The 135486-nt window shown below is 40.1% G+C and overlaps 2 long non-coding RNA genes across 7 annotated transcripts; both read left to right on the top strand.

Moving 5' to 3' along the window:
- Window positions 1-28906: 28906 nt before the first annotated feature.
- LOC136007084 (uncharacterized) lies at window positions 28907-30637 on the top strand. The gene is made up of 2 exons (XR_010609463.1): window positions 28907-29398; window positions 29703-30637. It is a non-coding gene; the product is annotated as an uncharacterized LOC136007084 (long non-coding RNA).
- A 9952-nt stretch (window positions 30638-40589) lies between these two features.
- On the top strand, window positions 40590-103297 carry LOC136007345 (uncharacterized). Of its 6 annotated transcripts, XR_010609648.1 has the most exons (7): window positions 40590-40863; window positions 49997-50053; window positions 52712-52958; window positions 53862-54056; window positions 56247-56333; window positions 100895-101007; window positions 102808-103297. It is a non-coding gene; the product is annotated as an uncharacterized LOC136007345 (long non-coding RNA). The 6 variants fall into 6 exon arrangements; XR_010609663.1 differs by lacking the exon at window positions 100895-101007; XR_010609647.1 differs by lacking the exons at window positions 100895-101007; window positions 102808-103297 and adding an exon at window positions 72512-72872.
- Window positions 103298-135486: the final 32189 nt, after the last annotated feature.

Genomic DNA, 135486 nt, shown 5'->3' with positions numbered 1-135486 from the left:
TGTTTGAACACTACATTTCCCATCACTGAGAAAGATGATAATCAGTATAACTGAGCTGAAGCTAAATCATTCAAAAATGTCTTTCAACAAGGTGATGTGTCAATAATTCAAGCACCAGAACAAGTAACATTATTAAATATTATGGCACACTTCATCCAGCTCCTCCATAAAATAATTTTCTTAATGCTGTGTTTATAAAGGAAATTAGTATCAATCAATCAAACACGGACATCACCATTCTAATTATGTATTTTGCCAATATCATAAACCCAGTATGTTTGGTGTCTTAACAAGTATGCGTATGAAGTATAACAGAAATATTTTGTCTTCCTTATCTAAACATAAGATGGTCTTTTTCATTTATATACAACTCATTGCCTTAAAAGAGAGGAAATCTGGGTAGAATAGACTCAGAGGTGGAGAGGTAAGCCAGGGAAAATGGAAGACACCATCCCACCAAGAGCTAGACCTGAAATCAACTGCTTCTTATGTTTCCTACCAGGCAGTGAGGTTCCAGACCACCACAGCATCACTTGGGAATTGACACTAATCTGAAATTATTTTGATCTGATGCTAATGAAGATGTGCAGAGCTACAATTCAAGCCAGCAGTTATTGAAGCATGTATACAATCCTAGCAGGTTCTTGAATTTGGTGAGGAGTAGAATTAGGGAGTAAATAATTGATAATGTAAGAGCAGAGAGAAAATTCTACAGAATTCTCCACACAAAATGTAGAGTCCCTTTCTACAGATAATTTTAGTGCATATTTTTACGACTTAGAACGTTTCAGTTGTTGATAAGTACTAATTATATTAGTATTAAAGATGAATGAAAGACCTATTTTAATTCAAAACATAGAAAGCCTGGATGTTTCTAATGAGTACTGTGCTTTGTTACATTATTCATTATTTGAAAAGAGCATGAACATATTTATTTATCCATTTATCTACTGGTTGGTCTGTTCATTGCTTTACCTAATTTCCCCCTTACTCTTTGAGTGGTAGTGAGGTGGTGGAGTTTGAGATCCCCAGGGCAGTGAGAAGGGCATGCAGCAAGCTCACTGCCCTGGACTGCAAGAGAGCAGACTTTGGCCTACTCAGGAACCTGCTCAGTAAGGTTCCATGGGATAAAGCCCTGGAGGGCAGGGGGGTCCAAGACTGCTGGTTGATATTCAGTGATCACCTGCTACAAGCTCAGGAGTGCTGCATCCCAACTAGAAGGAAATGGGGCAAGAAGGCCAGAAGGCCTCCATGCATAGGTAAGGAGCTGCTGAGGAAACTCAGAAGGAGAAAGGAAGCTTATAGAAGGTGGAAGTGAGAAGAGATTTAGAGCAGCTCTGGGGAGAAGGACTTGGGGGTGTTGATTGGTGAGAAAATGAACATGAGCCGGCTTCAGGGTGCGCTTGCAGCCCACAAAGCCAACCGTATCCTGGGCTGCATCAAAAGGAGCGTGACCAGCAGGTCGAAGAAGGTGACCCTGCCCCTCTACTCTGCTCTCGTGAGACCTCACCTGGAGTATTGTGTGCAGTTCTGGTGTCCTCAACATAAAAGGGACATGGAACTGCTGGAACAAGTCCAGAAGAGGCCACGAGGACGATCAAGGGGCTGGAGCACCTCCCGTATGAAGATAGGCTGAGAAAGTTGGGGCTGTTCAGCCTGGAGAAGAGAAGGCTGCATGGAGACCTCATAGCAGTCTAATAATAGAAGTAAATAAGCTCCATGCAAAATTTTCATTCACTTGCACTATCCAGGAGCCATAGGATAGAATGGGTAGAGATCATCATTTGCATCTGTGAGGCCACACAGTTTAGGCAGGAAGCCGGGGATCCTAGCTCTATGCCATGAGCTGAGCTGCTCTATTTGCTCACAGCCTGGCAGTGCAGAGCTCCCAGTGCATGCCTGGGCAGTGCACTGACTCACAACCATGCTGCTGAAGCAGAAGGTCAGATTGGAAGCTGCAAGGGTTAAACAGTAAGGTTTGCTCAGCCAGGCCTGAGAGTGAATCAGGCAGATATCAGCAATAAGGAAGAGCTAATGGACTTGATCACAGCCAATCTTAGATGCTTCTGAATCAGTTGGGCACAATTCTCTGCCAGCTTGGGGATTTCAATTGGGTATGGGATGAGATTGCATGAGCAAGCAGTCCTTGTTCCAGGCATGATAATAGAGTCTCTTTCCATGAACAGCTCCCGGTAGCTAGAAAGAGAGCTGCGAAGAGTCCTTAGATCCTGAAAGTGCTAGTAGCTATTGATCTGATCTCCTGATCTCTTATGATGAGGTGACCTGCTTAGTGGATAAGGGGAAGGCTGTGGATGTTGTCTACCTGAGTTTAGTAAAGCCTTTGACACCATTTCCGATCGCATTCTCCTGGAGAAACTGGCTGCTCATGGCTTGAAAGGGTACAAGCATCACTGGGTAAAAAACTGCCTGTATGTCTAGGCTCAGAGAGTTGTAGTGAATGGAGTTAAATCCATTTGGTAGCGGGTCACAAATGATGTTCCCCAGGGTTCAGTACTGGGGCCAATTCTGTTTGATACCTTTATCAGTGATCTGGATGAGGGGATTGAGTGCACCCTCAATACATTTGCAGACACTACCAAATTGGGTGGGAGTGTTGATATGCTGGAGAGTAAGAAAGCTCTGCAGAGGGATCTGGACAGGCTGGATAGATGGGATGAGTTCAATTGTATGAGGTTCAACAAGGCAAAGTGCCAGGTCCTGCACCTGGGTCACAACATCACCATGCAATGATACAGGCTTAGGGAAGAGTGGCTGGAAAGCTGTTTGGTGGAAAAGGACCTGGGGGTGTTGGTCAAAAGGTGGCTGAACAAGAGCCAGCTTGTGTTCAGCTGGCCAACGGCATCCTAGCCTGTATCAGAAACAGTGTGACCAGCAGGACTAGGGCAGTAATCATCCCCCTGTACTGGGCACTGGTGAGGCCACACTTCAAATACAGTATTAAGTTTTGGGCCCCTCAGTACAAGATATATATTAGGATATAATTGACGTATAGGTGAACTTGATGGTCTTAAAGGTTTTTTCCAACCTAAATAATCCTACGATTCTTCTACAATTCTACAGTTCTAAGAAAGATATTGAGGTAGTGGTGTGGATCCAGAGAAGAGCAGCAAAGCTGGTGAAGGGTCTGGAGAACAAGTCTTATGAGAAGTGGCTGAGGGAACTTGGGTTGTTTAATCTGGAGAAAGAGAGGCTGTCGCTCTCTACAGCTACCTGGAAGGATGTTGTAGCCAGGTGGGTGTTGGTCTCTTCTCCCAAATAACAAGCAATAAGACAAAGGGTAATGGCCTCAATTTGCACCAGGGGATGTTTAGATTGGATATTAGAAAGAATTTCTTCAATGAAAAGGTTGTCAAGCACTGAAACAGGCTGCCCAGGGCAGTATTTGAGTCGCCATCCCTGAAGATGTTTAAAGGACATATAGATGTGGTACTTACTTAGGGATGTAGTTTAGTGATGGACTTGTCAGTGTTAGGGGTGTGGTTGGACTTGCTGATCTTAAAGGTCTTTTCCAACCTAAACAATTCCCTGATAATCCTGCCCTGGGTGGGATTTCCAACAACTCCCTGGCACCTCATTTTAGTTCCTGGAAGAAGCAGCCATCTACCATCCCCTGCCTCGCCCAGGGCTAACAGCACTCTTGTACTTCCTCTTTGTCCTGCCCAAAATAGCTTTTAAGTTAAGGGGCCTGTTTGTTACCACATGTAAATTTAAAAAGAGTATAAGAATCAGTGTTATTTAAAATGTAAATACAAGGTCTGCACATATCAAAACAGAGAGAGATGACAAAAAGAAAAGCAAGCAGGACCTTGACTTCACTCACTGTAAAACGTAACACCAAGAATAACCCTTTTTCTCACTTTTATCATATGAGAAAGCAGTCTCTCGCTCTCAGTCTTTGTTTCTCATTTCCTGATGCTGTCAGAGACTTCTGTCCTTAGTTAGTCATCCTTGCTGTAAATTACTTCAAACTGTAGTTGGGTACTCTTCCATATTCTGAAGGACCCCTTTGCCAGAGGAACTCCTGGGGACATAGCCCCTATTTATTGAAATTTAGGCCTGCTGAATTAACAGAGGACTCACTACAGGTTTGATTCTTTCTTCATAGCAGAAATCCTGTTTTACCAGCAACTATTCCCAAAGAATCCTATTACAAAATATGTACAGTTGTACATTCATGTTCCTATGTTTTACTTTTACTCAAAAAGACTCCAAGTTTAAGAATATCATGATCTCTCTGTGTGTGTCACACTGGGAATTTGGACCTTAGCCTGCTCACCTGCTAACCTCCTTTTAGCTGAAACATTTTTAGGGATCCCAAACATACAGGCACCATCTGAACCAGTTTCCCCAAATTTTTCACTCTCTCTGTGTACGTGTCTCCTAGTCACATGCAAAAGCCCCACAAGCACCAGCCTGAAAAAATGGGCAAAGGTCTGTTTTATTGACAAGCAGAGATGGCCTCGGTCACTCATCTGCTGACAGCCCACATTGTCTGCAGCTTGTCCATCAGCTGGCCAGCCCTCAGAAGTCCTTTAATTTACGAGCAAGTGTAGAGATGATAAGCAACAAGGTTGAGAAGATTAAGAGATGAGACCTACATGTTTTGGGGAGGAGAAAAGCTGCCTAGAAGTACTACCAGCTGTCCTTCAGAAAGCAGTGGTACTTGCATCTAAACTGTGTTTGGTTCTGTAGCCCACTCCTCAAGTTAAATCACAGCAGGGAGAGGACTCCAGGGACATGCTATGAGTGGCAGGAGAAGCAGTGTTACCCCAGAGTGGTCATAGCCAAATTCAACCACTCACTACAGTGAGGCAGCTACTGCAGGACAGTGAGGTTTGCACCACGTGGACAGGGCTAACCCTCATCCAGTGCACCGCATGACCTTGTTAAAGGGATGGATTATTCTCCTCTGGTGGGGTGTCATGGTCGCTGGGTAATGTCTGATCTCTCTGGTATCATGACCTTCTATCTCAGGGCAAGTTTTGGCCTCTGGGTTGACAAATCAAGACTGGTTTTTGAACTCCGTTTTATTACAGTAAAGTTACATCAGCTCACCCATACCGGCTTCTTGCACTATGCCTGGAAAAAGTTCAGTAAGAGCCGAAACTATCTCTCTGGCCTAGGTTTGAACCTTGTTTTAAATACAAATATCTCTCCTTTTCAGCATAGTCAGGAAAGATAGGGTCATCTTTATACCTGATATCTCAAGCAAAGCAGTGGGTAAATATCAAAGATGTTAAGGCAAGGCAAACATATCCCTTTTATGTTTGTGGGCAGCACTAATGGCACAGGGTGAAATTTATCCTCTTATCAAAGGTCAACACAAACCTAGGCACTACTTCAAAGGTGCATTGATCCTATAACTGGCTCCTGGCACTGAGCTGGATTTCACCAAAGTCCAAACCTGTTCAAAACCAATTTATTTTATACATCTATGTGAAAAATAAGACTGCGTTCAGATACAGACACACTTGGAAGCCTACACCATTTATCTTGATTTTGCCGGGACAATGCATTGTTTTTTCTTGTGTTCACATTTTTTTGATGATTCTTCCTAGTCAGCTGTCCCTCCCTCCCATTTAATCAGTCAAAACATCCATGCTTTTCTCAACTACACAATATTTACTCAAGCTCTGTGTTTACTGAGAAAAAGCTGACAGTCCGGTGACTGAGTGTTTAGTACTGCAGATACTGCTTGATTTAGAGGGGAAAGCAAGAGTGAGGGCACTGTAAAAGCCATTCTTTCAGGTCATAGTGAGTAATAATGACAACTATCTGATGTTGCCTACTAGCATTTAGCCAGCTGGCATTCAACCAGTGCTTTAAGATACCAAATAGGTCTTGCAGATGGGGAAAATGTGGAAGGCAAGGAACAGGGCAGCAGAGCCAATCGAAGAGCAAGCTAAAAAGTGGTGCCTTTTTATTAGTGGTCACAAGCATAAATGTGTCACTGCAGAGAAGGCATAGGGTTCTTATACTGGAAGTATGATCACGCTGGGTGTGAACATATACATGTGAATACTGTAGGAGAAGATATGCCATCTACAGTGGGTGTTTTCTTTCTTTTGTGTTTTCTTTCTGTGGTTGTATTTGAGCAGGGTGTGCCAATATTTGCAGTCTGAGAAATAGCATCAGAGCATCTAGTATTCCTGTCTACAAGCAAAACTAAAGAAAACACTTCAGCTAATTCACTGCACCTTCGCGTGCATTAGTCACTGGTCCCTGCATGATCTAATTATAGACTGCCTTGACGTTACAAATGTAGGGCATGAAGCAAAGACTTCACAAAAGTTGTTTTGGTATCTCTTTTTTCCTTGCTGTGCTAATGGGGAAGCTGCTTTAAATACAGATCTGTGCTCGATCTGTCCTGTTCTTGGAATGTGGTTGTGCTGTTCATATGATTGCAGTGTCAGCTGAGATGGATTAGAAGATGCTTTGCTCAGAATAGGTAAACCTACCTGGTAATCTGCTCTTTCTTTTTTCCTGAGAAAATAAGATTTTTATTTATTTATTTTTTTTTTCTCCATGAGAGTAAGACATAAAAAATCTTTACATAACTGAGCTGTATTTTTTAACATGAGTTGCTCTAAATAGATAACCAAGGATAGCTAAATCCCATGTGCTATGGTTCACTGCACAAGTTGCAATTTATTAAACTGTTATATTCAGGAGATTAAGACAGAATTCCCATGTTCAGTCATGTACATGATTGCTTTGGGGGCTCCAATAGGTCAAAAACCGACAGTGTCAAGCATAATTTTCTCCTGAATATATTCACACCCCCTGCAAAAGCCAATGTTTGGTTTTGTGTTATTTAAGAGTATATTCATTAATTTACAACCTTTTGTGAGGCTTTCTAAGCTTCAGCTGAATGAATAAAATCTGCAAGGAACACAGATCCCCTGAAGATTTTATTATGACATAAAACACATTGAAGGAATATTTTGTATTTCCATAAAAAGTTCAAGACATAATGTTTATTTTTGCATGCTGATGCAGCTATCTGTATGTGCCGGGGCCCATGGTGGTAAACACAGAGTAATGCACAATAACTTGTTTTTCTGAGTTAGTGGGTTTGTATGTATATCATAAATTTATATTTTCCCACTTTATTTTTGAGCTTATAAAATGTGATAGCTCTCCAACAATGGACTGGAGTGACTATTCCAGGTACAGCAGATAGTATTGAGGTAGAAAGTCTGCACACTGCAAATGTGAAATATCAATAGCACAACTGAAGAATTAGTACTACAGTGAGACAACTGGAAACACTGTGTTAATAAGATGAAGGCCAGGGCACACAGCTGAATACAATAGAGTTGCGGTAACCCAACAAGTTGTCACCTATCCATCGAGTCAGCCTAGCTGACCCTTTGTCTGCCCCACCTTTGAGGAAAAACATATTAATGTAAAGCTCTTTGACTGACTTCTTGTCTGCCAATTGAAGAAATACTGTTTCTCTCCCAAATTTTATTAATTAATTCTCTGCTGTTACAGTAAGCAAGTATCAATAACTAAATAATCAACATCTTTGTGTTGCAACAATTACTTGCTACCTATGTAGTAGCTTGATTCTGGCATCTTGTGATCTTTGTTCCTTTCAGTGATAGGAAAACTCAGCTGTGCTGAGGGAAGACATCCTCAGAGCTCATGCTCCAGCTGATACTACACAACATGTTATTTGTGAAAAACCACAGCAACTCCCGCTATTTATTTTGAGCCTAAGCTGTTGCACCAGCTCTGCTCAGTATTCTCTTCATTGTTAATTCTTTTATAAGAAGATTATTTAAAAAAATAGATTTTCCAAACCGAAAATTCTGACAGCTAAACACCATGCAAGAAACTAAGTTTGTATACGTTTTAATGAAAAAAAGGAAAAATGCTAATATTAAAAAATCACATAGATGTTTCTAATAGAATAAAAATCCAGCACCATATGAAACACTCAAATGGCACCAGCATATGAAGAAATGTCAGTTACAAGAATCACCTATACCTATTAATTTCAGAATGCTGTTAGACCTCTAAATAAAATAGTTTGGAAAATATTTGACTTCTGAGTTGGGGTAAAAAGTAAAATGAACAATCCTCGCTCCCTCCAGCTCCCAACATTACATGCAATCTTTTTATTTACTTCAACAGAGATTTCTCAAAAATAAAGTGTTTACAGAGAATTTTGGCTTGCTACTTGTCTGCCTGCCCAGAAAGTACTGCTCAGCCTCCTCTTCCTTTCCATAAGTGAAGTTGTTAGTCTTCAGTTAGGGTTACTAGCAGCTAAATGTGAAGTCTTTTTGCCCTTCTCCTCCTTTGCTGTTGTCACCTTTGTGGCTTTCCCTTTAGCTTGAAATACAAACAGCTATAACATAGGTAGCTGTAGCTCTTGTCTCAAGTAATAGAATAGAAAAATAAAAATAGCCACTAGAAAATTCAATTTTCTGTTTTAATGAAAATAACCTTGATGAAAAATTGCATGCTAGGTTACCCCTCCAGTCTCCTCCAAATATGTTAGATATTCCATTTTAGATATTTACCTCTGATGGAATCATAGAATTGTTTAGGTTGCAAAAGACTTTTAAGATCATTGAGTTTCAACCATTAACCTAGCACTGCCACAACAGGATAGAAGCTGACTCTATAAAGCTTAGGCTTTGTGTTAAATTATGTTTTTTAATTCTAGCATACCACTTGGCTGACTAGCATAGTGATGATTCAAGAGCAGCAAATTATCGTAAAGGTAATGTAGTAGTAACATTTTGTGACATTTGTCAGTTTATCTTTGGTTACATCAAGAAGGGACAAGATGCCTGTGTTGTTCTTCTGAGTAGTTATTTTTGAATTGCATCTGATGCTTCACTCATTACGCTCACAGCTTCCTGAGGCAACAGATCAAGAAGTTTTAATGTTTTGTTCTGAATTAAATATGCTAGATATTCAGATGGTATATAGACACCTATTTGCACATGTATGTGTGTGTGCTTGTGTGGTTTCAGTTCCATGTAAAAGAACTGCAAATCTTTCCACAGATATTCCAGTCAATGAAATTATTATAAAATATTTGATGACCTGTTTTCATTTTTCAAAACACCCTTTGTACAAATGCTGGAGTTCGGGTTTCAGAATAATTTCTTAAACCATACTCTCTTATATGCATATTTACATTTTCAGTCACAATAATATGTTTTATTATAATGATATTCAGAGGTGCACCAGATATTTCCCTGAAAAAATATAAGAAAATAGAAGGTCATCTAAGAGTTTAGGGGGTTAGACTTCAGGTATGAGATGACCAGCTGTTCATCAATATTGTCCGTTTAATGCCATGATCATGATTATGGTATGCGAATTAGCTCTTTTTCCTACTATAGAGGGCTGGTCAATAAGACTATCTTACCCGTTCTTCATATCATACATAAAGCTTCTCCAAATGACATTACTTAGATTAGCATAAGAAATAAAAATGTCAAATAATGTGTCTTATATTTTCCTCTCCTCTTTCTTCTCTCTCTTACAAAGTCAATTTTAATAGGGAAAGTTTTCAGTCAAAAATTGTAGTCTGTTTCATTATTATTTTTTTTTTATATATATTTTTTTAAGAAAGGACAGAAATAACAGACATTTCAGGAGCCAGGAGAGAAAATAGGCTGAAATGGAAATGGAAAAAGAATTAAGAAAGCAATTATAAACTAAGAAAGGCCATTGTATGGAAGGATAGTAGAGGTTCACTCCCCTTTGGGAGAAGGGAGAGTCAGAAGAGAAAAACATGAACATGAACAGACCCATAGGAACTCATAAAGTAATTTGCGGTTAAAACAGGCTACAGCTCACAGCTGAAGTATCCAAAGGCTAAAATTAGTACCAGAGCAGAGCCATGACTGTGAGAATAGTGCCAAGGATGAACTACAGTGAGAAGAGCAACTGAGCCTCAGAAGTGCTGGAGAAGTATTCTACTTTGTTCTGGAGTGACAGAGCTTTCCTGTTTTGAGCAGAATCATCATCACAATGATTTATCAGCATAAACTAAATCGACCACATGAGAGAGATGGGAAACCAAGAGACACGCAACTTGATACTTAAACAATAAATAGTCTTATTCCTTCACTAAACTTTCACTGTAGTATTCTCTTTTTCCCTGCTGTGGACTAGCTTCCTTAGTTCCCTATTTTTGAGGAAGTGATAGTGCTATTGTAGCCTTTAATTCAATGTCACTTAACGTATATAATACAAATTTGGGGAGCAACAGGTCAATATTTTCAACATCTTGTCTTCCCTATTAGAAAATATTTTTGTCAGGAAGGTGGTGGTGCAATTAAAGGAACATATTTATTAAATCATAGACACATATGACTTAGATTTCCTTAAAAAAGCCCAGAACATCTGACTGCATGTGCAATGCAATCCACAAAGTCATAATCCACTGTGACTGGGCAAATGCACATGTTATCCTATGTTTTTGAACATAGCAGTAAAGATTTATGATTTAATTCTGTAAATCTATGTCAGACTGCTATAAATTTAGGAACAATTTGCTTTGATAACTAACTGGAAAATTAACGTCATTCCTAACAAGAAAAAGCATGTTTATAACAGAAACGTGCTGTGATAAAAAGCCCTAAGAACTAAATATCCTGGAAAGAATTTTAATTCTTATGAAGATAAGTGGTTGAAGGAATGCTAATTCTAAGAATGACTGTGCACCACAGCTGCATGCTAAATGCCTTGAAGAGCCTGGCAGTATTTTTATAGGAAAGCTTATGAATCATCTTTTTTTTTTTTTTTCAGATGTGTTAATACACTTTGGTAAGTAAAGACATATAAGGAAAATGAATATTACATTGTGAAACATGGCTCCACATTCTATAACAAACTGTTATGAATAAAACACTGGAACATGCCTAGCAGTGTTGGAGTCATTGCAGTCAAATTGCAGGCATGCAAAGAACCCAGCAAGAAGAAAAGGATGTCAATGATTTGGTGGTCAATAAATATTTTGAGAATTACAAATGGAAATATTTCAGTCTCCAGTAATGGTTTGAAAAGAGCAATAAAGCTGAAACATTTTGGCGGGATATAAACCATTGCACACCAATGACGCAGGAAAAAAACATTCTCTGCATTTCAGATAATTCCATAAGTTCATAGCAAGCAACTGGGTAAATGAAGGGTGGAGCAAAACAGCTGATGAGTAACTTCTATATTTTGTTGTCTTGCATTAAAGAAAGACCATAACACAGGAGCTGTTAGGCTGATAACTAACAAAAAATGAAAATAGTCGCAGCTGGAAAACAGGAAAAGACCCTGGGGTTAGATGCCATTTCCAGGTATGCACCCCCTAGATGATAACTTTGTCATTTGTTTTTATACACAGCAGTGGTCACTTTCATGATACCAGACACAATGTTTCTTAGTTGTCGAATAATCAGTATTTTTATTAAAAATGTAGTTTGATGTAAAAATGAATAGTTCAAGCATGATTGTGCAAAAGATTGAAAGGTGAGTTCAGTAAATTTAGAATCTCTTTTCAGGGACTATTTTGTTTTGTTTGGCTATTAGATTGGCAAGTTTCAAAAGCTGATTTTATTTTCCTGATCACTATTCTAGTAAAGTATGCTATTAAACATAATTATATGTATTGCAATTAATTGTATTTTATTGTATTTTATTTTATTTTATCAGAAGCTTTCATTTGGGGCAGGGGGTGGGGGGGGGGGGGTTGGATTTCCTGGAAAAGTGACACTCAGATTTTCAGAAATACAGGAAACCCCCCACGATTCTGTTGTGTACAATACCGGTGCATTCTATGAATCTGGGATAAACTTCTGGACTTTTAAATATGACACAATTCTTCCAAATAAATTCATGAACATTTTTATAAACTATGGTTTGTCCGTAAATGATAATTTGCCATTAAGTGAACATACAATTTTCATGAAAATTTTGTTTTCTGTGTCACAGAAGTTGTTTTCCATGGTCATTTTACTGACAAACCAGAAAAGAGACATGTACCACTTCACTCACCCAGCACAAAATTACAGCATTAGCCACATCACTCAGCTGGGAGCTCTTTGGTCTGACAGTCTGTCCTGATGAGCTCTTGGGGCATTTTGAGCTCATGCAGTCCATAGGCTGTGACATTCCTGAAGGCTGCAACATATTCCACCTGACAACATGGCCACAATGAGGTAAGGAGTGTAGACCCCATTGGTGACGTTAGCTCTGCCCTTCTTGCTCTTGGGGTAGTGATCAGGAACTGTGAAAGGGAAATGTGCTGAAAATAACCCTAGTGCTTGCTTTGGTGTAAGCCTCTGAACATGCTGTTTGTGTGGTCAGGTGTAAAGGTGGAGTTGCCTGACACTGAGATTACAGGAGGAAAGATGGATATGTAATTGATAATTTAAAGGTTGTTGTCCAACCAGTCCATGACTTCCCATCCTCAAGGACCCAACAAAGGCCAATGGGATGGAGCTGGAGACAACTCTTGATATATAGCCGGAATGGGAGAGAAGTGGTTAGTCAAATAAAGAAAAACACTCACTTTGGCAAAATAACCCCAGCTCCAGGCTTAGTAGGTTAAGTCAAAAGGCTGTCCCTCTTGGCTGGGAGCAATCAAACATCTTATGAGCAGAGGTCCCAGAGTTTTCAAGAGCAGATGGTGCCTTTCTGTATGAAACATTTAATGATGTGTGCTAATGAAGCTGGCGTTTATGCTGTTTTGGGATGTAGGAGCCCTTTACAGGCTCCAGGTACACTCTGTGCTCTTTTATCTGGTGGAGCTCAGTGAATGAAAAGAAATAAAAGAACTGTTACTTTGCTTGAAGGGAAATTCACTGCAGCCAGGGTACCAAATGTCTATGTATATGTTAATCGACTCCAAATGTATCTGCAGAAGAAAATTGTTTAAATGAGCTGCATAATTCAACATACCCACTCAACCCTCCTTAAGATTTTCTTCCTCCTGCAGGCATTTATTAATAGGAATGCATTATTTTGCTCCCAGCTGCTTAACAATCACAACTGCCACTGATCTCTTTTGCAGTAAGTGGTCTTCATGAAACCCTGTCCAGGTTAACTTCCCACATGCCTGCTTGTAGAACTTAGGATAGGGAGTGGAACATGAGTGATAATCTTTTCCAATGCTTTATATTAAAACAACTTGTACAAAATCACGTAAGAAAGCTGTGACCCAGGCAGGAACAGATGAGGCCTCTTCTGTATGTCAATGTCTACAGGGGCCACAAAAGTGAGTTTATTCCTCCTGAAGAATCCTTTCAGCCTTCTGAAAGAAATGTGCCAGGGAAACCTTTCTTTTGCCAGGGAAAGCCATCCTCCTTTGCACTGTTCCACCTGTGCAGCTGAAGAACAGAGGCTCCTAAAAAGCACCATGCCATGTCATGAAGGAATGTCTTGGTTATAGGTACAAGAGGACTGACATTAGATAAGTCAGATGATATTAACTTTGTCCTTTTACAACTGCCAAATTTTTGACTTTTAACCAGAGTAATAGTTTTATTCTAATGTTGTTAGGTACATTGCTTATATTTCTTTCATAGGTTAAAAATAATTCTGTTGCAAGTAGATGTGGCAATGTTATTGTTAAATGTTATCAAGCCCTGAGCATCCACAGTTAGGCTGAACTTCCATTTACTGATGCAAATGGCAGGAGGAGGAAGACTTTTGGGAGAGAAGGTATACTAGGGCTTTGTACTGCATTTATGTAATGGTTGGAGACTCCTGCTCTGTGTCTCTGCTTATACAGAGATTATACTTTTTTCACATGGTTCCTTCAGAGCTGAAGATGAGCCCCTGAAGCCATGCAACACATCTGAGGGAGAGAATCAGCATGGAAGGGAAAGTGGTTTAGGTTTCCTTTCAAGCTCTCTTCTAAGGGAGGGGAGGATTTTTGATCAGAGCTCCTCCTGTAGCAGGCATTGATGGTTATTTAGCTGTGGTGTCCAAGCGTTTGAGTTCAGTTGTTATTCTGACATGGTATTATGGCTTTGTTGACAGATGGGAATGACACCAGACTTGTACCTGGGACATAGAAAAATGGAACTTCATTGGAGACACTAGAGATATTTATCTTCCAAAGCTTTCTTTTTGCAGAATTTCAAGGGCATTCTGTAAGCGATGAAACCATAGGAACATTAACCTAAAAAGTCAAAATAAGATTTGTTTCCATCTGATGAAAAATACTTGGCACAACATAGTTTCTGCACTGAACATATATAGATATGAATATATGTAGTTTTAATGACAGATGCCTTTTATCTGTTAAAAAAAATACAGTTTTTATAATATTAGATTTATTTCCTCCCACACAGCATCTTTTACTGTTTTCAGTGAACACCATACTACAGAACCACGCTTTGTCCATGACATGGAACATGATGGAACTGAAAGGTTCCTCTCCTCAAGAATAAGGACAGTCACAACTTGATAGATTAGAAATATGGAACAGATGGATGAATTTCTGGTTTAGATTTAAAATTACTATCTCTTTCTCAACATTTTTTCTGGCTGCACATGGATCTGAATGTGGTTTCACATGCTAGAAAACACATGGGGAATTTTATGTTCGCATCAACTCCGAGTGGGATTTTGCATATGCACAGATAATCAAATTATTCATTTATGTTGGACTGGGAGTAGAAGTGTAGCCCTCCATGGAGTGAGTGAAGGATGTTTAGAATATATCTCAAGCTTTTCTGCACGTTTTCGTTCAGTATTGCAGTGCTCTGGGGAAGCCGTGGATTCGCCTCTGCACACTTTGGAATCCTAAAACTGGAGAATTGCATATAAACCAGAAAATTCCTAAGACTGTTTGTTTTTTGTTGTGAGCATTTCCTTTTAAAACAAACCATCCAAAGCAAATAAATTGCAAAAGACAAATTACAGTCGTCTTCCAGGTGGCGTAAAATTGTAGATTTCTGTTCAGTCGTGAAACACAGTAGTGACCATAAGGCTAACAGAAAAAAAGAAATTACACACTGAAGAAAATATCAGTACTCTTCTGAAAAGAGATACTGTGCCTGTTTAGTATGGAGTTGTGGTGTCAAGTTTGTAATCTTCACCAGGAAACTAATACCTGCTCAAAAGGCAACTAAATGTGTAAGCAGTTTCCCCTGGAGTCACTGGGTCTCTTTCCACTGACTCACTGCTGCAGAGAAATGTACCTATTCCATTCCCTCAGCTGGCTTTAAAAATATTTTGAACAGCCTGTCAGATTAAAATAGGTGCAAGTAGGCAATTTACACTGAGGTAAACCCCATCCGTTAGCCTATGAGGAAATTACAAGAAATTTGTCATGGTTCTGTTTCAGATAATAAGAAAATGAAAAAGAAAGGGGAAAGAGAAAAAACCCAACCCAACCAACAAACAACAAAACCACCCAAACCCACAGAAAGTGACAAACACTGATATTAGATTTCAAGAGTATGCCTTTAAAATTATACCCAAAAATTTAACACAAAACCAAACCAAACCAAACCAAAAAAAAAAAAAAAAAAAAAAAGAAAGAATACAGGTTCTTTAATTTCTGAATCAGAGCTTTTTTAATATTAATTTATGATTTACTGTCAAAGTATTGCCTTCCCTCTCAAGTCATTTTCTTCAATAAAACTTTACATGTGATTTTTTTAACAGCTCTATATTGTGTGATGGCAGCTGGGTTTTTTTAATTAATAGAGTGAGACATAGTATTAACAATAAAAACCCAAAATGCCCCTATTTATTAATTAAATCACACTGGATCTCATGAGGACTAACCATTAATAATGAAAATAAAATATGATTTACTAGCCATATAAGTGCAGTGGGCAGGGCTGATGCCACTTTTCCTGTCCGTTTTTAACTAAGCTATCTGTAGATGTGAGAATTTCAAGAAGACCAGCCAAGGCTCACAGAGCAGAGCCCACAGTTTTGTCATTTGACTGAGGTCTCAAACCTCTCAAAGACTTTGTGCTGGCTTGAAATCTTGCAGCACTGCTGATTAGAACAAGCACTGATAGATGCTGCATTGACTGGGGGCTGAAAAACTGCATAAAACAGGATGACAAATTCAAAATGACTGTTTAGAGCAGGGATAGCATACTTGTCCTTCCCTTCAATTTTCTCCCAAGAGTAACGAAGTTTTCCTGAACATGGACCCAAATGGAATGTAGAACTTGCCCACTGTGGTCTCCTTCTCTTCACGAAGAGGGTAACATTCTAGGGAATAAATATCTGTATTTATCAGATCACGTTAGTAATATAGGAGCTGAGAAGTTCCACTGATTTTGAAAAGTCCTTGGGTCAGGTTTCATGCCCGTCATCACATCCATAGAGCATCTAACACAGCAGAATACAAGACTGGCTGGGGTCACTGGGTGATACTACAGTATATAATTTAATCACAAACCTATTGCAAATTAGATTTTGAAAAGACTGCTTTCAGAAACATCACTACAACAGAAAAACAATATAGTAGCCTGGAACTCACTGACAGGAGGAAGGAGCAGATGCTTAGTTCTCTGCAAATTTCTAAAGGCTTTCTCAATAACGGGCAGTAATCAGTTCAGCAGAATGAAGGAGAGCAGAAGCACAAGTAACTGCATCAAGTTAAGTAGGGGTAAATGTTAACCGTCCGGATAGCCTCTATGACAGCAAAATCTACAAGTTTTTGGAGAATTTGCCCAAAGGAAATAATGAAAGCCTCTCTGACTGACATACATGGACTACTTTAAAAAAAATTACTTAATGTATAATAGACAAAAATCATTCTTTTACGTAGAGGGATAGAATAGTCTAACAGTTTTCTCCAGCTGTGATTTCAAGTACTGAGACAACATACCCCAAAATAGAAATACTTATTTCCCTTCTTTACTATTTTCTGATTTGCTTTTCCTTTGAACAATTAACTAAAAAATCAGAGTATGGAAATAAAATATATAAACCAAATATTTCATTAAAGCTGTACTGGCTGGTTATTGAACCTTCTCAGGGACTCCTGAAAGAACCATAAACTATCCCTTGCCTTTCTTATGCTCCATCCGAATAGTAGTATAGAGAGTAGCTTAATTATGACTTGTTTTTCAGCAAGTGATATAGCAAAGGTAAGACCTTGATCAGTTTGCAGATCAGAGTAATATTCTATTCAGTCATATGAAAGTGATAATTAGGGTATTTATCTGAGATTTTTTTTTTACCACAAGGTTCAGGCTATTACACACGAAAATACTGCGTACAAGTAGGTGCTCCTTGACAGCAAAACATTTTGCAATGTTATGCAGTGGTTCAGTATGTTTTTGTAGAAGGCAACTTCCATAATGTGCAATTGTAGGTTTAATATTTTGCTTCTTTTTAGACAGATGACTAAGGTCTCAGATGGAATATTTTCAGGATGCAGTGCAGAAGAGAGGTCACTTAAAATGAAGAATATTTTTCCAGTTGTAGAAGTCTGCAATTATGGTGGGGTTTTTTTTCCTATTTTTAAGCTACTCTCAGACATACCGATTTTTGCTTATAGTCTGATAAACAAGATGACCCGATGTCTCCTGCACTTGTAGATATTCTGGGGCTCATGGGCTGGTATCATTCTTCAGTAAAAGTTGGAGAATCTGACTGAAACACACTTTCTATAATGATAGTCTAGAAATGGATAACCACAGATTCTAATGGGAATGGATAACCACAGATTTCTGATGGGGTTGTTCAGTGTACTCCAAATCACATCTACACATCTACTAGAGATTTCACCTCTAGTAAGGAGAAAAACATATGCTTGTCTCCTTAACTGACCTTACATTATTATAGGAGAAGGCAAAAAAGGTATTGTTTTCCCCTACTCTGTGCACCATTCTAAATATGACTCTACGCCTTCTTTAATTCCATTCTGATGCACAGATATTTTATCTATTCAGGCATATGTTTGGGGGAAATACTGAGTCCAATTTCAGTGATGGCAAGAGGTCTATAAAAATCACCAGGGCAATTATATTAAGCTCAAGCTGCTGCTTTCTAATAGTAATGGTCTGGAAGTAAACTTAAATCAAACAAACGTAGAAACAGACATTTTTTAAGGTACAGTCTACTGTAGCTGTCTATTTCTACCCAATAGGTCAGCCATGTATTTTACAAAGCCAGTTCTTGCAGCCCCTTTTAAAAAACCCCGAAATGTTCTACCTGCAACTAAAAGACATGTCTGATATAAAGGATTAGTTCTCATTACATTATCATTTTTATTAGTAGGGTAGGTATGATAAAAATCAAATGATATAATTAATGTATTTACAGGACATTTAAACAGCTTGAACTCCTAGTGAGACAGAACTATAAATATAAAATGATGTTGGCTTTATGATTTTTAAATACTACATGTTGATAATCACACATGTTCCATTATATTAGGAAGTTCAGCATTCACTGAAAGAAAAGGCATAGGAAATGCAGTCTCTCTCATGAGTGCTGGGGTATGACAAGCTGTCTTGGGAAAACCTAAACTGCTGGCAGGAAAAAAAGCCATACTTTCTTCATTAATGTTATGTTATGAAGACATTTCACTTCTTGGAGATAAAATTATGGGTTCACAGGACGAAAGGCTGTGGTCTTCAGGAACTCTCAGTCTTATAAGGCTTGACCTTGTTTTAATGAGATGTTTCTGAGATGTCAGTCAGTCAGATCACTGAGATTCGCTGGCTATGGGTGGTTGGTCTCTCCCTCAGCAGTGTGGTATGGTTGACAAGGGCCACAGTGAAAGAATTGAAATGGTGCACCTCACCCCACAGACAACTTACACTCACCTACAATTTCACCCTTATTCATAGTCTTGACCACTTCTGCTTCCATATGCCTTAAGGAATCTACTGATTGATACTTGTCTTAATGTCCAATAAGGGAGATCCTCATCAATTTCCTTCAGGCAAGAAGCAGGGCCACCTACAGCCAGTTGCTCAGAACTGTGCCTAGAAGGTTTTCGACTAAGGAGACTCCACAGCTTCCCTAGGCAACCTGTCCCAGTGCTTGGTCACCCCAGAGCAAAAATGTATCCCCTGATGTTTAGACAGGGCCTCCTGTGTTTCAGTTCATGCTCATTGCCTTTGGTCCTGCCATTGGACACCACAGAGCCTGGCTCAGTCTTTTTTAGTTCTCTTATTTGTAGATATTGAGATACTCCTTCTAGACCTCCTCCAGACTAAACAGTCCTAGCTCTCCCAAACACTGCTTTTATGTGAGGTGCTCCACCACCCTCTGCACCAGGCTGTTCAGCCAGTTTTCAATCCACCTCATGGTGAGACCTCAGTTGAGACGAAGTTCAGAGAACTACTGAAATCACAGCGTTCAGAAGGAAGGACTAACCATAGAAATAGGAAGTAATTCTTCACTGCAACTAGACATGTACATTTAAGTAAGATACAAGACAAGGCAACCTTATAAGTCCTTAAGCTATGTTCTGCTGCTGCTGCTGCTAAACTATATATGTGCTTTCATTGCTGATGGAGCAGCATACATGCTCTGCAGTGGCAGCAAATTCATGTTAAAAAGTGGGCAGATTAGAAAATGGAAAGAACGGTCCAAATTTAAATAAAACAAAGCCCAGATTGCTGGTTCTGTAAGTACATGGATGTGAAATTTGTGAGAGCTTGCTTTTAAATTCTGCTGGGAAAATATACCGTGATGTCCTCTGGAAGGCTTGGTTTAGTTGCAGTTGAGTATGCTGTTGCTTCATTAGGTTATAGTCAAGCCTTTTGATTGACAGAAGTGATGTACAGTCTGAACAAGCTGAAGTGTAATACTGAGGTCACTAAAAATCATGTGGCAGCTGATATAGAAGTGGGATGTGATTGCGCATTAAAAAGGTTATATTCAGGTTGCTTAACTGACTTAAGCCAGCTGAAGTATGGCTGAATAGGTGCCTTATGTTCATGCAAACGTTTTACAGGACTACACCAACTGTTAAATTATGATATGTAATGTGATTTTTTAATAAAAACATATTATGGTTAATTGCATAAAAAGTTGAAATAAACCACTACACTTTAATTTTATTCCATAAAAATGCTGGTTTCTGATTCTATCAGACACAAAAACTGCATGCAGTCATAGTACATGAAAACTTAGTTTGTGCAACACAGTGCATAAAAGACCTCAGAGAAAGCTGACCTCAATGGACCCTTAGGCACGGTTACTTAAATGGACATTTCTAGCAAAAATCACAAGCAGCAGATTTAGGATGAAAATTGCCATGTGATAAGCCCAAACTGGACAATAACATTTGTTTGGTTGTCCTTTTCTTTGTACTAATCAGGTGAACTTCTAGCTTTATACTCAGCATCTTGTTCTGAAATTAAATACGATTCAACAGAGCGATGTACACAAAAACCTCAGAAAAGTTAACTAGAACCAGATGTTGAGCAAGATGCCACACATGGAGAAACCCACTTTAAACAACCACCTTACTGTAGTTACTTGAGTCAGCTCAGTTTATGACAAACAGAAAGGAGCTTTTCTTAGTTGCTATAAACTGGTGCACACACTTCAGCACGTGAAACCAACACCCCCTTAAAAGACACAGTGATTGGTTGTAGGATTTAGAGTTTTATAATTTTGTATCCCTGGTGACCAGCTCCGGATGATACAAAAGCACAAGCCTGGACAATCTACTGGCTTCACATGACAAGAATTGTGGGTTTGTTTTTCTTTAATCTGAATGATTATGCCTTTCTTGTGTACATTCCAATTCAAAGTCTCTGATACTTCTAGGAAAAAGGGGGGAGAAGCTGCCAGCTTCAAAGCCACACTTCAGCCTGAATTTTTATCTGTAAAGCAAATTAGCCAAAAGAGATTTCAGGAGGAAAATATTTTTCCAGTTACCTTTACTTTGCTTTTTCTCTTAAAAAAAACAAAACAAAACAAAACAAAACAAGTGTCTGGGTTTCTGAATCCAATGTTATTTCTACCTAATTTTTGGCTGGATGTGCTTTGAACAATCCATCAACTGTTGTCTTTAGAGGGGAAAACAGGAAAGACCTAAGGAAAGCTTGAAATCCAGACTAGGTAGGGCAAACAGTGGAATGGTTTAACAGAGCTGGAGGTCAGGAAGAACTGTCACAGTTGTTTGCTGATGCCCTCCATGCACTCAGCTGGGCAAAGCCCTGGGAAGTGCAGTGCTGCCCTGCAGGCACAAGGTTTTTAGCTGAGCGTCTGCTGGGCCAAGCTCCCAGAGCTCGTATAGGCTCCAGAGAGAAATGGTGTGTGTCAGATATGTGTTGGTGCATGTTTCTGCTGCTCCCATGTGCCTCTTCTTTTACAGCTTTGCAAACCTAAACTATGGAAATCAGTTCCTGATCTGAAATGTGGTGATTAGTTTGTTCTGGAGAGTTCAGTGAGGCTGTGGACCCAGACATCTGAGAATGAATTTATTCTATATGATTCACAGCCCTTGTTACACCTTCCTTCTCTGGCTTCTGTAAGGCCAGTCACTGAGCCTCCATCGGGTGGCAAAATCACAGTACATCTAGCTATTTAAGGAAACACAGTTTCTCCAGGATCTTTAGGATCAGATGAGATGCAGCCATTTTCATACTATAAGGCTTCAGGAATGAAGAGAACATGAAAGGTAGTGCAGTTTCTGCATTCTTTTAGATCCTGAAAGAGAGCTACCCACCATTTCCCACAATCAGGTATTTCCAAGCCAGGCTTTCATGACCATCCTGCCCAAACATTTGAATTCCAGTCTTTAAGGATTTCCTGTAGAAACTACTTGAAATCTATAAACTCAGTTAACCTCAGAGTGACCATTTAAAGATCTGGTGAGACCACCACTTCCCATAACAAACTGGTTAGAGGTTTAATTAAAACACATTTTGCTTGTTTGTGGCATATGATTCAGATTGTTCTTTTACAGTGATTTGTCTCCCTAATTGCTTACAACCCATTGAATGTCATGTCTTATAAGTAGGCCAGAAAAGGCAACTTATCCTTGGTTGTATCACTGATAAAACTGCACATTATCTGAGGGATTTTGCTAGAAAAAATCCTACTCATCAGTGAGTTCATATTGACCGTGTTTTAAGATTTCTGTTAGCCAATGTTTTAGTCTCTTGACACCTTGCTAGAGCCATTTATTGCACTTTTATTTTTTTTAATCAAATATCCAGATAATAATTCTATTAACTCAAAAAAATCCAAGGATGTAATAGCAACACAGTTACATTTTCTAACTAATATATAATGTTTCCAGAAAATATGACAAGATTGTTACATCAGACAAGCGTTCTGCAAATAAATATACTGTTCTTGCTTATAACTTTAAATTCTTTGCTGAGTTTCTAATTACCATTTTATAATTCCATGTAGAATCAATCCATAGGTAATAAATGTCCCCTATTTTTTAAAAATATTGGAAGATCATTAGGGATTTCTGAGAAGTTTTCCTGAATTTGTTTAAAGTAGCTGTTTAAAGTAGCTTCTCCGTCACTTTGTTAAAGATTTTGGTCAAAGTGTGACTATACCGTTCCAAAATTCCTTTACCTTAGCAGATTCATCTTCATATCCTATTTTTTTCAAAAGACAAGCTTTCTGTTCCACTGAGATGTTACTTTTGTATGAGCTCTTTTTTGCTCATGGTGGAAGCAGCCTTCTATTTTATTTTTTTATTATTACTTTAATTCAGTTTCGCTATATATTTTTAATAATTTACTTTAATTATTGTCCTGAGGTTTTTCTTTGTTATAATTTATTTATAAAATACCTTCTTATTCTTACTGACTTCATAAAGTTTCCAAAGTGATAAGTGGTAGTCCTTCCTATTTACTTCTTCTTTTTTTCCATTCTTACATATCAATTTTTGCTGTTTTAATGTTACTCCAATGTCTCTGTGTAAGAAAGATGGCTGTTGCCTTATGCTACGTTTATTCCTACTAGCACAATCAAGAATTTGGATGCGTAATTTTCCTTTAACAACTCATAGTCTTTTCAATGCAAATCAGTCTAAGCTTGTAGTTCCCTCACTAATTCCAACTATGTTTTAAGCTTGGGAAGTTGATGCTGTTAATGTCCCATGTACATCAGTGACTGCATTATTCAGTAGAATATTGAACTTATATCATTAAGTGATAGCCACCTGTGCTTGGTCAGCCGCGGTTTCTGAAGTTAATGAATAACTCTCCTTCATGCTGTAAAATGAGATACAATGTTGTCGTCTTACCTGCTCCAGAATTTAAGACCCTTAGAAAATTTATTCTCTTGTTTTCAGAAGTACTAAAGATTTTAATTTTTTTTCCCCCACTGGTCATGCGAACTCTCAGGAAGTACCCGCCCCACTTTTCATTTTTGTGCATGTTACGGATAAAAGTACCTCTTTAAAAGAGGGACTTAGAGCAAGAGGCAATAATGCAGGTATTAACTTAAAGAAAGCTTGGAACACAGAGAAAAAGATATACAAATAATAAAGAAAAAGCTTGCATAGCAGTTAGGAATGGAGATCAGATAATGTGACTCCAGCATTTTTATTGACCCTGGGACTCTCTTCTACAGTGTTTGGAGAAGAAAGAGGAAAAGAATGAAAAAACCTGTGATGGATTATAAAGTGCAATTCTTTCTAATCTCATTTGTAGCAAAGTATTTGTATGTATGATACACACACATACGTAGTGATCTACACAGAATTTTTAGATTTTTTATTAATTTATGCAGTGTCTGAAGAAAATCCACAAATCTATAACCCTAAAATTTAAAGCTGTATAAGTTTCAGACAAGCAGAAACTGTTTACAAAATGTACTTCTCACTTTGAATTAATTTATTCTGTATTTTGCTTAAATAATACTTGACGTGCCTGATTTTGAGGATTACTGGCAGCATTGCCCTAAGAATGACATGGAAAAGCTACTTCTGTTCATGCAGATTTTAGCGTCACACACTTGACTACATGTGCAATTTCGATAGTCATTTTTTAATCTATAATCTAGGTACTTCTGAGTGGCTGATAAAGAAACTGTAAGAAACTATGTTTAACTCTTCACTTTTAAAGGACGTATCAAGTAGGAAAGATTGCTTATCTATCAAATGGTGGCAGTCAGAACAAAAGTGGTTTGCTTAGTAGGGCAAAACTCTCTCTTATATTACTCTCTCTGTTTTCCAAAATCAGCATTCATCACCTACCATCTGTGCTTGCTTTCTGCACAGATCCTCTTGATTTGATTGACATTCTTTCCAATGGCAGAAGTTTCAGTGCATGTTAAGTTACACAAGAGAACAAATTTAAGCTTTTCTTGTGTATAAATTAGCTAGAGAGTCTTAGAGATACACTGCTTATCTGATGGCTTAATTGAGCCCAAAGCTCCACTGTTGATCTTTCACAACTTGGCTGTCAAAAAAAAAAAAAAAAAAAAGAAAAAGAAAAGTGAGGGAGGGAAATCTCTTCATCAGAATTATTCAGAATTATAACTTTCTCAGCTTCTCACAGAATTGCATTACTTTTACAAAGAAACTAAGAAAAGTTAAAATGTAACAGTAAAGTTAGTAAATGATAGGAAAATCTGTATTTTAAACTAATACTATGTTGCCCATACTTATCAAATTGCCTTAGTATTTTTTTTTTCAATATTTTGTGTAGACTAACATTTGTGACTAAACTATTGCTCCAACGTTAACTAAATGGTCAGCAGGACGCTTCTAAGTGTATTCTTAGGCAAATGAACAAGGTTTGAAGCAACATTTGAAACACATCCACAGCAACTCTTGAGTGCATTAAAGAAGATGGGACTGGCAATATATACCTGAAACAAAATGAACCGGTGATCATACTCCTTTCCCCCGCTATCCTGTCACATAATTCAGTGCTTCTGAATGCTTTGCTTTGTCCATTTTAAATGGTTTGTCCTCCATATGTTTCCATAATTTAAAACTGATATAGTTGTCAGGATTCCTGGTAATACTGTGGGTTTTACATTTATTTCCAATGTCCTGAATTAGAGGATCATTCAGTAACAGATCTGCCATAAAACTGACATGACCCAAGTTTCTTCTGAATGTGTAGTGCATACAAAAATAACCCTACCAAGCTTGGCTACAGTGAAGATACTTTACCCAGTGAACAGGCTGGATAACAAGGGTATGACCCTTATCTAGTAAGTTAAAAAATAAGTGATGAGACAGTGATGCTGCCACTCTGTAAATGTGGCTTATCCCACATGGTAGTAAGGGGGATGCTACATTTTCTATGGGTTTGAAATTCTGTGGTACTCACAGCTGTGTGACCACTCCACTCTGCCTACAAACTTGAATCACATTAACATTAAAAAGTACACACACAAACACACCAAAACTCACACAGAGATGAGGGCATTGAAACCTTACAAATAAAAGTACTTTGTCACCTCAAAAATACAGCAGCAAATGAGAAGACAGAAAATTTCAGACCAAACTATGAGACACATTGGACCTATTTGTTAGCACTATTTGTATCAGAATGATATTTATCAGCAAAATTCCAGCACTTAATTTCTCTTGCCCCATGCACCTACCCTCTATATCTCAATTTTCCAAGCATTTTGCTGGAAAAGGGTGGGATTGCAGAAGTGGTTGACTAGGAGGTTACACATAATATATAGGACATATCTTGAGGGATTAACCTTTACATATCACTGTAGAATTAATATTTAATGAATTATGGTGTCATTGCCCTTATGCCTGTCATGTTTTAGGTAAATCTAAGTCCTAATTTTTCTTATTTCAGTGCACCTTCTTCTTTCTATTACAGCAGAAAAAAATATGTAAGAGCGATATATTCTACCTGTGGCAGGGTTATATATACAAAGACATCTCTGAACTCTGGTGTCGAGGTGCACCTACAGTTTTCAGCTATTGGAATATGCGAATCAATGCGAGAGACGTCACCTACACAGTAGGCAAACTCTGCTGCATGGGAGTTGGCCGTGCACCTATCCTGGGGAGAATTTATATATGATCTGTAAATCTGTTAGTATTACAAGTTACAGACAGGTAAGGCTCTATCTCACAGAAGAATCTTATGACAGAAGTTGTTGCTCCCAGCTTCCCTTCAATCTGTTTGTTAGGCAATCCTAAAGTGAGCTCTTGTCTCCACATCTCTCTGGCTTTGCCTCCGTTTCTCTGTCTGAGGTCAGCTGCTACTCCCCATGAAGACAGCAGTTAAGTTGTATGCTTTCCATCGACATTCATAACATTAAGCATGGCCAGATTTATAGTGTGTCATCGTACAGTTCTGGAAGAAAAAGAACTTTTAAAAAAAACTTAATTTTCCATCATTCTTTAAAGAGGGCTGATAGCTGCATTCACTTCCCATCCACTCTTGGACATATTTGGAGATGAGGAAGAATGAAGAGAGGCTGTAGCAGATCCAGCCAGATACAGAGTGGGATGAGTATGTGCTACACCCATATGAAGTATGTTATGTGCATTTCCAAGAGGCCTGGGAAGAGTTCATCACTGCCCCTCCTGGAAAAACTAGTTTTTGTACAGCCCTTTCCACCAGAGAGCCCAGACAATCTAGCTTTCACAAACAGGCATTCCCAGCTTAGACCATTTGATGTGCATGATGCTACTAGCCAATAAATCTTTCTATCATACCTGAATCTCCAGGTAGATTGTGAGAAAGGAATCGATTATCTAGAAAGATCCTGTTCATGCAAAATCTCAGCTAGAGCTCATCTCCCCAGTGAACTTAAACACATTGAACACCCTTCCTTGAAATCTTGATGTACTCTTGTTTGCACAAAACCAGCTCTGTTGAAGTCACCTGGTTAGAATCAGGCCTGTGTAATTTGGACATATGGGCCCAACTTTGATGTCCCATGCTGTACCTACAAATAAGTACAATATGGGACATCAAAGTTAGAAGCAGGGTCACCTAGGCTCCTCAGTAACTGATGGCAAGAGAGGCACTCTGCTCCAAAGGGAAGTGTTTGATCGTTTATATCACCTGGATCTCCACTGACTCATCCATTATACCTGGTAAGGTGAATCCAGGTATAATTGGGCTAATTTTAAAAGCAGGTAGCTGCCAGATAGATATGCCATAAGGCATCTGTCTAGGTAGCTGATCATACAAAATATAGATCTGAGCAAGAATCATGAGCTGATCATGCTCTCAAGGACAGGGACTTTTGTACCCCACATCCATACAGGTATTTTTTTTTCTTTTTACAAAAGATACCAAACTTGCCTGGCTTTCAATTTAATCCTTTTGTTTGAAAAAAAGATTTTTCTGGTTCTTGAATGTATTTAAGGAACTAGGAAAAACTGGTAAGGTGAGCAGGATGAAGAAATAAACCCGACGTAGATACACTGCAGGGATTGAAGAATCTTCTCAAGCTGGCTGTAGATCTAGTTAGGGTCTTTTCTACAGGATGTTTTTCTACCTTCATATTTCCATAAAAAATGATATTTTTTTTTTCTTTTTTATACCATTAACTAAGAAAAAGACTTCCAGGAATGGGTATTGTTGCTTCTTCCCAGCATCTTTAACTGTGACTTACCAAAAGATTTCCACACTGTAATGTGATGAATGGAACAGTGCCTCAGGACTCTGGAGATGTGGGAGTCTGCTTTTGCATTGAGATTGCAGATGCATTTCTTTGGGAGGTCACTTTGCCTTGATATGCTCCACTGTGCTACACTTCCAGGTGTAACAAGGCTCAATTTGCTGATAAGATTATTATGAGTTGAATAGATGTAGAAGTCCCCTGCAACAACAGATTCATATTCACCACTCACTGGCAATAGAATTGTCCTTGTTATGCAAATTCATAGTAAAAAGAGACATTTCCCTCACAGGTTTAAAAAGTAATCCTAATGACTCTTTCACTAAATGGCTCGGTTTCCTTGTAAACAGAAGAAGACTAACATTATGTGTTTACCTGATAAAAAAACAACATGCTCTTCCCAGCAACTAGCAAGGACCTGCTCCTACAGCAGCAGCATTATTGTGAATGACCTCATTCATTTACAGTCCTGATTCTATTCTGACAACAAATCCCATCTGTGTTTGTTTGTTTTCTGAAGAAAAGCATTACCCCAGTGTGAGGTGCTTGGATTGAAGCAGCACCGATATTCACCGGTGTTTTATTTATGGGGACAAAATTGTGGTACTTGATGACTCTATTGTTTGTTAGCTTGAGAGTGAGTTCATTACCTTCAGAACCCAAATGTTTACAACCAGTTGCTACAAGAAACTGTTTTGATTATGTATTGGAAACCACAATCACGTAGACAACTGTTAAGTAAGCTGCCCTGGGAGACCTGGACTTTCTGCTTCTCCTGTGTAATCCCCCTATTCACTCTGCTTCAGGCTGAGGGGTATGGGACTGTTTACTGCTTTAGTACTTCAAACCCCTCTTAATTTTTGCCCTCACCATGTAAAGGAGGTTAAAAAGGTTGCTGGAACTGAGGGATTTTTTTCTCATATTAAGAGATACTTTACAGTGACATGGTAGATCGCTTCAGCCTGGTTTGTTGCTGTGTGGGAGTGAAGCTTTCATCCATATATTTCTTCTGCTTCTGGGCAACCTTCATCCCTGTCACTTACAGAGCACGTGGGAATGCATGGAATCACTTGTGTATGTTACTACCTATAATCTGTTTATCTAGGAGATACTAAGGCTGTTAAAAACTGCTGTAAACCTGGTGGTCTGAAGCCATGAAAGAGGATGAGCTTACTCTTAATATCCAACACTGAAGTAAGAGAAAAGTAGCCCAGGACGCTCCTGCTAAGGCGGTGAATGCTCTGCCTGCATCTGCACTTGAGAAAGAGGAATTAATTGTACGGGCCAGGCTTCTGTTGCATGTCAGTTATGTAACAGTTTATGAATTTACTGTTTAAAAATAAGCTGTGAAGTTTTACTGTTGAAGCGAATATAATGTTGGCATTCATGTTTGAAAGCAAACATGCGAACATGCGCAGGGTGGAGGAGTCCCCCTGCCCGCTGCAGATGGCTTCTGGGAAAAGCAAAGAGAAAATGAAAAGATAAAAATGGGGAATAAAGTTACATTTTACTGGGGTAGTGCTTCTCTTGCAGGCAGAGGGCTTACTGACAGCCTCTAATTCCACCCTGAACAACACCTGAAACCTTGGAGGAGCGGCTGGGAGATGTGACCAGCAGCTCAGGGGCTGAGCAGTTACCTACAGATGAGAGCACCAAAAGTCCTGAGCAGAGGGGCTGCAGCGGCTGCCACAGTACCAACACGTGTCACTGAATTTGGATCACTTCAGCTGAAACTACCCATGGAGCCCAGCAAGCTTAGTCATACCATGGGGGATCCTGCCACCCTAGGCAATGAACTAAACGTGAATACACTGACAAGGGGAAGATAGCTGTGAGCTACCCTGGCCCTGCAGAGAGGACTGGGAAATTGGGCCAGAAAATGGTAATCCTGCATGTTATCATTTAGTTCTTTCCCTGAGCTGCTCTGTTACTGTGTTTTCCTTTTGTTCCCAATAAACTGTGTTGGCTTAGACCACAGTGGTCCCACTGTTTAAACACAGGGAAGTGTCAATTGCTGTATCACTGCTATAAGGCAGTTATTCAAGTTTCTAACTAGGAGTTCACAACAGCACTGTTTAAATATTTTGAGAAACCTTACAAATTGAATGCACCACCATGGCACAAGGTTTGCGCCAGCTTTTCCATTAAGAATGACTGACTCAGTCCTTTTCCTTTTTTTTATTCAGGAGAGTTTGGCAACTCAGGACGAAACTCACTCACTTTGAATGGTGTTCTCCCTGACCCTCCAGACAAGTTTTTGATGACAAAAAGTATCTAAAAAAAAAATAATAGAAAAAGGTGGAAAAAAAGGAAGTACACTTGGAGGTGGAAGTACCATAAGCCTTAGCTGCATTTTGGATTGGATACTGATTTCCTTCCAAAAAGTTCATTTTGTTGTTTCTAAGCAACATCATCACCCCAATTATAAAATGAATTGCTATGCAACCACTTTACGGACAGCGCAAGTACCATATGCACCTTCCCCTTGGTCATGCCAGCAAAGACTACTGTGTCAGCTCTGACTTCTCATCTGAAGAGCAGTGAAACTCATCCTGCAAAATAATGGTTCTACAGCCTGCTAGGGGAGGCCTGGCTGGCAGCTGCTTGTTCCACTAACTTACCTTCTTCTCCCCATACTGGGACGGGGTATAACAGATTTCCTTCATAATACTAATTTCACTAGTAAAGATTGTGTTAAGGAGGATATGCATGCAGCCTAAAAAGAAATTGGTTTCAATATTCTGGGGAAAAACCTTTTTTCTAGAACTTTTTGCAACAGAAAACAACTAGTAGGAAAATAAATATTATCTTTGCCTTGTAATTCTTCTGTTATAGGAAATTGTAATATGAGTACACACATATTCATTACTCTCCATCAATCTTGTGACCTGTAACAGTCATTTAATTTCCAGACTGAACTGTATGTTGTATTTGAACTTGCTATTGTTCCAGCTGGTGTTGAAACATAAATCCTTTAGCTAAAGGTTTCCAAGGTTAAAAATGTCATTTGGGGCCCAAAACAGATGTAAGATGTAGCTCACACAAATTCCTGTTTGAAACTTGAACAGGCCAGAGGAATTATATTTTGCCATTGTAAGTGAAATAAACGCATTTTCTCTCACGTTCTGTCTTTGATCCTCAAAGTTTGTGTATCCATAGGAAGAACCTGCAGGGTATACTGTTAAAAAATGTAGAGCTGGATTACTCTCTCTCATGGAAAAATACGTTGGAGGAGAGAGACTTGTGTATTCAGATAGATTCCCAGTATTTTCACACAGAGTGGAGTTTCCATATTTTCTCGGGAAATGAGTTTGCACACTCCCTGCCTTGGAATAAGCCTTGTGATCCAACCCACATGAAGCAAGTTTCCATCTTGAGGGAGCTGAGACCCAGCACTTCTCGCTGGGTTCCTCAGAACACTGGTTTAATTGTAATCCCATTAATAAGGACACCAGAACTGAAGAAAGAAGGAGCGGGAGGTGAACTCAGTCTACTTGTGTGAATACTCGATTTCTTGTTTCTGATTTTTGACTGCCCATTTGTCTTTTTTGAAGCTGTTAATTGCTGGTCCTCTATTTCTGTCCAACAGTTGCTTAGTCCTATTTGCTTGAATTTGACATAGTTTTCTCATTCCTGTTTCAACTTTTATCTGTCCAGTCTCCTTCACATCTTACTTCTCAGCTGAATCCTGCTTTCCCACTCAGACACTGTATGAGCAAAGCATCTTGAACTTTAAAAAAGCCCTGTTGCCTACATACTTGTTTACTTCTGAATCCTCCCTCTCCTTCCACATGTGCCATTGGTTAACAGTGATGGCTGATGCCAATGCCACACTGAGTCATCCTAGCAGAGGACAAGAGAAGTGAAGGTCTGCTCAGGTTACGTGAGGTTAGTACTGCCATTGAAGTGCCCTGGCCAAGCTGCTGAATGTTCTCATTCAGTTGTGCCATTTGCAAGTTGCACCTGGCTGTGAATAGATATTGTCCCAGGTGGGACAAGGGCTTGGTTGGGATGATATACAGCTGGTAATGGTGAGAAAAAACCAGGATGGAGCCAAATGTACCTGTACCTACAAGGCATATACACATGGTAGCAGCTATAGGCTGTGAGCCTCTTTCCTTAGAGGAGAAAGTTGTGTACTGTTTCCCAAGGGGATAAAAACCGTAGAAATGGAAAATATGTATCTGTCCTTCCTGTTCTTTAAACTTGCTGATTCAGTTAAGCCCTTTGAGGTAAGGTGTTTTGCTCTTGTCTTTCTTAGATTATAGTTCTTGTCGAACAAGACCTTCTTCTTGTGTTTGTGTAGGGCATAATGTGGTGGGATCCACTAGCCCTAGCTGGAATGCTACAGATACTGTTTCAGTGTTCCTCCTACTAATATCTTCAAAAGATTACCAGTTTGGGGGCTAGGTAGGATGCTGCTAAAGCTTGTGCTTCAAGGCATCTGGGAGACATTGATGTGGGTGAAGAAGAATGTGTATTGACTCGATAAGGTTTTCTAAGCAGGTTTTTCTGCCTCTTGATTCAATGGCTGGAAGAATGCCCACTCCAGAAAGTAAGGATAAAGCTTTTCCAAATGTTTTTTGGTAGCTGGCACACACTTTAGACAGATAGAGCTTTTAACTTAATTAAATCAGCCATTTAACCCTCTTCCTTAATTATGTGCTTTGGAGAATTTAGAAGAAAAATTACCCTAAGTAGAATGTTAAAATGAGCGTCAGACAAATACCTCCCCAAACAGGAAATCATATGAACACCCTGGTGCACACCTACCTTCTTCTATTTCAGAACAACATACTGTGACTATGCACTGTCTGCTGCGAGAACACCAAAGGCGTTTTGTTCAGCTACTTGGGATTTGAGCACAATGATACTTTCTGAAGTAGAAATATTCACCTGGGACATCTTTGCACATAAGAACAAGCATTCATTTAGGCCACTATAATTGCAGTTGCAAAACAGTTTCCACTATGACCTCCTGCTTTCTTGTGCTCAGAGCTTTCCTAAGCAAGAGAAATTTGGACTGATTTTTGCTATGATGAGTCCTTTCAGGACTAGAGTTTTTCTTGGGAAAAGCAACAAACTTAGACAACTTGCAAAGCCAAATAAATACATATTTTTTTTTCTCAATGATGAAGTGGTGTAAATTAAATATATGTACTTAAAATCACAGGATGCAAGAAAACAGCTATTTCAATAATCATGTTGGACATTCACCTTTTTCTTTTCTTATTCTGGTTATGAGTACCATTTTGCTATTTATCTGGAGACCTTTTTGCTTTCTCTGTATTTGTCCAGAATGTTATATTTATTACACTTGGAAGTAATTCCTTTATCACAAAAGACTGATCTCAGAAAACAATATTTGAGGCACATGTCAGAGGCTCCTTAGTCCTAATTAGGCCAGTATATTTTATTCCTTAATATTCTTGTATGACATTACCATCCTCTGTGGTTGCAGTGGATTGACCTTGGCTAGTGGCCAGACGCCTACCCAGCCACTTTCTTACCCCCGCTCTGCAACAGAGCAAGAGCAGAAAGGAAGTTGAAAAGCTCATGGCTAATGGTAAGGAATGGAACATCAGTTGCTAATTACCATCATGGGCAAAACAAACTCAGCCTGGGAAAAATTAATTTAATTTATTCCCAATTAAAATAAGCTTGGATAGTCAGGAACAAAGACAGAGTAAACCAACACCTTCCTCCCACTCCCCACATTTTCCCAGGCTCAGCTTCATTCCTTTGTTCTTGACTCCTCTTAAACGATAAAAAAACAGATCTCTTACTGTCTCATATTGTCTTGTGTTTGTCAGCTGTAGACAACCCAAGAAAGAGAAAGGTCTTAATTTACAACTATTAATCTAGCATTTACCTTCACAGAGAGGGTGTTCAGGCATTGGAACAGGCTACCCAGGGAAGTGGTGGAATCACTGTCCCTGGAAGTGTTCAAAATTGTGTAGATGAGGCCCTCAGTGGTAGTTTAGTGCTGATCCTAGGTAATGGTTGGACTTGATGATAAAGGTCTATTCCAACCTAGTTGATTCTATGATTCTATAACGCCCTCTAGTCTGTGTTTCCATTAGCCACATTTACCACATCAGAGGTACAACATCTGCATAGTCTTTTCTTTTAATGAATATGTTCCATCTCATAAACCTAGATTTTTTAAAAATTTGGAAACAGCAGAGGATGTCAACTTCCAGTTACACATGCGAGAACATCAAATGCTGAGTTTTAACTATAAATAAAGCGAACTCTGAAGATAAGCATCTTCTTGGATTAGGTATCTAAGTAAATATTTTGTATTCTAATGCTTGAGACAGTCACTAAGAACAGTTGTACTAGTGTTTTCTAATTCTGAATCATAGAATCATAGAATAGTTAGGGTTGGAAAGGACCTCAAGATCATCTAGTTCCAACCCCCCTGCCATGGACAGGGACACCTCACACTAAACCATCCCACACAAGGCTTCATCCAACCTGGCCTTGAACACCGCCAGGGATGGAGCACTCACAACCTCCCTGGGCAGCCCATTCCAGTGCCTCACCACCCTAACAGGAAAGAATTTCCTCCTTATCATTTTCAAACACATGCATTTTTCACTTTGCTTTAAAATTGTTCATAAAATGTTGCATGCATTTATCCTTACTTTATTACTCGAATTTTCCCATTCATTGATCTTTCTTAATTGGAAGGGTAGTTTTATTCCTTTTCTAGATATCCCAAGCTGTAAAATGTATTTCCCATTTCAGTCAAAAGCTTTCTTATTAACTAAAGAACTGATTTTAATTTCAGTTTCCTCAGCATCTGCCTTTTTCTTTTTTTTTATTTTCCTGGAAATATACTTAAAAAACTTCCAGATAAACAACTATTTTTAGAAATAAGTGTAATGTTATATGGGTATATAAATGGAATTGTGAATTTTCTCAGCTCAATTTGAATACTATGGCAATAAGCAGAGTAAAAAATCAAGCTATTTTTAGCAGTCACACTTATTTATATTTTACTACTGGACTTCCTAGTGGACTGTGCCACTTCCTAGAATTTGAGCTTTACAATCAAATTCTATGCTTGTTTGTTTGTGGGTTTTTTTAAGGGTCTCCATTCATTCATATTCATGTTTCATGCAGACTGTGTCCAGGAATGCTTTTTTGATGCTTTAGATGTTCTTTCAAAAAATATCATACAGTCACAGAAGAGCAATAATAAAACAAACTAACCAGCCAATCAACAAACCCCAGTGCCCTACCAGTTATCTGGCAGAATATTTATTTCTGAGTTGTACCCACTATGGGTACACCACCATATTTACTCAAAGGTAACATCAATGATGAAAGTGAAAGTTGTAATATGTAATACTTTGTGTGTCCGAGCTCCCTATCTTGACAAGAAATAGGTTGTTTAAAATGTCACTTTTGAAGAGAGTTTTTTTCTCCAGGCTTTTTCTGTGACCACTAACTGAGCTGCATGACTTGTCATTTCTATTTTGAAGGACATTCGACACTTTAAACTTTACATTTTGTACAACCTGACAAAACAAAGTAGCAAGGACCTGTATCATATGACCAATACTCCATTTTCATAGCCGAACTTTTTGGAAAGGTTTTAAGCTCCTCTTGGTCCCTGGTGCTGAAGCAGGGAGCTACCTGGCAGCGCCACCCTTGTCTGAGAGCAGAAGTGACATAAGCAGCAGAGCAAACCTGACATGCATAAGGTGGGCCAACACTGTCCATGTGCCTATGAAAGTATGTCATAGACACAGAAATACGTATGTTGGCAAGGACCTCTGGAGGTTGTCTGGTCTAACTGTGAAAGACAGAAGGGCTAACATCAAAACTGTCCCCATAACTGTCATTGTAAACCTCTACTGTACTCTTCTCAGTTTGTTCGCACCTCTCTTCTGCTAATAAGATGTTCTTAAGAAGGTATCAAGTACAATGCCATACACAGCATACATAATCTCCCCTATGCCAGAAACATATAAATAGCTTTTTACTTTTCAGTTATTCTTCATGAGCTACTCTCTCAGATATAAGAGGCTGAAGGTAATCATTATTACCCTTCACATTTTATATGAGAAGATATAAGTGTTTATGTTGACCCCTGCATTTTTTGCTCTTTAGATGTATAATTTGACATTAACGCAGATACAAATTTTTGATTTTCGTGGGCAAGTTCTTGGTGGGAAGGTAGGTCACTGTCCTGGGTTCAGCTGTAACAGTTATTTTTCTCCTTCTTAGTAGCTGGTGCGGTGCTGTTTTCAGCTTTAGTCTGAGAACAACGCTGATAACACACTGAAGGTTTAGTTGTTGCTAAGTGATGCTTGCCCCAGTCAAGGACTCTTCAGTCTCTTACTCTGCCAGTGTGGAGGGGCACAAGAAGCCGGGAGGAAGCAGAGACAGGACACCTGACCCCAACTAGCCAAAGCAGTATTCCATACCACAGCACATCACTCCCGGTATAGGAACTGGGGGGAGATGCCTGGAAGACCCCAGTCTCTGCTCGGGTTGGGCTGGGTATCGGTCAGTGGGTCGTGAGCAATTGTGTTGTGCATCACTTGTGTTTATTGGGTTATTTTTCCCTACCCTTTTTAGTTTTATATTCTCTCCCATTGTTATTTCCCTGAAGAGCACGCAGTATTATTATAATAATGTATTATTGGTGGCAGCAGCAGTGGTTTGTGTTATACCTTAGTTACTGGACTGTTCTTACCTCAACCCGTGGGAGTTATGTTCTTCTGATTCTCCTCCCCATCCCTCTGGGGGGGGAGGGGCGAAGAGGAGAGGAGAATGAGGAGGAAGTAAGCAAGCGTCCACATCGTGCTGAGTTACCAGCTGGGCTTAAACCATGACAGTCAGTAAGACAGAATATATCCCCCACTATGTTTGAAACAGCCAGTTTCAACATGATGATGCAGCAGTGGCTGCTATTCCTGTACATAGATTAGTACTCACAATGTCTGTGTACAATGTACTTGGGTGTTTGGTCTTAAAGTTTTGGTATTCTTGCTTTCATGAATTCTCAATAAATACTCCTTGTTCTTATTCCGTATAGCCAATGACTTTGTCTCATCAGCATACCCTGGATAAAACAACTTATCTCTAATTTCTCTGGGTGCTGAGGGAACACTCATAGAGATTGATTTAGGTTTTTGCACTGAGCTGAATTCTCTCTCTGCTACACATCCCCAAATCAGCTTTTAAACAAATCTGGCTGGTACAGCAATACATAAGAAATATCCAGGAAGACTTACTAAACCTGAATGATATTCAAGACAAACCGTGGCAGTAACAACGTAACTTGTACTCAGTCTCGTACTTCACGAACCTGCCTTGCTCAAACTTGAGCTGTCCATCACACGGCAGTGTTTTAATCCACCGCGTTGTCAGAGGGTGGCAATGTAAGAACACAAAATACACACACGGCCAACTAGCCAGAGCTTCTCCAGGCTGGGAGCAGCCGGCTTTCCTGACACAGCCACAGCCTTCCCTTTGTTTACTACCGTCACACTCGGGTTTTGTGAACGCTGTGCAAAACAAGACAGGGTGGTCCTGAAGAAGCACCGTGCTTCACGTGGGACTGTCTCACACACAGAAAACCTTCCAGGCAGAAACAAACGCACTCCTCTTATTTATAGCTCAGCCATGATCATCCCAGCCTGAATTTCTTCCAGATCTGCCAGAGGAAATAGAGCAGGGAGCCTCGTGATGTGCTTGCTGCTGGCTCCTCTGCCATGCCTTCTTGCATCCCGCAGGGCCTGCCTTGTCTGCAGTGGTAGGCTCTGCATGGATCTACACCGAGCTGCAGGACTTGCAAGGTGGATGTCTATTAGAGTTAAACAGGACAGAAACTGGCCAAGAGTATTGCTCATTGCTCTTGGTGTGACCTTCTCTTCCTCTGCTCATATCTAAAATCTTCTCTTTCTGCCCCCTTTAACTAAGCGTGCAGTCGTGTGATCACAGTACTCCCTGCCCCCAGGTACTCCCAGGCAGTGGCTTCCTCCTGACCCTCACTGTGACAGTGGTTAGGTACCTCATTAATTTTTACCTATAAGATGTCCCCCCAGAGAGCTATGTGACTGGTCAGGTGACAAGCACTGAAATACTTAATTTTGCACTAATTTGTCTTGGAAGATTAAAGTACAACTGACTTTACCACAACAAGGAATACCTTGAATTCTAAGGAATTTCTCTTGTCCAAATATACAGGTGTACAAGGTACTAGCAGTGTACAGGTAGGAGAACCCAAACTGCCATTTTTCCCAGTAAATCATTATTTGGTGTGCTATTCAGTGTAAAAAATATCTTTTCTTGTCCTGAGCCCTGCTGTCCATGTCAGTGGTGTCACCAACAGATAGTGCAGAGGTACCCCACTGGTGTGTGCAGGGAGCACCTCCAGGGCTGGAACAGGTTTTCTGTTAGATCCTGGTGCAGAGCAGAGGGAGGATGCTCCTGCACAGACTGAAGCAAAAGAAATGTTTGCTTGTGGTTTTGGAGTACCTGGTTCAGTATTTTGCAAAAATGCTTCCTTCGCATTATGGCTGTCATCCTTCTCCCACTAGGACTGGGATTAAGGCTGCAGTTCAGTGCCTGCTGAGATGAGTCATTATTCATTTTAATATCTCTTTTGGTGGCTAAGAATAAATTTTGTTGTTAAATTACTACAGTATCTTCTTCAGAACAAATGCTGTCCTCTCTGCACTTACAAAAGAGCTGAGTTTGAAGAGGAATGGGCCTAGCCTCATTTTGAGCAGAGTCCCTTATCTTTTTTGAGTTGTATGTCTTGGACAAGCAAGATATAAACATAAAGGGAATTTGTCACAAAATCTTTCAATAAATTCATATATTAAAATGTATTCCTTCTCCAATCATTTTACTGTCGTCATTCCATGTGGCACGTCTAATTTATAGGGTGAGGTCTCTTGGAACAATGACTCATCTTTTCCTTATAAAGCACCATACACGCAGAACTGCATTAATAAAGGAATAATAATGGGATCTGCTTGTCTCTTAGAGACTGGGACAGAGATAACTGTTTATGTTACAGATGCCAGTAAGGGGTAGTATAGTTTGTGTGTTATCTTGGATAAGGCTGAGGACTGATAATGCAAGGAGTATAAAGTACACAGGCCTATGGATGAAAGCTCAAAGCAATCAGGTCTTAAAATAGAAATCAAGGGTCATGACCCTAAAGAAAATGCTCCATCAATGCAAAATAATCAATATGAACGGATTCCAGACAAACTAGTTTGCACGTTTTAATTCTCAAACAATGTAATCCTTAGCAGATGACCATAATAGGGATATAGATGTAAAAATACAGTAAAAGAACATGCATGGATTTTGCTTATATTCACTTTCAGATCTACCACATTAATGTAATTATATGCTTAATTTAGGGTGAGCTTGACAAACTTCTTAATTTCTTCAGTTAATATCAGATATTTATAGCTTAAGCAAAATAGAAAATGACAGGAGAGTGGACAAGCTGTTTCTATGAGATAAAAAAATAACTATCAGATTATTCGTTGCACTTTAAGGAGTAGGAATGATAAGCAGCCCAGCTATTATGATGTGATTGCTAAATGTTAGTTAAGCATTGTGAAGATAGAAAGAACTCTACAAAAGTTAAGCATTATTATCACCGTTAATTCAGGGTGATGAAGGCACAGTAAAACCTCTTACTGTGTGCTGCGTAAAGCTTGCAGAAACCAAAATTTAGAACTGAGAGATTTACAGATGGGATAAAGAGCATTACCAGCTGGTGAGCTCTTTCTGCTTGTTCCTTGCTGGTCATTTGAAAAGATACCTCATAGATAGCAGAGATTCAGAATATATCACAGTAGCAGGGACTGATGTGGGTCAAGCTGTGTGCCAGGCTGCCTCCCTTCAGCTGCCCTGTGGGTCATCTACTACCATACAAGGAACAGCAACCCTGAGAGCTGCAGGCTGCCATTTGCAGCACTTTGTGGGCCTGGCAGGCCTTTGACAATAATCCGTATGAGCATAACCATCCTGGAAATGTTAATTTTGGCTGCAGCCTTGTATTTCTGGACATCTTGGTATTTATGCCATGGATTTTGACCTTAAGCAAAATTTCTTGTATGCACTACATAAACCAAATGGTGCTTCCCTAGGATGAGATTCATTAACCAGAGAAATTCCACATCCTGGTCTTATGAATCTGGTATACCAGGCAGGATAAGCAAAGAGATGAAGTCACGGAGGGAATTAAAAGCAATAAAAAGATGAGTGCTGTAAAGCTGTTTTAGCACGCGGTGTTTGGAGCCTTTTTCAGCTGCTGGTGAGTCTTACCACTCACTTCAGGCCTTTTGGTTCATTGAGAGCTGACATTCAGAACAACAGTATTATAATGGATCTTAAAACAGCTCTGAGAGAAAATCTGAAGTGATTCAGAGGATGATTCATTTATATTGATAGAAAAACATCAGCAGTAGCTAAACATGACAGATACAGTGTGTACAGAGACAGCCAAGCCAAGTCTAAATTGGAGTTTTGAGCATGCATTTGTGATTTAGTCATCTGGAGAACAGGCTATGAGCTGTGAGAAACCAATATTAACTGAAGAGCATTGCATTATCTCCAGTGTGAATACTCCCAAAGGTATAAAACGTTTGTCCCCTTAAAGCTGACTGTTGTCAATTTACGGGTGTAAATCAGACTAATAATTTAAAAGATGGCCACTGTCATTATTTTCCAGCTAATTTGTATTGTGAGAACTGAATTTAATTTAACTCAAGCTTCCTCTGTGCTATAGAATTTGGCAGCTGTACTTCTGCTGATTCATCATCCGTGATGACAAAATTGAATTGCAAGACCACTACAGATCAAAATAGATGTACCAGCACTTATGCCCCCACCATTTGCACTTCTGTTGGTAAAAGACTATATAGGTCTTTTGGCACTTTTTGATGCAGTACACTATGGGATGTGGAAATAATATATCACAAGAAAAGCAGTTCACACCACAAGCACAGTGGGTGGAGATTTCAACTTGTCCGGGTAGCACAAATGAGGAACAAGGGGAAAATCGTGGGAAACAGACAATCTCCTTCCCACTGTGTCATTCTGACTCTTATCTCTGCCACACATGGGGGTCCAGCACCTCCAGTTTCTGCTGATACCTGTTTCAAGGCACATGCCACTAGCTTGAATTTCAAAGGGTCACAGAGTAAAGCAGCATCTTTCCTGGTAGTGAACTGTGCCAACAATTTTCTAGCATGCCCTGCGCCTGAAGAAATGAGAAGCTATGAAGAAAACTATGGATGAGGAGTTACCTGGCAAGGAAAGAGAAAGGGTGCTGCAACAAAGGTCTAGGACTTTGAGGTAATTTGTGAAGGTATTCATTTGCTACCTGAACATTATTAAATGATTTTGCTCGTCTGAGGAAGCTTGCATGTATTTGTGGGTTCAAGGCAAACAACAGAGGTTGCAAAACCTTCATGTATGAAAGGCAACTTTTCTAAGTACAGACAAAATGCCAGAATACTGCAAGTGAGCCACCAGGTACATTCCCCTTTGCAGAAACTGTGACTTTGAACAGTGGTTGCAATGGTGATGGTGGGAGGGAGGAAGCAGGAGACCAGCAGGTTCCTAAGCTACAGTGGGACAGTGGGAAGTGGCACAATTGCCCACCGGCTTTGGGAAGCTCAGCTCAGGACCATAAACAGAGTTTACTGTGATGTTAGAGGGTGGTGGGGCACATTCCAGTAAAGCATCGAGAACATGTTATTCCTGAGCCAGGATACAGGGACCCTGGTGTGTTGGGATGTCAAGGTTAAGCTGCTTGCATACTTGGTTGGACATGACATTTTAGTAATTCTACTGAAAGTAATTAATTTCTTAATTGAAAATCACATGGAAATATTCAAGAGTACCACAAATGTTGACAGTCTGGAAAACCAAAACAATTGTGTGGAACAAAACAGGGCCAAAAAAAAGAGAGTCTCCCACCTGTTAATAGCATAGACTAGACAGTCATTGACTACAGATTACCCTTTCTTATCAGCAGTGCCCATCTATTCCAGTATGCAAACAGATCTTTATGGACCATTTCTTTCACAGTAAGCTTCGCAAGGCCACCCTTACAGGGGACAAGAGAGACCGTCAATAAAGGCACATCTTTCTGATTTACCTTGCATTTTTTATTAATAGTTTTAAACTGCTACTGAAAATGAGGCAAAGGTCCATCTGCATATGAGAGGAACTTGCTAATGAATGTTTCTTGTACCATTGCCATGGCATGTTAGGCATACTTCCTCATAACAATACAGGAGGGAGCTTGGGGAGGGACTAAGGACCCATAAAAGATCCGTGGAAGGAAAAACTACATGTATACCAGAAAATGATAAATTCTGGTGATGTTCTTAGACTCTGCAGCCAACGTGGCTCACAGATATAACAATAAACAGACCACCCTAGTGGGTGGGGTAGCCCCATCCTAGTGGCCCCATCCAAAATACTAGGAAAGACCCCTCTCATGCCAGGGGATCCTCCTGTTTTGGCAAAAGTCCCATCCCATGGGCCATCCAAGCAGCGCAGCAGGATGCAAAGGAGCAAGTTCCAGTGCTTGAGAATGTTCTCTGACACTGTTTACTGTTTAATACCTTTGTTGTTCTATAAGGCTGGGCAAAGTTCCCCTTCCCACATAGTTTTTTTCCTGATTTAGTTTCTTTCCTACGGTCTTTCCCTCTCTTTGTTGTACTGTACCCTCAATAAAAATAACCCCTCTGCTACAAAGAAAGTTTTACTGTTCTTTGGTTTGGGTTTTTCCTTTTGCATGTGTGTGTAAATCCCCAGAGAAAAACAGGGTTTCCATTCAAACACTGTGTATACACTTGTTAATGACATTTTTGCTTGTACTGTAACTTTTTCCAGAAGGGTGGGGAGAGGTGTTGGAAAATCTCCTAATGGCTAGCTATGCGTTGAAATGTTTAACAATATAGCAGTTTCATAACAAGAATCAGGTTTATTTAAATTACCTCATAGACAAATTCTCAAGAAAACTAATCACAGAATCATGGAACGGTTTGTGTGGGAAGGGACCTTAAAGACTATCTGTTTCCAACCCCTCTGCCACAGGGGGCTCACCTCGCTTTGGACCAAGTTGCTCAAAGCCCCGTCCGACTTGGCCTTGAACACTGACAGGGATGGAGCAGCCACAGCTTCTCTCGGCAACCTGTGGCAGTGCCTCACCACCCTCACACAGTAAAGAACTTCTTAAAATCTAATCTAAATCTCCTCTCTTTCAGTTTAAAGAAATTCCCCCTCGTTCTGTCACTACATGCCCTTGTAAAAAGTCCCTTTCCAGATTTTTTGGAGGCCCTCTTTAGGTACATGAGGACTGCTCTAAGGTCTCCACGCAGCCTTCTCTTCTCCAGGCTGAGCAAGCCCAACTTTCTCAGCCTGTCTTTATTGGAGAGGTTCTCCAGCCCTCTAGTCATCATTGTGGCCTTCCTCTGGCCTCCAACAAGTCCACGTCCTTCTTGTACTGGCGGCCTCAGAGCTTGACGCAGTACTGCAGGTGGAGTCTCATGGGAGTGGAGCAGAGGTGGAGAATCACCTCCCTTGACCTGCTCCTCATGCTCCTGTTGATGCAGCCGAGCACATGGTTGGCTTTCAGGTCAGGCTTTTCATTTACAAAAATGAAAGGATGAAGTCTCAAATGTCACATTAAGCTACCATAAACCTGAATCCTCTTCATCTTCTCTGAAAACAAAGAATGAGTGGATAAAAGCAAAAGTATGGAATTTGGATCCTTGGATGGAACTAAAATGAATGTGAAGACAGATCCTATGTCCCTTTGCGTGCTGCTATCATTCAGGCATATATCACTAGACTTATGAGACATGATGTCCCCTTAAAAAGTCCAGTTTGTATACTTAGATTTTCTTTATGGCCTTGTAACTACACTAAACCTTGAAAACATGAGATAAGCTGATTTATTTAGTTCCAAATTCAGAAAACAGAGGAAACAATGTAAAGAAATCCCTATTTTTTTCCCCACCGTTAGTGAATGAATTCCACACTGTTCTTTAGCTCTCTTTGCTATTAGCTCTCCTTTTGCTTTTTTTAGATCAAGAGTGCTTTTGCAGCAGCAGGATACAACTGTGATCCTCCATGCGGTTTTGTGAGCTAGAGCCTCTGCTCTGCTCTGTCAGTATTACAAGTGCAGTGAGTTACCAGTATGGGGTCTACACACTCCAAAGCAAAAGCATATATGGAGCTCCTTATATTGCTTACAGACATTATATGTTGGATTAACCCATTATGTCAAATTAGTTGTCTTTAAACACAGCAGTTTGTTTAAGGCCATGGGTGTTTTTTACCCTTCCCTGTATGTTTTATTTTTGAAATTATGGTTTTATATTCAGTTTAAAAAATGCAATGTAAAAGAAAAATCACAATCTCTTTCCTACATAGCATCTTAACAGGTTTTTTTCCACTCTATGGAAGGAAAATAGTCTGAGTGATCATTTCCAGGAAGAAGGTGAATAATTTTTCATCTCTTCTAACCCAATCTGCTTTTATTGTGTGCAAAGCATGCAATATGGTAAATAGGCTAGGAGGCTGAGACATGGTTTTGCTTATCTCCAGGCAGAAGGGTCAATGATTACTGCAAAATATTTTCAGATGGTTCCGAGTGTCCTGCAGCAGTAGAGCCAGTGCCTCACGAGGTTTTGCTCATTTCTAAGAAACAACAGTTTAAAAACCTCAGAAGGTCAGATCCTTAGCATGCAATTGGTGGATCTATGCTCATGTAAGCTATCAAAGAATCTAGTTTCATTGTAAAGCTGATTGAATTCACAAAGCACATTGTGGAGTATGTTTTCAGCCTAGGCAGTGGAGGGACAGGTAAAATAATGATATATTACACAAGGATTTTATAGGATTGAAGATTAAATGAATAAAAGACAAAGTGACTGAAAAGCCATACTACTAAGGTAATAGACTATAATGCTCATGTACAATTTTTCACAGTTAAGAAATTTGATATGGTCTTGTGAATTTCCGCATTTCTGAATTCCAAACTATCACCTCCCAAAGGATCGCTTCTTATGAACAATAGTAATAATACTAAGTCTGAGGTAACATAGGAAAAATATTGCAAAGGTGACAGTTACTGAGATGCTTCACAGATTCATGTCATCTTCAGATCATTTTCTCCAGCACTTCAGAGAAGTAAAACAGAAGCCAAAATGCAGTGGCAAATAACAAATAACAGTAAGATTTGTACTTGCTGATCTGTTCTGTAATAGATCATATCCAGGCTTAACTTTATGCCATAAAATGGGAAATAAGAAAAATAAATAACGTGCAACTTTATATGTAAAATCACAGTATCTAGACACTGGCCTGCATGGGTTTACAGCTTCCCTTGGGAGCCTAAGCACTCTGCATCCTGCAATCTCCTCTCACGATTAGTCCTTCAGGAGGAAATATACCTCCCCTCTTCCTTGTGCAGTATGGTCCGTAGCTGTATTATATGGTGACCCATGGGTAGCAGGTTGTGAAAGTTGTTCCTTATTTCATGGATATAAACAGTTTCTTAAAAAGATTGTTGTTTCCTTGTGAGGACTGAAATATCCCAGAAAACAGATCTTATAATGTTTATTATAAATCTTTTAAAGAAAACAGAGAAAGCCTTGAAAAGCTTAGCAAGGCTCTGGGGGCACAAGTTCAAACAATTTTACTTGAATTCAAGTAGCAAAACCTCTGCGCTTTGTTTCAAAACTGTACTAGGGGTAGAGATAAATTCCCATCTATAATATATGTGAATATACGTTAAATATGACTTAATTTCCTGCTCTGGTTTTTTTCATATAGTATTTTCCTCATTGATATGATGGCAACTTAAGCAAGGAGTTCTCATAGTCTGTATATCAGTTTGCTTTGTAAATATGACATAATTTGAATTGAAGTACTAAGATGAACTCACACACCATAAGAAGCAGCATGGTCGTGGTAGACTACTCCCTGTATGAACAGCTTAACCCTCAAAGCATTCTGCTGTGAGAAGAAATCACTGTGCTCAGAAAAATTATCAACAATTGTAAGATTTCTAATCACTGCTGAAAAGAGGTCTGGTTTTGTAATCTGTTGTCTCTTAACTGTGGGTGGCAGCAGTGTCCAGGCAGAGGGAATTTTTGGAAGCCTCCCCCAGGGCCCTGACCTCCACTGAATGTTTCTGGAGGAGGCAGCATTAATTGCTGCCCCAAGACTGGGAGGCCGAGCTCACAATAGGCAAACACATTAGCTTGTAAATGAAGGATTAATTCAGGAAACCTTGCTAATAACCTAGTTCAGTAGGTCCATAATCACCACAGTATGATGGTGAGTAATTTGCAGTGTTTGTAATCATGAGTTCAGTGGCCCTCTAATTGACTCAGTTTCCTATTCTGGATAGCTGTACTGATACTTGGAATCATTCTGTAAGATGATCTTCAAATAATGTTCCATGTGTCATGGAACATGTGGCATTCCTGACTTCCACTTCTAGCTTTCCTCATTTGGATGATTTATGGGCTTGTGTAAAACATTCTTGAACATAAGCGGGTGCCTGTTCTTTTGCTGATTCATACTCCCTCCATTGTAAGCAAAGTTATGCCCTCAGAAAGTCTCCATTATTCATAGTCCTTGCTTGCCTAGAATCTGAATTTGGTGGAAAGAGCATAACTTTGAAGAGATTTCCAGCTCAAACTGATTCTTTCATATTTCATCTGCCTGAAAAGTGAGGTACATTTTCTGAATAAGCAGGTGGACGAAGTATGACTTTTGGGGCAGAATCAGCATTCCCACTGTCCTCCTGGTAAATAATTGCAGGACAACTGGCGAAAGTTGAAATGAGCTGGAAGTGAAGATGTCTCTGATTCACCCACTCCAAGCACAATATATGAAAAAAGACTTGAGGGTCACCTCTAAAAATTCAAGTTCTTTTTAACTATGCTTTCACATGGTGGTTTCTAGTAATGATTAAAACACACTGGCAATGACATTTTCACAAGGGCACTATGAAAGGACAAGGCAGTATATGAAACAAGTATTTCATAGTGAACACCAAATTCCTGCACTTGTAATGAACACATAATGCAATGAATGATCCACAAAGTACACTATGCTTTCCAGATATAAAATGCAAATAGATTGTTTAAAAGTGTTTGAGATTTTCAAATGCAGTGAGGAGTTTCCCTCATCAGCTTTGGAAATCTCAGCCAACCTGCTTGAATCAGGTAGTCTAAATCAACAGTTATGCTTCATAATGTTTCTCCTCAAACTTACAATGGAGCTGACTGTGACACAGGAGGATGAGATGGTTTAGTCCTGGTTTTAAATTGAATCAACTCCTCCCCTTAATTGGAACTTTGACCTTTTACTTCTAAGACTTGCTGAAATCACCAGACCTTGCAACCTTCTCATAAGAGCAAAAGTGTAAAATCATTTTAATGAACTTGAGTAGCAGGGCTAGTTTGCAAAAGCACTGTTACCTAAAAATGAGAAACCTAAAGTCAACTGCAAGCTAGATTGTGAAAGTTCCTTTCCTCCTCTGCTGAAAGTAGTTGAAGTGCTGTGAACAGGGAAAAGGAGCAAACTAAACTGGACTTACTACTCCTCATGCGTGGAGGGCTGGGATTTTTCATAAGTGCACTATATGACTCATAATCTCATGCAGAGTTCAATGTAAAATGCCCATTGACAGCAGTGGGAACAGTGTGAAATTCTACCCTACAATTTATTGATATGATCTCCCTGCAAAGAACAGAACAAAAACCCAGCTCCCACGCTAGAGAATTCACAGCCTCAACACAGCAAATGGAGGGTGAGAGTTGCAAAGGATAATGATAAAAGGCAGTGCAAAGACTGTAGTAATAGAATATTATAGTGTCTCACTTGTGGCATATTCTCGCCTTGAGAGGTTTTCAGCTATTTTGATTTTAGTTTCATTTTACATGTTTGCCCTAATCAATGGATGGGTACAGTTGTGCATCATTATTTTGAGGACTACAGTTTCTACAGAGTGAAATAATTTCAATTCATATTTGGTTAATGAGAAATTCAGCACTGGACTGACAGCAGTCCTCAAATCCCACCTTTCCTAGAAACTTATCCTGTAGAAGAGTAAATTTTGAACCCTTGTGCCTACGTTCCATATTTTATCCAGAAATCCTGGCTAAAGGCTTGCAAATTGAAAGTGAACCATGTAGTATTTATTATCAGAGACAAAAGCTAATAAAAAGTTTAAAGCTATCAAAGGACACTGAAATGCTTCAGATCCCTTCCTATTTATATTGAACACTAGAATATTAAAGGAGGCACTGGGAAGTGTCAGGAACATTATGTGAAGGTATCTGACAAATGTCTTGGCACTTGGGAATCAGTCATTGAGCATAAAACACCCCTCAAAAGGAGATGCTGTAATTTAGGACATCGTATTGTATCCTATCCTATCCTATCCTATCCTATCCTATCCTATCCTATCCTATCCTATCCTATCCTACTCTAACCCTCCCTATCCTATCCTATCCTATCCTATCCTATCCTATCCTATCTACACCAGGCCAGATGCCACTTTAAGGTAGACTCTGAACATGCAGAACTGTCTGTGAACATCTGTTTTAGCTCATTTACAAGTGATTTAGTTCAGCTCTTCAGCTGTGCTCTTTAAGGGTCAAACGTTTAATTGTATATAGAGAGTTAGCTTCATTCATTTTCATGAATGTAAGGCAACTTGCATTAATTGAGAATTGGGCCTGACCATAGTGCTCCAAACTATCTCTTAACTTCTTGGGATGGTAGGTAGTAGTAAAAGACTTACAAAAAAATGCTTAAAACATCAATGCTATTGTCAAAACTACTAGTGATAGCAGGTTTAGGTTTGTCATGAAGAGGCAATTTAAGTCTCAACAAGGGAGTCCCTTCAGTAAACAGACTCAGAGGGTTCATAATATTATTTTGCTCCTAACTTCCTTTGAAGAGAGCTGTTTTCACACATATCCAGAAAAATCTGATAGATTACAGGTTAAGATGGTATTTTTCTATCAGTTATGAAGACACATAGATTATTCTTAACTAATCCAACTTAAAACTTACAAATGCATGATGGAAAAAAATATGCAAATATTTTTTTGATTGCTTTAAGAGATTTGTAATACCTATGGTGATAGAAGGTCAGAGAAGAAAAGGCTGTTTAGTTCATAGTTTTGTTGCTGGGATGGTTAACATGCTAACTAGTGAGCCAAATGTGAGATAACTGGAAGAAGAACAATTTTGAGAAATGTTTCTGCCTTTTTGATTTATTTCTGAAATGGCAAATGAAGAAAATAATTCCAAACTATATTTCTCTCTCCCTCTTTTTTTTTACTTATCACATTTACTTTTGTTATGGGTAATTCATTTGGACATTTTAAGCAAACCTGCAGTTGTCTTTTTTCATATGCCTAAATAAAGAGTGTAATGGGTAAAAATGGCTATTTACTATGTGGTGCCTTTGGTCTGTGAAGGGTTACATGTCTGAGAGTGGAGTGTTTAAAGAGCTTGCCAACATCTCATCATTCCCAATTAGTCAGAAAAACTGGCATAACTGTGGCTTAATTAAATTTATGAACCAAAGAAACTTCCTCATGCCTTTGCTCATGTTCTTTGTGGAAGAAAAGTGCCCTTTTAGGAATAGCAAGTAAAACATATTTGTAAAAAGTGGGGGTTTTATTTTCTATTTTGAATTTGTTTCATCACCTTTAAGTTAATCTCTGATCATAAGCTTGAGAGATGTGGAAGAAGCTGTGCCCAACAGTCAGCACCCTTACCTAGAATCATCCAATACTGGTCATGGGGATGTGCCCACTTGATGGAGCAGATGATGCCTGACTCAGTGTGCCCAAGGAAGACAACAAAAATATTTAGATCTCTTCCAATATGCGGGGGAGGTGGGGAAGAATGCCTTTCTGACCACAGATTTGGCAATCAGTTCACTTTGTACATGTGAGTAAAGAACTGCTATATTTGCAAGCAACCCGTTTATAACCCAAGGTACTGTTTGTATCCTGGTAATTTTCCATGTCTGTTTTCCCCTTTTTAAATAACTTTAGTGATTTGGTGCATCTATGCCTATGGGCAGAGAATTGGAAGATTTTACCTGGTCCCTAAGGACTTGATATCCTCAAGCACTCAGGTAGTAGGAGTTGCACAGCAGGTGGGACTTGGGTCACCTAAGCACAGCCATTTAAGAAGTAGATCTTGTCCTCAACTCAGTTTATTGTCACTGGAGAAAGGCTAAGAAGTATTAATGCAGACAAATCCAAGGGAAACTTTCTCCTTTCTAAGACATTAAGAGATGCAGAACAACATGCCACTCTGAGATCCCTGTCTCTCATTCCTGTCTGTATTGCATTTACTTATTCAGGCTAGATGCTTCATTTTTTGATGGCTGATGCTGACTGTCCCATCCTTTTTCTTATTTCCTTAGTGCTGGTAGAGTCAATGTGCCTAATCAGAGTGACTGATGATCCTTCCTGACTGAACGGTGAGTTAGCATATTTGCTCACTTCTTTCTTGTGCTGCACAAAAAGTATTAACTTTCAAATGCCAGTCTATGGAAAATGGGGCCCGATATTCGGAGGGGACAGCAGCTGAATCAAAGATAAAACTTCTGTCTTTATGGAGCAAATTCTGCTCCTTAGCCACGTTACTGTAAACCTGGAATAATTCCATTAACAGTCATGTAAACCAGAAAGGACTTTGGATCAATGTACTTTGCTGGCATTGTTTACGTTGCCAGGAGCAACCATATTTTGCTACTCTTTTTTGTTTGTCTGTCTTACAATAAAAATCATTTCACCTCATAACTCAGTGTTTTCCAGTTTAGCTCAGGGAATGAGAGGGCTGGTTTCATTCGGATGGATTGTAAGGAAAAAAAAAGGGAAAAAAGTCATCATCAACAATACAAAAAAAGAAATATGTTGTATTTCTCATTAATGATTTAAAGTACACTTTCACTAAGGAAGTGGGAGTATTTACTTCTGCCTAGAAATTTATAGTTCATTCCACATGTTAAAATGCTACTTGCATTAATGAAGCATAAAGTTCTGATCTTCCGTCACTATGTAACCTTCATTTCTCGTGTGTATTATTTTTAATGGGACTCACTGTGTTCTCAGGAAGTTATGTGCTAGGCTTTTTACCTTCCATAAAAAACACAATTAAAAGTACCATCAACGTAAGAAAATACTTCCACCCTCATCTGAGCAGACTTAAATTGTGTTGCTGATGGTATTTACAAAATATCTGTGGCAAGTACAGTGTGTCTGTGCTAAAGCCAATGAAGCATACAATGAACAGGACATAGTCACATGAGGCTTGAATTCATTCCAGTTTGTACTCTGGAAATATTTTTTTTTTAACTCAGATGATTGCAGTGACCAACATGTGATTCAGAGCGAGGATCACTCGGGTCAGGCCTGCAGAAGCTAGTGGCAGAATGACTGGAAGCAGTTCAGACCAGGAATGTTTGTGTGTGGTAGTTCAGAGCGCGGATAGATATGATTTTTGAGAGGGTGCCAGTGCAGCTGAGGCTGTTTCATGCTGACATACTAACAAGGTGTTCTGTTAAATGGTAAGCACTCCTGAGATAACAGCTGAAATCTGGGTACCCCTTGACACCAAAGAGAGGGTAGCTGTTCCTTTCTCTCAGTTGTCTCCAGAGGTTTCCTCCCAGGTGGGGTCTCTCCGGTGCACCTCTCAGGGCAGAGCTCAGTTTCACAGACATTGACTGGTCTCAACCTGCAAAGAATTTCCTTGTACTACTAAATACATTACATATGTACCTATGTTATACTAATACTAATGTCCATAACTATCTAAATAAACAACATATTTAATGTCACAATGATGTATGAATTATAAGAAGAGAGGTCTTTAGGATCAATGCTGTACATGCATTAGACCACGCCTAAGTCTCAGCTGAGTGCCATGTGTGTATGAATTGCATGTTAGCCCAAGTTTTGTGCACCACTGCTTACCCACTGCCCTTTTATTTGTGTTGCACAGACCGCTATAGTCTTAACATAGCTTTCCAGGGAAGAATGCTGAAGTGTTTATCAGAGAGAAGCCACCGGTCATGTCCCCGGACACACAGCAAGTGCAGAAACAGTAACACAGTAATCTGGGAACAGCTTTGGTGTTTGGATGCCCCGAGCTGAATTTGCAATAGAGATGTTTTAAACCGCTTCTGTCTTTCTGACTCATCCGAACTATTCCGGGTGTTTCCTGAAAATAGGAGTTGAAGCCATTGAAACCATTTCTCTAGCAACAGTGGCTTTTTTTTTTTTCCTTTCAGAGGCATACTCTGCTGTCCCATCAAATGTCAAGGGTGAAAAATCTTCACCCACATATATGATACAAAGAGCACTCAAGTCTAGCATTTAATATAATTATTTAATAGCTCTGCCACATTAGTCAGACCTTGGATTTAGAAAGGTTGTTAGTACTTAAAATTAAGTTGCAGCGTCCTTGTCATTAAATTGTCCTTCTGAAGGACGCCACACTGTAGGTATGGAACATATAAATAAACACCACTTATGCTGGAATATTTAGGGAAGTAGAACTAAAGCACAGATGTACTGACGCCTTCACCTTTCTAACAACTGCTTGTGAAAAAGAAATAGTCATAGGCAAACCTCACAATGATATGAAGGTAAAGACAGATCCTCAAGCCATGCAACAGTTTAAGTACAGTAACACTGTGTGCCAGATGGCAAGCAGGCAGATTCCCTGTGAGATAGGCTGTCTGCTCCTGATGAGGTATCTGAGAGGACAGAGCCATGACACTGATACGTAGAAGTGTAAACAGATGAACACTGGCTCCTACTACTCATATGCAACTAAATTTATAGAAAACTAAAATCATTAGGAAAGTAACAAGAGAGGGTGGCCTGCCTTTGTATGAGGCTGTGACAGAAGTGTCTCACACAAGGGCACTCTGCTTCAGTCGTTGCTTGTAATGAACCTTACAGTGCTATTCCTTCTCCTTCACTTAACTCATTTAGGTAACTTATGTGCTGCATTATCTTGTGACTAAGAGTGAAATAGTTTTATTTGAAGGATAGTTCATTTTTGAAAGACTGGCAGAAGGTTTTTTCTTCAATATTGTCCTTTGTCTTTTCTCCCCAAACCTCTCTTTCAGCACATACAAAGGAAGGGGGTTGAACTGCGTAAGGTGAACTCAGATTCCATGGAAATATCAAGGATTTGGATGCCTCACCTTAAAGCACAAGATGGGAATGGAACATTTTGTTCTAGTAGAAATTCATTATCATAATTCCCTGTTGTTATCTAGTTAACTGGAGCATTCTTTATGAAGAAACAAGAGCAACTCTATATTTTCATTAAATCCTGAAGTATAGAAGCTTGAAACAAGCTGAACAAAAAAGGTAAAAAGTATGACACTAGATCTGTTCAGCAGTGTGGATGGCAGCTCTACGATGCTATTGCTGGACTCTGCATTTGGTAGGAATGAAGAAGTTAATTGACAATATACTACTGTAACCGTGTTTGTATTGCATTCACAAGGTTATGTTCACTCTAGTGGCTAATTTACTAGAACAGCTGTTTTTTATAAAGAATCTGGTGTAACTTGTCAGCCAGTGTTACTGAGCCAAACTTTTCCACCACTTTGTCCACCATTTAAACGCTGTTCGTGAAAGAGTAAAACAGTGCAGAAATGGGACAACATGAGGAAATACTGAGTGTTTGCTGGTAACAAAAGTCTTTTTGTCACTATTTTTATAAAATGGCTTTCTAGACTTCAATAAGCAGGAAGTTCTAATTGATAGGAGCTGTTGCTGCAGCGTTTTAGTCAATTCTGTGGGTAGTCAATAATTAAAATCTGCTGGCTTGAGTTAGTGCATTTTTTGTCAGACATCCATCAGTAGCATCTGGCATGTAGAACTTAAAGAAAATTTAAACTCAAAATATCTGAGATTCATATTCACTCTGCTTTACTGGTTATATTTACCTGGATATTTATCCTAGTTTTGCAAAGATGTTAAAAACCTCCATATGGAAATGAAGTGTTCACTGGGTCGTAGACATATTTGTCTGGCCTATGCTAACAACTGCTGCTTTTACGCATGTATTTGAAAGGGGTATTTGAAAGGGGTGATGAAAATAAGGGTGTTCCTGAAGTTTTTTATTATTAATACTGGAAGAGATGTTAGTACTGTTCATGTAACACATCACACTGTTGTCTTCAATTAAACTATGATACTACCATTATGGATAATGAGATCTGGTCCTTCACAGAGTATTATTTTCATTTTTACTTGTATGTTTAGATTTCTTTGCAGCAATCCATGAATCTACAAAATCACTTTAACAGGATGCTGGGAAAAAAAATGCTGTCTGTTCATGGCAAACAAGTTCATACATCTGATTTAGCCAGCCACCTGGAAACTTTTGTCAGGTATCTTTCAGACACCAGTTGAGACACAAGTCTACAGATATCAGTCCCAGTGCCAGAGTGCTTCAAGGTAAATGGAAATATCATTAGTCCAAGCCTGAAGTTTTCTGTGATGATGTTCTTATTTTGATAGATGTCTAGGCAGGTGTGAATCAGGATATTATGTTGCAACAAAAGGGGCTGGGAATAGTTTAGGCTGAATTCTGGCAAGTTTAAATTAAGATTTATGGCTATTTCATCTAACATCTTTGTTGTGAATAAATGCAAGACTTCAAACACTTGCCATGTAGACGGCTGTACTTAAACTACAAACCTGGACTCTCTTTAACAGCCATAAGTCTGCGGTTCCGGAGTCCTATTAAACTTATCCCAAATTAGATGCACATCAAATCAGCTATACTTTAGAAATGCCACTTACAGTCCATTTGGTACAAACAGAGTCTAGATCACCAACTCAAATTTCGACATTAATACAGAAAACATCTGTGTCTCCTACAAACACAAAGCCTATAAAGCTTGTGCTGGGAACCACTACCAGTGAGTTCCTCCTTGGGCAGTACCCAAAAAGCACTGACCTAATCCAGACCTTGTCTGCACTAACTGATAGGATCACAACAGAAGTTGATATATTTGCAAGTTTGCAACCTTACAAGTAAAATCTTGCTATCATAAGTAATCCTGACTTTTTTTTCCTGAATAAAAGTAATGAAGATGCACAGAAAAACTGCTGTAGTTTTCTGAAGGTCAAGGAAGATTTGCTAAAATGTATGAATTGTTGCTTTTGCTGTACGAGCTGATCAACAGCAAAATTCTGCTCAAAATGCCTACATGTCAGTTCTGATATGTGTTATCCTGAAGGTAAAGCAGGGCTGGATAAAGTTTTGTTCCAAGAAGAGAGTTGTCTCGTTTGGTTGATTTCAATTAGCAACTTATTTGAAACATTGTTGACCTTTCTGGCATAGTATACTTTCAAGTAAAAGGTAGGATACTGGTCTAATCCACTCAGCTCCAGAACAGTTTAACCAATATCCGTAGGGCACACATCCTGTGACTTGATTTAATCTTACGATCAGGGGAGTGTCACTTGATGTGTTAGGCACTGAAGACTTAGAAGGCCCTTGACCTTTTTCACAACTATAAGACTTCCTTTTTCTCAGAACAAAAAGTGACGAGATTTTTTTTTTTGTGTGGCATTTTTTTCATCCAACGAGCACAAAGCAGATGAGAACTAGCCATAATTACACTCTTAGAAACACATTCTAAAATTAAGGATTTTAAGAATTCTCAAAATGAATTTGATGGTGTTCCAGAAGCAAACAGTTATTGATCACTGCTGCTTTTCATTCAGATAACCACTGCTGCGTTGTGAGCTGAGCATTTACACAACTGGTAGAGTATTGTTGCTATTTGTCACAATTTCTGCTATTCAAAGCAGCTAACTGCTCTTCAGAAGGAATGTTTTCTTTGATGCTACTTCAAATTGTAATATTTATAGAGAAATTATATATGTGTGTATATATATATATACACACACACACATATAATAGTTATTTGTATCAGGTGAATTTCTTGCAAATTTCTAAGTCTTTAATTTGAGATATCTGGTAACATAAAAAATAATATGACTTTTGTAGTGATTAACTAGAGAGCTCTCACCATCTATGTGATTCTGTAAAACATTGCATTAAGCACAAATGTGCATATTCTCTGCACAAAAGTACCTTTACATAAACAAAATATTTCAGCCACTGTTCAGAAACTGAGCCTAAATCCAGGATCAATACATGCCATTGGGTTCCCTCAATGTAACACTTGCTCTGTCATCTATAAATTTTAGAGCAATTGGGAAAACAAACAAAATCAAAAAGTTACTTCTTCTTGTGTGTCTTGTTTTCTAACTCTAAAATTCAAAGTACATGCCCAAATAAGCACTATAGTATGGGCCATCCCTTAAGTCAGTGAATGTCTTGGAAAATGTAGACCTTCTCCTGGGCTCCAGAGTAGCTGGGACACAAAGACCTTCTGAGCATCAGAAACAGAGACTGAGGATTCGGGCCCTTCTCTCCTTCAAACCTTTATAAAGACTAAGAATGTATGTATACGTTTTAAATCTGTCTCAGTCCCAATAGTTGCCACGAGTGGTGTATTTTTAGCCTGAGAAATTAGGTTTATGGGATTACACCATTAATGAGTCTATTGACCACTTTCAACTAATTTTAAGAGTCAGGTCATGTCTCAAACACCTTAATTGCTATTACAGGCTTAAGCAATGAATGACCCATGGCAAAGGCACAGATGGAACAAAGGTGAAGAAACTCATCCAGAACATTTGAGTTGCACGATTCTGGTAAGGCAAAGTAAGAGGTAAAATCTGAATTACCTATTTTATTTTAACATTCAGACTTTTAACTATGAAGCTGACACATTTAAATATCTGTCAAACCTTTAATTTTGATTAAATGATTTTAAATACATTGTAAGGGTCACGGGTTTAGTTTTTTTCCTTACATTTATTTGGAGATGCTATTTCACTGCTGATAAAAATACATAGTGATCTGACTCTGCTAATTAATCTTAAACATAAAAGTAAATATTCTTGTAAAAAGCTTCTGTAAAAACTGTCTGTACAGCTGCTTGTTCATTTTAGTGGTAATCAATCGGGTACACAAGAAATCTCAGACTGTTTCCAGGCTTCGTTATAACACTGAGTGTAGTCGTAATAGACCCTGTAATGATTTACTCACTCACTCATTCACTCATTCATTCATTCATCCATCCATTCATCTGCTGAGACGACAGTAGTCATGTGGCTTAGACCACACTTGTTCTAGCAGCAGCATATAATCTAACCGATTAAAGAAAGTTATTCAGTATTCTCATGCATCATTTGTGAAGTCTTTCAATTTCTGTATTATTTTGAGATCTATATCTTCAATCTAGATCCCTATTGATGTTAGGAGACATTCAGCATTCTGAAAAAGATTGTATCGTATGCTGTGTTTTCTTTTATATATCCTCAAAAGGTCCAATCTTATTTCTCCTAAAGGCCAATTTAAAATTTTGCATGGTTTGACCTAAGAAATATCAATCTTTTCTGTAGACATAAAGAAGTATTCTTACATTTGAAAGGCCAAGGTATAGCTCTATCCTGCATTGTTATGCTTATCTTTGTCTGCTAATACAAGTCTTATACTTCAGTTTTCATTTTATTTTTGGCTATGTCTAGCTATGGCTGGTAAGTGCCATGTAGAGACTAGATACAAGAATGAATCCCAGAAGAGCTGCATTGGCATAATTTTATGGCCAGCAGAGCATTTTTGCTGGTACAGCTACATGAATTCCAGTTTAAGACCTGGCTTGTGTGGCACTATCTAGGCTATACGATGTCCCAGCATAATGCAATGTAGATACAACCCTTTCATATCTGTAGGCTCAGCACAGACACATTACCTAAAAAAATCTTACTAAGGAGAAAATTATTAAAAATGTCCCATTCAGAAAGCAGACTTTAAGATACAATTACATGCCAGAATTTAACTTGCTCATTAAATTGTTTGGCAAGTGTGAATGATGCTTTGTATTTCATTAAGCAATCACCACCATTTCATAAGGTCTTTGCCCCAGTTGTTTTCTGACAGATAGATACTTGGGGAATTTGAGGAGACAGAGAATGTTCATTGTAAGCAAATTCTTTCTTCAGAGTATTCTGCTGTTAGATTTCAAGACTCCATTGAATAGAGATCTAGTAATAACACAGTAAGGATTACATAGGGTTGGCAGTTTATTAGACAGGAAAGGGTATGCTTTTGCAAATAAAATCCTGCCATCGTTAGGACTCTGTTCAGAGGTATGGCCTTTCAGAAAGAGGTTGAAGCAGATATTTTTCATTTTTCTCTTTTTTTTCTTTCTTAGTTTTCAAATAGCTGAACTATATCAGCTGAAATGAAAAAAAATAGTCTAAGGAGAAAACTTTTCCTATTAGTTTGGGAAAACAATAAAAAATCAACCCTTGAAAGCTTAAGGTATAAACTTTTGCACAATCTTCTTACCTAAATAACCAATGTGATGAAATTGTGACTATTTGATCACGCATGGGTAGAATTCTTGTTTTCTAAAAACGTTATCAGAACTGGCTTAACTATGTCATTCAAAAATGTTCACGTTATATGCTGGGTTGTGAAGAAATCCTCACAGTTTGTTACATTTTCCGGTATGTTTTATGTAATAGCACTTTTTGTTCCATTAATAGTTTTACAGGAACAAGTTGTTTTATGTGGTGGTTTCTTAGTTGTTTCCTCAAATGTTAGGCACATCACCCTTCTGAGTCCCCACTGAGCATCTGCTTGCTGCTATTGCAGGATTGCAACAAAACTGAGTTGCAACAACTGGATTTGACTTTTAACACACATCTGCTTCCAGAGACATGCATTCAATACTTTTTTTTTTAATTTTCTTTTTTCTGTTTTTCTTCTTTTTCTTCTTTATTTTTTGCAGAACCAGTGTTTGACCTTTAGAGTAGGAACTCACAAACCTGTGCTGGCCAGAGGCCAGAGCTCTTGATCCAGCATGGAGGGCAGCTGCCAGGCTGCTGGGGGAAAGGAAATGACATGATCACACTGCCACCTGTTTCCAAAGAGCTGTGCTGGCTGCCGGGTTGCTCCTTTGCCAGGTCACCTTGTTGTAGCAGGGCAAAATCATGCTGGGTGCTGAGCTCACTAGCTTTCCAGAACCCTGGGTGCCTTAGGCGGAGCCTGCCTCAGGCTGGCCAAACAATTCACACTGCCTGTAGGAAGTATGATGCAATCTGTTAAGAATAGTAACTTGGAAATGTCAGGAACTGTTTTTTATATGTAGATGTCCACAACGACAAAGGGATAGAGGTCAGTGATGACAAAGAGAGTGTCAAGTAGTTGTCCTAAACCACAAACCAGTTTCAACAAGCTTCGTAGTTTTTGCTCGTACAACAACAAGTTTTAAGACTGGGATTTATTGTGTGAGCTCAGAACAACTTTGTATCATGAGTGTGCTGAAATGAAACCATGCACAGGTGATGTGCCCTTTCTACATCCGTGTCTGATGCATTTGACTGGCTGATCAGGAATGCAGTAAGTACATCAGGCTTCATTTGCCAGACCAACCACATTTCCTATGAGCTCCTTTCCATGAGGCTAGGAACAAGCTGTGGCTTTTGCAGCCACCTCTTGTGACAGTTTTATCGGAAAAGTAGCTGATGAAGAAAGAATGGGCCCTAGTTGGTGGTTTTAATGTTAAAACTGTCTAGCTAACATAAAGCAGAAAAAATGCTTTTTAAGTGGCCTGGAGAAAGTTGGTATTCTGGAGTTATGCTTCCTCAGAAGTAGATGCATCTAGAGCTGCATAGAGCAAGGTAAAGTAATGTAAGAGAAGGAAAAGATGGGATGTGCAGTGATTCTCCTACTTCATGGTTTGGACCACTCATTGCACCACACAGTTCCAAAGTGGGAAAGTCTGAAGGTCTATAGATAAATCTGTCTTTGGTCTCATCTACATTGGAAACATGAGGAATTCCCCAAAAGTGCTGCACTAACACCTCTGCAATGTGCAGTGCTGGCAGGAAGTAGCTGATGGAACAGAATAGCTATTGCTGCACTGCCAGCTGCAGTTTGCACGTTTTCTAACCCTGCATAGAAGCTCAGCTATCAAGATTCTTCTTGCAATGCCAGTAGCTGGTCTTGTTTGCAATGTACAGGCACAGACACCTTTGCTGCTACTGTTTGGCCAGAGCTTGTAGCCACACATAAGCAGTAGAACTCCCCAGAACTGTCAGAAATAAGGCCATTTGACTTGAAGGCTTCCCTTCAAATGAAACATTTAATGCTATAGCAGAATGAAATAACATCGCTTGCACATTGCTGGCTTCCACCTTCCACAGCATGCACACATACACTTTTTGACTCAACAACTGTGCTGACAGAGATCCATTATCTGTGCAGCTCTAGAATTTAGACTGATACCCACAAAGGACCCGGGGTACACCCATGTGTGCACTGCAGGCAGACACAAGCAACCTCTGTCCACACTCTAAGCTCACAAAGAGCCCCCGTGACTATAGTTTAGTGAGTCACTGAACCTCAGCTAACATGCTTTGCTGAGATGAGCAAACATGGATTCCAACTGCAGGGCAAAACATCTAAAAACATGTTTACTGCTGTCACATTTCTTGGTATACAATCAAGTATTTTTCAGTACCATTTTCTGTAGCATCTATAGATCCCTGGCTCCTGCCCTGTTAAGTAGAAAACGAAGATATGAGAAAGATGGTCTCTACCTGTTACTGTTTGTGATCTTGCATAAGGCAGACACAGCCAGCAGGTAGAACAAACAAAATAAGCTGTTATACTACACCAAGGTCACCTTTGGTTTAAGCAAAATGGTCCCATTATTTTCCTGCACTTGCTTTGGGATGATGAAAGAGAAGTCTTTTCAGGATTTAAAATCATATATAAAAAACATTGATGTGGATAGGCAAAGCATTAAAAGCAACACTCCCTTTTTTGCCTTGGTAATTGAAACTTATTCCTGCTCATTTTAAGATAGCTTTAGTGGAATTAGAAAGTAAAATTTAATGTGTATGTTCACTTCCAAGACAGTAGAGCAGATTGTGGAAACTGCATCATCAAAGCTTTTCTGAAGCAGAACTAGCCTTTCCCCTTTATGCCTTAGTCTCTCATTACACATATGTTATGTTACATATTAACTGGAGTTGTGGGTGATTATGGAAAGCTGCTATCCCCTGGGTCAAAAGAGTGGATGTTTGTGGGAGATGATGCCTGAAGCTACTTATAGAGGGCATTACTACCCAGTGAGATTAATTTTTATTTGCTTTTTAAATCAATAAATATTCTTATGCTTGCAAGCTAAATTCTCTCTGGAAAAAGTGAACAGTGGTTTGGGTTGTATAACTCTCAGCAACTAGAAAGCGCTGGGTAGCTCCAAATGGCCAGTGCTCGATACTTTCCCCAAATGGGCTTGTCAGTGAGATCCTTGAAAAGCCACAGACAATCAAATCACAAGTTAATTAAAAAGACCCCAAAACCTTCCACCTAACTGAACATGGATTTTATTACATCGTTTAAAATAAAGGTAGAAGTAAATGATCATATGCTCCTAAGTCCCTTGGATGTTGCAGGGTTAAACTCCTGCATACTTATCACCAACACTTACTTCCCCAGTGCCCTCTAATCCTGAGCAGACATCTGCTTTATTGCTCTCCTTTTATTGCTCATGGCAGCATGGCACGACTGCTCTGCTTGCCTTGCAGGCAGATTGATACTAGTTGTTTTGGGATGTTGTCAGTGGGGGAAGCATTCCTGAGTAATGGCTTCAGGACTGAGTCAGAGAAAAATCCTTGCTGAGAAGTAAATCTGAAATAGTCTTCAGTTCTGTACCTAATAGTTGTTATTTATCCCTTGATATCGAGTATTACATTCCTTTTAGCTGCTTTGGGATTAAGCTGTATAGATTTGCAGGAGCAGCAAATAGATCTGGTTTGAAATGAAAGTTTTGTTTTGCCTTTGTTTTGTGGAGGTGGCCAGCGAAGGAGCTCTTTTAATTATTTTGAAATTGAAATTTCACACTGGAAGTCATCATGCACTGGAACGCATCATCTGGGGAGGCAGTTCCATCTCCATCCTTGAGCGTTCTTTGAAAACCCACTGGACATAGCTGTGAACAACCTGTTTGAAACTCTGAAAATAGCTTTGCTTTGAGCAGGGCTAGGACTCTTCCCAAAAAATTATTAGTGATCTTGTGGCACTAACATTTGGCTCATTGACTTTTTGTAAATCTTCAGGCACGTTTGCACATTGCTATGGATATGGAGCACAGATCTAAAACTAAACCTAAACCTACCCTTTTCTGTTAAGAAAAATCTCCAGTTTGAAAGATGAAACTCAGAATAGCCATGAAGCTCAAGGATAGCCACCTGGTACCAGTTTTAGGAAAGGATACTTGCTAACAGAGTTACAAAGAGTGATCAAAAGTGCAGGTTTTGATTTCAACTTATTGTGAACGACACTGCTTTTAAACAAGACACTTTGTGCTAACAGTACCTATTAGGGGTAATATAGGATGTTATAAAGCTTGTGGCCGAGGCATGAAGTGAGATTTGGAGAGATAAAAGCTTTGTCCTGACAATTCTTCCCAATGTCTAAAGAAGCAAGCACCCTCTTACAATTTCCATCCAGTTCTCATGTAGGCACATCTTGGGTGAAGATGCTGAGAGCTGAGCTTGGAGAGCTCCAAGGCCCATCAATATTCAGTTGGGCTCTGCTTAAGCCAGTAAGAACTGAAGGCACTCAGCACTTTTTAATACCTCATAGTGTTGAGCCCTGTGTTACATCATGTATTACACTACCTTGCTGTTAGGAAGCACTTAAATTCCTGCTGCTTTCAAGGGTTATGTATTTATAACCAGTAAACAGAGATACAGAGGTGATTTGAATAAACTGTTTCCCACAATCAAGAAAAAATCTTACAATACAGATTTTTAAAGAATACTAGCTACTCACCACGTGTATTTGCTATTAATATTTGAAGATTATTTTACATACAATATACAAAGAGATTTTGTTTAATGGATTTTTATAGGAACTGAGCAACATCAGCTACATTGTGTTGGTTTAAGCTGGGATCACAGAGGCTATAGCTCTAGCAGTCGACTAGTACAAGAAACAGAATTCGTCCCACCTAACATTTGCATCCAGAAGTTAGGCATCTCACCTGAGTTACTCACTGCGGCTTCCTTGACAGTGTGTTCATAAAAGGTATCTGAACTATGCAGAATAAATATTTGCCTGCAAGTACCTGATTCTCTCCATTGACTACAGAGAAAGAGTTGGCTGTCTGAGACCAATATCTAATGTTGAATTCATTGGAAATTCACTTAAGTTTGTATGTGTATTATCTGAGTGTTCTCAGATGCAAAAATATACAAAATAAGCTAAAGAAGATTTGGATATGTAAAGGGATTTATTTTTCAGTTTATTAAAATACTGAACTCTTTACATTAATCTGAGTTGAATAGCTATATTTTTGTCAATACACAGTGGAAAATAGCAGTGCAGTTTCTAGAGTTATTGCTATTTTAGGAGACAGCAAGAGATGCGTGTCCTCAATAACTCTCAGGATAAGCCCTTTAAAGTAGTTATTTAAGACATAATGTTTGGGAGGTTTCTATGGAGATAGCTCTTTTTGTGTAGGTGTATCAAAATAAGCATTTGCATCAAAGGAGGGTTCTGAAAAATGGTTGTTGCAAATTCTGTGTTTTTCAATCCATAGCTTGTCATATAGTATGATATACTATGCCTGGTCTAAATATTGAAGCCAAAAGAAGTAGCAGGATTTCACCACCTATGCAAATCAGATCGTGCAGATTGAATGCAATCCTATGAAATCCTGACTTTTAACATAAATACCTTCATTCTGCTTACATCCCAGATGTCAATCCAAAACACAACTGCTGTTTGTTCCCCTCTACAATGATGTTAGGTCCTTTCTTCCCACCTTCCACAGCTTCCCTTAGTGGGCACCATGCAACACTCCAGCTTGCTCAGAACAGTGCTGCGTGGCGGAACATGTGGTCATGCCCTGTGAAAATGCTGTGACAATTTTGGTAAATTCTCTAAATCCTGCCTTACCTGGAAAGCCTCCCAGGGTCACTGGGGCTTTGTAACTGGGCCAGGCTTCTGGTACTGTCCCTCACCTCCACACCCACTTAGCGGACTGAGAGCATGGTCACCCCTCGGTAACCCCTGCAGCCTGCAGCATCTCAGACCTGCAGCATCCGTTTCCCTGATACAAGCTCCAGTTATGAAAATGCAGGGTGGCTCCCTTGGTCAGATGTCTTGTCCTGATGATGAGCTATTGCATAGGTAGGATAACTGCAAAGGGAACTGCTGATGAGGGTACAGTGCCTGGTGGCAGCTACTGTGTCCATGTACCCTCCAGCACCAGGCATGGGTGGGGATGGAGCTCTGAGAGACACCCTCTTCTCCCTCTAGTGATGAGGTCAAATGTTGCTTTCTCCCTGTCTGTCACAGAGGTATCCTCTGCACATTTTCCTGACTGCATCTTTGGCTTTTTTGCATTTTTTCTCGAGGATTCTCTGCTCCTTTCCCCGCTTTGGATCTCTCATCTCTGCAAAAGTGTAACTCGAAAATATCCTATGCTTCTGAGCCCTTGCAGCTGTCTTTGTTTGGGATGGTGTGGCACAGATAGGGGCACACTTGGGACTGAGGTATCTACTGGTTAAGCTCTCTGAGTCCATTCAGAAACTTAAATATTTGAACAATTATCTTAACGAAGGGCAAGGGGCAACACCCTTCTGTTTTTCAGAAAAGAAAATGTTTTCAGGCTGCAGTGTTTTCCTAAACCCTGTTAACCATACTTCCTAGTGAAGTTAGATAGCTTGCAGACTAAAGTTCAAGAAAGTGTATTTGCTGAACTGATGAATATGTGAACATACCCTAAGGTATTGATTTGCTGTCATCAGCTACTGAAAACCAGAAAAGCATTTTACTTTAAAAAAAGAGCGGTTTAATAACTTGCTATACCTTTAGACTTCCTCCCTGAGGTAAACATTAACCACTGTAGTTAACAAATATTTATCAGCTAGCAGCAAGTTCACTTTGCTGGTTCTCCAAATATTCAAATAGAATTGACATCTGATCCACAGCAATTTCAGCTCACGTGATTACTGACACCTACCAGAGCAGATAGGTTCAGCTTTCACTGTTCACTGCCACTACGCTAAGATTTACCCTTGACCCACATTTTTCAGCTGCTCACATAGAAAAGAAATGGGATAGAGTATAGCAGAAATTCAAAACAGGGCTATGCACCTATTGTATAATGCATACATAAGACTTTGCAGCAGCAAAAAAAAGGTGGAAAATCTATATATCAGGTCCAGCATACGAAGACTTTAAAGCAAAGCTGTAAATATTTTACATATATATAGATGCCATGGTAATTATACTTCAAAGAGTACTAAGGTAACCAGTTAATGAAATGTTCAATAGGAACATCCTGTACATTTTACTGGAAGAACATTACATTGTCTGGAAGAATAATTTGAAGGAATGATTAATGCTATCACTGTCTTCTGTGAAGAACAATTTCAGCAGTCTAATTTTATTAACCTAAAATGGCATACATTATATCTAGACTGTATGAAAGATAATTTAAAGAAAAGAATGTTGTATATTTGCAGAAAAAGGAAGCATTAATTACCAGTCAAACTATATATTATAATGAATAAGAAGCACTTGAAATGCATCAAAATTTTTTTATAGCAAAGGTTTTCTGAATTTCACAGTAATCATTAAATGAATTTACACAGCAATAGATGGAATACCTGCTTCTTTCATATACAAAACCAGAGCTGTAGAGATTACTGCAATAACTATAACATGTTTTCCAGTGTGAAATAAATAAGTCTTAAGAGTCCCATTATTTCGTCTCTCTATGTGGGGATTTATGCACATCCTTCCCAGCACCATTAACAGCAATAAGACTTATGTATGAGAATCCTAAGACAGCACAAGGAGAACAGACCGGTAGATTCTGCAGAATAGCTATTAGCCTGAAATTATAAGGAAAACGCAAAAAGGAACACTTCTGTAAGAAATTAAGTATTCTGGGCTTGATCTTTATGCCCAGAGCACAGCAGATGGAAAAAAGTATAAATTGTAAGATTAAGATGTAAAACAGTACAATAGAGAATGTTTCTCCCTGTGTTCCTCGCATGGACAGGCAGTGCTAGAGTGCATTGTGGATATTAACTGAAAGCATGTTAATCTAAAGGTGTGCTGAGTGGCTATATTCAAATGATGTGCCCTAGGCACCCAATTTAGGAGCTAGAATTGCTCTGGGCTTTAAGGTCAGGAGGGTGATGAGTGAACCAAGCTCAGGTGCTCAGGGCTGGCATACCCTGGTTTCCTGCAGAAGCCATGGAGAAGTACAAGCACACTAACATTAGGTAGCCTAGTTCCTCCTTATATATTGCAGGATATAGCTGAAGTCTATGGAAAGCAATGTTACAGAAAAATCTGAGAGGAATACAGATAAATGTTTAAAGCGCCCTTGTCTTTGTAGAGCTTATACCACAGAGCAGCTCATGAAGCTCAGGACTCCCAGTATCACCCTGGATTTGGGGCCACATGTTACTTCACTTGTGCAGTCCCTACCACTGCTGGGCTTTGCCATCCCTGATTTATGGTTAATGAGTCAGCAGAGCCTTTCTATACCTCTTCTTTCTTTTTGTTTTACTTTCCCTCTGGGGTTGGGCAGTGGATGAGATCCTTTATCTTATTTTTACTTTTAGGGTAGCTTTACATTCAAGATCTCACCTTGCCTGTGACCAAAACTGTGCATAACATATCTTTTGTGGGGGCCTTAGGTATTTTTCAAGACTAGATGTGACACCATTTATTCACCTGCAACTATACACAGCTGTGCAGATATTGCACGTGTCTTTCTGGATTACAAGATAGTAGCTGATGGCAGAAAGCATCTCTGCAATCTTCTCTATTAATTATGGCTTTATGTAATTAAGGCAAATAATGTCGATTTTATAGATCATGTAATTACAGTACATTGTTAATCATACCATCTGGAAATCTATTGAATATGAAAAACATATGGTGACTTTGTTTTCCTGATCAACCAAATAATTTTAAACAATAGATAATGTTTATTCAACCTGCGATTTAGGGAGGGTGTGAATGCTGTTGGGGTCATTGAAGTTCCTGTTTTGCTGTGAAAATGAAACCTACTAGCTTTTCTATTATATTAGTAAAGGAATCAATCCTGCAATAGATTATAATGCCCATCAACAGCTACTAGAGCTCAGCTGTACTGGGAATGGTACAAAAAAAAATGAAAAAGGAAAGACTTTTTCCTTGAAAACCTAAATGAATTTTCTGATATGCAACAGAGCTAAGCAGAGCAGTTACTATTTTCAGCAGCTCTTCATCCCTCTAGTATATAACATTAATTAATATTTATTTTAAAGGTAGTAATTTTATTTGGCAAGTGACAATGGCCTTTCCAGTATTCCTTTAGCAAGAATAATTTCCAAGTTCAGATAATATCTGCTTCCCTACCGCTTGTGCTAATGGAGAATGCTCCTTCTGTCGTTTTGAGCTATGAAATTTAATTGCCCAGAGTGGCTGATACTTATTTTCAACAGCTGCTGAACAAACTCTTTAAAATGCTATAATTGCATATACAAGAATCCTTAATTTAATGTACGCCCTGTGGCATTAGAAATGTAAGTGTATGTGAGTGAGATAAAAAGCTCACAGGCCTTCTGATGCATGTTCATTTGTGGAGGGGCGCATTTCACGCTTTATTCTTCTCTCACATTTATTATAGACAGAAGTCTGCATTTACGTGGACTTTTCCTCATCTGCTTAGGTAGCAGTGAAAGGTGGTTCAAACTCCTGTCACGGAGTGCTTTTTCAACAAACTTGTACACATAAATGCCACACCTCATCTTTGGTAGTCACTGTGTGGTGTTTGTTTGTGTGACAAGAACAATATGCTTTCTCTCTGGAAATATTTTCATCTCATTATTTTTAGTTTAATGTACAAACAAGTTTTTTCCTCTGAAAGTAAATGTGTGAGGGAAAGTGAGTAGACTTAGGTAAATATAGAATTAGAAAGATAGTCTTTATTACATAGTGCTCCAGATAAAGAATTTTTGCTAAGCCAGAAACCAGACATTTTGATTCCCAAATCTTCCATTGCCGCCTGCAAATGTATTTGTGTCTTTCACAACTACCTCTGCTTAATTGAGATCTCTTATCCTTCATGAAGAAAAAGATTATTATATACCCATGTCATAATTAAGAGAACTGAGAATTTGCAAAAGGCATACTGTCAAAACTGGGAAGAGATCCATCAGCGCTGGTTTGCTTTGCAGCGGACTGAGGAGCATGCACACATTCAGCTGGCTCAACTCCACTTGAAGATGGGGAAGGTATTTCCTCAAATCACAGTAACTGTGTTGCTTGTGGTCATATAAGTATTCCTTCACAGAGGTCCTGGACTTTAATAAATTTATTAGCCTTGAGTGTTGTTTAAAAGAATTGGCCTAGAGTAAAATGTCTAGAATTGCTAAATTATCTGAAGGAATACAGGAAGCATTTGTGCCAGCATCTGATATGTCAGCTCCTCTAAGCAACTATGATCTCAAGTGCTTCTACTCACACTGGGAACAAACACATTTCCACTACAATTTGGCATCTTCTCCGAGCGTCTTGTATTAATCTGCAGACATCCCTAGAAAGCTCTTTTCCTTAATTAGAAAAGGAAACAGCTTTTCAGTGCTACTGAACATGCTTAGCTTATACCGACTTGTGGTAGAGAATGTATTACAAAGTGCTTTTTATGGTTTAAAACTGGACCAATTTTCATGCAATTCTTTCATGCAATTTTACAGATTTTGGATGGGTTTCTAAGACTTTGGGGTTTTTTTCTTTAATTTTCCCTACTCTTCATTAACTTCTGGTTAATCGTGATTATCCTTACCTCAACCTTGAAAGGTCGAGGTACATTTCAGATGGATGTTATGGAATAAGGGTGGATGAGAACTGGAATATAATTGAACCAAAATGCTACATATGATATAAAACTTCAAAGACTTTGTCAACTTGAAATTCAAGTATGGTTCCAGGTCATATTTAGTAAACCACCTCTAACAAAAGAAGGGGGCAAGCCAACCTCCACTTTTGCAGGAAATCTCACAGGGAAAAGGGAATCTCCTTTCTTCTCTTGTGGAATCAGGAGCTCCATCTGCACTGATGTAGGCAAATCTCTCTGAAAGTACAAGTATATTGCTAATTCCTACAGCATTACAAAAGCCAGACCCCTTAGCTTTTCTCATTGCCCGTATGATAGCTGAGGGAGTAAACGGGGAGAGGGAAGATGCAACACAAGGTGCTTGTGAGTGCCATGGTCAGGTGCCATGGCCAGTAAATTGCTGCTGTCCTTAGCTCCAAAGGGACCTGGTTTGTGCGGGGGCAATAGCTGCCTTGTAGGATTTCCACCTGCTCGCAGGCAGCTCGCTTTGCGCGGGTTCCCCTGCAGCCATGAGATGGCAGCAGCTTTCAGTTGTCACTCTGGCCTAGTTTGTGTTCCAAACACTGGGCAAAAAGAGAGGTTAAAGACCGCGCCGCCTTTCAGCTCCTAGTATAAATCCAGTTTTGCAATAAAACTAAGACCGCAGCATAAAAGATAAGTTGGAGTTATTTAAGTTGTAGGGCATGAGCCCGAGGTCTCCTCCAGGGGCTCATTCCAGGCTCTGAGTGCTGGGCAGCCGGTTTTGTTGTGTAACTGTGTCATCATCAGCTGAGTTTTGGTATTTTGTTTTCCAGAACTACTAGTGCAATAATAATGAGCCCAGTAGTAATCTTTGCAAAATCCCTTCTCATTGCGTACTATATTGAAGTAGAATGAAAACAAATTGGCAGCAGGCATCTAGAAAATTAGATATTAACTTTCAAAAGTGCATGCTAGTTTGCCCTGTAATAGCTGGGAAGCAAGAACATTATGTTTCAGCACTGAACCTTTCTGTGGAATCAAAATATTCTCTCACTGTAGCCTCGTTCACATCTGCTGTGGGCTTTAATGTTGTTAACAATACTTGTGATTGCAGTAATAGAAATGTAGTCAGGGAAAAGAAAGGGAAAAGCCCTCTTATTTGTATTCAGAACTCTAACTCTAACAATGCAGTTAATCCTGCTGCAATTACTGGGGAAAAAAAGAAAGGAACAAATCTAAGAAAAGAAAATTAATGTGGAAAAAAAACACTCCTCTGCATTTAATTAATATTAAGGATGTGAAATAGACCCACATAATCAAAGAACTGCATAACCATGACAGAAAATTTGGATCAAAATTTGGATCTTGATAAAGACTGTTATTATAGGAATAATGTAGTTGACCACAGAGCCAGCCAAAGGAAAAATATACTCCCTTTCACTATAAGGATTTTTAGGGCAAACCAGATTGCTGAGGCTGTTATTAAAGTGACCATGGGTTACAGGCTAGAGGTAGCAGCATTACTGGAAGGGAAGTTGCATAATATCAGAGTTGCTGCTCTGCCCTGTGCCTGTGAGTTCACATATTTCACCAGGCAGTGCTGATGGGGCAGAGGTGCTCTGGTCTCTTTGCTTTCTCCTTCCAATAAACCTGACAGAGGAGCATAAATCATTTCCCTGCAAGTGGAGAAGGTACGCCCACTCTCCCTGGTTTCAGCAAAGGGACACCTGTCCATTTTATCCCATACTTGCCGTTTCCCATTTTCCTTTGAGCATTTTGATAGGCTCTTCATTTCCTCTCTTTCACTGTTGCCTGACGTGAAACTTTATTGGCCATTTTCTGCTTGTGGCATTTGTGGCTTGAGCTCCTCTCAGCTTCTTAGGAACTTCAACATGAACTTTCTTTCCTGGATTTGCTCTTTCCTGTAACTTGCTGTCACATGAAGGTCTGCCCATGCTACTTTCTATAGTCTCTTATTACTCATTATATCCTTTTTTTTTTTTTTTTTACTTTCACCTACTAGTGCCACCAGCCTTCCGGAATGGATTTCATTTCCTTTCAGTTACTTACACGTTGGATGTCGGCACCGAAATGCTCACCCAGGCTCCCTTTGGCAGCTATTCACAGGAACAGACACTCACACTGTGACTCATGCAACTCGTTTTAGATCTTTTCATCAGGATGAGATGCATTCTGGAAGTGCCCATATATCTTACTGAAAATAATAGGGAGTTACACAAATAGGTCAGGTGAAGTTGTTGACACCGTAGCTGTGTAAAATGAGGTTAGATGAAAACCTCTGGTACGTTTCTTTGAAAGGTAGGATAGAAAAAAACATGTAGGAAAGAATTTATTACAGACTTTTTAAAGTAAATCTTGTCAATTTCTCAGAATCATTAAAGAACCCAAATAAACTTTAGATAGTACCTGATTTTTATTACAAACATGCATATATTATTATGTTAAGAATGTTAAATAATGTTAAGAATGATTCAGAAGCATCTGTTTTCCTTATGCATTGGTTTGTTTCATGCTGCCCATAAAATACATACTTCTAATCTTATGACTGATGAAAGTTGTGATTTAGCAGAAGCATCGTGATATATTGTTAAAAGAAGACAAAAGAATTTGTGGATGTAGGAACTTGGTCCGTATATATTATTAAACTATCTCCAGTCCTGTGTAGTAGGAGATTGAAATAAAGAGCTGTCTAGAAACTACCTTAGGGTGTTCTTTTATATATATGTATGAGTATTTTACAACACACTTTTTTTGATTGTTGAATTACATTCTTTTATAATAAAACAGTTGTGGTTTTTAAGTTAGTCTCCTCAATCAGATATGCCATACCATTGGCTTATGTCGTTGCTCCCTATACATCAGAGCATACAAAAATGCATTTTACATAATTTAATGATGTTTTACAGTTTCCAAATTTGCCTGGACTACAACACCGTTTATTTAGTTATGTTGGTCATCTGAGTATTGGCTGGTTCTGCAAGCATGAAGCTGCACAGTTAATATATTATAAATGCATCTTCCTGCCTCTCATAATGAACCACCACACTGTCACTGTGGGCTCTTCAGCCCTGCTGACTAGTGAGGCTGGTGCTGAGATCTTTCTACTTTACCCCAGTTCACCTGACTGAAAAGTTCATTGTGATCTCTCTGGCTCATCCCTTTGAATCAGCTCCCTTTTATTTCTCTCACTGGCTTATGCTTCACTGGTGCATCTAATCAGTGCCTTGCCTTGAGGTCTCTGCAGAGTTCATCCCATTCCTATATGACCATTCTTTTCTTCTGCTCGGTTGTTTTTATCCCTCTTGCTGCACCAGTGATTCCATAACCAGTTTTCTCTTCATTAATTTTTCTGTCTTCCTTTCGCACTGTCTCCCAAGCAAATCACTTTGCCTGGGTATTCCTCTCCTAATGTGTCTCAAAGCTCCCTACTCCTGCAAAATTGCTTCGCAATTCAAACTTACCAATATGGCTACAAAAATCAACCAATTAAAAATTGCTTTCTAGAAGTGCAGGTAAGGTTATATCGTAAATTCACAATGTGGAACAAAATAAAATGAACAAAATATGAAATATGTCATACATAATTTTGCCTTTGTTCCCATTCTAACTATGTTTATTTTTCTGTAACAATAAATATCCACATAATGTATTTTTAAAGCCTAACACAACTTATGTGTTACTACAATATTGAAGATTAGCAGAGATGTAGCGCTACAATTTACAAGCATTAATGCTGAGTGTGGTACAGCATTCGGTACAGCACCATATGCACAAACCAGGTGCTTTTGAAAGGTTTTATCTTTTTATCTTGAGTGCTCCTATGAACTCTGTTATTGTTGCATCCCCCAGTTGTATCTCATAATTTATAGTATATTCATCTTCCTAATACCAATATGTGTTATTGGTCTTATTTAACAGATGGAGAACTAAAGAACAGAGAAACCAAGATCCAATAAAGAACACTGACATCCAAGCAGAACACAATTGAGATCTTTAGATTATTAAAACCAAACTCAAAGCCACATGCAATAGACTTTACTCACTATGAACCACATTGCAAGTGACTGCACACTGCAGTTCTCAGTCAGAAAAACTCAGAATAAGGATTACTTCTAGATTTACATCTCAGGACTTAATGCAGAGTATCTGATTAAAGGTAACACAAGCTCAAGAGCCACAATGCAACAATGGACACAGAATACTGACATTTCATGTACTTGGAAGTGTGAAAAAACTCACGATACATTGCTCACAGTAATAAACAAGCATACTTGTAAAAGGACAATGCTCTCCAATTTTTTCTTCCTTAAACTAGGGATTGAACAACAGAGGACAGGGAAAGTTAAAAAAAAAAAAAAAAAAAACACCTTGAAATGGAATAAAGCTTTTCCCAAAAAGAAAAAAAAAAGGGGGGTGGGGGCAGAGATATTTCAAACATTTTGTCACTAAAGTCGCTAAAGGCAGGATTTATTGGTGACTAGAACTCTGGCAAATAAAGATGCTATTACAAGTATTACAGGCCTATAGATGGCGTTTTTATTAAGCCTATAGATTTTATTATTTTTTTTCATTGGTAGTCATCATAGGAAAGATTAAGGAGCTGCCTATACTGCAGATTTTCTTTATAGGCTATAAACTCTAGGACCATGTCAGTGTGAGCTGGTAAAAGAAGGGACTGATACCTAGCAATTTGATACCAAAATGATGGAAATTGGCAAATGGTCAACCAGGTGTTAAAAAGGGCTCTTCCTTGTCCATGCAGATCAGTAAGTCTGGCATGTTTATCAATCGGGAAGATTGCTAGAAATTATAATAACAAATAATTAGTAGGGAAAAAGGTGAAGATGGTTGGACAAGAATCAGAGCAGCTTTTGTAGAAGAAAACAAAGCTATGGGAGTTCTCTGAAGGAGCCAAGGTTTATTTGGATAATGATGATTCAAAATTATGAATTTGCATAACCAGATAAACAATTCAATAGTGAAACTGAAATAGTCACAGAGTAGAAGGGTAAACCCTCTCCCAGATTGCTTGCTGAAAGATAGGAAATGAAGAGTAGGGTGAATTATAATTTTTCACAGCAAAGAATCATAAGGACTCCAGGTATCTGGGTTCATAAATGCTGTGGAAAGGTGATGAGCTGAGGGGTGATATTTTGTGTAGTGATAAAGAATTAATCAGGATAGTAAAAGCATAAGCTGGATGAGAGGAGCGACAGAATCGTCTCATGATATTGAGCAATGAAATAACAGATGAAATCAATGTCAATAAATGGAAAGTCATGCACTGAGGAAAAAATAACCTTCACTGTTCATATACGATAATGGACTCTAAATTAGCTATTACCACTCCTGAAAGCAACCTTAAAGTGCCTGAAAACATCAGTACAACATTTGGTTGTTGTGTCTTCCGCAACTAAAAAGTGACAATTAAAGTAGGAATTATTAAGAAAAGAATAAGGAATTAAAAAAATCAGGTGGATGTGCAAATCCATAGTACGCCCTTATCTGAACAATTAATGTGGTTCTAGATAACACATTTCTAAAAGGCTGCAATGGACCTAGAGAGCACAGAGAAGGGGAACAGTGATAAACTGTGCTATGGAACAACTGTTATACAACTTTTATATTTATATCTGAAGACTGAAAAAGATGACTGAGGGAAAATCACAGAATCATAGAATAGTTAGGGTTGGAAAGGACCTTACGATCATTCAGTTCCAGGTGAAGCCCATAAAAATAGAAAAAAAATGTTTGGAAAAAAAGAGCAAAAAAGAATTATTCAGTGTTTCTTACAGCATAAGAATTAAGAAGGCAACCAATGCATTTATCAGGTACCAGACTTGAAACAAATAAAAATAATCACATTTTCACATGGTAAATATGAAAAGACATGGAGAAGAGTTCATCTTCATTTATTAAAATGTGGCTACATCTTTTGGCTCAGGAAGTGCCACGGGTTCTGGGCTGCAGAGGCTAGGATGCTATATCATAAAAAAGGATTGTTTGACGGTCTATTTCCTATACTCTTTCCTTAACAATCTATTAGACTACATTTACTCTGGGAAGCTAAAGAGTACCAAAACAGAGACCCAAGTCCAGGGAACTTCGCTGTTCTCAGAAGCTGCGATTTGCCAATTGTCCACAGGGCCAAAAAAACATGCCCTGTCTTTTTTTATTCACTGTTAGAGGCATAACCTCAGTGGACATAGTGAGAGTGGTAGGCAATTCTTTGGCCCCAGTAGGGCATTTATTCACTTCTAACGTTGGCCTCCTTTTCTTTGCCTGATGAAGTTTCTTTAAACATCTTGGGGCTAGTTAGATCCCTTATATCTTTTAAATCCATTGACTCTATTCAGCCACATCATGCATAAGTGCTTTGTTCAAAGTGCAAGATTATTTTCCCTTCTGCAGATTTTTGTTCTAGCTTTGAAAGACATGCCTAGCAAATGCCCTGCCTGCTTGTTTTCCTGGAGTATGGTTAGACATCTCAATCATGTACATACAGGGGGTGCATTCTGGTGTAAAGGAAGTGAGATCTGTTCAGATATAGGTGAAAAATTTTTTGGTTCAGACCCAAACTACCATAACTTTAACTCATGTCAGCACAGATCTCATGTCAACTGCAGATCTCTCACGTGTGTTTTGTTCCATTCACACCCAAGCACTAGGGTTGCTCTACAAATAGAAAGAAAACAAATGTCTGCTCCCATGCCATTGTTGCAATAAAACAAAAGCTTCCAATCTTTGGAGGAATTTGGGAAAGCTATAGCATTTCTTGATTTACATGCTTGCTGCAGATAAAAAAGTGTTTTTCTGAGTAAGCTTTTCAAATTCTGTAATTTCCACTTGTTGGACCATCCCTTGTAATTACCCACAGGCCACTGTGTGTATCTCCTATCACACTTCTAATAAACCCATTTGTAAATTTGCTACATAACAGTGCCCCACAGGTTCTTTTGTGAACCATCGTGGCTACAGACCACAGCCTGAGAACCAATGATGTACTGGATAACTTAATTTTAATTTTCCTGCTGATACCTTTGCTTCAAGCTAATCCCAGGGGCACTGAGTTAACTGGCATTCAAGAGTCTCAACATTTAATCTTATCACAGACCTATGTTTATTGTACACAGAGGTGGCAGATCACTTGGAAAGGGTCTCTAGGCAGCAGATCACTTCTTACAGCTTGGTTTAGGTGCAAAGTCAGTGTGGGTTGAGGAGCTGTGTGCCTGCAGACTTACAACATGCCTGGACTCACGTGCCCCTCTCTGAACAACACTTGCTGGAGGCTACTGTTTCTCCAGCCTTCTTTATCATTGCCTAAATGTTGCCTACATATACTTGCTATTTCTACAGTAAGAATTACTTTTTACCACAAACCCATTTTTCTGATAGTGGTGTTGAGTATTCTGAGGCATGAAAAAAAAAGATTTTTTTTTCTTCCATATATATATGTATATGTCTGACTAAAACATCTTCAGGCCCTGACAGACATAAGTATTTTTAGATAGAGATTAGTTATATCTCTAACTGAAATCAGGTGATTTCACAGATGCTTAATAGTTCTGAAAAAACAGGACAAAAAATAAAGATTTCACCTTTAACTATGTTCTTATTTGAAGTGCATTTATTTTCTGAAAAGATTGTAAAGATGCTGTTGATGCAAATTATTTTGTCAATACTTGTTCATGTGCTTTCAGAGAACAATGAGGAAGATATAGAGCAATGATAAATGAAACAAGTATCAAAAGTGAGACTATCATTGTGAATATTTAGATGATTGTGTAGTAATATATGACTGAATTAATTCTGAGAGAAGTCATCTAAGTGCATGTTGAACTGAGAAAGAACATTCCCTTTAAAAAATTATTAAAAGTCTTTAACTATAACATAAATAACAATGTGGCGCAAAGTGTTTGGCTATGCCTTTAATAGAAAGGAGATAAGAAAGGAATTGGAAGAATTTTGTTTAAGGACAAGAAGTATTATTCTCAGACCCTAATGTTATACATGTGATTAGAGCTGCATTGTTAAAATAACATGAAGAGTTTTGGTAAGTCTACATTGTAGCATTGCTGTTACAAAAATTGTAGCCATTGCACCAATTTGACCTTGACACATAAAATGATTCTGATCCATTAATCTGATTAATACCAGTGACTAGTCTCCAGCTATGTACCTTGTGGCAGCTATCACTCCCTACGTAGGTCATTTCAATTGCTTTAGGACAAAATTACAGACACCTCAGTGACAGTGCATCATTACTGTTACAAACTCCAGTTGGAAACTTTAGACAAGTGCTCACGAGCTCCCCTCCACTTATCTTCTGGAAAACCAGGGAAAATATGTTCATGGCATATTCCCTAAAAGAACCCTTAAGGGCTTGTCTATACCAAGCTCTATCTGAAACCGGAAACAGTGTGAGAGCAATGGGAGAGTCGAGAGGAAAGCAGCAGTGATGACCAGGTTACTGACTAAAAGACTTTATCATAAAAGTTGAAGCACCTGATGATGCTTACTCTAGCTGAACAGGATTTGAAGAAGGCTGAGGTTCTGAATAACTTCTTTGCCTCGGTCTTCACTGGCAAAGGCTCTGACTGCACCGCCCAGGTCTTAGAAGGCAGACGCAGGGACTGTGAGAATGAAGACCTTGGGCCCACTGTAGGAGAGGATCTGGTTCGAGACCATCTTCAAAATCTGAACGCGCACAAGTCCGTGGGACCTGATGGAATCCATCCGCGGGTCCTGAAGGAGCTGGTGAATGAAGCTGCTAAGCCACTGGCCATCATATTTGAAAAATCATGGCAGTCAGGTGAAGTTCTTGACGACTGGAAAAAGGGAAATATAACCCCGATTTTCAAGAAGGGGAAAATGGAAGACCCCCCGGGGAATTACAGACCAGTCAGTCTCACCTCTGTGCCTGGCAAAATCTTGGAGCACATTCTCCTGGAAGGCATGCTAAGGCACATGAAAAACAACAAGGTGCTTGGTGACAGCCAGCATGGCTTCACTAAGGGGAAATCCTGCCTGACCAATCTGGTGGCCTTCTATGATGGGGCTATGGAACCGATGGACAAGGGTAAAGCAGTTGATGTCATCTATCTGGACTTGTGCAAAGCGTTCGACATTGTCCCACACAACATCCTTCTCTCTAAATTGGAGAGATATCAATTTGGTGGATGGACCACTCGGTGGATAAAGAACTGGCTGGATGGCTGCACACAAAGAGTTGTGGTCAATGGCTCGATGTCCAGCTGGAGACCGGTAACGAGTGGTGTCCCTCAGGGATCGGTGTTGGGACCGGTCTTGTTCAACATCTTCGTCGCTGACATGGACAGTGGGATTGAGTGCGCCCTCAGCAAGTGTGTTGATGACTCCAAGCTGTGTGGTCCGGTTGATACGCTGGAGGGAAGGGATGCCATCCAGAGGGACCTTGACACACTTGTGAGGTGGGCTGATGCCAATCTTATGAAGTTCAACCACGACAAGTGCAAGGTCCTACACCTGGGTCGGAGCAATCCCAGGCATGGCTACAGGTTGGGCAGAGAAGAGATTCAGAGCAGCCCTGTGGAGAAGGACTTGGGGGTGCTGATCGATGAGAAAATGAACATAAGCTGGCAGTGTGCAATCACAGCCCAGAGAGCCAACCGTATCCTGGGCTGCATGAAAAGGAGCGTGACCAACAGGTCAAAGGAGGTGATCCTGCCCCTCTACTCTGCTCTTGTGAGACCTCACCTGGAGTATTGTGTGCAGTTCTGGTGTCCTCAACATAAAAAGGACATGGAACTGCTGGAACAAGTCCAGAGGAGGGCCACGAGGATGATCAGGGGACTGGAGCACCTCCCGTATGAAGACAGGCTGAGAAAGTTGGGGCTGTTCAGCCTGGAGAAGAGAAGGCTGCGTGGAGACCTCATAGCAGCCTTCCAGTATCTGAAGGGGGCCTATAGGGATGCTGGGGAGGGACTCTTCATTACGGACTGTAGTGACAGGACAAGGGGTAATGCGTTAAAACTTAAACAGGGGAAGTTTAGACTGGATCTAAGGAGGAAATTCTTTCCTGTTAGGGTGGTGAGACACTGGAATCAGTTGCCCAGGGAGGTTGTGAGTGCTCCATCCCTGGCGGTGTTCAAGAAGCCTTGTGTGGGATGGTTTAGTGTGAGGTGTCCCTGCCCATGGCAGGGGGGTTGGAACTAGATGATCTTGAGGTCCTTTCCAGCCCTGACTATTCTATGATTCTATTCTATGATTCTATGATTCTATGAAAAAATTGGTAGGAAATTGTCATCTTCAATTATGTAAGAAACCTGCTATAGGAAATCAAGGAGTAAACTGGGAAATAAATATTCCCGAGTTTGCCATGTTTAGGACAAGAAATAATTGGCTTGATTTGAAGCAGTGTTTTGGATATTAGGAACAGTTAAATGGTGTAGTAGATTTCTCAGGGAAGTTATGGGAAGTCCATCACTGGAGACTTTTAGGAACAGACTAGAAAAATACACATCACAAAGTATTTGGACAGAGGTGATTCTGCCTTTGGGCTCAGAGATGAGCTGGATGACCTCTTGAGGTCCTTTCTGGGCTTATTTTCCATCATTTTATGACTATGGCAGTCTGCCCAGACTGATGCATTTGGGTGCAAGATCTTTCTAACCTGACTGTTCTGCATTTCAGGTCTGAAATGTTCCTTTCACTGAATTAATGAACCCACTTAGTGTTAGTCTTCCTTTCACGACAGGGGTCCCTGTACCAGACTCCAATGTGGCCTGCAGATCTTCTTTTTTGAATCAAATAGCCACCCTAGGCATTCAAAAGATACACTTTGAAAAGCAGGCTAGGCCAGCATCTATTGAGATCACCTTTGTGCTCAGGGTCAGTTAGGGAGACGGCTCTGTTAACTGCTGTCAAACACTATCTGTGAGGGAGTCACACAAAGTGGCACTTCTCCGTTCCAGGCACCGCACATTCTTTCCATGGTCCCGGGCATGTGACTCCTTGGTTTGGTTTGTGAGAGCCAGCATTGCAGGGGGTGCAGGCAGCTGCTATAGGCTCTACTCAGACTCCCTTTTTAGCTCCTTCTTTTAGGGCCTGTGTTTTAGGGGTCGTACACCTATGTGTTGAGTGCTGGTGACACATGGTGCTCTGCTTGCAGACCACGATCTGCTGTTCTCTGTTATAGGGGTCGGCTTTCCAACCTCACCAGTTTTCCTGTGATAAGCAGCTAGCATTGCTGTGCTATTTCTGGTATACAGGGAATTCCTAGGGAATACTGCAAATACTGTGGCGATATTGCCTAGTGTCAGCTGAAGTGTGTGAGAGGTTGCAGTGTACTGTTTTGCCAGGGAAAGAAAATTGGATCATATTAAACCTAGTAGGTATGTCAGCCATTCTTCATTTGGCATAATTGCAGAAAGTGATTGATCTCTGTTAGAGGAAAGACAGCCGAAACACAGGCTACATGTACAGCTAGTTTGCAAGCAAAGCCATGGGTGCAGGGGCTGCCTGAGGTTCTCAAAACATAAGGCTGGGGAATAGAAAGGGCTGCAGGGCTCCCTCTTTCTCAAATTCTCATTACAAAAGCATCCTTTGGCTTCATAATGCACACCAGCTCTGGATAGTGATAGTCATCTGCGAGACGTACTGGCTGGACTCTTAAGTGTCCCTCTGGCTCTCAAACTACATACTTGTGAGCAGCAGTTTCTACACCCAGGGTAGGTGGAGCAGCCAGCCGGGCAGATGTCCTTGCCCAAGGACAGTTAGACTTTTTAAATCCCCAACTGTCAGAAGCCAGTGAAGTCTTGTGCTACAGAAAAGATCATGTTTTCTTGAAATCCAGCAGCAGAGCTACTGCTCTGCAGTGCATGGACCCAGACAAAAATTTAGGAGAAACATACTAGAAATATACTTGATTTATGTTATTATGGTAACTTTTCTAACTTGTCCCAAGAGGAACTGAGGGCAAGAGAGAAATTCAGCACCAGGATTTCAAAGCACTATGTGATGCAGAATCTAGAGGACTGTTCCTGTAAGGAGAGGTCATAAGAGTAATGCTGGTGTTCATCTGATAAGACAAGGGATTTTGAATCATGAGATATTTTGAATCTCTTAGGGAAACAAGAAGACCCAAGTGTGAATCTCATAAGCCTTTCAACAGAGACGGAATAGTGTGCTAGTGAAACAACATTCAGGTGTTATGATGAGTTTCACAAGGCCAAGTTCTTGTCTTCTGTCCGTAGTTCACTTTCAGGTCCTGAATTGTGACTTTTACAGGGATTGGCTAGTCTTAACTGTTAAAGGGACTAAAAGTGACACATGAGCTTTTTCCTACTGGAATTGAATTAACCTGAGTGCAGCATTTTAGGATCACATGTTCTCATCCTGGTTCTCAAGTTATTTTTGTTTTCAAAACAAGCTCCATAAGTAAATTGACAAATGCCAATTCAGGTTTTCATGGCATAGCATCTGCTGCTACTTTCTCTGATTAACAGTTTCCAATGTTTCTTGCAGATCCTGATACACATGCATATATGAACACAAACATAAACCTGTGTATGTGTCTGTGTGAAATAGTTGAGAAAAATACAAAATGACACAAAATCTGAAAGGTGGAAACATTAAGATGCTCTTAAAATGTGCTTTGTACTGAAAGAATCATAGAATCATAGAATAGTTAGGGTTGGATAGGACCTTAAGATCAGAAGTTTTAACTTTGTGAGAGTACTATGGTTAAAAGGACACTTTTTGGTAAAAAATCAGTATTCTTCACTGTACAGTAACTTTAACCTTGAACACTCTTCAAAGATAAATGAAAAGATCATCATAATGCAAATCTCAGCTCAGAGTACTGGGGATGGAAGGGCAGATAGACTTCATTCTCCTCAGAACAGGGGGTGGGCACACTGCTGTTTCCCTACTTCTTTCCTTGGTTATTATGGTCTAAAACAAAGCTGTAACACTTTTCCACCCTGTTTCTCTGGGATGACAGAGTTCTGTGAGTGGCCACTGGCTGTTGCTGCACAGTGTCCAGGTCATCCACCCCATTCGCAGATAGAAGAAGGACTTCAAACTGCTGCTACTCCTTGGCCAGGGCACAGTCTGACACTTATAATGGTCTTGGCAAAGTTGGCAGATGTGATTTAAATGAGATTTGAACTCAGTTTCTGCCTTCAGTTACTAAACCGTTTTGCTCCAAAATATATTACTTCACTCCTGCATGCTGTTTTTCTAGGATGCTCAGCTGACCTATCTTAATGATGATGAGATGGACTGACTGTAACCTCTTGCTGGTATCAACAAGATAGCAAGTCTGCATATCAGTGCGCTTTCGTAAAGGACTGCAGTGATCTCTAGAAGGACTTTGTATATTTGGTTCTGGCTTTTACTGAGTAATACATTGGTCACGATGAAATGTCCTCTTCAAGTATTTTTTTTTCTTTGAGGTTTTAATAAGATCTTTATACTGCCTTCTATTAACAGATTATCGTCACAGAGTAGCTTCTATTTAATAATTTTGCAAAACTGATAATCTTTTGATCTCTAATGAAAAGAAGCATAATTTCTTTTATCTTTTAAAGCTCATCTACTGCATCAGAGGGTCACCTGACATGTTCACTTCCTTTTATTTCACTGTGATCTTTATTGCAAGATACACATTGTTTTGTGTATAGACAAACAGGCTGACTAGCCTTGTATCTGAGCAGCTACACTGCTGGCAAGTACAGTTGATAAACACAGAGGCATTTTGCTCAGTCCTGTATTTAGACAATATAGTGGTCACAACAGACAGCACCTACCCAGAATGTCAACAAGCTCCAAGTCCATGTGATCAGTTTTTGGGTTTGTCTTTGGTCAGACCTTGATTTAAGAGAAAACAAAAGCGCAGGCTAAAACCCCTCCTGGTATAAACTGATGTAGCTCCATTGAATTTGGTTTACACTAGCTGAGAATGTAGTCTTGTGTTTGTTGACTGGAAGCTAGTTCAAATATCTTATCCAGGCTAAGTTTTGTTAAAATGGTTGCATCTATTCTGACCCGAACAGCTGAAGGTGCCGTTTTCATTTACAGAAAGTTTTGTCTAAATAGTATGAGGCAGTGTCTCTCCCAGAGGTCTCATTTCTCACCTGGGGGTGCTGCAGCATGGCTCTAACTTGTTCATCACTGTATTAGCAGTGGGTCTAAACCTTGGGATGATTGCAGTACAATCTGGGAATCTGTTTCCGTTGTTTGAAAGCTGAGCAAAACTGGAGTAACTTTCATTTCATTACCCTGGTACTAAGTGTGACTCTGTTCCACCTGAAAAATAGTTTCTGTAGCATAATTAAAGAGTGCACATGAAAAAGAAGGCCAAACTTTGCCTGATGTTAAGCCTGCCTGTCTATATTCATTGGATCTGTATGTCGGGATATAGAAAAACTCCCTAAAACCTATAGTATTAAAGAGTTTCATATGGAAACAAAAGACAAGGGAGAGAATTTGCCTGAAACAGGTTTAAAAAGAAAAAGAAATTTTTATTTATTTTCATAATGTTTTCAGTTTTGCCAGGCAAGGATTAATATAATTCCTGTATATTACATGTACCAACTGTAACAGGCTTGGAAGTGAGCTTGGATGCAGTGACAGGCAGAAGAGTTCCTGAATATTGCCTGTGGCATTAACGTCCAATGCCACTTACTAGCGTTATGAAATCTATCTGTTTGGCGCTTGGAATCAGCATTTTCCCTGAACATCAGAATCTTCTTACGCAAAGCCAGAATTGAGTTACATATGAGAAAGTTTTTCTGCTGCTTTACAACCAGTTGTCTTTGCCCTTTCTGGCTGGACACAGGGTTCTTCCAAAGTGGATCTTTCTTTTGTTGGAGCACCTGGGTGGAGCACAAGGGAGAGAGGAAAAGTGATAGCATGGTTGAGGGGCGGCCATCCTAGTTTCAGGGGGAGCAGCCAAAGGCTCTCTTTAGGTTCTAGACTCTGTAGGAAGACTTGCAATGGGTTTCCACACCACAAAGGCTAGAATATCTCTGAATAGATTTAATTGGTTATTGTTACATTTAGATGATCCGCCTACAATCCCTTCTGGACAATCAAAGAATAAAGGTCTTGCCACATGTATTACCAGTACCTGCCGTAATACAAATCACTTTGAATGTAAGTTCTTACTAATTTAAAACAATTTTCATGAGCAGAAGAGCTGGCATTAGATATTGTTTCATGTTCTGTTATTTTGCTAAAGACTTCTTGCACATCCTTCATGAGGTGGAGACAGCCTTTAAAACACTTTTGGTGGATACCCATGCGATCTTCATACAGAGTGAAAATCAGCTTAATGATAATTTGTTCACTGGAATCTATGAATGACTTTGTAAATGGATTGTTGCTTGGCTATGCTTTTATTGCTGATTTTTACTAATAAGAAAAAAGTAAAAGTTTGTGAGGAAAAGCTAAAACTTTGCATTTTTAAAGATTGTGTTGGGTCAGATTAAGAGCTTCTCTGTCTTTGGCATAGTAAAAAGTAAAAGACCAAAATGAAAACTTTTCTGCTAAAATTGGAGGAAAATAAACATCTCTGATACCCCAGGTTGCACAAACCCCATAACATTATTGGTTGTTTTGTGAGAGCACTAAGCATAGGACAGTAAATTGGTAAATGGTTTACTAACTATATTCCAATTTACTTTAATCATGTAAATGTTTTCCAAGTGGCTCTACTCCACTGGGCACCCCTGCTTTAGATTATTCGTCTGTTAGGTAACTCATGGACTCCTGTCAGCCCACTGGAACCAGTCGTGTTTGCTAACCCTGGGCCTTTGGTTATTTACAACCCTTTTAGCTTTGTTTTGTTTGGAAATTCAGCATGAACTGACCTCCTTTTCTCAGCAGCAAAGCAAACAAGAACAAATTTGACACTTCCCTTAAGAAAAAAACCCACCAAAACACAACAAAACCAAAAGCCAACTACTAGATACTATTTTGTTATGTAATATGTTACTATTTTATATATATATGAACCTCAAAATTTGGCACTTCTATTAGTTATTACTTTATAGTGTAAATAATCTCATTCGTCACATTAGGACCATGCTGGAGCATAAACAGTGTTATAAAAGCTCAGCCATATTGCTCGCTGCCAAAAGTTACAGAACCACAATTGAATACTGAAAAGAAAACCCCTCTAAGACTCTAGCATTCTCCTTGCTGTATTGTTTAAGTCACACGTGGGAAAAACAACTCAAATTCTCAATGGGTATGTAGTTAGTCTGCAACAGAGCAAATGCAGAGAAACCTGGGTTGACAGAGACGTGTCTGAAAAAGGATCTGCTAGGGTTGCCTCAGCTCTTTACTGGGGCAGAATTAGAAAATTGCCCTTACAGAAGGTGTTTTAGCACAGGTATGTTGTTTTATCAGTATATGTTGCATGTTTCCAAACTATACTGTTTTACATTGCAGAATGTCAGCAACTATATTAAATTTTTTATAAACATCATAAACTACAGACCTTCCCCAGAAACTTTACAGTCCATAATAATAATAAATGCAGTAGAAAAAAACCCTTAATTCTCCAATCTGAGTAATACATAAGTTCTTTGAGAGATTTTTGTATTCCAGGATATCTTTTCCATCCAAATTGCCATTTACTTTTCTCTCTTTCCTTTTATCTGTGAATCACTGTCCTTGCTATCCTCATACCGTGCATGGGACACAATATTCATCTTGCCCCTCTCTGCCACAGTTGCCGCTGCCTGTATGTCTCATTCCTAATTGTTCTTGATATCAGCACCTTCATTTCTTGCTTTGTTTCTGCCTGGCAACAGACCCCCACCTTTACCACTGTTGATCTAATTACTTCTTCTGGATTGGCATGGTATGGAAATATTCATGTCTTTAGCAGGATCAATTAACAGCACACCTCACAGAGCAACACTGCTGCTGAAGGGGAGAACAAAACAATTAGCAGTTTATATAAATGGACAACTTCTGAGTGATTAAAGTGATCTGTAAAACTGTCACGCTAAGTAAATGCTCTAAAAGGCCTTTGTTCCTCAAAAAAACCCAAAGTCACAAAGGAAAGTACTGTAGTTAGCAAAACTGATATTGAAATTCAAGAACCAGGCAGATTTCCTATGCTGTAGTGACTACGCATTGCTTAATTCTTCTCTTTTGGCTTGGTTCTTATTTATAATATCAAAGGATTACAATGCCCTTTTCACGACGACTTGGAGGTGGACGATTCAGAGGAAATCCCCAAGTGAAACAATGATTCATCAGTGATGACTCAGTGAGGACTTGTCCCCTGAAGTCATCATTAGACCATTGCTGGGCAGACGGCGATGCTGCTGGTTTGTGTGGTAAAAGCCAAGCTGCAGACCCAGATATTTCAAGCAATTAGAGAAGCCAAAATATTTTTTTGTAAGAATAAGAGTTTTACTATGCTCCAGCTATGTTTTATCACTGTCATGTTTTAATGTTTTTCCAGGATTTTCAATTCAATAAATTATAGGGGGTTTTGTAAAAGGCAAAATTATTAACAGGTTTTTAAATGATGGTTTGATCTAAACTGGATGTAAGCAGCTGAAAAGTATGGTGAGAGCTGATTGCTGACCTAGATATGTAGTGCTCTCGTTTGGGCTCTGGTTCCACTGACTGTAAGGAGACATCCATGAGTGAAACAGCAGCAATCCAGTACATTAGAGAGGATTTGCATATAGAGACTATAACAGCAAAATACATCAGTCCCTGTGACAGGAATCATATTGAGGAAATGAGGCATTTGCATGGAGAAAATAGGTCACTGCAGTGTATTTTGATCAAAAATCTCATAGTTTGTAGAACAAAGTCTACACAGTTTCCAGTAAGTAAGAAAAGGAAGTCCTTCTTCCTCCATTAACCTAGAAAACCCAGTGTAGTATTCACAGCATGGAACTGTCTCTAGGAAGAAAATTCGTTCAGAGGCAAAATATCTGCTTATTTCTTGTCTGCCAGTTCATCACAGATCATTTAATGCCTGCTTCAGGAGTGCAAGAGACAAAATTTTCTAGTATCTTGTCCCTGAAATAATTAGATATTTTGGATCTGGTGCTCTGTGATAGGAAAGCAGTCATATATATGGTATGTGAAGAAGTCATATTCAGACCAGTGGGCAGATAATTAAACAGCATCAATAATCTATGACCTGTCTTTTATCTCCTCAAGTTTAGGTAGCTTTTCTCTCTCCAGATTGCAGAAATAAGTTGAATGCACACGTGCATAGCCAAGAAGAAATTTAAGCCAGAAACTCAGCTGTGCTCTACCCTTAGTTAAAATACCTAAAGTTGTGTATGAAGTTTTGGCCAGATCTTGCACTTTTACCACACTGCTAAACCATGGGACTTTCATGAACCAGGTTATATTTTCCGGAGTTGCTACCAGCTCAGACAAAGCCAGAATGAGAGAGCAGAAGTTTGAGATATCAGTAAATGTCAATGTTAATGTTACCCAGTGAGCCAGTTACTTCTGGCCTGATCCGGTGCTTGTTCAAACAGTCAGCTGATCTATGCTATTGCCATGTACTTGTGCTAGGAGCAGCCCGATCTTTTGAGGAAGAGATAGCTGGAATAGGCAATCCTGGTATGCCTTGTACGGTTTGGTAAACATTTAAGTTTTCCCTTGCAGGAACTCTGTTTTCATCTGACAATTTAAGAGAAAACAAACTCTTAGTAATATGAAAAAAGCATTTCTCAGAAGAACAATAAATTCCTACCAGTCTTGGCAAATTATGCCAAGAATCAAATTTATGAAATAAATGTTATTCCATAAAAATCCATAAGATGTTTTTTTCTATGTACATAAGTGTCCAGATTCTGGATCCAGGTGCCTGCTAAATGTTGATCAAGAGGTGATTCTAAGGGATTTTTAAAGGTTGTCATTCCCCACTCGTCGTGCTGCTCCCAGATTGACTATCTTGGCAGCACAGCCTGGTACCACTCTGATTTATTCTGGAAGACTTGAAGTGGAAGTTACGGTGAATGTGCCATAAGAGCACCAAAGCAACTTGAAACTACTAATGAGCACTTGTCTGGCTCCATAGGAGCCCTACTACGGGCGCAGTTATCCGCAGGCTAATTGCAGTGACCTTGGGGCTGTGAAATGCTGGCCTAACTTCTCTTTTATACACCAGTTTAAACGTATGTTGGACTGAGATCCAGAACACAGAGGGTTTTTATGGGATTGTTATCTTGTTTGTCTCTCCATGTGCCTGGTGCATCTGGTTGTAAATCAAGATGTTAACCTTTACGGGATAAGAATTTTATTTCTGTTTTGTGCTTATAAGAAATCTAGTATAGAAACTGTGTTCCTTATATGGCTTTACATAATAGTATGACATATGCTTTTAAATATTTGGAGTAATTTAATTCCTTTTTTGAGAGCCAGGTCAAGCCTGTGTCATTACAGTTTCCATTTCCACAATTTCTTATAATAGTGCCTTATTTCCTTCAGGGCTAGAATGTAGCTTATAAAAACATAAGGGATTTTCTGAATTGGTTAGAAGTAATATAGACAGATGGAGAAAAGAAAGCAAAATCCATGGGTTGATTGTGATTTACCTTTCTATTCTCATGCTTGATGTTTTTCTGTGAGTGTTCATGAAGAATATAGTTATTTGGCAGTTTAAAGTGAAATAGGCAACAATTTTTAACTTAAATATTGAAGACCAGAGAAAGGCTTCCTATGAAAAGGAATCTGCAGTCCCATGTTTGATACACTTCCAAGTTCCAAACCCAATTACTTTACACACATTTTTTTGCTGTTGTTTACAGTATATTACAGTATAGTGCTGTTTCTTACCACAGTGTATAACCAGAGCCTTAGAAGCTCTCTGTAGCTGCCTGTTTATATTCTCCAGGATATGTCTGCAGTGGAGTTCAAAGGGATGGCCTCAGTTTGTGTGGACATACTGAAGCTGATTTTGAATGGTCTAGGTAGAGCTTAGAGAGCAGTATGAATGACCTGGGTAAACGAGAAGGTAAGACAGCCTGTTCTGAGCTGCTGTTGGGAAGCTACTGTCAGCATCTGAACTACATAGTGTAGTACAGAGGTAGAGGCATTTTCCTTGCGAAGGACTGAGCTGGTTTTCCAAACAACTTTTATGCACTGTAAGATAGTATGTATCTTAAAATCATGAAGTCACAGCTTATACAAAGTGAAGCCCCAGACTTTATTCAGTTTCCACCCAGAAAGTCCCATGCAGCTTGGAAGCTTCTGGCTTAAAAATGCCTTCTTATTAAAAGCTTAACTTAATGTATAGAAATGCTACAGACCAATATCAACAGCTCCTCGAAAGACAAAGGCTAGAAGGAAAAACAAAACCCACACAGAAGTGATATATGCAATATCACTGATTTAAACTTGTTAACAAAGTCAAGCACTAAATCCAGGTATTCTGAATCTTAAACCTGAAGTCTGTGCTTACAAGAAGGGAGTTTAATGATACCCAGGAGTGATTTCTCATGAATGTTTTATGAATAGAATTTGAGATAAGCACCCCAAGGTATAGCTTTATTTCTTCTGAGCTGAAAAGAAAGCTACTGAACAGACACAGCATGACTGGAGAAAGTTTGTAATTAAAGATCTGGAGCCAAATTTATATCTCAGCCTCCAAAAGATTTATTGGGTTATCTTGACAAGTTGCAGTTGTGTGACTCTGCTGGTACATGTGCACGACTGTCCATGAGCATGCACACGGAGCATTTCCGAAATACATCATGGTGTCTGCGAAATGCGGCTGTTAGCCCAGCAGTCTCCACATACTTCCCTGAAGCAGATGTATATCACACCTGTTTGTCTTCCCTGTTCATTCCCATCACCTCTTCAAAGGATCTTGCACTTCGCAAGTGAGTGGCCTCTTTGATGCATAGATTGTGTCCTTGTACAACTTTCAGTGAGTGCCGTGGCACAGGGCTACCAACTGCTTCCTCTCACATGGCTTAAAGAGCTTGAGATGTAAAGGCAGGGTATGTCATTACAGAGACACTGGCACTGCCATAGAGGGTGGGTTTTACCACGATAAGGAGCTTAACTCTCATGGTAACTCATCACTCCTATCAGCAGACTTTGTGATAGTATTGTCTCTCTTTTTGCTCACTTCTCTCACAGGTGAGCTTCCTTCTTGTGTATTTTAACTTGGCTCTTGCAAACAGGAGTTATTCAGGATGAGAACATGAAACCTATGCAGCACAAATCCCAGGATCCTCTTTGCTTGACCGGTAGCCTGATACTTCAGAAGGGAGAGAGTAAGTAAATGTGTTAGCAGAGAGAAAGACCCCCCAAGGAAATGAAAATACAAGCTGTTAGGATGACACAATATGAGATAAAGTTGATCAAGTGAACTGACTTGACATATTGACTAGTTCCTGTCAAAGTAGCATAGCATCACCCAAAAGCATACAGCTACCAGGCAGGAATTTGTATAGGGGCAATTTTTCATCTTCAGAATAGGCATGGCTTTTACTTCCTCAGTTTAGCAATTTGGCTTCCTAAGTGCCTTTTTAAGAGAGAAAAAAAGCTTTTGTTAAAACATGGCAATGATGTTGATGAAATTTTATTAAAAAAAAAAATTAATAAAGCATTATAAGTCTACGTACCTTCTGTTTTTCCTTCAGAGATTGATTGTTATTATAGTCTTAAGAGGTAAAAAACTTTACCCACAAGAGTTAAGCAAAATGCTTTTGACTTATGCTTAGGTCAAATGACCCATAATGAAGACTTTTCAAAATTTAATTTTTTTAAATAGTTTTAATTGATGTCTTTCCAGTTCCCATTTTGACTTTTTAGCTGCCAATGTTGTTTGTTTTTTTTTAAGGAAATCCATTTCTATGATGAACTTTACTATCAATTAATTATTTTTTTTTTCTTCATTTGGGGTCCAAGAAGTGGCTGAGCAACACCCACAGAATTTGCTTTTTTACCTGGGTGTTGACTACTAAGTGATTTTTCTACTACTCTTGCATTGTATGATAAAATAAAACCAGATTAAAAAAAATAAAGGAATTTCTGATGCTTCAGCTTTTAATCAGCACACCTTACATTACTCTTTTGTGTCATTTATTGCTGCTTTAGTAGGACAAAGCAGGCAGGGAACTGGGGAGAGCCAGCCAATCATCTCTTCTGTTCATGACCTGTCCTAAACCGACAACTCTCAGACTTTTCCCTTGTGCTCCTCCTTCATATTGCCTCCCCAGCAGACTTCTGGCCTTTGCTTTCATGAAGTGCTATGAGAAGGGACTGACAGAAGTTGCAGTAAGGAGGAGGATGGGACCTTAAGGGAAAATTATAATGCACACCCCAGCTTGAATTTATGATGGTGGGCAAAGGAAGCCTGTGTCTCCGAGTGCTTGCCATACTGCCACTTCCATTCCCAGCGATTCTGTGGCCATGCAGTTCCACTCAAAAATCCCTGAATTTTCTTTGAGGCTTCTTCCAAAGGTCAGGGACTGCTGACTTGAACTGAGATGATGAGAAAAAGGGTTTTCATAAGTGGTTTACATGTAGGTGACTGATTAGTTGGAGAATAGAAATTTTGCAAGATGTGCATTGCTGAAATTAAATATAACTGTTCATGAAGACATGTTCTGCCTAAAAGAAGTGTATGCCATGAAAGAATACAGACGTAGGCATAAATTCTGTATTGTAGCCTATATTCAAGGTATACTTGCTAGCACACACACACACATACGCACAGAGTGTATATATATGCATATATGTGCATATCATCAGAAGCTATTTCTCAGTTGTGCCTATCAAAATGGTGTCTGTGGTGGAAGCGAACCATCTGCTTCACAGCGCTTCTTTTTTTAAGATCTGCAGTATGGCAGTTTAACACATAAAATGTCACTTCAAGCCCTCCTCCCTCAGATGAACTCAAATATGTCACTGGGTCGTCCCATCAGCTCTACGTTGTCTCTGTAAACAGAAACCCTATCTCCCTGCAGTCTGAGTCAGCAGCTGTACTGGAGCAGGACCTATCCTTAAGACCCACAGAATGTGTAATCTGATGTTGAAAAACCCACAGAAGGGTATTTGCCACCTGACTCTGGAATGAACAACGGCCCTTTAATAGGAATTTCTGCAAGTCTGTCTTCACACACAGATAAAACCTCTGTGTCATTGGCTTGACTCTTTCAAGGCTGGAGGAAATCTCTCCACTTTATTTCTCTGGGAGTTCTGACTCTGGATTTATTACCTGCCTGTGTGACATTTTAGGACTGATGTGCAATGTGCTTATCAGTTTTGCATATCATATATTTAATGTGCATATTGTATTTACTTCCAATTTGGGGATTTAGACATAAATCCCCTTCAGGTATCAAGGAAATGAATGTAGCAATTCAAATTTGGCTGAAAAGACTTGGTGATGCACAAATACCTGACAGGAGCATGAACAAACCTAGAGAAGCATTATGAAACAACATGTTGACATACAGCTGCTTGCATTCTGCATCCCATTAGAACTTCTGCACACGTTTTAGTGCCCTCCTGCCAGCACAGCTTGTACAAATTCCCACCTACCATTATCATTAAATGTACTCAAGAAATAGCCCACACATAATTATTTTTGCTGACACTGCGGGAGGGCAAAGATGCTTGTGCTAGAAATTGCTACAAGTATTTTCCTGTTGTGGGACACATAATGAATATACTTGGGTGGACAGATTCCTTTTTCCTGATGCATTTTGATAAAAAAAGATAAGGTACATGTCAGCTTCCACCACAAACCCTGATGGAATTGAAGTACAGTTATTGAGATCCTGGGGCTGATGATATGGCATTATTGACACTGCTCTCTCCTTTATTCATAATAAGGTAGAACAGATTTATCAGTATCTTTTGTCTTTTATTCCTTATACACTCCTACAAACAAGTGACTTCCTCAGAAAAAAAAAAAAAAAACAATACAATACTTTGTTGCAAGTTATGTTGTGTGGGAGACTAGCCTAAATGGAATTAACAACGTTGTCCACATCAACAGCACACAGCATGATCTTGTTAAAGAATTATACTGCCTCGTAATCCTCAAATAACATTATGTTATAATGGATTGTTTTTTACTTTCTAAGCAGAAGATGGTAGGTTTGTTTTTCCTATTAAACTTAATTTTCGGTTCAGACACAAGATAAATGATACATTGATGTATTTACTTATCCTTTTCTTGAAGTTTATAGCTGGGAAGAGGAAACTTCTTTTGTGAATCTGTTGGTGTAAACAAAGCTTACTCTCCTGATTTATAATTTATCATTTATTTCTTTTCTGCTGCTTTGAATCTGAGCATTGATGGAAGAAACTGTTGGTTAATCAAATGCACTTGCCATTCTCGATAGCAAACAAGAATGGATTGTTAAACAGACCATTTATTTCATCTCATTTTCACAAATGGGAAAAAAAAATATTCCTAAATTAAAATAATAATGATTAAAAACTCCCTACTTCTTGCTTCCCTGCAGCCCTCTGGCAGCAAGATTGATTGTGAAAGGGCATCACGATCGAAGCTTAGTCCCTTACCCTCCAGAACCTCTCCTTAATGTATAATTGATAATAGTGATGTGAGCATAGTTTCAGGTAAATTAAAATTTTTATATAATTTTATTATTTTTCCCTTCTTGTTCAATGCTTGTCTCTAAATGAAACATTTCCAAATAAAAAAGAGAAATATATCTTTCAGAAAAATTGAAAGAAAACATTCTAGCTTTAAAAGAAAAGGAACATTTTTTATAAACCAAGATTATTTAATAGATCTTAAAACATACTTCTAAATAATGTTGATCTACTTCAGAATATATTACTTAGATATAAAATTAAAAGTCCAAAAAATATTATGCCGAGTACTTAAAAATCTTTAGACACTTTTGGCCCCTGGCTATTAACTACTAATAACTGCTTTTCTGCATGGGATTGAGAAGGGAGTCATCTCCCTGCAAATTAAAAAGCCTTGAAGGCAAATACAAATATATAAGAGCTCATTCTCTTCCTAATTTTCTTGGGCTTATCCCATCTTGTTGCCTCGTTCCCTGGTTTCTTTTTGTCATTATATTATTTTCTGCCAAACTGAAAAAAGAAAATAATAACTGTGTAGTTGCAAAAATCTTGTCATGCTCATTTTTCTTTTGTGATCATACTCTCTTTATGGTTGCTCAGTAAAATATGACCTTCCCAAACACTGCCATCAGCAGCTACTTTAGAACGAAGCTCAGTCTCAAAAACATTAAACATAAAAAACCCCAGTTTGTCTGCAAAATTCGAAAGATGGTTGTATCTTCCATTATGGATTCCACTTTGATATTTTTAGTGAATTACAGTATGTGTACCAAGGGCATGCCACACAGTTTCCTGTTGCTTTTACCTTTCCACCATGTTTCAAGGTAGTCTAGTCCATTACAATAGACTATACTGTTATTCTTTCCTGAGAGGTGATGAAGAGAGTGACCCACTGCCATCAGGAAAGACCACTGTACTTCAAAGAACACCAAGGTGTTGCTGAATTTAGCTCTTCCTCTTAAGAGCCCTCTGCTGAAGATGATAGACTTCACAGGCTATTAAAGTACAGAATTATGGAGGTTTTCCAGGGAAAACAGCCGTGGGAGACATTACTGTGGGAATCTGTTACAGGCCGCCTGATCAAGGAGAACCTGTGGATGAAGCACCCTACAGACAGATAGGAAAAGCCTCACGCTCGCAGGCCCTTGTTCTCATGGGGGATTTCAACCACCCTGACATCTGTTGGAACGATGGCACTGCACGGCACAAGCAATCCAGGAGGTTCCTCAATTGTGTGGAAGACAACTTCCTTCTGCAAGTAATAGAGGAACCGACAAGGAGAGGTGCCATGCTTGACCTTGTGCTCACCAACAGGGAAGGGCTGGTTGAGAATGTGGTACTCCAGGGCAGCCTTGGATGCAGTGATCATGAGATGGTCGAATTTGAGATACCCAGGACAGTGAGAAGAGCGTGTAGCAAGCTCACTGCCCTGGACTTCAAAAGAGCAGACTTTGGCCTCTTCAGGAACCTGCTTAGTAAGGTTCCATGGGATATAGCCCTGGAGGGCAAGGGGGCCCAAGACTGTTAGTTGATATTCAAGGATCACCTGCTACAAGCTCAGGAGTGCTGCATCCCAACTAGAAGGAAGTGCAGCAGGAGGGCCAGGAGACCTCCTTGGATGGATAAGGAGCTGCTGAGGAAAATTCAAAGGAAAAAAGAGGCTTATAAAAAATGGAAGCAAGGACAGGCGGCCTGGGTAGAGTACAGGGATGTTGTCCGGGAAGCTAGGGACCAGGTTAGGAAGGCTAAGGCCCAGTTAGAATTAAACCTAGCCAGGGATGTTAAGGATAACAGGAAAGGATTCTACAGGTACGTAGCAAACAAAAAACAGACTAGGGACAACATAGGCCCCCTGAGGAAGCTTTTGGGAGAATTGGCTACACAGGATTTGGAGAAGGCTGAGGTTCTCAATGACTTCTTTGCCTCGGTCTTCACTGGCAAAGGCTCTGACTGCACCGCCCAGGTCTTAGAAAGTAGATGCAGGGGCTGTGAGAATGAAGACCTTGGGCCCACTGTAGGAGAGGATCTGGTTTGAGACCATCTTCAAAATCTGAACGCGCACAAGTCCAGGGGACCTGATGAAATCCATCCGCGGGTCCTGAAGGAGCTGGCGAATGAAGTTGCTAAGCCACTGGCCATCATATTTGAAAAATCATGGCAGTCAGGTGAAGTTCCCCATGGCTGGAAAAAGGGAAATATAACCCCCATTGTCAAGAAGGGGAAAATGGAATACCTGGGGAGTTACAGACCAGTCAGTCTCACCTCTGTGCCAGGCAAAATCTTGGAGCACATTCTCCTGGAAGGCATGCTAAGGCACATGAAAAACAACAAGGCGCTTGGTGACAGCCAGCATGGCTTCACTAAGGGGAAATCCTGCCTGACCAATCTGGTGGCCTTCTATGATGGGGCTATGGAACTGATGGACAAGGGTAAAGCAGTTGATGTCATCTACCTGGAAATGTGCAAAGCTTTCGACAATGTCCCATACAACATCCTTCTCTCTAAGTTGGAGAGATATCAATATGATGGATGGACCACTCGGTGGATAAAGAACTGGCTGGATGGCTGCACACAAAGAGTTGTGGTCAATGGCTCGATGTCCAGCTGGAGACCGGTAATGAGTGGTGTCCCTCAGGGATCGGTGTTGGGACCGGTCTTGTTTAACATCTTCGTCGCTGACATGGACAGTGGGATTGAGTGTGCCCTCAGGAAGTTTGCTGATGACACCAAGCTGTGTGGTCCGGTTGATACGCTGGAGGGAAGGGATGCCATCCAGAGGGACCTTGACACGCTTGTGTGGTGGGCTGATGCCAACCTTATGAAGTTCAACCACAAGTGCAAGGTCCTACACCTGGGTCGGAGCAATCCCAGGCACAGCTACAGGTTGGGCAGAGAAGAGATTCAGAGCGGCCCTGCGGAGAAGGACTTGGGGTGTTGGTCAAAGAGAAAATGAACATGAGCCGGCTTCAGTGTGCGCTCGCAGCCCAGAAAGCCAACCGTATCCTGGGCTGCATGAAAAGGAGCGTGACCAGCAGGTCGAGAGAGGTGATCCTGCCCCTCTACTCTGCTCTTGTGAGACCTCACCTGGAGTATTGTGTGCAGTTCTGGTGTCCTCAACATGAAAAGGACATGGAACTGCTGGAACAAGTCCAGAGGAGGGCTATGAGGATGATCAGGGGACTGGAGCACCTCCCGTATGAAGACAGGCTGAGAGAGTTGGGTCTGTTCAGCCTGGAGAAGAGAAGGCTGCGTGGGGACCTAATAGCAGCCTTCCAGTTTCTGAAGGGGGCCTATAGGGATGCTGGGGAGGGACTCTTCATTAGGGACTGTAGTGACGGGACAAGGGGTAACAGGTTAAAACTTAAACAGGGGAAATTTAGATTGGATCTAAGGAGGAAATTCTTTCCTGTTAGGGTGGTGAGGCACTGGAATCAGTTGCCCAGGGAGGTTGTGAATACTCCATCCCTGGCAGTGTTCAAGGCCAGGTTGGATGAAGCCTTGTGTGGGATGGTTTAGTGTGAGGTGTCCCTGCCCATGGCAGGGGGGTTGGAACTAGATGATCGTGTGGTCCTTTCCAACTCTAACTATTCTATGATTCTATTCTATTCTATTCTAAGATGCAGATGACAAGGCAGAATATCTTGTGTTTACACCCACTCATCAGCTCACACCTGGTAAAAAAAGCCAGATTCTTACTGTATTCCTCCTTTTCCTCAAAAAAAGGAATCTCCATCGAATTTCCACATGGATCAGGTATATGATGACTCTGAATACCGTAATTAATCCACTAACTTGCAGGCTCAACTCTATCCATGAGTAAGCAGTGTGTAAAGCCTCCTCCTCACTTCTGTATCTCCAGGATACCTTCATGGCTAAGCAGGCCTGGCTCATGGTGAAGAGACAACTGCTGCAAATGATGCTGCCATAATCCAGTACTGAGATACCAAGAGGAAGGGGGATGATATATATGTAACAAATACATGCCTCACAGGAATTCTGCAATATATTTACCTAAACAACCTAAACATTTCCTGGACACTGGGATGGTGTAAATAGATCAGTAACAAACTATCAGGAGGAACAAGATTTTTGCAACAAAAGTAGTGGAGGTAAAGGAGACAAGTTAAAGACAGCTAAAAAATCAAACCAACAAAATAAGTATGAAAATATTTATATAATATTAAGGGTGTATTTGCAGACAACAATTAATTAACTCTCACTGTAAGACATCCCTCAAAAAATCACTCTGGCTGCTCACAGGAGCTGGAAAGATGTATTCATTGTGAAGTTGTGGATTTCCCTACTGAAGGGGAAAATCCAGTTTAATAAGACAGCTAACCAATACACATGTTCCCTCTTCTAACTTCCTGGATGTTTTGGCTTGCAGATGAGGGGAATCCACACATTATTTTCTATTGCCACCTGCACACTCGCTTCTAAGTGACCAATAGATGTCAACAATGTTCACAGCAGCTTGAAGACTGGTGAAACCAAAGCCAGTGCAGAGCTATGTTACTGTCCTACTGTTTTTTCTTAGTGTTCCTAGTGACCATTTCCTAGTGTTCTCTGCAAGGTTAGACCTAATGAAAGGCCTCCCTGCATTGACCTTGGGCACTAAGGTCACTGGTATTTTAGTAGTCAGGCCAAGAAAATGACCCTAACCCAGCTAAGGGCACCGAGATTCTGGACTGAATGCAGAAATCAAGATAGGCACCTCAGAATAAAGTTCATTCTAAGGTAGAATTTTGACATAGCTAGAAAATACAGAAAGCTGAGCCCTCCTCAGAAACTGAGCGCCTCATCTGGAGATGTAGGAAGTCATCACTGTCTCCTCCTATCACATTCTTTCCATAGAGTAGGCATTAGGACACCTGTTATTTCTAAGAACTGGGCAGGAATTGCACTTATAAAGAGATACAGCTGATGGAAACATTGCTCTTTTTCAAGTACCTCAAGGTAGGAGCACTCATTCAGGACTGTGAGACATCAACCAGATCTAGACTGCAAAGCAAAGTAGGATGTGGGTCTGTTATCTATCTCTGAGACCAACTTGCACAGACTGATCATGTCCACACAACATACCACTTGGCTCTGCATCTCTGCTTGGGTATGGTATTCCTGAAGCTCCGAATGGAATCTTTTCTTTGGAAGTTTACTTTTTCCTCACTAGAAGTGCCTGAATAAATGGAGAATTAGTGATGTAAACCAGCATGTTTTTATGGCATGAGACTGAGGATGTGTGTAAACGTGGTCTTGTCTAAACTGCATCGAAGATGAGCCAGGCTATGTTATCAGGCAAGTAGCGAGGATGATTATCAGTGCCATGCTTGAGTTTGTTTTGTGTGACAGTGTGATCTCAGCTTGGTATTCTAGGTCTTCCTACACTTCTTTTCCCCCAGGACAACCTCAACCATGAACAAAACCTGAGGGGGGATAGTCTCCACCTCTCAGGTGGGAGTGCAAGACTTAGAGTTAAGAGCCCAAAACTGTCTGGATCTAAGTGTCTACACTGAAGGAAGGGTGTCCAGGGTCCCTGCCCCTCCCAAACGCTCATGTATCTTAGATTGAACTGCCTTGGGTAAAATGCAGAACTGCATGACTAGCTCCCTGCCTGCCTGAGGAAACAATTGGGTTTACATCTGCTAGCAAATCTCCATTCGGTTCAATCCATTCAATTGGCAGAATTACAGAAAAAAGAAATAGGGAGCCTGTCCACATGGGCATGTGCATGGTTGTGTGTGTGTTGGGGGGGCTGTCCCAACACTCACTCTTTTAAAGAGAAGCTTAATTCTGTCAATATGGATATGTTTAAAATCAATTTACTGAGTTGACACCCTTCACACCAAAAAAACTTTAGGCGAAGTAACGACTAGTACTTTAACTACATATATTATAACTATAGTAGTTATATTCCATCAGTGCTTCAGAGAGCATTGGTGACTGAGCTGCTCTGGCTGGGGCAGTCTGTACATCTCTACAAGCACAAAGAAGAGCCCTTGGCACTCAAGTTTAAAAGTCAAACACAGAGGCTTTTAGAGAGCAAAAGTCCTCTAGGCTGAGAAGGGGAATGATTTTTTTATTAGTTTTTTCCTCGGTTTTATCTCTGATCTGTTCCATGTCTTTTATTAGCTGTATTTGTGACTTGCCCTGATGGGACATGTTGGTGCTGAGACAGAGTAGCCTTGGGTCTAAAAGACATGAAAGAGGGAAATTACTTTCCCCACTCATCAGGTATAGAACCTGGAACTGATTTTTCAGTTCTCTGCTCTAATTAATGCCTACTGCACCCTTTCTGGGAGTGGTGTGTTTTAGGATTATTGGAAGACTGACATTTGACTATAGACCCCTCTGACTCCTTTCCTCTGTGGATTAATTTGGTTATGTCAATATTTATGTTATAATCTCGGGAATCTGTATTTGTGTTTGGGAACTTATCCAGAATTTGACTGTCTGGGGGAAAAAAAAAAAAAATAGTCTGTTTTGTGTATGTAAAAGCTTTTTCAGGTCAGGCAGAAAAGAAGTAGGTCAAACCTTATATCCTCAAATTTTGATCTAAGGGATGGGAAAACAAAAATAAAAGGGCTTCATATGGCTTAATGCTTATGTTTTGAGACTCTTTTTCTACTAGAGTTGCTCTGAGGACACTCACACAACTCTTTATATGTAGATACTAAGATAGTGACTAGTAAAGATCACTTTTGTGAAATGGGGCACACTGAAGTTCATTAGCATCTGTATGATCCAGGTACTCATTTTTTTCTCTCTTTCCTTTGTTTGCCTTGGAACATCAGTACAGTCAAGGACAGTAAAAGGCAGAAAAGTGAGTTTGAAATATATTCAGCTGATATTGTGTGGAGCTGCTATCTGCATGCAGAAGAATAAACTCTATTAATTTCATTACTATGTCTTATCAGTCCTAGGTCAAGCAGTATATCTGCTGTCATTTTTTTAAATGGTCAATTATAGCTTTAATTAAATTAAGCTAAAGCTTTAATGACAAAATTGTGTAGCTGAAGCCTTTCAGATCCTTTTCTCTATGAGTTACAGCTTCTGAAATAAGATCGTGCAGTGACACCATTTCTAGGTAAGTTTTTTAACAGTAACAACAGAGGAAATAATGTCCTGGACCTTTAACTAGCAGGTGTCTGTAAAATAGCTATTCTCTGGGGAGCTGAAAGGAATGCAAAAGGAAGAATTAACTGTTTTGGATGGCAGCCTAACCTGCAGTGGCTTTGCCTGTACTGTGGGAAAACTTACTGCAGTGTCACAGCCCTGCTACTATCAATTAGTGTCAATATGCACAAAGAACACCAGATATAAGGCCAATGTTCTGGAAATACAACAAGCAAAATGATGTTTTGCAGCAAAGCTGAACTTCCACTTTGTATGTGAAAGAGGATCCAGAAAAGGAAAAACAAAAGCAGATTAGTCATACATCTAAATTTAGGTTTTTTTCCACATATGCTATGTTTCAGATAGGTCATGGAAAATAATGAAGTCAGTGTTCTGAGATGAAAGGAATCCCACTGTGACCTGATATGAACTCATGGAAGCCTGATAGGAGGATTTGACAGCGAATGTGGAAGACCTTTTTTTATCGTCCTTCTAACAGCAACTCCTATCATGTTGGCAGCTGGACAAACAAAATTGGCCCACTTCTCAGGCCTCCTCTGCAATATGTTCTATTATCAGAGAGCTGACTTAATTTTCTGACTCTACTTAAAAGTTGTATGTGATTCTTCCTAGAGGAAAAAGCGATCTGTTGACCAGCAGAAGTGTTGCCCCACAAGACGACTTACAGACCTCCTTCTCAAACAACTGAAGGATAGAACATGGCACACAAGACACCTGCTTGAAGTGTAGGCATCCTACTCTTTGCTGGTCACTGTGGACAAAGTTTAGAAGAAAAGACTGTTAACCAGTGGTTATTCATTTATCTTTGTAATCTATCCTGTGCATTTTGCTGTGTTGCTCAGTTCTGCAGTAGTACAGTAAAAGAAGTAAATATAACAGAACACAGAAACCGAACATCATGCATGCAACTATTCTAATTTACATGTTTTACACTGCTAACTGCCTCCCATGGGTTACAGGACAACACTGACATATTCCTACTGTCAGTATGTATTTACCAAGACCAGAAGAGAGCTTGGAAATTGGGGCACAATTTGTTTAATATCATTAATAGTGATTAATAGACAATTGGTTAATATCATAATAATTGTGATCAATTTTCTAGTGTCTAAATTCATCAACATGACTGTAACAGCTGAAGCCTGGCTTAAAATCCATCCCAGGCTATCAGTACTTTGAGTCTTTTGCCCTGATATACTGCTGTATTTGTTTGCTTACATTTCTTTAATTAATTTATTTATGTGGAAATGACCTTGCTATGTGATTTTAGTGAATTTTGGAATTGAATTTTTGCCTCATCTAAGCACATGCTGCTCAGGTGTTCAGTGTGTGCAAATCAGAATCAGTCTATTATTAATCATAGTTTTGTAGACCTGCTTGGAAAATAACAATGTTGACAGCATATTTTATTATTGTTTTCCTGTGCACTGTTCTAGATTATACTCAGCTCAGAGTACACATGTTATGCTCTCCCCCTCCTAGGAAAGGGTAATGGGTGTGACTTTTTGCTAGTGGTAGAAATAATGCAGTATAGTACACAATTACCTGAGCCAACACTGAACAATCCATCTTCAATACTGGGAGCAACCAAAGTTAGTGCAGAGTTCCAACTGGTTTTAAATTATGGCTCATAAACTTGCTGGCACCTGAATGAATTCAGTTAGAGTCATCATATGACACTGCATTGCACCATCTAGACAAACTGAGGCGCAGGGATTTCAGTCATTGCTGGGCAGCAGTCATACAGGTTTTGAGAACCTAGTGTTTGAAGTTAGCTCTGTGGTTAAGTGTTCAAAAACAGTGTGATAACCCCTGTTTAAAAACTTGGGTGCATGATATGCTGATGATGTAAACTGGTGATGATCCTTTCCAAGGGTTATGAAGCTATTGGTTTTGGTACATGTACTCCTGAAAGCAATAAAAGAAACCCTGGGTGATTCAACCAGAATTCCTTCTGGTGACACCAGTTACAATATTGTTCCCTTTGCAACCCTGCCTCCCTTCAGTTTACTTATAATAGAATCATAAAATCAACTCGGTTGGAAAAGATCTTTAAGACCATTAAGTCCAACCATTACCCCAGGACTGCCCAGACCACCACTAAACCATGTTACTGTGGGCCTCATCCACATGAAAAAAACATGTAGATGGAACACTTCCAGGTTCAGTGATTCCACCACTTCCCTGGACAGCTTGTTCCAATACCTGATTACCCCATCTGTAAAAAAAATTTTCCTGATATCCAGTCTAAACCTCCCCTGGTACAGCTTGAGGCCATTTCCTCTAGTCCTATTGCTTGTTACCTGGGAGAAGAGACTGACCCCCACCTCACTACAGTACTTGTATATTTGGCAGAAAACGTGCCCTTGAACGGTGATTATGCAAAACAAAGCCTGAAAGAGCAGTTCAGAAAAATCAGTCTCTAGTAAGACCTAAATATCTTTTATAGAAGTATTCTCCTAATCTGAATATAGCCATAGAAATTGCCTATAAACCATCAGCTTTTTTTTTTTTTTTTCTTTCAGGTATTCTGCTACATAACACAAATAGGTATACTAAAGTGGGATATAGGCATAGCTCTTTTGCCTATCTCACATTGGTACATGGAACATGATTGGACAGCAAGAAGACAGAGATGAAGCCTTGGATTCAGCAACACGAATGGCTACATAACCAAGCCAGAATAGTCCTACATATAACTGACATAACTGAGCTAGAAAACACCTCAACAAGCCACTCAGTCTGCCTCCATGCCCAAGAGAGAATCAGCTATATCTATGGTACTCCTGACAGTTCATCTAATTTATTCTGAAAGACCTTAGAAACTGGAGAGTTCACAGTCATCCCACATAATCTATTTCAGCATTTCACTACTTTTATTGTTAGGAAGCTCTTCTTGACACCTCAAATAAAGTTCTCTTGTTGAAATTTAAAACCACTGTGTTTGGTTGTAGCAGCATGCACCTGGAATGTTGTCTGAGCAGGCAGATTTTAAAGTATTTGAAGACTACATTTTCCCCTCTCTTCCCTTATTTAGGCTGAACAGCCCTAGTTCTTCCCATTTTTCCTTGTAATCCAGTACAACTTGGTCTTGTTATTACAGGGATGGTCTTGTTCTTACAGGGATGACATTTTTTTCTCTAGGTCATTTCATCAAATAATCAAAATTATTTTGAATTTTGTTCCTATCATCAAAAGTGTGTTCAGGCCTTTCCAGTCAGATTTTCTCTCAAGATCCAATAAACTTACTCTTATTTTCTCTATAATTCAGGTTTTTTTAGTGAAAATACCAAGTATAATGACAAAGAAACACAACTGATGAGCTTCAATATGCATATAATTATATGTAAAGGTAAAAATGAACATGAGAGACCAATTTGCCATAAATAATAAATAAAGCTAATATACTTCTCTCATAGAATCATAGAACCATAAAATAGTTATGGTTGGAAAGGAGCTTAAGATCATCTAGTTCCAAACCCCCTGCCATGGGCAGGGACACCTCACACTAAACCATCCCACCCAAGGCTCTGTCCAACCTGGCCTTGAACACTGCCAGGGATGGAGCATTCACAGCTTCCTTGGGCAACCCATTCCAGTGACTCACCACCCTCACAGTAAAGAAATTCTTCCTTATATCTAACCTGAACTTCCCCTGTTTAAGTTTAAGACATTACTCCTTGTCCAATCACAGAATCACAGAATCACAGAATCCCAAGGGTTGGAAGGGACCTAAAAAGATCATCTAGTCCAACCCCCCTGCAAGAGCAGGGTAATCACTATAGCCCTTAATGAATAGACCATCCCCAGCATTCCTTACAGTCCTCGTTCAGAAGGCTGCCATGAGGTCTCCATGCAGCCTTCTCTTCTCCAGGCTGAACAGCCCCAACTTCCTCAGCCTGTCTTCATACGGGAGGTGCTCCAGTCCCCTGATCATCCTCGTGGCCTCCTCTGGACTTGTTCCAGCAGTTCCATGTCCTTTTTCTGTTGAGGACACCAGAACTGCACACAATACTCCAGGTGAGCTATCATGAGAGCAGAGTAGAGGGGCAGGATCACCTCCTTCGACCTGCTGGTCACGCTCCTCTTGATGCAGCCCAGGATACGGTTGGCTTTCTGGGCTTCAAGAGCACATTGAAGCTGGCTCATGTTCATTTTCTCATCAGCCAGTACCCCCAAGTCCTTCGCAGGGCTGCTCTGAATCTCTTCTCTGCCCAGCCTGTAGCTGTGCCTGGGATTGCTCCGACCCAGGTGTAGGACCTTGCACTTTGCAAGGTTAAACTTTATGAGGTTGGCATCAGCCAACCTCACAAGCATGTCAAGGTCCCTCTGGATGGCATCCCTTCCCTCCAGCGTATCAACCGGACCACACAGCTTGGTGTCATCGGCAAACTTGCTGAGGGCGCACTCAATCCCACTGTCCATGTCACTAACAAAGATGTTGAACAAGACCGGTCCCAACATCAATCCCAAGGGACAACACTCATCACTGGTCTCCAGCCGGACATCGAGCCATTGACCACAACTCTTTGCATGTGGCCATCCAGCCAGTTCTTTATCCACTCTTGGTCCACCTATCAAACTGATATCTCTCTAAATTAGAGACAAGGATGTTCTGTGGGGCAGTGTCAGTTGCATCCCAACTGCAGCACATCAACACTGCTTAGATCGCTCTCAAGCTGATTGTGGGACAGTGCCATTGAGATGGTCCCGGCCCTGTGGAATTGGCCAGCCAGGCAGCATTCAACCAGTTTATTGTCTATTTAAGCACAAGAGTTTATTTCAGTCATCTCAAGAGGTAAAGTTAGGATTGCCCCATGTTCCCCACGAAGCTGCAGCCCCTTCATGCTCGTCCTCATCCCCTGCTGTGCAGCCATTCCGGAACTCCGGTGTCATGGATCTGTGATGTCGCAGCCCGTGTTCCACCGCCAACTGCCCGTTACCAGTGAGACCCACAACAGAGGGACCTTCGCACCTGCCCCTGCTCTTGTCCTGTGCTCCCTGTGACCCTTGCTGGACCCTTTCTGCCCTGCTCTCAACCCTTCTAACCTGCTGCCTGCCCTGATCTCCTCTTCCCTGATCCATGGTCCTTTCCTGGTACCCCCATGCAGTCCTCTAAGAAGACCAGACTTGTCCTGCTGGCAGCCCAGCCCAGCCCTTGCAGGAGCGAGGAGACCAAGAGCTGCATCCGCAGAGTAAGGAGCCCATGGGTGCCGAGGCAGGCATGGGGCCGGGTCTGTGCCCGGGTCCCGCAGGCGGGGAGCACGGTCGCTCACCCCTGTCCTCTCTGCTCCGGCAGGTCCTCAAGGCCTTACCGCCCCGCAAGGTGCTCAAGAAAACCAGGCGCAGGCTCCTCCAGCTGCAAGTGCCAGCGTGTCAGAGCTGGTGGGTGCTGCTGGACATGGAGCCCCCGGCCTCCCTCCAGCTCCTGCTGGGGACGTGCCCGGGGCCCCAGTGCCCCGCGGCTCTGCCCGGGCTGCGAGGGGACCGGGTGCCCAGGCCCTCATCCCATAGCTCTGCTCTGCTGCCCAGGGCAGCACCAATGCACTCTTCTGCTTGGCTTTTGCCTTAGGCTGTTCCAACAAATGAGAGAGCTGGAGGAGGAGGCTGCCAGCAGGACCCAAGGGGGGCTGCAGCAGGAGGACATGGAAGTTGAGGTGGAGTCGGATGAGGCAATGGAGGTTGATGTGCAGTTGGAGGAGATGGAGGAAATGGAAGTGGACTGAGGAGTGGTAAGGCAGCACGTGCCCCCCATCCACTGCCAGCAGTGAGGTTGGCTCGGCTGCTGCCGCGCTGGGGCTGGGGCTGTGTGCGACAGCCCCGCTGCATGGACACGGTGCCCGGTGGTCTCGTCCTGGCAGCACAAGTGCCACCACTGCGCTGCCTTGGGGCCACGCGAGCCAAGCCTGATCGCATAGAGCCCGGCTCCCAGCCCCAGCCAGGACTGAGCCCTGCGGCAGAATCCTGCTCTTCCCAGGGTGTCCCAGGGCTGTGGCAGACACAATGACCCATCAGGAGCCTCACTGAAATGACCTTGTGCTGCTTGCTTCCAGGGGTGATCCAGATGGAGGTTTTGTGGTGTTGGAAGATTTTGATGGAGGAGTTGCTGTTTTTCCAGAAGATCGTTGGTTTTTGCAGAAGATTGTAGTTTTTTCAGTAGAAGAGTTGTAGTTTTACATAGAATAGTTGTAGTTTTAAGTAGAAGAGTTGGGATTTGTTGTGTTGTTGGTTTTGTCTTACTGTTTCTTGTTCTGAAAATACATTTCTCAATGCTTTCTTGATCCGGTCTCTCTTCGTATTTGCTGTGAGCACACGCGGCGCTGGCAGACAAGTGGTTTCCATTTGCTCCAGGTTCCCAGGGCTGGAGGGGTCAGGGGGTGCTGGCGCTGGGTGCTGGGGCCCCCCACCTGTCCTCGCATGGGCTCCCTGCCCTGGCAGAGCGGCTCTTTCAGGCTCGCTGTAGCTTCGGGCAGGGCTGGGCACAGGTGAGGGACCAAAGGTGTGGGTGGTTGCACCGACCCCTCGGTGGCTGCAGGGCCCCTGTCTGGCTGCTGCCATTGGGCACAGCCTGCACCAACGCTGACCAAGGCTTCTCGGGCTGCTCCTCAAGGTGGGGGAAACACGGCTGCATCTAGAATCATAGAATTATGGAACAGTTAGGGTTGGAAAGGAGCTTAAGATCATCTAGTTCCAACCCCCCTGCCATGGGCAGGAACACCTCACACTAAACCATCCCACCCAAGGCTCTGTCCAACCTGGCCTTGAACACTGCCAGGGATAGCGCACTCACAACTTCCTTGGGCAACCCATTCCAGTGACTCACTACCCTCACAGTAAAGAACTTCCATTTGTCTTACGTGAACTTTACCTGTTGAAGTTTAAACCATTACTCCTTGTCCTATCTCTACAGTTCCTAATGAATAGTCCATCCCCAGCATCCCTATAGGCCCTCTTCAGAAGGCTTTCATGAGGTCCCCACACAGCCTCCAGGCTGAACAGCCCCAACTTTCTCAGCCTGTCTTCATACGGGAGGTGCTCCAGTCCCCTGATCATCTTCGTGGCCCTCCTCTGGACTTGTTCCAACAGTTCCATGTCCTTTTTATGTTGAGGACACCAGAACTGCACACAATATTCCAGGTGAGGTCTCACAAGAGCAGAGTAGAGGGGCAGGATCACCTCCTTCGACCTGCTGGTCACGCTCCTTTTCATGCAGCCCAGGATACGGTTGGCTTTCTGGGCTGCGAGCGCACACTGAGGCCGGCTCATGTTCATTTTCTCTTTTACCAACACCCCCAAGTCCTTCTCCGCAGGGCTGCTCTGAATCTCTTCTTTGCCCAACCTGTAGCTGTGCCTGGGATTGCTCCGACCCAGGTGTAGGACCTTGCACTTGTTGTGGTTGAACTTCATAAGATTGGCATCAGCCCACCACACAAGCGTGTCAAGGTCCCTCTGGATGGCATCCCTTCCCTCCAGCGTATCCACCGGACCACACAGCTTGGTGTCATCGGCAAACTTGCTGAGGGCGCACTCAATCCCACTGTCCATGTCAGCGACGAAGATGTTAAACAAGACCGGTCCCAACACCGATCCCTGAGGGACATCACTCATTACCGGTCTCCAGCTGGACATCGAGCCATTGACCACAACTCTTTGTGTGCGGCCGTCCATCCAGTTCTTTATTCACCAAGTGGTCCATCCATTAAATTGATGTCTCTCCAATTTAGAGAGAAGGATGTTGTGTGGGACAGTGTCAAACGCTTTGCACAAGTCCAGGTAGATGACATCAACTGCTCTACCTTGTCCATCAGTTCCGTAGCCCCATCATAGAAGGCCACCAGATTGGTCAGGCAGGATTTCCCCTTAGTGAAGCCATGCTGGCTGTCACCAAGCACCTTGTTGTTTTTCATGTGCCTTAGCATGCCTTCCAGGAGAATGTGCTCCAAGATTTTACCAGGCACAGAGGTGAGACTGACTGGTCTGTAATTCCCCGGGTCTTCCATTTTCCCCTTCTTGAAAATGGGGGTTATATTTCCCGTTTTCCAGTCATCGGGAACTTCACCTGACTGCCATGATTTTTCAAATACGATGGCCAGTGGCTTAGCAACTTCATTCGCCAGCTCCTTCAGGACCCGCGGATGGATTTCATCAGGTCCCATAGACTTGTGCATTTTCAGGTTCTTCAGGTGGTCTCAAACCAGATCCTCTCCTACAGTGGACTACGGTCTTCATTCTCACAATCCCTTCATTTGCTTCCAAGACTTGGGTGGTGCAGTCAGAGCCTTTGCCAGTGAAGACTGAGGCAAAGAAGTCTTTAAGAACCTCAGCCTTCTCCAAATCCAGTGTAGCCAGTTTTCTTATAGCTTCCAGAGAGGGCCCATGCTGTCCCTAGTCTGTCTTTTATTTGCAATGTACCTATAGAATCCCTTGCTGTTACTTTTCACATCCCTAGTCAAGTTTAATTCTAATTGGGCCTTAGCCTTCCTAACCTGGTCCTTAACTTCCCGGACAACATCCCTGTATTCTTCCCAGGCCGCCTGTCCTTGCTTCCATTTTTTAGAAGCCTCTTTTTTCCTTTGAATTTTCCTCAGCGGCTCCTTATCCATCCAAGGAGGTCTCCTGGCCCTCCTGCTGCACTTCCTTCTAGTTGGGATGCAGCACTCCTGAGCTTGTAGCAGGTGATCCTTGAATATCAACCAACAGTCTTGGGCCCCCCTGCCCTCTAGGGCTATATCCCATGGAACCTTACTCCCTAAACAACAGGGCAACCAGTGATCAGACTATGACTCAGGTGCAGCCTGGCTTTTCAGCCAAGTCAGTGTGATCATCTACTATGCTAGATATGTAATGGAGTGCAGAGTAAATATTTCACAGAAGGAGCAAATTGCATTCATTGGTATTTTAAGTAGAACTTGTGATACAGAATCAAGGAAGATGAAGAAATCAACATTGGAAAATTTAATAAAAGACATAAAGGGTGTCCCAAGATTCTTGAAGTGTGTGTGAGGGGAAGATTTATAAATGAAATTTGGAGCAATCCTTACTTCAGACTGGAATTAAAATAAGAAATATACTGAAAATTGGACAGAAGTCCAACCTTGCATGTTGAACAGATGTCAGGCGCATCAGGGAAATCAGAAGGACCAGAAAGTGAGCTGCGAAAGGGATTGTGGTGTTCTGTTACACACGGCAAAAGGAAGCAAAGATTCATTTAGTTTTAGCCTAAGGAAGAAAGGCTAAAGGAAGTGAGGATATGTCTGAACAATGGAAATTTGCAGAAAACTGGACAGAAAGAAGTCAGTGTTTGGTGGACTGCAGAGCAGTGGGAAAAGATAACAATGAGAGAGGCCATGTTTCAAGGAATGATTATCCACTGAAGTGGTTTACCTACGTAAAAAATATTTATTTTGTGAATAAATAGAGCAGTAATAAGCAGTTGTTTAGTCCTCCTGAAACTTGATCCAGACCCACTGAAATAAATGGAAAACCTGCACTGACTTCATGTGGTTTGGAGCAAATCCCTTAGAGTGTGCCATTGAAACATTACAGGATAAAATAATCTCTAGTGTAATTTTATTAAAATTAATTGAATTTATCCTAAGGGTCTGTTTTGTCAAATATGCATACATTCTTTCATTTACTCTTTCTTCCTTTCATTCAGTCAAATGGGATCTCAGTGTACTGAAAACAGTGTGCTTACTGGAAAAGACAGGAAATGTGCTCTGTGAAGAAGAACATTAGCTAACAAGAAATATGGTTTCTAAAAGGATTTGTTCCAGCACCAGCACATATTTTTAAATACCTTTCATAATTATGAAATGGGGGGAAAAAAAAAACCTGAAAAAAATCCCCCATGTACCAGGGGGACACTCCTTATATTCCATTAGATCTGTGGTTCCTATCTGATGGAAACAGCACTGAGCTGGAACAAACAATGCGTCAAGGATGATTATGTAACATGAGATGAAGAAATATTTCTCAACCCAGTGCCAGGAAAGCTACAGGCAATTCTGGAAGTCACATGCTCTCTGGTGGGATTTTTTTTTTGCATTTCTGTTTTTGTGTCTTGTACAAAAGGGTTAGCCCTATTTCGGAAGTCAAATTGGAGGAGGAAACAGCCAATAGAGAGGATCTTTTCTGTGTTTGTGAATTCCGGTTGAACCACAATGAGCACATTCTTCCTTCTCTCTTTTGTGTGTGTGTTTGGAGTTTTGTTCTTGTAGTAGTGAACGTTAAACGGATAGAAAATGTTCAATGAGGGCATTGTTGAACTGACCTCTGGTGACCATCTGAAAACAAGTGAGGGCTGGTAGATGGACACTTCCCTAGCTAGCCATATCTGCAGTGTATGGTATATATTTACAGATGAATTATTGTTTACTGGGTTCTGTACTGTTATGTTTTGCTCACAGGGTCATTAAAGACTAAATGCCAGTGTGAAACTAAACACTGTATCCTACGAAAACAGCAGATAAATATCTGAGAAAAAATGAACCAAAACAAAGCAGAACGGGGTTTTTCATAGTAGCTTATAATGTCTGAAAAGCAATGATAAAAAGATAATTAGAGCTATGAAAAATTTGAATACAATTCAAATCAGATTGTTGTGAGCACTGTGACAGTTTCAGCCTGTCCCAGGCTGGCAACAACTTCTCTACATGAGGGTGGCAGGGGCTAAACAAATCCTAAACCTCAGTGCAAAATTCAGTCATTTCATGGGTGGGTTGGTTACACAAAGCTGGCAGAACTATCAAACTAGCAGTTCTGTCTAACATCACAGTCTACAGCTAGTCCCATGCATCAGCTATGTAAGACATTGGAGGAAAAATTATAAAAATTGCTGTCAAAAAATAGGATATTTTTACAGCAGGATGAATCCACTAAATTTTATATTTTGGAATTTCCAAAACTTGCTCAAGTGGCAAAAGTGTCACTTCAGTTATGGAATCATAGAATCATAGAAAAATTAGGGTTGGAAAGGACCTTAACATCATATAGTTCCAAACCCCCTGCCGTGGGCAGGGACACCTCACACTGAACCATCCCACCCAAGGCTCTGTCCAACCTGGCCTTGAATAACACCAGGGATGGAGCATTCACAGCTTCCTTGGGCAACCCGTTCCAGTGACTCACTACCCCCACAGTAAAGAACTTCCATTTGTCTAACATGAACTATCCCTGTTGAAGTTTAAACCATTACTCCTTGTCCTATCTCTACAGTCCCTAATGAATAGTCCACCCCCAGCATCCTTATAGGCCCTCTTCAGAAGGCTTTCATGAGGTCTCCATGCAGCCTTCTCTTCTCCAGGCTGAACAGCCCCAGCTTTCTCAGCCTGTCTTCATACGGGAGGTGCTCCAGTCCCCTGATCATCCTCGTGGCCTCCTCTGGACTTGTTCCAGCAGTTCCATGTCCTTTTTCTGTTGAGGACACCAGAACTGCACACAATACTCCAGGTGAGCTATCATGAGAGCAGAGTAGAGGGGCAGGATCACCTCCTTCGACCTGCTGGTCACGCTCCTTTTCGTGCAGCCCAGGGCATGGTTGGCTTTCTGGGTTACGAGCACACACTGAAGCCGGCTCATGTTCATTTTCTCATCGACCAGCACCCCCAAGTCCTTCTCCGCAGGGCTGCTCTGAATCTCTTCTTTGCCCAACCTGTAGCTGTGCCTGGGATTGCTCCAACCCAGGTGTAGGACCTTGCACTTGGCATGGTTGAATTTCATGAGGTTGGCATCAGCCCACCTCAAGTGTGTCAAGGTCCCTCTGGATGCCATTTCTTCCCTCCCGCGTATCAACTGAACCACACAGCTTGGTGTCATTGGCAAATTTGCTGAGGGCGCACTCAATCCCACTGTCCATGTCACCAATGAAGATGTTAAAGAAGACTGGTCCCAACACCGATCCCCAAGGGACAACACTCATTACTGGTCTCCAGCCGGACATTGAACCACCAAGTGGTCCACCTATCAAACGGATGTCTCTCCAAATTAGAGACAAGGATGTTCTGTGGGACAGTGTCAGTTGCATCCCAACTGCAGCACATCAACACTGCTTAGATCGCTCTCAAGCTGATTGTGGGACAGTGCCATTGAGATGGTCCTGGCCCTGTGGAATTGGCCAGCCAGGCAGCATTCAACCAGTTTATTGTCTATTTAAGCACAGGAGTTTATTTCAGTCATCTCAAGAGGTAAAGTTAGGATTGCCCCATGCTCCCCACGAAGCTGCAGCCCCTTCAGGCTCGTCCTCATCCCCTGCTGTGCAGCCATTCCGGAACTCCGGTGTCACGGAGCTGTGATGTCGCAGCCCGTGTTCCACCGGCAACTGCCCGTTACCAGTGAGACCCACAACAGAGAGACCTTCGCACCTGCCCCTGCTCTTGTCCTGTGCTCCCTGTGACCCTTGCTGGACCCTTTCTGCCCCGCTCTCAACCCTTCTAACCTGCTGCCTGCCCTGATCTCCTCTTCCCTGATCCACGTCCTATCCTGGTACCCCATGCAGCCCTCTAGGAAGACCAGACTTGTCCTGCTGGCAGCCCAGCCCAGCCCTTGCGGGAGCGAGGAGACCAAGAGCTGCATCCGCAGAGTAAGGAGCCCATGGGTGCCGAGGCAGGCATGGGGCCGGGTCTGTGCCCGGGTCCCGCAGGCGGGGAGCACGGTCGCTCACCCCTGTCCTCTCTGCTCCGGCAGGTCCTCAAGGCCTTACCGCCCCGCAAGGTGCTCAAGAAAACCAGGCGCAGGCTCCTCCAGCTGCAAGTGCCAGCGTGTCAGAGCTGGTGGGTGCTGCTGGACATGGAGCCCCTGGCCTCCCTCCAGCTCCTGCTGGGGACGTGCCCGGGGCCCCAGTGCCCCATGGCTCTGCCCGGGCTGCGAGAGGGGACCGGGTGCCCAGGCCCTCATCCCATAGCTCTGCTCTGCTGCCAAGGGCAGCACCAATGCACTCTTCTGCTTGGCTTTTGCCTTAGGCTGTTCCAACAAATGAGAGAGCTGGAGGAGGAGGCTGCCAGCAGGACCCAAGGGGGGCTGCAGCAGGAGGACATGGAAGTTGAGATGGAGTCGGATGAGGCAATGGAGGTTGATATGCAGTTGGAGGAGATGGAGGAAATGGAGGTGGACTGAGGAGTGGTAAGGCAGCACGTGCCCCCCATCCACTGCCAGCAGTGAGGTTGGCTCGGCTGCTGCCGCGCTGGGGCTTGGGCTGTGTGCGACAGCCCCGCTGCATGGACACGGTGCCCGGTGGTCTCGTCCTGGCAGCACAAGTGCCACCACTGCGCTGCCCTGCGCTGCCTTGGGGCCACGCGAGCCAAGCCTGATCGCATAGAGCCCGGCTCCCAGCCCCAGCCAGGACTGAGCCCCGCGGCAAAATCCCGCTCTTCCCAGGGTGTCCCAGGGCTGTGGCAGACACAATGACCCATCAGGAGCCTCACTGAAATGACCTTGTGCTGCTTGCTTCCAGGGGTGATCCAGATGGAGGTTTTGTGGTGTTGGAAGATTTTGATAGAAGAGTTGTTGTTTTCCGCAGAAGATCGTAGTTTTTTCGCAGAGGATTGTAGTTTTTCGCAGAAGATTGTTGTTTTTCCATAGAATAGGTGCAGTTTTTAATAGAAGAGTTGTGATTTGTTGTGTTGTTGGTTTTATCATATTGTTTCTTGTTCTGAAAATACATTTCTCGATGCTTTCTTGATCCAGTCTCTCTTTGTATTTGCTGTGAGCACACGCGGCACTGGCAGACAAGTGGTTTCCACTTGCTCCAGGTTCCCAGGGCTGGAGGGGTCAGGGGGTACTGGCGCTGGGTGCTGGGGCCCCCCACCTGTCCTCGCATGGGCTCCCTGCCCTGGCAGAGCGGCTCTTTCAGGCTCGCTGCAGCTTCGGGCAGGGCTGGGCACAGGTGAGGGACCAAAGGTGTGGGTGGTTGCACCGACCCCTCGGTGGCTGCAGGGCCCCTGTCTGGCTGCTGCCATTGGGCACAGCCTGCACCAACGCTGACCAAGGCTTCTCGGGCTGCTCCTCAAGGTGGGGGAAACACGGCTGCATCTAGAATCATAGAATTATGGAACAGTTAGGGTTGGAAAGGACCTTAAGATCATCTAGTTCCAATCCCAGCTTTCCCTTTTACAGTCTGTAGAAGTCTAAATTAAGTTGCCTTAAAATATTTCCATATGCCATTTGAGATTTCAACTTTTAGATATCTAGGGACAGGTGGATGTGATACAGGACCTATGAGAAACAATCTTCTTCCAAAAAGGATGAACTAATACTGTAGGAACAACATTGTACACTTATGCTGTGGTAGCTGAATTCCACCCCAAATTTGGAATTTGGATCACAAAGGAAAACACCAGTATTTAGGTGTCTAAAATTTCCATTGATAGTAGTGACCAAGTCTCAATTATTTACGAGAACAGTTCAGATGCATATTTAACATATACACAACTCGATTTTGATATATTGATTTGAGCGTTAAATCCTACCTCAAGGTTCATATACTGCTAGCACTTCTCATGTTAGATTATAGTTTAGCTACCAAAACATCAAACCCCTATAGAAGTAGCTAACTATTGTGTTGAAATCAGAATTACAGTGAGTAAAATCTTTGGGTGAATGAATACTTGAAACCAGCCTATTCTTATCTATTTTTCTTTCTGGAACTAAGATTCTGCAAAAAAGACACTAAATATTAAGTGTCAGAGAGGTATTTCAAATTTGCACCTTTACCCAGATTCATTTGCCAAGTAGGTAAATAAGATATTTAATTGGAGGATAATGTTTGGTGTTATGGAACCAAAATTTAAAAAAAAAAAAAAGTATGTCTAATCATGTGAATCATTGGTAATATCTAGCAAGAGCCTTTACTAGTTCCTGTGGGTAAATCAGGTGATAGGGAGAAACAAAGACTACTAAGGGACAGGCAGAGGAGCTTCCTCTCTCCTGAATCAGGAATCTGTTATGGGTACTATAGTGTTTTGTCTCCTTGTTTTCCATAAAGACACTTTCCCTTCTCAGAAAAGAAGTAACCGAAGTATGGCTATTTTATTTTTTAGAGAACATCTTTCCTTTCATTGTTCTATGTTCTCTTCTATGGAATGACCCTGGATGGCAAAAACAAATCACAAGACTAGAATGATCCTTCTATTCTCTTTTATTGAACTTCAGACCAGAGGGTGCTTTTTCACGTAGACTATAATCTGTACAAAAGGAGCAGTAAGATTTTTTATAGGAAATCCCAGGTAGTTTCCTCCCAGTTTTGCTCTCTCGGTGGCTCTGGCCATTCAGGATTGAGACTCCCGGGCACTGTGTTTCCCCCACACTCCAGTGCTGAAGGTGTCCTCTCCGAGCTACTTACCTCTGCAAATGATCTTCCTCTTTTTGTTAACTGCCCTTTACTTATCATTAAAGAGGAAACTGATATAAAAGAGACATGCACTGTCATTGTCTTTTATCACTATAAATTTAAATATACACAACCACAGACTGGCTGTAATCCTACAAACTACCCAAAAGATATGATTCAAATATATTACTTATCTATTTTGCAAACCCTTCAAACAACTTTTATATTTCTTTTCTTTTTTTTTTCCTCAGCTAATGAACCAGTGGCTCAGGGAAGTGTGGCTGACACACGTCTGACAATGCCAACAAAAAGAATAATTGAAAAAACTAAAGCCAGAATGATGGGTTAAACATTCTTGATTGAGGAATGGATTCAGCTTTTTGTTTGTGTGTGTGTGTGTGTGTGTGCATTTTTATCTGAACATATTCCTGTTCTGAGGCCTTCAAAGCTACAGACACTGTCCAAGGAATCAGACAAAGTGGTCAGATTATTCTCTTAGTTATACTATTATACGGGGCATCTGTATCAAATTGAATACATTTACAAGCATATGCAAACTGAGACAGAATCTCCACCATAGAATATTAAAAACTTAGATTAAAAGCTCTTAATATATTTTGAGTGCCTATGTATATTAACAAATTAAATATTTATTTAATGTTTTCTTTCATTATCCGTTTCAAGTGTACCATTTGGTACTTGGTATAATAAACTAGGTTTGAGCAAGTAAAAGTACTCATACCTCCCTAACAGGAATACTCTTCAGAAGTAATCTCTCTTTTCTTGAGCTCTGTGGTGGTTTGGCCATCAATGAACTGCTTTTATGGCAAGAAAAAAGAACAGAGAAGAGATACAGCCTAAATTTGTGCTGTATATTTGCTACTGTTTGAACCTTTCACACAAAAGGTGAGTCAGATCAGTTGCATGCCTAAAAGGCATCGCAGTGGAGTACTGAGTGTCAAACCAAGCTATACCCTAAGCACATGATCTGTCTTCATGGTTTCTGTGGGTCAAAGCTAATTTTTAAGAAGAAATTAATGACTATTAGTTTTCCTCCTGCTTCATGCTGTAATCAGGTAATTTGAAACAACCTAAGTAAATATTAGGATATTTTACCCTCTGTCTTCAGAAAAATCTACTGAGAGGAACCAGCAGATAGTAAACAAAAACATTGCAATTTATGTGCTGACATGGAGTGCAGCTCAGTCTTGTTCTAGGGATTTTATGTACGTTTGGGAAAAAAGTCTTGCTTTCCAGTCTCAACAGTTCAGGTCATCTGAAGTGAGAAATCATTGTTTCACAATGAGGAAACAAAGCATTTGCTGAAGAAACTTTTCAGTGAAGCAGCAATTAAGCCCAGACCATACTCTCTCTATATATGAGGTGAATGACCTCAACAACTGTCATTTTCCAGCTAGAAAATATCAGTGTGCTGTCACAGAACATTCCCTGCACAGTGATATTTAGCATGAACTGATAGTTTCTTTGAAGATAAATATGTGAACTTAAGTTTTATTTTCTTAATGATGGCAATAGGAACTTCCTCTTTAGAAACTGCAGGATGTATCAGGTAGAAGACATATATAATTTAGCCTACTATACCTTTGCCTGTGTATTTGCTTTCTGCACTCCAATTTATCTCTCTCAAAGACAGTATTCCAGACTTGCAACAGATTAACACAGTTCTCCTATACTGTTTTTGTTTAATATGCAATACAGACAAGTGTTTCCTCTTCTGGGCCCAAATACGGAATTCCCCCAGAACTACCCTGGCCAAAACCAGCACACCCAAGATGAACAAAATTCAAATAAAAGTCAATAAACATCATGATTTCATCACTGTAATTTCCCGAGTCCTAGGAATGGCCTATATTTTCTGAAAGGTCACTTAGATATGAGGTTTCAGGGTCGAGTACTCTTCAGTGCTTGCTACCTAGTAGAATTTCCAGCCTGGTTTTATGCTTGTAGATGAGTGAAGAGAATTCAACACCTGAAAAGCTAGCTGTCTGCAAATGGCTTTGGTTTTAACTATTATTTGAATACTGCGATTGCCTCACTTCCACAGTGGGGAAAACTATTAATTACAATTTTTCATTATCTCTTCCATATGTAGATAAATAAGAAATGTAAAAGCATAACTATTCAATGATTCTATGATATGCAGTGGCACAAGTTACATTGTATACCTGGAATTCTACTCTAATGCCTACTTTTATTTGCTCACAATTCTAAATAAAACAGTGGAATGGATAATTTCCTATATTATAAGTGAACATATATCTCAGCTTGTGAATTTTAAATTCTAAGTATCATCCTAAGGTGATTCATATTTTATGTGAAATAAACAAAATTCCTCTAAGATTTAGATTTTATTTTTTTTCTTCTTAAACATGCCAGTATATCAAAACCAGAGATACACTGAAAGCCTTTTCCAACTCCTCTACTGGTCACCCAGAAGCAGGAAAAATGGAATTCAGACTTCTCCCTAAGGAAATACAGATACATTAAAATCTCTCACTCCAGCTAATAGTTTGTTACACCAGAATAAAATCAGAAAACTGAATTTACTTGTGCTCTCAAGGACATGTTCCTGCACACAGCATGATATGTGACCTGCAGTAATTCAAGCATGCATAACTAGGAACTAACTTACTACTTTAGTATGCTGCCTTCCTCCAATTAAACAGTTATACAGCTTATCTCAATAAAGATTGCCCATCAACCAGCAGTTGCTATCCTTTTTCTTTTAGCTAGAAACTACCCCCTCTCTGCTCTCCCTACCCTGTACAATAAATTAATTTACTGTATTTTCCTAGATAAAATACATTTTTGCTTTATATTCTCCGTAACTATTTGTTTTCTGGTTAATCTTCCTATATGACTGCTTTTCTTATGAAACAGAGCACATACTGGCTATTGAATGAAGCCAATCATCTAGAGGCTGGACTGGACACAAAGAATACGGAATAATTAGGATAAAACAGGCACTGATCTGTTTCTGTCTTGATTTTGCACCAACCAGAAATAACACTGAAAGAAAAAGGCAGGAATCCAGAATATATTATTAAAGAGTATTTTGATGCTTATATATATGGGGCAAAATTCCGTTTGTTCAGGTACATGTATTTTTTACCATTTTCTGCTTTCCAACATGAGCAGTCATTTAATGTTTCTTTGTTCTCTATAGACTTGAACAACGATACACTGCACCTCAGATCTCCAAAGCATGTCACAAACATTATTCTGCAACTTCAGAAGACAATGGAGGGAAGGAAAAGAAAACTGCATCTAAATGTTCAAGAGGAGCAGAATTTGGGAGAAGAAAATAAAGGAAAGCTTTATCCAGGAATCTCAACAGATATAAGTAAGTTGGGAACATTCTTTACAAGTATTGCTTGCATGTTTGAAGGCCATTACAGGCAAATAGGACATTCAAATCTCTTTTTTTTTTATTTACATAGTACTGGAATGCATGAACCCTGAATGTAATATTTCAAGGCCAACAAAGCTTTCAGTGGTTTATGTTTGAATTTGGTATATGTACAGAAGAAAAAGTTTATTCCGTATATGAAAACATGTGACAGGTTTCTCAGAGGGTTTCCTATGACCAGGGTACTCTTGGCCACCATGGCATCATCTGTAAATGTCTGCACTGCAGTTGCCTGCTTTAGTGACACTCCACAACATAGCCTTTTGCATGAGCATTTTTAAAAAAAAACAAAATATTTACTCAGGTCCCAAAGGCAGCTATAAAAAAAAAATCTGAAAAAGGTGGAAAAAGACAGTGGAATCTGGTGAATGGATATGAACACACACAGTGATAGTATAATGAACAATAACAAACAAGATGAGATGGATTTTGCTCACTTGAATTTCCTCCTCAACGTCTGTGAAAAAAAAGACAGTTTTTTACAACTTCCAGTAGTCCTGTTGAGTGACAAAAGGAGGTCAGACATTGGCAGTGCCAGAGCGCAGGTTAAAGGGATCCTTTTTCCTCTGTCTCTCCTCCCATTGCAACAGTGGCAACAGCAATTCAGAGCTTCTCCAGGCTGTTTCTGTTTTCTGCTCTTCCTCACACAAGCAAAGTTATTATTAGCTTCTAAGGATCATGCATGTGAAAGAGGTGTGTCTGTCTCTCACACTGGTCCAGGGAACCAAGCTGCCTGTGTGTGTTACTTGGGCTCTGCTTAGTTCTTCTCCTTACTCCCCAGGAAAAGCAGGGACATGAGATGACTGCCCCTGCAGCTGCAGGTTGCTGGCTGGGTTATACTTAATAGGGTAAAATTCATCTTAGTGCCCAGGAAACATGCACACCTAAATAGAGCTGTAAGACTGAAGAAATGAAAAGCAGATAGGAGATGAGGTGTTATGGCAAGTGTTAAAAAATTCTGAGTCATGTCCAAAGAAATTAATTTTAGAAAGGCTTGGCAAGTGGAGAAAAGGGAGAAAGGCCTGCTCCTTTTCGCTTTCTGCATCAGCAGAGGGTGAGAGAGAAGTAGGGTCAGGAGATGAGCTGGTGAAAGGGGAAAGTTATTCCTTCAAACTCTGGTCTACAACTGGTATCAGGCCCAAAACCTGTAAGAGTCCTTGTTTTTCTAGGTCTCATCATCTTGCAGGCAGGTGAAGGGCAGTCAGAGCTACCACGTGTCACAAACAGCACATGGCACTTGAGCATCTATCTTGCCTACTCACATCCCGGGTAAAAGGTCACTCGCTGTACTCCTGGAGAGCACTATTTGTCTCACAGGAACGTGCTGCAGGCCAAAAGTCAAGCAATCACAGGTTCCAGCCTCAGTTGACTTGTTAATAATTCCTTGTAGTTCACAACCTTTGTAACCAGCCCAGGCTTCATTTCCCTAGGAAACTTGTGAGGCAGCTATCAGGAGATGTGCAAAAACAGAGATAAACCAAGTGTATTATTAAAGGAATAGCCACAGGCTTAGGAAATATAGACTTTTCAAGCTTTAAAGGGTACACATTCAGGCCCACATTACGATTCAGGACCTTGTGCAGTACTGAATGCTGTGATGGGTGCACAGAGCGCAGTGTCCTAGAATCCCTCCAGCCTCACTCAGAGCTCAGCAGTAACCAGCTGAGCTCAGGAAAAACAGAGTAGCCAGGATGGCTTCTCAGAATAACTGGATCTATACAGGCGAAGCAATCCTGAGAAGATACCCTCAGCCAGTGAAAATCCTAGAAAACCAGGAAAATGTTTACTATACTAATCTGTGACCCACTGGCCAAGTGAAAGAAGATCAAATCTTTTGGGATTCACCCTAAAGGATACCATGAGGCTCTTTTCTTAAGAGGCTATCATCTGCTGGGGGAAAGAAGGCTATAAACAATAAAACCCAAGTCGCTCCCATGGGTCAGCTCGATTGCTATCTCTGCTCATTCCCAGTGAAGTGTGCTGTAGCTTTAACCACTGAGCAATAGAAGAGAATGAATGTATTAATTGCTAAGCTGTATTAAGAGGTTAAGTAAATGATAAGTTTGGAATTTCCTTTAATAGCTTATTTACTATACTTACAGTAATGTTTTGAGCTATGTACTGAACTTTCAGATCTGTCATAAGACTTTTCTTACTTTGCCTGGAGACACATAACATGTCAGCCTACTGCCATGAGCTGTTTTGCTGTGCAGTGTTGGGGATTTATTCACTCTCACGCAAATCAGCACAGACAGGATTGCACTTATAGAACAATTTTGTTTTCAGTAAGCAAGAATGAAAGTTTCAGTTAGGAAACAAATTCAGGTTTCCTAGGGTGAGATGAGTTTTACCCTGTGAAATCTTAAAGCAAATGGAAGGCTTAATTTTCCCATGCCTTTAAAAGAACAAAGATGAATTATGAGATTTGCAGTAAGAGTTGCAATAGTACTTATGAAGTACCACCTGTGAAGACATAAGAGCAAGCAGTACAGAAAGCTGTTGTATTTAGAAAATATGGACAAGCTTTTAGATATGAAAACACCTCTTCAGTCAGAAGAACTTTCAGGAGCTTTATACTGAGATATATAGAGCCTTGGGTGACATGGTCTAGTGCGACATGTCCCTGTTCATGGCAGGGGGGTTGGAACTAGATGATCTTAAGGTCCTCTCCAACCCTAGCTGTTCTATGATTCTATGATTCTATATTTGCTGAACTCTGATGCAGGAGTTACCATACAGAAAAATTCCTATGAAACCTACTGTGGGCTGACAAGAATTATACTGTAAATGCCACTGTCTCAGTGGACTATCCAGTGGGAGTTTGACTATGTCAGGGATGACGCAATGCATGTGTTACAGCATTTTTGAGCTCTAAATATTAGCTTTGACCCAGTGTAACTTGTACTTTTGCATGATGGTTTATAGCTTTGAGACTTCAGGAGAGGTTACAGAAGGGTTTTAGTCAAATAGTAATGCAAGGGTGGCACAGCAACTTAAGCAATAACAGTTCATTAACTAACTGAAGTCACTCTGCCACTCTGACCTCTTTGGTAACCAAACAATTCTGGATAGTTTGAAAGCCTCACTCTACAACTACACTGGCATAAACTAAATTGCCCCAAATAGTGTAATGCAAGTGAACTAAGTCAAACTTTTCAGCTCTGTGAGTAGGCATCATACATGACACAGAGCAACTTCAATTTAGTAGTGACAGACGCATTATTTCATCCCAAAACACTACCTAATATTCCTGTAAAATTAAAGTAACTAGAGAAAAAAGAAGTGACAAAACACCAAAAGAAAAAACCTCAGCAGAAGGACCTGTGTTGTTCCCTTATAAACTATTGTTGCCTCAACAAACTCCAACTTGTTCCATTAAAATAAAGTCTGTTTCATTAAAACAAAGACATGATGGCTAGTTAGGCTGAGTCTTCTAACCTAAATATAGATGTCTAAAAGACAGATTTTTCCATCTGAGCTAGTCGTTTTAGCTTTTCCTTATAGTCAGAAGCTAGCAACAAAGTGATTCATGTGACCTGCCTTTCAATCACTATCTGAACATGAGGCAAATCTGTCTCTGCCTATTTCTCCTTGTTAACTATGAAGAGAGTTCAGGGTGAATATTTCAGGCTTAGATGTTTAAGATGTTTAAGTTTTAGATAAATAAATTATGGTAGACTAAATCTTATAATTTCATTATTATTATTTCTTTATCTCTTTATTATTTTATTATTATTATTTCTTTCATTACAAATTCTTTTGTACTCATTTTGTCTCAGCATTAAAACTTCCCCAACCTATTTTAGGAATTGATTCCATGACACGGCAGATCAGGAGTTACATACCCTGATATTCAGTAATATCAAATTGCTTCCAGAGATTATCTCAGAAGCAAATGTTTTAAAACATTCATCTCTCCCTGACTTTCCCTGATTCTGTTCTTTTCTATCTTTGTTAGTCTCTTTTCCTCTGTAACTATTGTGTAAATTCTAAAAGTTTAAATTATCACGCCATGCATACAATGATTTGAAAATATATAATAGTTACAAAGATTTCAGTAATGCAACAAATGCGGTAAGTAATTTGTTGATTTTTTCACCTCACTCCTTCAGCCTTGGCTTTAGTATGCGCTTATTCTAGGGATGAAAGAAAGCTCGGTTCTCTTGCTTGTTGAATTTTTATCTTTTTATATATATTTTTTTAAATACATTTTATTTTAACAAAAAGCTGAGGCAGGGACCACTTTGGAAGCACTTAAATAGTTGAAAACATAAGCAAGAGAGCATAGCAAATAAAATTATTTCTTTTCACACAATCCATGTGTATCTAGAAAATCATTACTAGTGACATTCGTTGAAAAAATTCCCACTAACAAAACTTACTACACTGCCTGACTTCTGGCCTTATTTTACAAATCAAGGCAACACAAAACAGTACAGAGCAAGAAACTTCATCAAGTATATTTTTCCCTCTGTTGTTACTGCTACCTTAATGTAAGAGCTCAAAATACGTAGTCAGAAATGTAAACAGCATTCTTCAGTTTCGCCACATTTGCTTTTGGCAATTATGTTAATTTATTATATGTGAAACATATTGTATTTATTATATGTGTGTACTGTATAACTTGACACATTTCTGTACAGCATGTGTCACTGCAAGATTTGCTAATGACACAGTAATTGTGGTGTTTTTCTGAGCTGGATTGTCATAACCTGTCTGAGCTCTACAGAGACAGGCTAGTATGAGCTCCCATTGGGAAAACAAACAGAAAGACAGGAAAAAAAAAAAAAAAAAGGGGGGGGCAAAAAAAAAATCCATCCCCCAAAAAACCCCAACCTTGAAACAATAGAAAATTATGACTATCATTCCAAAATTGCTTAGAAAACATCAGAAACAGTAGAAATCCACGTGAAAATATTGCATTATCTACAGGGAAATTTTGCTGGATTTTTTTTGTTCAGTCTCTACTCTGCTTAGCCTCATTTTCAACAAAAACTACTGCAAACCTTAAACGGGATACCACAAAGTTTGTTTTTGGATGCATTAACCTAGAAAGGAATTAAAATGTAGGTAGCTGAGGATATGACACAGACTGAAGAGCTCTGTGGTATATTCCCACCATCTTCTGTGCCGGATGGAAGAAGATGGTTCTGCTTCACAGCAACTTTTGAGCTTTGGAATTTTCAGGGTTGAAGCAAAATCTTTAGAGCACATTTTCTGAATGTAGTTGTATCAAAACATAGGTCAAAAGCTTTTTATCCAGAAATCTCATTGAAAGCATCTTCAAAATGTCTTCAGCTCCATTAATGATTCAGCTTAAATAAAAAAACACCTTTCAAGAAAAACTCATTTTGTCAAACACAGCCTGGCCAACTCTGCCCTGCATTTAGAGAAGCCATTTAAAAATAGGTTTAAAGGCATTCTTAGAATTTCAAATTAGGGAAAATCTATTTACTTGGGAAGTGTAAATCCATAAATAATGCTGAACTTCTATCTTCATCTAGCAACAACTGGTATTTCTGACAAGTCGCAATTACTTTTCAAGGACAAAAGCTGCATGTGACTTTTCAGGACAAACCCTTCTATTCCTGCTCAGAACTCAGCAACCTTTCTGCTACTGACCTCTGCTACACAGCTATCTGCCTTTTCTTTTTTTTTTTTTCAGCTACCTGACCTTTTGCAGCAAAAAAAAAGCATAATCCTGACAAACAAGAAATGTACTACAAACAGAGCAGCTTTTAGATCTGACCGTAAAGAAGCTCTCTGCTATCAGTTTGTGTCTCTGCTGTTTACTTCTAGTTACTCCTCTGCCTACCATCATCCATGATAATTATGCTGTGTTATGTTTCCAGAAAAAAATCTCCCCTGGACAATATCTTTGTTTTTTTATGTATCTGAAAACTGTCTTGCTCAGAGTTGGACCATTAACAACAGAGAGGATTTAACATGTTCACTGGGATTTCAAACTGCCCTTCAGAGAAACAAGACTTGTCTCTGAGGTAAATTTACAAAGATTTAAAAAATGTAAAAATTTCTGAGTTAATTTTGATTCTTTTGTGAGATCCTTGTTCTCAAATTAAAAAAGGATTGCAGAGTGAAGAGAGACACGCATCTCTGTCTAACAGTACTAACCAGGTAACTCTAGTTTACACATAGTGTTCATTAGGTCACTGGAAAAAGACATGAGCATAAAAACCTACAAAGCCACAGTGCTGAAAGATTCTCTCCAATGTCTTCAGGGCAAAAATGGGAAGATCATATTAAGACTGAAGCTGTCCATTCTATGAACCTTTCATCAAGGCTTCAATACATGCTTCTTAGTCACAATTGAATAAGACTGCTATCTTCTTTAGGTAAGAAGGCAAGTAAGCATGGCAAGTGCTTGTGAGAGATTGCAAAAAAGGTTTATTCCTAAAAATTCATTTTAGTGGATTAAATAGCTCCATCTGAAAATGATTCCAGATTCAATCTAATAGGAGTTGAGGAAGCTATCTTCTCGGCCAGTGTATGTTAGAATTTAGGAAGCCTAGAGCACTTTTTGCCATGCTATTATCAGACCTTGAAGTATTAAAATTATCAAAATCCTTCAGATGACTTTTTCCTGCTAAATGCTTTCTTATTCTGAGGTACCTGGAAACAGGTCAGCTCATTATCTGTTCAGCCCTCCATGACAATCAGTCTGAAGTGGTGTCTACCTTCACAATCAAATCCCAGGGGATAGGATCTTCCAGATACACAATATAATAGCCATTGGACTGCCATGGGATTGTTGGCACTTTGTACCCACTGCAACTGACCACAAGAAAAAGTGATCAGCAATCCAGGCCGTGGAAATTTGGAATTGTTGAAAAGTCTCAGATACAAGGTACTTTGGATGTTTTGGACCTGACAAAGTAGAAGCTCCCCAAACTTTATTCTTTGGTAAATCTTCAGTATATTCTAATTAGAAAAGATACATCACTGGGTGACAACTCAAAAATATTAAGAGAAGGACACAGTGCTTGAACTGGATTGATTAGTTCGATTGACAACACAGAAGTAATTTAAAAAAAATAATAAATCTGCTTTTTCTGACAGGCAAGTTCCTACCCACAAGTCAATTTTATGTGCAGCCTACACAGATGATTGCAGAAGAAAGGGTTTTTTTGTGCTACCATTGGATGTAATTCTCTGAGAGAGGTATGGAAATGTAAAGAAGAAAAATCTATATTACAGATAAGCGTACATGTCATATCTTTCTTTATTCCAGTCTAGGAATCTTTAAAAGCACTTTAGAGTGGTTAATTTTTTGTCTCCACTGACCTGTGTTGAGCTCACTCAAGATTTATGATCAGATATAACATTTTTCAGAATCAATAGTTTGCTGGTCAAAAAGGATTTCCTCAAGCATATACAGCTAGCAGGCTGCCTGAAGATGCTGAACACCTTCCTGCTCTGCATCAAAGGGCCATGGGGGATTTTACCATAAGGTCAATTACTTACGGTTGTATGGAGTTTTCAGGTCTTTTGCACAGTTACTTTTGGTCATCATTTTCTGCAACTGGGAAGGAACAGGAAATCAAAATGTCTCAGTAAGCTTATTCATCTTTGGGGTGAAATCCCTATTATAAATTGTTGTAACTCTGCTTCAAGAAGCTGCTGTTGATTTATTTCAGCTGAGCATACACAGGTAGATGAGTTTTCTGCCTCCTTGCTTTCACTTCTTGGATGTTGTAGAAAAGCATAGCATTTTGTATTATCTTTGGAATTTGTTGAGGGATTTCCCGTTTCCGTTTAAATCTTTACTGCTAGACTGTGCTGCTATTTGCTCATTGCTTTTCATTCGCCAAATAAGATTCAGCCAGTGACTGACACCACAGTGCTGGCATGCTCAGGAGGTCCATGGGTGGCAGAGAGGAGCAAGACAATGACAGCACAACATTGTGAGACCTCACTGTCCTCTAAATGCCAGTGCTGACCAGAAAGCAGCATGGCTGTAGTTGCCTCCTCTCAGCAATGGACTCAAAGGGGAACAATGGTGAATAATCTCTTCTGCCCTCACTCCAATGAAATGCTTTTCTAGTAAGACATTAGCTTGGGCCATGCAAGACCATCAGCATCAGCTGTATGCCAACTATCTAATAATGCTTTCAGAGAGGAGTTTTAAAATTTGCAAAATCATGTTGTATGTCAGTGCTTTTTATAACATCTCATTCATTATGTCAGTAGATAACTCACTGTGGAAAAGACATTATCTCCCAAGAAGCCTTTGGGGATCCAGTACAGCTCTCTATACTATATGTACTATATTTCATCATCCCCTCAGTACATAGCTGTACCAAAGGCATGATGAAATAGCTACCAGAAGGAAATAAGCCATTAGAAGAAACAATAAAAGGGATAAGTAATGCATAAATCCAGGGAAAGAGAAGGTAAATTGAATTCCAGGCAATAAGAAAAAATATCACTTAATCATTTGATTAAATGAGAATTCTATGGACAAATGAAGTTTTTATTGTTTCCTGAGATGGCATAACACATGTCAAGTAGTCTTCCTCAGAAAGTAACGAAGTGCAGGCTCTGTATTTCTGAGGTAAACATGCTAGTAACTGTCTACATTCCCAGTCATAGAATCATAGAATCATAGAATAGTTAGGGTTGGAAAGGACCTCAAGATCATCTAGTTCCAACCCCCCTGCCATAGGCAGGGACACCTCACACTAAAATATCCCACCCAAGGCTTCATCCAACCTGGCCTTGAACACTGCCAGGGATGGAGCACTCACAACCTCCCTGGGCAACTGATTCCAGTGTCTCACCACCCTAACAGGAAAGAATTTCCTCCTTAGATCCAATCTAAATTTCCCCTGTTTAAGTTTTAACCCGTTACCCCTTGTCCTGTCACTACAGTCCCTGATGAACAGTCCCTCCCCAGCATCCCTATAGGCCCCCTTCAGATACTGGAAGGCTGCTATTAGGTCCCCACGCAGCCTTCTCTTCTCCAGGCTGAACAGACCCAACTTCCTCAGCCTGTCTTCATACGGGAGGTGCTCCAGTCCCCTGATCATCCTCGTGGCCCTCCTCTGGACTTGTTCCAACAGTTCCATGTCCTTTTTATGTCGAGGACACCAGAACTGCACACAATACTCCAGGTGAGGTCTCACGAGAGCAGAGTAGAGGGGCAGGATCACCTCCTTCGACCTGTTGGTCACGCTCCTTTTGATGCAGCCCAGGATACGGTTGGCTTTCTGGGCTGCGAGCACACACTGAAGCCGGCTCATGTTCATTTTCTCATCGACCAACACCCCCAAGTCCTTCTCTATAGATTCTAATACATTCACAAAGAGAAGCATTTATCTGGCTCAGCCATTTTCTAGGTGTACATATAGACAAAAGCACACAATGTTAATGTCCACCAAAGACATTAACAGAAAATTTAGATATGGGGCCTGTTTAGGATTCTCGGAATAAACATCTTACTGCAGTCAGAAACCAGTGAGTGTTAGATAGTCTCTCTCTCCTGAATCAGAAGCATCAGAAGCAGGAGGAAGAAATAAATAGGTTCCTCCATCTAGTAACTCTCTGTGTTTGCCATTATATTCTCCCATGTTTGTACTCTGGCCCTTTTTTCTCAGAATTCCTGACCTAATCACCACTCTTAATTGATCTATTTTAAAGCTTAGAATTATGGGAGCTTAGCTTTATGGGAGACAGTACTATAGGACCATCCAAATTTAGTAGACAGATATTTTGTTCTGCCTTCACTGTACTAGATTAGACGCTGAACTGCCTTCTACTCCTTCCTACTTACTGCTTAGTTTTGAACATATAGTTAACCTTCACATAATATTCAGTAACTGGCACTGATTTCATATTCTTTTTTTAAATTCTTTCCCACGTGCTATTTTTTCAGTACTCAGCTGGTCATTCACATTCTCCATGAGTTGCTTTGTTATGTATGAATATATACTATGATATCCGCCTTAAACAAAAGAAGGATTTAATTTGTCTAATTTTTAATCATCTCATGTTTTTTTGAGTTTTCTTTGTCTTGCACACCCTGAATTCCAGCTACAACCAAATCTGGGCTATAATGAATGAAAGATTGGCCCTTGTTAATTTTCTCTCAAATTGGCTTTTGTAGAATAAACCACTGAATATTACTGAAATTAACAGTTCTACTCAGGATTAAAATTTACCAGATAATGAATACTTTCCAGTTTTCTTGAATTGCCTAAATCTCTAATTTGTGCTTCTATAGATAGGTCTATTATGCTGCCTCTTGTATTTCTTGTTAGTCTGTGTTTTTATTTGTTGTTTAGTATGCTAATAAACCTTCCTTAGTGCTTGCTTTCAGGGAAAGCCTTAGTGTTTATAAAAGGGAAAAGAAAGAGGGATGGAGAGCCTTCTGTGCAGGCCTGGGCATTGTTTTCCTCTCAGTGCTCTATGCTGTTTGCACTGGGGAGGGTCAGGTTTTCCCCTCACCAGATGGTCTGCTGCATCACATGGCATCTGCATTGCATTCACAGGTGCAGGCTGCATGTGCACCAAGTATCCAGGTAGCTGCCAGTTATATACAAAGGCTTTGAGTGTTATTAGCAACTTTAATTAACAGCATGTGAATCATGTACTCACATGTCTTCTAATTATGACCAGTTAGCTGAAACCCTTAGCTATGTTACAAACTAATAGCACCTGAGAGAACACACTGTGCCAAAGCGTTTCTGATTTGTAGAAGAAGCAACCTTTACGGAGCTGTAATTAAATATTGGTGAGATATGTTTCCATTACCAACTAACAACTAGTGAACTGTCCATTCAATCAAAAAGGTACCCATTTAAATAAAAGAGCTGTACAGTTTATTTACATAGACACTGATATAGTTCAAAAGGGTGTTGAACTGAGCTTTTTTAAACTGATTCATCTGAGCAAGCATGAACAGCTTTCCAGTAACACAGACAGCTGAGGCATAGTGAGGCTATTTTCCTTAAAGGAAAAACAATTAATGACATCACTAAAATAAATATTTTCAGGAATTTCTGGCTGGAAGTGACTTTAGTATCCTATTGTATTATTTTATATAAAGATTTTTTTCCCAAAACTTTTACTGAGATTAATAAAATAAACCTGACATCTGTGTGCTACAGATTCCCAGAAATCTCTGAATACCCAAATGTATATTACCTTTCCTTGACTAAATTGCTTGGACTGTGTTAAAAGCAAATAATAGAGTAATTAAAGAAAATACAGATGATAAGGTAATGGAAATTCCCTTGTTACTTGAAATATCTGATTGGGAACTTAAATATTCTAGAAAACGCTGGGTGTTGCCTCTGCTGATACATATGATTAAATGCCCTTCGATGGTGCATGAAAGTGAGCAGCTGATGATGTGAAGTCCTACAGGCATCTCGTGCTTTTTCTGGGAAGTTCTGTGAGGAGGGGTCAGGGAGCCTGGGGATTTAGGCTCTCTCCACTTTCTCATGTTGGCTCTCACTGATGGGAAGAAGGGTCTGTAAACCATCGGGTGGAGGATGGCTTCCCCAGGCCCTGCTGACCTGGCTGCTCCAGGGAAGGTTAAGCCTGAGTTGCACAAAGGCTTTTCCCTGTGTTTATCCTTTTTCTGGGCCTGATCCCAGAAACGCTGGGAAGACAAGAAATCATGGAATAGAGTTGTACTAATTATAGTAGGCTTGGGAACAGCTTCTGTAGAAATCAGAAAGAACAAGCCCTCAAAATACCTTAAAAAAAAAGATTATGAAGTCCTATTTTGTATAGAATTGAGCAGGAATATTTATTATTACTGTAAATTATTTCAACAATATTATGATTTAACTTTATATAGTCTTATTTTTATCAGCTGCTGAGATATTTTAATGAAGAGAAAACTTTTTCATTACTTCACTGTAAGATCTTTCAAAATCTTGTGTGGAGTTATATTTTTGTCTTTATGCTCCTACAAGGACTTCAGTAAAGGAAAAAACCCTTTAGCACTATGCTGCACTAGGATCAAAGCAATATATTTGTTTAGTATTTTCCTTCCCTAGTCTTTGGGTTTTCACTTTTCCTTGCGGAAATGAATAATTCGATTCTCTGCATAAATCTCATGAGTTACTAATAACTCAAAGAGGAAAAAATGCATCAAAGCGAACTCTTCAGTAAGATGGCTTGTGTTGAAGTATATATAAAGGGATTTTGGTAATTAAAAGTAAAAATCACAACAATGATCTTCCAGTCTGTTCTTCTTTTAAATGCGCACATTCACACACACACAGCTATGTATCTCTTGCACTCTGGATAAATGCCTTTACCACATATACTTCCTCCCCTGAAATACTTTGAAATGTTTTGGTTTCATAATAACATTGAAATGGAACATTTCTGTAATCTCAAAATATTTCACAGGTCAGACAGTTCCTTCCCAGCTTAGCCCTGTTGTGCCTGTCTCTTAATCAAGCTCTCTGTCCATCAATATAGTTCATCCAGAAATAATGGAGGTAGAAAGAGCCAGGAAGCACAACCAGTAAAAAGGTAAACAAGCTAACCACCCTGTCAAGTGATCAGTTTATTCTTATGCTGAGTAGTGCATAAGTAAGCCCTAATTTACCTATATAATGCTTATATACCACCTTTTGTCTTTGGATAGGAAGCATTTTGTAAGCAGTAAGCTTTAATTCAGGATACCTTTAAACTGTTCTTCTGAAAAGGGCTTAACTGAAACACTTGTTTAAGTGTTCTCCTTAGAGGCTATTTAATGAAACCACCTGACTTTCCTTTTCCTTTTTCAGATGGAAAAATGGAAGCCAGACAAGTTATCTTGCCAAAGACTGCGGAGGGTTACAGACAGAGCAAAGATTTGAGCACCTATCACCTCCCTCCAGACAGTTCTGTTTTCCTAAGATCCATGCAGTCTTATTTCAAGTATTTATACTGTGTACAGGGCTAACCGATAGAGCTGCATCACAGACTTTGAAGTCAGGAAGTGTGGTAGACTGCAAGGATAGAAGCTGACAACTTTTGAAACGTTCTCTAATGTCTCTTTATGGGTCAGGACACAGCAGAATAAATGAGAACCTAGGTACTGTTTTATTGACACCTTTTCTTTGCAATTCTCAGACCTTGTAAATCACTCAAAAAAAATTCCTCATCTCTGCACATCAGACAAAGAGAAAGGGAGAAGCATTTTCTTTGACAGAGAAGGTCAAGGATGTTTTTCATTTTCATCTGCAATTCTGGCAGCCAAGGGAAATCCAGATTCATGAACAAGGAAAATTATTCTTATGGTCGATTAATCTATGGCTTTAATTCCCTTCAGAGTGATTGTTGTGATCCCCAGGTGTTTTTACTCTGAGCAGGGGCTGCCTGTCTTAGCCTTTGATGGCAGCCTGACAAATTCCGTACGGACAGGTGCTCACTAATACAACCTGTTAATGCATCAGCCACACAGCAAAATATTTGTTAGGTTAACTAAAAGCCTACATATTATTGGTGTGTAAGAGCTAATGCCATGGTTCTGTAAATAGAGCTGGGTTGTTGTAGTTGTGTGTGAAGAAAATTATACCTTAACAAAGTATTTTCTTATATATATTAAAAATATTTCACTTCAAGCTGTACTTCTGTCATTGACAGCAGCAGCTTTTCTGAGTAAAACAGGGACTTCTGCAACAAATTTATAGGCACATTTATCAAAACCTAGCAACACCACAGTACTAATTTGGGATTCAGCACTTTACCAAATGTGTTAGAAAGTAGCAGCAGGAGATGTTCCCAATCTGTGAATGAATTCAGTGCTCAGGGAAGTGAATGAGCCAAGAACAGTCTGGGCAGAGGGAGGCCTGTGTTTCCTCGCCCAGCTTTCCCTTCTCTCAATAAGACAACTCCTTCTCAAATTTTGGACTCATGAGTTTCGATGGTTGGTTTCAGAAACCAGTCATTTTCTGAGCAAAAATATTTTACATGAAAAGTAGAATCTGAAACGGTTCATCCCAAGGGAATATTTGCTTTAATCAAACTTATTTGATGAAATATTATTCAGCAGAATATCTATGGCCTGAAAACTCCTGAATCTGCCTTCTTACACAGTTTAGTGTAAGATTTTTGATTTTGTCCTTTTCTCAGCATCAGAAACAGTATACTAACCCTTTCCACTCACTGGCATAGTTTCTAGCTCTGTTCTCTCCCAGCTGCTCACCAAGCTTCCTACCTCACCTTTGTACTGCAGTAACATTTGTCTTCAGCTTTTTTTCACATTCCCACATCTTCTCCCAAGTCCTCTTCTTCCTTTTCAAAGGACAATTCCCTCTTCCACTGGTCTTATATTTTATTTTAAATCCACTTTTAAGTCTTCCCCAACTGTTTATTTTATATCGATACACAGAATAGGTAGGAATAGTGACATCATTAAAAAATAATAAAAATCAGCATTTTAAAATTATATCTCTCATTTGAGATTGTCGAGAGCTGTCTGAACACTGTTGTCAGCAGAGCTAACTCAGGCTTTCTGCTTTTCATTTTTATCTTGTTTTCCTTTTTTATTTCTTGTTTCTTTATTTTTTTTTATTACTTATTCTCACTTCAGCTCCAAAACAAATGAAAACACAAAGATTTAATACATACACATACATTTTTTAAAACTGAATTATTTTTTTTCCTTGAAAATGTCTCTGTTTGTGCAGATAGTAACCACAGAGTGACCATGTGCTTCCCTTCCTTCCCAGGAGTCCTCAGCTGGCATTAACTGGTACAGCTCTGTTGACTCAAAGGCAATATGCTGATTTACCACAGATGAAATACTACCAGATATCATCACCTTTTTTAGTTGTGTTCATTGCTCTCTGTAGTAGGTACATCACACCAACAAATTCACAAAATGAATTGCCATGCTATAAAACAACGTGGTATTATATCTATTTCACACCTGTGCACTGAGGTGTGGTTCTTCGGCAGTGTAGATGGGGCCAACACGTTTGTCATTGACACCTACGGAAAAGCTATTGTGCTGACAGAGTAGTTGTACAGCAATTCAGGGCTGACAAATCTATCAAGCAAGAAGCACGAGATTCTGCTCAGCAGCAACATACATAAATACACATGTGTTTTTGTATATTGTGTATGCTGCTGGATCACCACCTCATTTACTTTCTTGAAATTGTACATAGAATATGTATAAATTCTTATGCAGGAACCCAACTTTGTACCTTTAATTTTCCCCACCTTTTTAGATCTGCTTCCCTCTCATAAGCAAATACATGAGAGGGTTTACCTCACTTAGCTTTAGCCTTCTAGAAGTTAAGCATCTCTTCAAAGCTAGTTGATCACATCCCCTCCAAGGCTGACAAGAAGAGTATCATTCCACCCAGAGGGTACTTAGCTCTCCATGTACATTTCCACAGCTTACATACAGAAGCTAGATAAGCTTCCACACTGAAATTCTAAATGGCTGAAACTGTGTGAGAACAGCCTTATCATTTGTGACTGGATCTTATACAGCTCAGCAAATCTGTAGCTGCAGTAGAGAGTCAAGTATTTTAAGTACAAAAATGAAACATCATAAAGCAGAGCTAGGATGTTTATGCAATCCACAAATGTGTAATAGCGCACTTTTATGGATACTGTCACGTTACTATATATGTACCTAAAAACCACAAGAATTAGTACAATCTATTAACCATTTAACTGAATTATTCTTTCATTTTTATGACATAATTTCAGTTTAATGCTTCAACTTTCCCAGTGAATAGGGGACTTCCTCATCCCAGGTATTTCATGACTCCACTCAAATCTCATCTAAAGACTGAATTTGTTTGTAGCTCCATGGGTAGTAGGAAGCACAATCTGAATTCAGTGAGCGAAAACTAATTGATGTTGGATGATTTTTTTATTCTTTTCCTGAATAATAACTTCTGTATTTCTGTTTTTTAATGCAGTGAACTAGATGGAATTTGCTCATTTGTTTCATTTTACAGTATTTTCATTACTTTATACATATACCAGTCATAATGATGGAGATGCATATTTGCAAAAAAACCCCAAACATTGTTAAGTCACATTTAAATAGTCAACAGTTTATATGTACATAGGATTAATTTCCATTACAGTCTGAAACTAGTTTGCAACACAAACTAAAAAAGCAACAAAAAGGCACATAGTTCCTTGTTCCCATAGATACAGCCAGGTAGATACAACACTGGCAGTCCCAGCAGTGACAAACCTGGTGTATTCCATCTGTTGGGAGTGCTAAATGGGTAAGCACAGCAAGAACACCACAATGTAGGAGCACCAGACTCATGTATAAATCACCTTCATATTGCAATACAAATAACATTTTTACATATTTTGAATGTCTAAAAACTGGAACGGCTGAGTATCCATAAGTCTAGGGAGTCCCTCACCAAAATTGTCAGATTACTTACTATAGAAAGAGTTACTGCTTGCTGTCAGCCTCTGCCACTGCACACCTCCAACTTTTGC

Source organism: Lathamus discolor, chromosome 1 (genome assembly GCF_037157495.1).
Source record: "Lathamus discolor isolate bLatDis1 chromosome 1, bLatDis1.hap1, whole genome shotgun sequence".
Classification (NCBI taxonomy): domain Eukaryota; kingdom Metazoa; phylum Chordata; class Aves; order Psittaciformes; family Psittacidae; genus Lathamus; species Lathamus discolor.
The sequence above is the reverse complement of the archived record's forward strand: the minus strand, read 5'-3'. Positions and strand labels throughout refer to the sequence as shown.